This window comes from Dryas octopetala, chromosome 4 (genome assembly GCF_963921425.1).
Source record: "Dryas octopetala chromosome 4, drDryOcto1.1, whole genome shotgun sequence".
NCBI classification, from domain to species: domain Eukaryota; kingdom Viridiplantae; phylum Streptophyta; class Magnoliopsida; order Rosales; family Rosaceae; genus Dryas; species Dryas octopetala.
This window is the reverse complement of record NC_141369.1, coordinates 10,374,416-10,515,407: the sequence shown is the minus strand read 5'-3', so window position 1 is coordinate 10,515,407 and position 140,992 is coordinate 10,374,416. Positions and strand designations below refer to the sequence as shown.

General features: G+C 36.0%; 19 protein-coding genes and 1 pseudogene across 27 annotated transcripts in view; 11 read left to right on the top strand and 9 right to left on the bottom strand.

The window, feature by feature from the left end:
- Nucleotides 1-2,145, bottom strand: part of LOC147286708 (uncharacterized) — a 16,644-nt pseudogene extending 14,499 nt beyond the window's left edge.
- A 3,068-nt stretch (nt 2,146-5,213) lies between these two features.
- On the top strand, nt 5,214-12,542 carry LOC147286707 (protein ACCELERATED CELL DEATH 6-like). Its single transcript, XM_086240824.1, has 3 exons — nt 5,214-6,006; nt 10,583-11,112; nt 11,808-12,542. Exons 1-3 carry the CDS (start codon nt 5,214-5,216, stop codon nt 12,540-12,542), a joined length of 2,058 nt encoding a protein of 685 aa, XP_086096950.1.
- Nucleotides 12,543-19,617: 7,075 nt separating this feature from the next.
- LOC147286706 (thaumatin-like protein 1b) lies at nt 19,618-27,796 on the top strand. Of its 2 annotated transcripts, none has more exons than XM_086239653.1 (3): nt 19,618-19,674; nt 22,403-22,519; nt 27,251-27,796. In XM_086239653.1, exons 1-3 carry the CDS (start codon nt 19,618-19,620, stop codon nt 27,794-27,796), a joined length of 720 nt encoding a protein of 239 aa, XP_086095779.1. The 2 variants fall into 2 exon arrangements, with proteins under 2 accessions (XP_086095779.1, XP_086095778.1); XM_086239652.1 differs by having other exon boundaries at nt 22,391-22,519.
- Nucleotides 27,797-31,933: 4,137 nt separating this feature from the next.
- Nucleotides 31,934-37,097, bottom strand: LOC147286705 (sodium/calcium exchanger NCL1-like). Its single transcript, XM_086241362.1, has 7 exons — nt 36,613-37,097; nt 34,419-34,604; nt 33,976-34,157; nt 33,699-33,844; nt 33,014-33,245; nt 32,640-32,939; nt 31,934-32,260 (listed from the first exon to the last, which is right to left on the bottom strand). The coding sequence occupies exons 1-7, from the start codon at nt 37,010-37,012 to the stop codon at nt 32,012-32,014; spliced, it is 1,695 nt and encodes a 564-aa protein (XP_086097488.1). The 5' UTR covers nt 37,013-37,097; the 3' UTR covers nt 31,934-32,011.
- Nucleotides 37,098-53,276: 16,179 nt separating this feature from the next.
- Nucleotides 53,277-54,283, bottom strand: LOC147286704 (uncharacterized). The gene is made up of 2 exons (XM_086240823.1): nt 53,687-54,283; nt 53,277-53,363 (listed from the first exon to the last, which is right to left on the bottom strand). Exons 1-2 carry the CDS (start codon nt 54,281-54,283, stop codon nt 53,277-53,279), a joined length of 684 nt encoding a protein of 227 aa, XP_086096949.1.
- A 3,235-nt stretch (nt 54,284-57,518) lies between these two features.
- Nucleotides 57,519-59,747, top strand: RPC14 (RNApolymerase 14 kDa subunit). The gene is made up of 4 exons (XM_086239998.1): nt 57,519-57,664; nt 58,105-58,218; nt 58,494-58,570; nt 59,512-59,747. The coding sequence occupies exons 2-4, from the start codon at nt 58,118-58,120 to the stop codon at nt 59,655-59,657; spliced, it is 324 nt and encodes a 107-aa protein (XP_086096124.1). The 5' UTR covers nt 57,519-57,664; nt 58,105-58,117; the 3' UTR covers nt 59,658-59,747.
- Nucleotides 59,748-60,750: 1,003 nt separating this feature from the next.
- On the top strand, nt 60,751-65,845 carry LOC147286702 (uncharacterized). The gene is made up of 2 exons (XM_086239997.1): nt 60,751-63,543; nt 65,506-65,845. The coding sequence occupies exon 1, from the start codon at nt 61,064-61,066 to the stop codon at nt 63,533-63,535; it is 2,472 nt and encodes an 823-aa protein (XP_086096123.1). The 5' UTR covers nt 60,751-61,063; the 3' UTR covers nt 63,536-63,543; nt 65,506-65,845.
- Nucleotides 65,846-68,524: 2,679 nt separating this feature from the next.
- LOC147286701 (basic leucine zipper 34-like) lies at nt 68,525-71,572 on the bottom strand. Its single transcript, XM_086240170.1, has 4 exons — nt 70,719-71,572; nt 70,354-70,444; nt 70,006-70,132; nt 68,525-68,901 (listed from the first exon to the last, which is right to left on the bottom strand). Exons 1-4 carry the CDS (start codon nt 71,294-71,296, stop codon nt 68,720-68,722), a joined length of 978 nt encoding a protein of 325 aa, XP_086096296.1. The 5' UTR covers nt 71,297-71,572; the 3' UTR covers nt 68,525-68,719.
- An 11,162-nt stretch (nt 71,573-82,734) lies between these two features.
- Nucleotides 82,735-85,418, top strand: LOC147286700 (uncharacterized; the record flags this gene model as incomplete). Its single annotated transcript, XM_086239227.1, has 3 exons — nt 82,735-84,116; nt 84,208-84,616; nt 84,702-85,418. Coding segments are annotated over exons 1-3 (2,493 nt in total), but the record flags the coding sequence as incomplete, so codon positions are not given.
- Nucleotides 85,419-85,803: 385 nt separating this feature from the next.
- Nucleotides 85,804-87,493, top strand: LOC147286699 (uncharacterized). The gene is made up of 6 exons (XM_086242439.1): nt 85,804-85,867; nt 85,990-86,225; nt 86,300-86,515; nt 86,620-86,721; nt 86,800-86,880; nt 86,970-87,493. Exons 2-6 carry the CDS (start codon nt 86,160-86,162, stop codon nt 87,405-87,407), a joined length of 903 nt encoding a protein of 300 aa, XP_086098565.1. The 5' UTR covers nt 85,804-85,867; nt 85,990-86,159; the 3' UTR covers nt 87,408-87,493.
- A 4,024-nt stretch (nt 87,494-91,517) lies between these two features.
- LOC147286698 (Cysteine proteinases superfamily protein) lies at nt 91,518-93,349 on the top strand. The gene is made up of 2 exons (XM_086239736.1): nt 91,518-91,956; nt 92,451-93,349. Exons 1-2 carry the CDS (start codon nt 91,518-91,520, stop codon nt 93,038-93,040), a joined length of 1,029 nt encoding a protein of 342 aa, XP_086095862.1. The 3' UTR covers nt 93,041-93,349.
- A 192-nt stretch (nt 93,350-93,541) lies between these two features.
- LOC147286697 (Pentatricopeptide repeat (PPR) superfamily protein) lies at nt 93,542-95,975 on the bottom strand. The gene is made up of 2 exons (XM_086239735.1): nt 95,762-95,975; nt 93,542-94,927 (listed from the first exon to the last, which is right to left on the bottom strand). Exon 2 carries the CDS (start codon nt 94,876-94,878, stop codon nt 93,847-93,849), a length of 1,032 nt encoding a protein of 343 aa, XP_086095861.1. The 5' UTR covers nt 94,879-94,927; nt 95,762-95,975; the 3' UTR covers nt 93,542-93,846.
- Nucleotides 95,976-96,647: 672 nt separating this feature from the next.
- LOC147286696 (heat shock 70 kDa protein, mitochondrial-like) lies at nt 96,648-100,361 on the bottom strand. The gene is made up of 6 exons (XM_086241639.1): nt 100,221-100,361; nt 99,383-99,447; nt 99,209-99,287; nt 98,520-99,086; nt 97,823-98,443; nt 96,648-97,554 (listed from the first exon to the last, which is right to left on the bottom strand). Exons 1-6 carry the CDS (start codon nt 100,293-100,295, stop codon nt 96,931-96,933), a joined length of 2,031 nt encoding a protein of 676 aa, XP_086097765.1. The 5' UTR covers nt 100,296-100,361; the 3' UTR covers nt 96,648-96,930.
- Nucleotides 100,362-102,484: 2,123 nt separating this feature from the next.
- On the top strand, nt 102,485-103,283 carry LOC147286695 (stigma-specific STIG1-like protein 3). Its single transcript, XM_086240418.1, has one exon. The coding sequence runs from the start codon at nt 102,798-102,800 to the stop codon at nt 103,233-103,235; it is 438 nt and encodes a 145-aa protein (XP_086096544.1). The 5' UTR covers nt 102,485-102,797; the 3' UTR covers nt 103,236-103,283.
- On the bottom strand, nt 102,926-106,286 carry LOC147286694 (kinase C substrate, heavy chain-like protein). Of its 6 annotated transcripts, none has more exons than XM_086240417.1 (6): nt 106,131-106,286; nt 105,830-105,943; nt 105,073-105,168; nt 104,312-104,494; nt 104,126-104,231; nt 102,926-103,039 (listed from the first exon to the last, which is right to left on the bottom strand). In XM_086240417.1, the coding sequence occupies exons 1-5, from the start codon at nt 106,237-106,239 to the stop codon at nt 104,128-104,130; spliced, it is 606 nt and encodes a 201-aa protein (XP_086096543.1). In that variant the 5' UTR covers nt 106,240-106,286; the 3' UTR covers nt 102,926-103,039; nt 104,126-104,127. The 6 variants fall into 6 exon arrangements, with proteins under 6 accessions (XP_086096543.1, XP_086096541.1, XP_086096538.1 ...); XM_086240415.1 differs by lacking the exon at nt 102,926-103,039 and adding an exon at nt 103,457-103,965 and having other exon boundaries at nt 104,097-104,231; XM_086240412.1 differs by lacking the exon at nt 102,926-103,039 and adding an exon at nt 103,457-104,031.
- PFI (tubulin folding cofactor E / Pfifferling (PFI)) lies at nt 106,269-109,145 on the top strand. The gene is made up of 3 exons (XM_086240410.1): nt 106,269-106,287; nt 106,469-106,601; nt 107,090-109,145. Exon 3 carries the CDS (start codon nt 107,152-107,154, stop codon nt 108,766-108,768), a length of 1,617 nt encoding a protein of 538 aa, XP_086096536.1. The 5' UTR covers nt 106,269-106,287; nt 106,469-106,601; nt 107,090-107,151; the 3' UTR covers nt 108,769-109,145.
- Nucleotides 109,146-111,922: 2,777 nt separating this feature from the next.
- LBD2 (LOB domain-containing protein 2) lies at nt 111,923-113,639 on the bottom strand. The gene is made up of 2 exons (XM_086242562.1): nt 112,534-113,639; nt 111,923-112,228 (listed from the first exon to the last, which is right to left on the bottom strand). The coding sequence occupies exons 1-2, from the start codon at nt 113,165-113,167 to the stop codon at nt 112,167-112,169; spliced, it is 696 nt and encodes a 231-aa protein (XP_086098688.1). The 5' UTR covers nt 113,168-113,639; the 3' UTR covers nt 111,923-112,166.
- A 331-nt stretch (nt 113,640-113,970) lies between these two features.
- Nucleotides 113,971-119,955, bottom strand: APEM9 (3-phosphoinositide-dependent protein kinase-1). Of its 3 annotated transcripts, none has more exons than XM_086242559.1 (8): nt 119,847-119,955; nt 119,089-119,157; nt 118,879-118,991; nt 118,626-118,793; nt 118,115-118,192; nt 117,149-117,434; nt 115,795-116,147; nt 113,971-114,498 (listed from the first exon to the last, which is right to left on the bottom strand). In XM_086242559.1, the coding sequence occupies exons 2-8, from the start codon at nt 119,137-119,139 to the stop codon at nt 114,369-114,371; spliced, it is 1,179 nt and encodes a 392-aa protein (XP_086098685.1). In that variant the 5' UTR covers nt 119,140-119,157; nt 119,847-119,955; the 3' UTR covers nt 113,971-114,368. The 3 variants fall into 3 exon arrangements, with proteins under 3 accessions (XP_086098685.1, XP_086098687.1, XP_086098686.1); XM_086242561.1 differs by having other exon boundaries at nt 113,972-114,498; nt 118,879-118,982; XM_086242560.1 differs by having other exon boundaries at nt 113,973-114,498; nt 118,879-118,985.
- A 6,235-nt stretch (nt 119,956-126,190) lies between these two features.
- On the top strand, nt 126,191-128,814 carry LOC147286690 (rac-like GTP-binding protein RAC2). Its single transcript, XM_086242010.1, has 7 exons — nt 126,191-126,322; nt 126,452-126,539; nt 126,940-127,049; nt 127,170-127,233; nt 127,331-127,395; nt 127,513-127,578; nt 128,448-128,814. Exons 1-7 carry the CDS (start codon nt 126,224-126,226, stop codon nt 128,544-128,546), a joined length of 591 nt encoding a protein of 196 aa, XP_086098136.1. The 5' UTR covers nt 126,191-126,223; the 3' UTR covers nt 128,547-128,814.
- A 6,199-nt stretch (nt 128,815-135,013) lies between these two features.
- The window catches only part of EMB2785 (elongation factor family protein), a 15,282-nt gene continuing 9,303 nt past the window's right edge, over nt 135,014-140,992 (top strand). The window contains exons 1-7 of the mRNA XM_086239890.1: nt 135,014-135,455; nt 135,738-135,812; nt 135,980-136,130; nt 137,364-137,432; nt 137,554-137,726; nt 138,823-138,960; nt 139,625-139,750. Coding sequence (XP_086096016.1) covers nt 135,117-135,455; nt 135,738-135,812; nt 135,980-136,130; nt 137,364-137,432; nt 137,554-137,726; nt 138,823-138,960; nt 139,625-139,750 — 1,071 coding nt within the window. The 5' untranslated portion in view covers nt 135,014-135,116. The remainder of the gene's footprint in view (nt 135,456-135,737; nt 135,813-135,979; nt 136,131-137,363; nt 137,433-137,553; nt 137,727-138,822; nt 138,961-139,624; nt 139,751-140,992) is intronic.

The window sequence follows — 140,992 nt, the reverse complement described above, 5'->3', positions numbered from 1 at the left end:
GACTCTTGGCCACTTTTCAGACAAAAATGCCCTTTTAGTCGCCACATGGTCGACATATCAACACTTTGTCGACAAAGAAATGTTAATATGATGAACTTGTTGCAGCACCATCTAAAGTGATTGTAGCACCATTTGTTGAACATGTGTCAACTATTTGTCGACCATGTGTTCATCATTTGTCAACCATTTGCATGTCGTTGACAATCAAATTTAATATCTGAAACAACAAACCCATGTTGAAATTTCATATCTGGAATAGCAAACTCAAATCGAAATTTCATATCTAAAACAATAAACCCAAATCGAAAATTCATATCTGGAATAACAAACTCATGTCGGAATTTATAGAACAACAAATCCATATCATAGTTTGTTAAACTCAGATCTAAATATTAAAAAATTGACAGAAAAATCTGAACAAACTCTATGAAAAATCTAAATAAACTCTTGAATATTAGGATCTGGGAAGTTGGATTCCTTTGTTGCTCTGCCTACTTGGACTGTTTACCACCTTATACACCATCATGAAGTTTATTTCTTTGTCGACACCACCTTATCAAGTTTCATGGGTATGTATTAGCTATATACTCATATACTCTTATACACCAGCAAACCCACAAAGAGTTTATTTCTTAATTTGTCGACCATTTGTTCCTTTGTTGCATGATTGGTGTTGGTTGTTAGGTGTCGCACCCAGATCGGCTACTTCCAGACAAACACAGAGACACAGAGAAAGAGAAAGATAGGGTAATTTGGTCTCAAAAGTGGCTAAAGAGTAAAAAAAAGTAAGAGTACGTTAGGTAGGGGTGGGCATTAATATTGGGATACCGAACCCATACCGGTTTCATCTCGTCCCATCTTGGTTATGTACCGTACCGTTTAGGTCCCATAATTTTCGGGAGGATCCCATACCGATCTTGAATACAATGGGATGAGAACAGTACTAATATTTCAATCTCATCTCATCCCGTCCCGTATATAATTAATTTTATTATTTTATACATTTCCCCTTCTTTTCCCCCTAAGACCTGACCTCACTTTCATTTATATTTTTTTCCTCTTTGTTCTGTCTTCTTCTTCCCCCCCAGATTCTCTCAAACTCTTTCTTCTAAACTCTCTTCCCTTCCCCGTGCATTTTCATTTTTTTTTCTTCTTTGTTATGTGTTCCCCCCCTCCCAGATTCTTTCAAATTCTCTCTTTTCTCAACTCTCTTCCCCTCCCAATGCTTCTCCCTCTCTCTTCCTAGGTGTTGCGCAGAACCCAGCCAGGCAGCCACCCACTTGCGTGTGCGTCACCGCCACGGCCAAAACCCAGCTGGTTCCGGCAACCCAGAAGCTCGCCGGCGCAGGACCTCCCCCAACCCCTCACAGTTGCGAGAACAGCTGGGAGAAGCTGTGAGATCCCGTATTTTTCAAAGTTTTATTTTAAATGCCTTAAGAATTTATTTGGAAATTAAAAAGGTATTGGATTTATTTTAAATTTGTTTTAAATTGGGATGGACCCAAAGTTGACTTTTAAAATTAGTAGACTTTTGATTTTGACTTTGGGCCCGTTGGATAGATCTCGAGTCCACGAATTCGTAGACACGAAGCATGCATAAATCAGAGTTACGGTTTGAGAGATACGGGCATTTGAAGGGAGGGGCAATTTTGTAATTTTGCATGAGTGGGTTATAAATACCCAAAATTCCAGAATTTTCGGGGGGGCTCTCTCTCTCCTCTGTCCCCGCGTCTCCCTTCTCTCTCTTCTCTCTCTCTGCCTGTTCTCTCTCCTCGGCAATTTCGCCGTCCGGCCACCCCTGGACCAACGGCGAGCACCGGCGAGTTCCTCTCGCCGTCGCCGACCTCCAGCGGCCGTCCTCTTCGCCGGCCGACCACCGTAGACGGAGAATCGGCGCGAGACAGAAAACGCCCCCGTCGGCGATTTGTGTTTTCCGACGGAGTTGCGGCGCTGGACCACCTGGGTCCTCCTCCTCTCCTCACGGCGAGTCTTCCCGTGCCTTTTCCTCACGCCGGTGATGCTCCACGACGGCGATTCGACGCCACCAAGGTTGCGGCTGCACCACCGCGATTTCACTGTTCCGGCAGAAATTGAATGGCCGGACCTACTGGGCTTTGTTCGCCTCGACATGGTGAGTTTAGCCATGGTCTCTGTTCGTCCATACGAGGCTCCACGACGGAGCAATGAGCTCGAGAAGCCAAGTCAGCCACCGGCTTCCGCTGCTGATTCCGGCGATAATTGGCCATCGATCCAGTTGACAAAATCGATCCTCTAGGTACGGGTAATCTTTCCCCTAAGGTGTCGATGTTCAATTTTGTGATTTTAGAAATTCGATTTTAGGGTTTATGTTATTTTCAAATATCTTGAAATTGGACTCAAATTCGTGTTGTTTTTGTGCAATTAAAGGTTCTATTATATGATTAGGATTGTTTGGAGTTGAATTTGGGCATTTTTAAGTTTGTGCCGCCGCTGCCACCGTCGGCTCCGCCACTTGTGGCGGCGGGTCGAGTGATTTTCCTTGTCAATCAGCCTCCCCAAGACATCTAGAGGCCAATTCTAGGGTTTGTTTGCGTATTGGTGAGTGTTTGTGTGTTGTTAGGGGCTGGGCAGCCACCGTGGGTGGTGGTTACCGCCTATTTCGGCTGTTGAACGGCCAAGTTGTGAACCCTGTATATCTAATTGTTGGTTGTCTGGTCTTAACAGGTATACAGGTTCGGGAAACCTCATTCCCGATGCCGTTATGCTGCCGGATTTGATATCCAAGCAATGGTGCCGTGAAAGAGCATTAGCTATGAATATTCATGTTGAGTTGTTTTCAATTGAGTATAAGTATTATTCATATAAATTGTTAGAGATGCATAACGGATGCATGTTATTAATTTGAGAAATTGATTTCTATATCATTTTGCATATATTAATCTGATAATGAATATGGGCTGCAGACAATTGATTTAAGAGAATTGAATTATATGTCATTATTATTCTTATGGGAGAGTTGAAAGGACAAGTATTTGAATAACTTGGTGTTGAATTGCAATATGTCATTATTATTTGATAATCTAAGCATAATGAATGATACCCTTCTCGTTGAAAGGAAGTTTTGAAAAACATTCTGATAATAATTGTTTTGGAAAGAAGTAATGTACTGATATTTATTTGCACTTGATAAGTGAAATGGAATATTGATGTGGAAGTTTGCAAGAAATGTGTTTATGTTGAAAGTAAATTGGAAGTTGATGGTAAAATAGTAGATTGGTTGCCCAGGTTTGTAAAGTAAGCAAGGACTGTATCTCTCTTGGGTGAAAGACCCTAAATTCAATCAGAATCCGCTAGTGCAGGGTGTACTCGGTTGCCAAAATCCGAGGCGGTTAGTCGTAACCGTCGATGTAAGCTCGTAAATACGACTGGTGTACTCGGTGGCCTTAATCCGAGGCGGTTAGTCGTGACCATCGATGTAAGCTCGTAAATACGACAGGTGTACTCGGTTACCTTAATCCGAGGCGGTTAGTCGTGACCGTCGATGAGAGCTCGTAAACACGACACTGGGCCAAATAACCAGGGCAATAGTAAAAAGAAAAGAAGATGAATCGATAAAAATGGATTAATTTGGTTACATTGTTTGGCATGTGGAAATAAATGGACAAACTTCAGAATTCGTTCTGATAACGTTTTTGAGCCGTTGGTGCACTATGTGGATTACTAAAGATTGCCCATTTGACTGATGACATCTTGATGTTATTAAATTTATAAGGGAACACATATTGATTTGCTGCTGAGTCATTCAATGAAATCATTGTGAACTGCCATGGTTGAATGAGTGATGTTAATGGATTTGCTTGTTGTGGATTAGAGATTGAATACATGGTTAAATGAATTTAATTTAATTTGTATTTGTTTTTAATTTGGCTCATTAAATTGTATTTCTTTAAATATTAGCTTCCGCAAGTAAAATATATTTTCAATAAAGTTTTGGTTTTAAATTTTAATAGGCTTACGTATTTTAGGGAATTTGAGAATACAATGCCGGACAGTCAGGCGTTGTACTCTTGAAATCCTTAAAGTACGTGCCGCACGTGCCCAGGTTCGGGGCGTGACAGAAGCTCCCCCACCACTGGCCTTCCACGGTCCCGAACCCATCCCATACCACATTGTTTGGTTTTGATCGACCGGTACCATGGTCATCCCATCCCGAATACAAATTCCGGCATTGGGAACGGGATGAGGTTAGTCTCGTCCCCCCCGTCCCAAGCCCACCCCTAGAGTTGGGAGAGAAGGGTTAAAAAAGTTGAGAGAAACTTCCCTGTAACAGGAATATTGTTGATTTGGTATCTTAATCCAATAATATGATGACACCTATACTAGCTTTTATACTTCATCACATAACACTTTCTTCAATTTCAAGACATAATCTATATTTTGGGATGCCAAGTCAACTCCTATCCTTGTTATAGGTAAATTTTTCTCAAAAAAATTAGAGTAGTATTAAAATGAGTTATTTAATAAAATTTCCATTAAATTTTCCTACTCCGGCCCACCCATCTACTTTTCAACCACCATTTACATGTATATATCTATTTAATAAAACATAACGGTTTTTGAATCCTAAAATTTATTTCTAGGTCTAAATGGCTGATATCGTTTCGGCTTAAATTCAATGGTCAGTTTTTTATTTCCCAAATTTACATTCCCGTATATGAAAATTGGTTTTCTACCTCTCTATCCTTAATTAATCTCCCCTGAATTTCACATATTCAAATTTTGTTTTTGGGTCTTTCATTTGGGTTGAACAATTAGGTTTGTTTGCATTTGTATTTGTATTTGTATTTGTATTTGTGATTTGAGAATAGAAATAGGAGAAGCCTATCAAATGGATAACGCTTGCCAAAATATCGATATTCGTGTAATAGAAATAGGCGCGTCACACACACTCGTGAGTGTGGAGAGATTAGTATAAGAAAAGTGGAAAAAGACACCATTTGCCTCCGATCCTCTGAAGTCTCCGCTCTAAATTTTATATTATTTTAAGATTTATTTATTTATTCTTTGGTCAATGTTTTCAGATCTATTTTATTATTTATAAAAATAATTACATTATCTTAAGATTTATTTGCATTGGGTATATGTTAACTCAACTCTCCAAGCAACAACTAGGATATAGATCTTTTCACTAGTGGTTGTGCAAAGATCGATATCAAGTATAGTAAGTTTAGGCCATGGACGTGGTGGTGAGCGCCGTGGGTAGTCTAGTGAGAGCCCTGATTGATGTTCTGGCATCGCCGGTCCGTCTGGATCAAGAATATGTACAAACGCGGCTGGTGGATGGGATTGCTAGGGCGCTCGCAGGACTATCATGGACAGAAGCTCATGAACTCCATGACATTGAGCAAATAACTGATACATACCAAAAGTTGTACAAGTGTGCAACTCTGGGCATGAAAGATCGCTTTTTGACAATTGTACAGCTTGAGACAAATAATACTGCAGATGCTCTCATTCAGCTTCTCTCCCATCTAAGCCCCCTGAAGAACACGTTCCTTCACGTAGCTGTGAGCTTAGGCCATCAAAATCTAGCATCTGAGATTGTAAAACTTCACAAGCCCCTTTTGTCAAACCAAAACTTGCAAGGCGACACTGCACTCCATATCGCAGCCAGAGCCGGGAACTACCCTATGGTCGAATGTCTTGTTGATTTAGCGAAAGCTGGGGAAGCAACAGATGTTGAGAATGAGGATAGATGGTTGTTTAGGATAAAAAATGAGGAGCAAAACACTGCCTTGCATGAGGCACTCATTAATGGTCATAAAGCCATGGCACACCTCTTGATCAAGGAAGATCCTTCCGTTTCGTTTTTTGCTAATAAGGAAGACAAATCACCTTTTTATTTGGCCGCTGAAGCAGGGTTTACTTGGCTTGTTCGTGAAATTATAAGCACTGGCGTGTCGCTTAGCAACATAGTGGTGGAAGGCAAGTCCCCATTGCATGCTGCAATTCTGGGCCGGAAGATAGGTACGTACGTATTTCAATTTCTCAATTGCGAACATCTTTTATTAATTTCTAATTCTTCTATGGAGCCAAGAGGCTAGCTGACCAAAACAAAAGACTTTCAAACACAACTGACCAAAAAATTCCAAATTGCTTCGGGTTTCTCTAATTATATTAGGATTTTTGTTCCAAAGTCTGTCATCAAATCATTGCAACTGGTAATGTAAAAATGCAGCACTAGTCATTTGACGGTGGCTCTACAGCTTGCTTCTTTAATACCCATGACAATTCGAGATGAATGGGGCTAGATTCGCATTTGTGGCTTTAGGTTTTGACTGAGGTAGGTCGTAGGTTATTGCAGATTTGTCGGTGCTGCAGAGGTTCAGCTGAGATATGTCTATGGCAGACTTATTTTGACCTTGGGCTGTGGGTCGTGGCCTCGTGGGTTTATTTTAGAGCATGTACAATAGTTTATTTAGCACAATTTTTTAGCTTTAATTATAGTTTTTGTGAGTTTTTTTTACAAAGAAACAAAAGCTATAGCTAAATATTAATATATATATTTATCCTTAAATATATTCATATGTATTCTAATAAATCAAAATTTATAAATTAAATTATTTTAATGGGAGACGAATTTAGTCACTTCCATTTTCTAAAGTTGCACTCATTTTCATTTTTTTAAATGTTTTTTTTTATACATAATTTAATTCATATTTCCAAATATGCCCTTTATTCTTTCGAGTCTATAATTTATAATTTTACTTTCTTTTAACACACTTCTTTATCTTCCATTTTTAACGGATCTGGATTCTCTATAGAACAATCCTTGTATTGAACTTATCACTAAAAGTAGCCATTGATGTTAAATTCTACGTCCTAGATTTTTTTTTTTTTTTTTTTTTTTAACTTTGTTATCAATAAAATGACGTTGTGTCTTTTGATGATAGTTTCACCACTATGATATGCGCGCTCTCTATCTTTGCTCTTTTTTTAATAGTATGTGGTTCTCTTTCTCATTCCTTTTTCATAGAAGAAGTATGTATTTAACTTTATTTGGAATATTAGAGCAATACCTTCCATTAACTTTTGGTTTTCTTTTTTGTTTTCTTCTTTCTTCCATTAGGTTTTCGATCTTAACCTTATTTCTTCCATTTTCTATTCTTTTATATTTTTCTTAATTGATGTCTTGTGACTCTAGTTTTACTTTGTTAAAATTTAGAATCAACTCAATTACTGGGGCCTAGGTGGCCTCTATTCGCTAAAAAAATTTGATAAAGGAATAAAACCAGGGATGCGATGTTCTTGTCGATAAATTGATTTATCTGGATTGCAGATCTAAAAAAATAGAGATGGAGAAAACATAGATTGAAAAATCAAGAGTGATTGAATCTTAATGGAAAATCTAAATGAAGAGAGAGAGAGAGCATGAAGGGTAGATTGGGAAATATAAATAATAAGAATATATAAAAAGAATTAAAAAATGAGGAGTACAAATGGAGAAAATGGGAGTGCGAAAATCACCTCCCATTTTAATATATAATTATGTTATTATAAATATTTTAATGATTTCAATATTGAATATATTTTAATATTTTTTATTTAGATAAAAAATTTCAAAATGCAGCCGATGGTTGGCTGCCACATGTCAATCAATAACAAAAAGCAACACTTGCTGCTCTTTCACGTGGTGCCTACTACATATATTGCACGTGGGCCAATTCTATCTACTAGCAGCCCAATAAAAGTCTTGTCATTTGGATTCCACCAAAACCAATTTTCTCCACTTCATTTTGGCTGGGCCCTCACCTATCTTGGTCCAAACAATTGCTGTGCTAAATTTTGGTGCCAAAATTTAGCATTTGCTAAAATTGCTTTTAGCAACCATCCCCCACTGTAGCCAATTTTCACCAAAAATTGTTATCTTTACAATAACATTTAGCATTTAGCACTACCAATGTGCATGTTCTTACCCATTTAGGTATGGGTGGGCGCAGTGCGGTTCGGCCCGGTTCACCCCTGAAACCGTGCGCTGCGCCGAACATCCCTATATGATCCGGTTCGGTGCTAAAAACTGGAAAGGGAGGAGAAAAATCAAACCAAACCAAATCATTCAAGGTGCGGTTCTCCACTACGGTTCTGGGCCTAATGGGCAGATTGGCACTTTTGGGCTTCAGATTTGTTTTTTTAAGCCTAAGCCTAATTATTTTAATGATGCAAACCCAACCTAATTAACAAATTTTGGCCAAAAAAAAAACAAGTTTACAAGTTGATTCAATGAATTTAACCAAAAATGTTCACACATTAAACTTTGTTTAACCTGCTTAGTGCTTAAAACTTAAAAGTTAAAAACAAATACAATTATACAATCAGTGACTACAACTACAAGTTAAACAAATTACAAGTTAATGAACATAAAAATGTGTATAAAAAATATATAAAAATGGTATAAATATGTATAAAAAGTATATAAAAATGGTATATATATGTATAAAAATGGTATAAAATATAAAAATATATATTTGTTTTATTTATGTGGTGCGATTCGATGCGGTTTAGTTAAATGAAGTGTGGAACTAGAACTAGAAGGAACCGGTGCGGTTCGGTTTTCTTTGCGGTGTTGACTTTTTTTTTTGTCAACACGGTTTTTTGCGGTATTTTATCAATGCGATCCGACAGGTTTTGGCGGTGCACCGTGCACGGTTAAAATGTCCACCCCTACATTTAGGTTTTAAGATATAAGCTAAATCTGAGTCATTGTTTTCATCATGTGGCAGAAATCAATCGTCTTATATTCATCCCGCAATCAGGTTGGATTCAAATTTGAGAACTTAAGGAAAGAGGAAAGAGATATATCACTAAATTAAGTTTGTTATCAACACTAAATAATCGTCTAGTAAATGTAGGGCTGGTATCGGTTTGGTAACCATTTTTAATAATAAGGACCATTTAAACACATAAATGAAGTTTTAGGGAGCAAAGTAGGTAAAAGAAAAATCCATGAACCAAAGTAAGACATAGGCTAAGGTTAAGGGGGCATTGCTAAATACTTTCTCTTTAGTAATGAGTGTTTCTATTTAGACCTCCTTTAATCACTTTCTTGACCCCCTATTCAATTGTTTTCCAAAACTTTCTATCATACCCTTAATGAAAGCAAAAAAAAAAAAAAAAAAAATTATAAAAAAAAAACGCAAAAACTAACCCACCCCACTCCTACCCGACCTAGCTAGCCACCTATACATGCTCACTGCTAGCGGCCCGATGGCTCCCTCCCAACACCGACGATCTCTCTCTTTCTCTCTTATTCTCCCTCCTCTTTCTTTTTCTCTCTTTTTCAACCTCTCCCTCCCTCCCTCTCTTTCTCTCTCTCCCAATTCGTTCTTATTTTATTTTCTCTTTCTTTCTTTTTCTCCTTCGCTCACCATGGATATGTGCCTGATGACCCAATCGAACTCTAGATAGAAGGTCGGCGCCCTGCGATCGATTTGGAGGTCAATTGGGTTGCCAGTCACCCATGGTTGTCTGATATCGATAAGGGTGGAAGGAAGAGAGAAATAAAAAGAAAGAAAAATAAAGGTAGAGAGAGAAAGTAGAGAGAGGAGAGAGATCGCGGGTGATGGGAAGAGCTGTCGGGCCACGGGCGGTGGGCATGGGGTGGGGGTGGGTCAGCTTTTGCTTTTTTCTTTTCTTCAAGTGTTTTATTTTATTCAAGGGTTGTAATTGGAAATTTAAAAAAAGAGGGTCAAGAATGTAAAATAAGGGGTCCAAAAAAATTACTCTTTAGTAATATATAGGCTTTCTATCTATATTGCGCCCCAAAAGTATAACATTTTCGCACTTTTCCCCTTGAAGTTTAAAGGTCTTATTATGCCCATTGAAACTTCATATTGTGTTACACATAACCCGTTTCCCTTGATTTTGTTAAGAATCTATAAAAAAAGCAAACATGGCACTTAAACCCTTTAACTTAGGATAATATGTGATATTATGTTCACAAACAATAATTTTTCTTGACTAAGGTAAATGACATGTTGACGCCATGGACAAAAAACTACTAAAGTATTTTTTTTAACTATAATTTTTATAAATATAACTAAAATTCAATTAAAAAAAATTAACTAAGAAAACAAAGAAAAAAAACCCAAACCCCTTCCCTACTTATTCAAGAGATGTTGTTGCCCACCCAAGAACAGGTAGTCATCGGCGACAATAGGGGCAAAGCTACATGTGGGCCTGAGGTGGCCCTCCGCCCCCCTTCCACCAACCCAAATATAGCCCTATACATATTTTAGATTTTAGAAAAAATTTAAAAGTATTTATAGTGTTTTTGAACATATTGTATAATGGCCCCCTTAGTTAAGATATTTGGATTTTGGCCCCTCCGAAATTTTTTTTGGAGCTCTGCTTCTCTTTTCAAGTTGTTTCTTTTTATTTTTCTTTTGTACTTCCTGGACCCATAGATCTGAGTCATCTGATACGTTCCATAAACCAAAGTGGAAGGTGCTTGCCGGGGAGGAATTTCAACCCAAAGTGTGGAAGTTGCTCCTGTGTACCATATATGAAACTAATCTATGCTGAATTCAATTAGGGATGCTTGGAGAACTAGACAAAATACCAAACACGGCATTTAGCATCAACCTAAAAGATGAGAAAGGGAGGACTCCACTTCATTATGCAGCATCAACAGGTTTTCTCGAAGGGGTTCAACTTTTTTTAAGAAAATGTTCCTCTGATTCTTATGAACCGGATAATAATGGCTCCTTTCCGATCCATTCTGCATCAAGCAAAGATCATGTTGACATTGTTAAAGAGCTGCTTCAACATTGTCCTGCTTCAAAGGAACTGCTGAATTCGCATGACCGAACTATAGTACATGTTGCAGCAAAATATGGCAGGTATAACATCATCAAGTACTTTATCAGAAAAGGTGATGAGTTTCAGATGTTGATAAACCAGAAAGACAAAGAAGGAAATACTCCTTTACATTTGGCAACAATTCACCGACAACCAAGAGTTGTGAAATATTTAACATGGAATAAGCTGACCAACTTAAAGCTTTTAAATAAAGAGGGAATGACAGCTCTTGATGTTGCAGAGAGTACAATGGAAGCTATTTCTTCATTTCATGGGGTAAGTCTACTATATCAATTTTATTAAATTACTGATTTCGGCTATCATATCTTAAGGGAGTACCCCAGTTTTATTTATGTGTCTTGCATGTTGTGAAAACATGTCATTGAGTTTCACATAGTATATATATTGAGTAGATGTGGAATATATAAAGGGCAACGTCATGTTCATTAAATATTTCAGCCAAAAATGTAATATTACATTTTTCATTTATTTAAATTTTGGGTAATTCTTGATCTAATACTGATATACACGTGATTTGGTAAACAAATTTAGAAGAGATGTTTGGTGAACCTATCATTTTTTATTATAGATTTCTTGAAATGTGCTTTCGCACATATCAAGAAGTATTTTCGTTTAAAATTGCAATAATATAAATAAAATTAATTAATTCAATCAAGAAAAAAATAATTGTAATGGAAAAATAAATGGGGAGTGGAAGTTAAGGCACTTCGTGTTGGATTGAACATTTGAACGTGCCTAAACACTCTCTCTCGATCCATGGCCAAAATAAAATAAAAACACTCTCTCTCGGTCTCTTTATTATCCCACACCCCCTCTTTAAACCAAATTTTCTTCCATCCATTATTACTCCAACCATATATTTATAACCACCTAAGTTTCTAAATTCCATGGCTTTGTATTATTAACACTCATTTAACATATTTGTGCCATTTCATTTTCCCACCACACAGAGGCTAACGTGGGTTGCGCTGAAATCTGCCGAAGCAGAGCGAGCTCAGCCTTTGCATGTTCTTCTACGAAAGAATGGGCAAAGTTCTCCAGAAGCTTTTGCAGGAGACCAAGATGGACATGTCACCACAAAAAGTGAAGATGTAGCTGAAATTATTAATGCTTGTAGAGAAGATTGCATGGAGTTAGGGTTACTTAACAAAAAAAGCTACAAGGACAGGGTCAACACTCTATTGGTGGTGACCACGCTTGTTGCTACAGTTACATTTGCAGCTGGTTTCACAATGCCAGGTGGCTACAACAGCTCTGACCCTAATGAGGGAAAAGCAACCTTGCTAACCAAATCAATGTTTCAAGTCTTTGTGATCTGCAACACCCTAGCTATGTATAGCTCCATCTTTGTTGCAACTACTCTCATTTGGGCACAATTGGGAGATATAATTTTGGTGTTCACAGCTCTTCGTTTGGTAATGCCATTGTTGGGAATCGCACTTATCACATTGTCCTTAGCATTCATGGCTGGCGTTTATGTGGCAGTAAGTAATCTTCGTTGGCTTTCTATCTTTGTGTTGGTCATCGGGGGATTATTCCTTTACATTGGCTTCGTAATTTTCGGTCCACTCTTTGATGCAAGTGGAACTAGTTCACCCACTTTCCGTCACGCCACCTATTATCCCTTTTATTTGGTAGCACTACTGGCTTCTACAAGTTACAACAACGAACCAGACGAAGACTAATCTCCTCTGTTGGAGGACTAGGTGCAATAGTTATTGTGTGCCGTCAGAAACTCAAACTTCTCTTTTCTCAAGTGATCAATTTTTTAGTACTCTGTTTCATACAATCTGTATCTCTTGTAGTTAAGAAGTCTCATGAACATTTAGATATTATTTCTCTGGTGTTGTAAGGCTACTTGTTATATCAGTTATTCAAGTTTTGTTGGTAATTGACACATCACTTTTCACATAATGCGGTCCCCTTAGAATTATTGTTTATATAATGGAGTGCAATGCAGAGGGTGCTTGGCAAAAGCACCATAACATACTCTTTAATGGCTCTTTGCAGTAAATAGACCTTATTCTTTGTTTTTGAGACTTTGCAAGATTCAAGAATTATTAAATTTAAAGAACTAGTTCACATGTTTATAGAGGAAATCAAGAAAAGGGCAAGACAGTTGTCAAATAGATGGAAACTGTTATAATTTATATCAATGTAATAGTTTACATTCCGTAATGTAACAGTTGACATCTCATATGTATATTTGTACAGCAATCAAATGTCAATTGGAAATCAAATGCCAATAGGAAATCAAATGTCAGTTCAGATTACTTACCGTGCGGAAGTGTCTTGAATTAGTGTAACCACCTCAATGTTACGGCCTCGATGTGCAGTAATCAACCCAGCTACTGTGGAACGCAAATCACAACTTCTGTGCACGTTCTTGTGTCTCCAAGGTAAGGGAATTGCTATGAAAGTCAGATCCCAAGATTTCCACGATCCCAAAGATCCCAGACTCTTTTGGTGAATTGTCTAAGGTCGAGTTACTGAAGAGTATATGCACAAGTGTTTATATATAAGTCTACCATCAGACTTTCTCTTTTCTTGTGGTTTCCTAGAGAGAGCTATCAGAAGTGTGATGAGATTGGGTCTCTGCTTGAATTCAAATTCAAAGACCACAATCCCCATCTGCCATCCTTATCTCTTAACTGAGATATGAGTTTTATCCAATCAGCTGAGATAAGATAGTATCCACCCCAAGTGGGCGGATAATTATTGAAATTACATGAAGTTAATTTCAGATAATTGTAACATAAACCTTCAATCCCATGTTGTAAGAAAGTTGTTCCTCTATTGTTATTTTTTGTTGTTTCTTCATTTAGCAGCGGGGCTAAAGAACTAGACCGTGGATGAAAATTTACCACATAACAGAACAGCTTCAGCGGGTCTCTGCACTCTGCATAAAATATATCTTTTTATACAAGTATGCAAAGATAATTTACTTGGAGGATACAAGTATGCACAAAATAAGTATTACCTTCAACTTTTCCTGTCAATTAAATAAAGCAGCTTAAAGCTGATGTAGAATGAATCTATGACCACCTTAATACATATTCCAGATTCCAGAATATACACCAACACCAGAGGAAGTGGATAAAGCACTATAGCCAGAAAACACATCCAAAGAGGGGAAGGTTGTCCAGAAACTGAAAATCACACCCAAATTATAATAACCAGCACTTCCGAAGAGAAGCTCCATGTCAATTTCCGAATGTAAACAAGAGCCAAGAACACTGCCGGGGACAGAATGTTAGTCATGGCCACATATCTGCAACATAGATTAGTGAACAACATAATTGACAGTAATCCTATACTGGCACAAAATCTACAAAGAGTTACCGAACCATCATAATTCGCATAATTAGGAGTCTTTGAATGGAAAGGTTTCATTAGGGAATCAAAATCATAAATGTGAGTTTGCTCCTTATAGCAATCAAAGCCATAGAATTAGAGACATTATAATTTGGATTTCGCTTAGGAAACAATTTACTGTGTCAAACAGATGTATTGAACATGGCTAATCATGTTCCATCTAATGCATGTTTTCCAAGTACAACAGAGAATACTGAAAACTTGCAACTCTGGGAAAGAGTATTCAGGAAGGCAACTGTCCATTAAAGATAGACAAAAGAGACAAAGAAAAAACCTCGGGGTATGCCCAAGATGATGTTCTCAGATTATTCCTACTGGAAAAAATTAGAGTGGACACTATCTCACTGGAGCTAGGAAAAGGGAGAATAACAAATGAAACGAAGAATGTAGCTATTGAGAAGCCGTCAACAGCAACAAGGGGATCAGCAAACAGAACAGCAACTATAGTTCCTAGAAGCGACATCAATACTGCTTCGACTTTTTTGACATCCTCCACAACCTCATGAATCTGATCCCCAAACCGGTCTTGTTCTTTCTTCATTTGATGCATATGCATTCATAGATGTCATCATACCAATGCCACAGACTGCAGAAAATTAAAAGAAACAACATACCATTATTGCAGCACGCTTAGCCTTGTTAAGCCATCTTGAGATTCCTTTGAAAAATTCAAATGGAAGTTGCACCAGTACTTGACTTCATAGTACGTCAATTAAAACACCAGAAAGAGTATCAGTACTTTACTCCATAGTATAACAATAAAGTAAATAACAGAGAATCAATTGGACTTTATTCTACAAGAAACACAATTATTTGTATTTAAGCAAAACAAAAAGATAGGGCACTTCCCAGGTGGCATGAAAATTCCATCCTATGATTCATTAGCTTCCTTCCATGTTTTTCATTTCTACATATATTTGAAAACTTGAATATACAGCCAAAGGGTCAGTCCCCAATGAGTAGATGTAGATTTGTGCTGAATTACGTACATAGGAAAAAGATTGCTAATGTACTTGCATCTGTACAACAAAATTGGTGATCCCTTTGATCCATCAACAATTCGTGGCAAGAATTTTGATCCGGGCCAATCACGTACCCCATTTCGTTTTATGCTAATAACTTTTTTTTTTTTATGAGAATGTTGAACCATAAATTTATTTTTTAAAAAAAAAAAGAAGAAGAAGAAGAAGAAGAAGATGATGATGATAGAGATAGGATCCCCACATTGGAATAGTCCAAAAAAAAGAAAGTGTGAAAAGAGTTTGAAAATTGATGGAGACCATGTGCCACATTGAAAAGAAAACAAATTGAAAACAAAAAAAGAGATAATGTGATTTCTTATCAGATGGAGTTTGATTTTAAATAGACAGTTATCTCATCTTCATGTGATCTCATCTCTTAGCTTCACAAAGTCAGATACCGAAAAGAGAACCTCATGGATTCGCTTAGAATTTAAAAAAGTGACCTTATTGACTCGTTTAGACTCCAAAGAGGACCTCATGGATTCATTTAAAACCCAAAAATTCGTTTAGATTCCAAAGAAGAGCCTCTGGATTCGTTTAGAATCTATCTCATAAAAAATGGCGTTTCAGCCTTTGGATTCAATTAGAATCCTTCAAAGCTGGTGTTCCAGTCCTTGAGTTCAATCAGAATCTTAAAGGAAAAAAAAAAAAAAAAAAAAAAAAAAAAGGAGAGGTTGGTAAAAAGTAGTCTACCTCTGAATGACAGAGCAAGCCAAGAAATAGGGACTAAGCATGCAAAGAGTGCTGCGAGAACAGCAAAGGAATAGGGACTTAAGCACCAGACGTGAGTAAAAAAACAGAAGCAATTTCTAGTGACTTGGCTTCCAATCGAACTTTGCCTTGGTGAAATCTGATTCTCATAAGCAAATGTTGCTGATGATCGATGTCCTACATGCAGGATACCATTTAGCAAATAGCTGGTGCAAAATCAAATTTAACGGGATAAAATCCATTTAAATTAAAATTTCCCATTAAAAAATGTTAGGTAACAAATAATTGGTATAAATTGTAATTTTCAGAACAAAAAAAATAATAATAATTGGTATGAATTTTTTAAAAATTACTACTTTAATTTCCTGGTATTTTACTAGCTAGTACTGTTCCATTTTTTGTCCCGATAGTCTTTTCTTTTTTTGCCAATGTTCCCGATAGTCTTGAAATGAAACTTCTTTAGCATCTCCTTCACGGCAGATATGTACAATATATCTAGGCCCGTCTATCACGGTGTACACATGGAAATCAAGAAGTGTGTCCAAGCAATATTGCTTGACAAAATGGTTCCATACTTCATACTATTCAATGTTTTAAGGGCTCCGGTACCATTTTTTTCCAAGTTGCTCTAGTCGGGCTTCATCTAAGGTTTGGCATTTTATGGGGATTCAATACTAGCATATATACCATGCATGGCTGTATTCAGGGGATATTTATGAAAGTATCAGTAATGATTATAGTATTAAATATCAGTAATTTGTTTAATTTTTTTTTTCATTCAAATTTTTAATTAACAAATATGGATATTAGATATATAAATTAATTAGAAATAAACTCAAAAGGTATACATGACTTTGGGTAAAACTCAAAGATTTTTGGCTTTCAATTTAAACTCATTTTGATTGATGCCACGTTGGATTACTTTCCTTCTATAGGTTTTGATGAGTCACCCTATTACTCAACAGCCCCATATTGCCCCTATGTTTTCAAATGGTAACATTCAATGTTGAATTAATGAATACCATATTTTAAGCAATTGCCAATTAACAATTATGATTATGACAATTAAATTTTTTTCATTTTAAGTTGTAATTTTTAATTTTTAATTTTCTTACATAATAGCTGTGTGTCATCATTTTTCAAAGATATATGCATCTGCGTGTTTGTATATTTTTCTTGGAACTTCTAATAACAAGGTAAATAAAACTGTCATCCTTCTTCTTCAATCGTCTTCTTGTTCTTCTTGTTGCATCTTCCATCTTTTTTTTTTTTTTTCTGTCCTGATTTAGAGGTATAATTTTCTCATTCTTTTTGTCTCATTCTTGTTCTTACCTTTTTTAATTTTAACCTGAGCGAAAGGTATATTCTCTTTCTTTCATCTTTTTCTTTACCTGAGCCAAATGTATCTTCGATCTTCTTATTTATTTGATCAGATCTAGAGGCTTCTTATTCTTCTATTCTTTTTTACCTATGTTAAAGGTGAGGATACTTTGTACTTTTGAGTTTATATACCTATTTTGGGTGGGGATACTTTTGGTTTATACATCTTATGAGGAGGTTGAATTTTTAGTGGAGTTGAGTATAGAGTTTAGATGACTATTTAGAGTGTGTTAGGTGATCGATGTTTTTTAGATACTTGATGAAATGTTGTTATGAAATTTATGTCAAGTTGTATACCATATGGGGAGGTTAAAAAAGAACATTAATATATGGTTTAAGGTTGAAGATTGGGTGAGTTTGTATACGGAGACATTACACAAGTAAAGGCTTTGTTACTTATAGATTAGGTAATGAAATTAATATAGTTATGCTTGTTTTCTGGTGTATTGTTGCATTGTCAGATTATGTAAAAAGATTGTGATTATATACCTTAGGAATAGTTTCGTATTTGTGTTGACTTTATTACCTTTTCATTTTCTTAAATTTTGGAGGCTTACTTGTTCATTTTTCTCTATCTAAATATATAATTGGTAAATTATACATATATATTTTATTACAAAAAAAAATTATACGTATATATTTGGTGTTTAACATGCTCATGATAGTTGTGTATTTGGAATTAGATGTAGGTGCGTCATAAAATATTATAGGAATAACAAATTTTAAAATTCAAAATTAAAAGTAATAAATGCCTAAATTTATGGATTCTTAATTGATTTTCATTATTTACCCTAAGGGGTAAAATAGACATACAAAATTAAGAAATGGGCCTAAATCGAAAACAAAAAACCCTTGGGTTAAATCTAATAATCATTCTACTGTTTGAGCTTAAATCTAAAGAGCTCTAGATATATTTTACCCAAATAATTAGGATCTTCTGCTTATGTTTTATGTGATCATAATGTTGTTTTGAGGTTTAGGATTAAACTTTTAAGTAGGGTTTAATATTTAGATATCAAATGATAATTAATGGAAGTTTTAAATAACGTAGTTATAGATTTACGCACAATATCAACAAAAAAAACATGAGTACGTTTAATCTAGACTATTCAGTATACACATATATATATTTGATGATAATTTTGTATTTTCAAACCGTCAATCATTTCAGCGCTCAAAATGATGTAGTCATGGACTTAAGCACAATATCAACATACAAAAAAGGCTTATTATTTGGTTTATCCCCTGAAAGTAATTCGAATTCTCACATTACCCCTTGATGTTTTTTTTGTCTTACTTTACCCCATAAAACTAATTTCCGTGTATCACTTTACCCTCTGTTTATTATTTTTCTATTGTTACAAATTTTGAAAATTAATTAAAAATAGCTCCGAACTCAGAAAAATACATAAAAAATTCATACAGACTCGTCTTGAGTAGTACTAATTTACTATAGGGTCAAATTACAAGTTTTCCCTCCGAGTGTTTCTAGAAAATTTGTGGGGTCAAAGTGTTAAGTCTTAAAATTTTAATATAGTCGGAGGGAAAATTGGTAATTTGACCCCATAATAAATTAGTACTAGTCAAGACGAGTCCGTAAGAATTTTTCGTATATTTTTCTAAGTTCAGAATTATTTTTAATTAATTTTCAAAATTTGTAAAAATAGGGCAGGAGGTAAAGTGATACACGAAAATTAGTTTCAGGGGATAAAGTGAGACGAAAAAAATATCAGAGAATAATGTGAGAATTCAAATTACTTTCAAGGGGTAAACCAAATAATAAGCCAAACTACAAAAAATAATATTAAGTGTATGTTCAAAGTTCAAACTGTCAATGTTTTCGGCAAGATCAATATTTAGTAACATTCCTACCTTGTTATATAATGAACAATTATTCTATTCGTATGAATTATTCGATAAATTTCCCTCGCGATAATTGAATTAATGATTCCTTTAAATTTTTTCAAAATAAACTAATAGAATTTTTGCAGGGCAATATTGATGTTAAATGATGATAGCTAGGTACGTAGACCAGTCCATGGACTTATAACTTATCCACTGATTTGCTAGCTTTGCCCTTAATGTCCATAAGCCAAGTTGAATTGTCACCTTGTTCGAGTGGCAACTTGGACCCGCAAGTAGCCATGAATGCAAGAGAACAAAAAAGTTAGGCCCGCTAGCTCTAAGCCTATATTATAGTTAATACCCCCTTACTTCAATTCCCAAGCTCATCAAATTAATTCGAACCATAGTTTGGCAGCGAAAACATTCAATGATGATGAACACCCTAGCACTCGTCAGCCTCAGCTTGGCCCTCCTCTTTGCAGGTGTACTTAATTAATTTTCTTTTTCTTTTTTTTTGCAGTTGTGGTATATATTCATCATTCGCTTTCAAGTATGAATTGATCATTCCCAAACATGTATATATTGAGAGCACAATATTTCTTACATTTGGATTCTGGGACGTGAAGAATTATGCATGGATAGTATATATCCTAATTCATGTACTATCTCACGATTAAAATTGTCAAAATCTCTAATTTATATATTAAAACAAAACGATTTTTGAATCCTAAATTTTTTCTCCGGGTCTAAATGGCTGAGATCGTTTCGGCTTAAATCCAATGGTCAGTTTTCTATTTTCCAAATCAGTAATGCTACACTTACCACATTTTTATACTATAATTTCATATCATCTTACATGGCATTCATACATTGGACACTAAAAATTAAAAAATAAAACCTAAAAAAGAAAAAGGAAATACATTTCCAGTAAAGTAATGACACATTAGGTGAGATACAAATGTGGAAAAAAAAAAAAAAAAAAAAAAGTGGGACAATTGGCATTATTGATAAACCAAATTTACTTTCTCGCTCATGAGATTTGGTTTGTCGTCTCTCTCTTCTTAATTAATTTTTCCTTAATTATCTCTCCTTAATTAATTTCCCCTTAATTTCACATATTTATTATTATTATTTTTTAGTTGAACAACTAGGTTTATTTGTAATGTAAACTATTCAAAACCCCCTAATTAGAGTTTAGTTATTTCAAAACCTCCACCCTTATTAAAAATAATTCAAAACCCCCTATTAGTCATTTAAACTCTCCCAAAACCCCCTGGTCAACTAACATCCACTTATGTTTGACCCACATTTTTTTAAATATTCCTATTATAACCCTGTTATTCAAATCAGTTTTTTTTTTTTATTTCTCTCATCCTCATCCTCACGCTCTCTCTCTCTCTCTCTCTCTCTCTCTCTCTCTCTCTCTCTCTCTCTCTCTCTCTCTCTCTCATTCCTGCACCTTCTCTGTTCTCTCTCCTCCGCGCGCGGCTGTTGTCGGCGCGTGTGGTGTCGTCCGGCAACGGTTGCCAGCAAGACCACCACCATCAGCTTCGTCTTTCTCTCCTCTTTCTCCCTCTGTCATCACTCGCCCCGAATCAAGCCCAAACAGCCCAGATCGCCGCCACTACGATCGGTGGTGCTCGCCGGCGATCTGCCTTTTTCGACGGAGTTGGAATGCCGGACCACCCAAGTCTTCTTCCTCTCGACGTCCTAAGCACGATGGTATGCTCGGATTCTCCATCCGATCAGCCACGGCTGCAGATCGATGCCACAAAGGCCGCGGCTTCTTCGCCGGCGATTTGGCTTTTCCGGCAGCCATTTCCGTCGAGTCAGGTACTAATATTCTTCTCCTCATTGTACTCTTCAATGCTATGTGTTTGGATTGGACCAATTGCTGATGAATCAAAAAACCCCAAATCGAACCTCATTGTGTGTTGTTGTAACTGTGTATAGGGAACTTTAAGCCTACATTTATTGATTAAACAGTTTCAGTTCGTGAAACAGTTTCAGCTCGTGAAACAGTTTCAGCTCGTGAAACAGTTTCAGCTCATGAAACAGTTTCAGCTCGTGAAACATGAGTTTTAAATGAATTTTGAATGAAATTATGGTTCTGAAATATGATGAATCAAATTTGCAGGTAGAAACAGATCGAGGCAGTGGCGACTGTCGTGTACTCGTCGCGCGTGAGATGATCGGACGACGTTGTATTGTTGGCTACTCCTCTCATCTCAATGCCTTATTGTATTGTTATTTTTTTTTTTTTATAAGGTTGTTGTGTTCTTTTTAGTGAAACGGAATTCAGTAAAGGTGTAACTGTTTTAGTGAAGTGTAATTGTTTTAGTAAATGTGTAATTGTTTTTTAATTAAGGTGTAATTGCATTTTAGTCGAGGTGTAATTGTTTCATCACTTAATTCAGTTTCAGTAAGTGAATTCATAACTGAATTCTTCAATTTAGTGTAACTGAATTTCTGAAATTCAGTTTCAGTGTAATTGAATTCTTGAAATTCAGTTTCAGTGTAACTGAATTTTTGAAATTCAGTTTTAGTGTAATGAAATTCAATTTCAGTGTTTGATTTTAGTTTTAGTGAAATATTGAGTTTTAGCAAAAACTTCAATTCCAAAAAAAAAAAAAAAAAAAAAAAACAGTTTCACCAAAATACAGTTACAGTAATGTCAGCATGTGTCAGCATGCGTCAGCGCGCGTCAGCATGCGTCAGAAGGGTAATTTAGGATTATAAGTTTTAGGGGGTTTTGAAAGAGTTTCTAGATGGGTGGGGGTTTAGACAAATTTTTTTGGTGAGTAGGGTGTTTAAAATTAGGCACTATTATTTGTATTTGTGATTTAAGAATCAAAATAAGAGAAGCCTATTAAACGGATTACGTTTGTCAAAATATCGATATTTGCGCAATAGAAAGAGCCTAGTATGTTATATATTACAAAATTGTTAATTTTAACTATTAAATGTGCGATTCTTATACAAATATAATATTTACATCGAAAGTTTACTAACATATGATGCTAACGTAGAACAAAAGAGCAATATCATTTACAATAAACTAGCACATAATTAATTAATTGTTTATAGAAGAAAAACTACTTAATTAATACAAATTCTTTTTTTCTTTTCATGTATATATAATATGTAGATGTTTGTTGGCATTGTATCAAATTAGATTAATTAGTTTACTTTGGATGCAGGTGCACATGCAGCCACGTACCATTACCTTCACAAACAATTGCCCCTACACCGTATGGCCAGGATCCCTAACCACCGACCAACAACCTCAACTCTCAACCACGGGGTTCGAGCTCGCAACTGGAGCCAATATAGAAAACTATAATAGCAAAGCAGTAAAGGAAGAAGATGATTTAGGAATTATCACTGTTATCATATTCAACAAGGAGACTAACTGGGATACATATAGGAGGCAATACAGCTGCCAACTACCTCCATAAAGTCAATAATGGCTATATAACAAACAGCAAAGCAAGACTGTTGGAATGCTCAAGAATGCGGCATGCAACAGCAGAAGCCTATTAAGGCATTAATACATTAAGGGGACAACATCAATTAATGTGTAATCCAACATTCCCCCTCAAGCTTGGACTAGCAGATTGAGAGATCCAAGCTTGGACAGAAGAGTATGAAACTGAATTGTAGGGATGCCTTTGGTAAGCACATCTGCCAGTTGCTCAGTACTGCGAATAAAGGTAGCTTGAATGAGGTTGGCTTGAACTTTTTCACAAACAAAGTGACAGTCCACTTCAATATGCTTTGTTCTTTCATGAAAGACGGGGTTAAAGGCAATGTGAATGGTTGCTTGATTATCACAAAACAGATTCATAGGGTGTGGCGACCAAACACCAAGATCCTTGAGTAAATACTGCAGCCATATCAATTCACTAGTAAGAGAAGCCATGGCTCTGTATTCTGCTTCAGCGCTTGAACGGGCAACCACATTTTGCTTTTTGCTCTTCCATGTTACCACGTTTCCCCCCACAAAGGCACAATAACCAGTTGTAGATTTCCTGTCAATGGGACTACATGCCAGTTTGCATCACAATAGCCCATAACTTTCGAATGACCATGCTTTTGCATTAAAATTCCTTGGCCAGGGAAACCTTTGAGATACCTTAGGATTCGCATAACTGTAGTCCAATGACTAGAGCGAGGAGCGTGCATAAATTGGCTTACCTGACTAACAGCAAATGTAATGTCTGGACAAGTGATGGTGAGATAAATGAGTCTCCCAACAATTCTTTGGTAATGAGTGATATCAAACAGAAGATCACCTTCGAAACCAAGTTTACCTTTTCTATTTACTAGATTAGACATAGGTTTAGCATCGAGCATGTTGGTTTCTTTGAGCAGATCGAGTACATACTTTCTTTGATTCAGAAAAAGACCTTTGCTGGAGGAAGCTATTTCAATCCCCATGAAGTATTTGAGGGCTCCCAAGTCTTTAATGGAGAACTGCTGAGATAGAAAAGCTTTCAATTTAGCAATGTCATGTTCACTGCTGCCAGTAATAATGAGATCATCAACATAAATGAGAACCACAAGTCTGCTGGTGGAACTTTCCTTAACGAACAAAGATGAATCAGCACTACTGCGTCGAAATCTAGTACTTTCAAGTTCAGAGCTTAGCTTGGCGTACCCATGCGTGAGGAGATTGCTTTAGGCCATATAACGCCTTGCACAACTTGCAGCACATATTAGATCGATGAGCTTGAGGATGACCAGGAGGGAGGCGCATGTAAACTTCCTCTTCTAATTCCCCATGCAAAAAAGCATTCTTCACATCCATTTGATGTAATTAAGAGCCAGTTGTGATTAAGAGCCACGGATAACAACACTCTGACTAAATTCATTTTGGCAACAGGTGCAAAAGTTTCCTTATAGTCGACGCCATAGGTTTGTGGGAAACCCTGAGCCACTAATCTAGCTTTATGTCTTTCGATGGTCCCATCACTAGGAAATTTGGTTTTGTAAACCCAACAACATCCAACTGGTTTCTTCCCTCTTGGGAGAGGACAAATGGTCCATGTCTGATTATCATCAAGAGCTTTAAGTTCTTCCTTCACGGCAGTTCTCCATATGGAATGATTATTTGCTTCAGTAAAACTAGTTGGTTCACTGTGCTATGAGATACAACCAATAAAAGCAAAATGTGAAGTAGACAAGTGCTTATAGGAAATATACTTGTCAATGGGATACCTGGAAGCTTGATAGGTAACAAAATCTTTAAGTTTCACAGATGGTTGTTTTTCTCTTGTGGATCTGCGTGGAGCATTTGTAGTGATGGAAGGTTAACTGGAATCATTGACATTCTAAGGATTCTGTGATGTAGCAATTTCTGATTCATTAAGAATATAGAAAGGAAGGCTCGTAGGTGCTGTTTCTGGTTCATAACCATCAAAAATTGGCAAGGGAACAAGGCTATGCTCCCCCTGAGACAAACCTCCAGAGGGTTGAACAAAAAAACCTTTCGTTTCATCAAAACAAACATCTCGAGACACCAAAATCTTCCTTGTCACTGGATTGTAGCATCGATAACCCTTTTGAGTAGAAGAGTATCCCAAAAACATACACACAGTGGCTCTAGAATCAAGTTTGTCCCTGTGTGGAGCTTGCACATGAACAAAACACTAGCATCCAAACACTCTCAGATGAGTTAAATTGATACTACGTTTCTTAAGTACTTCCAGAGGAGATTTAGAACCAAGAATACAATTGGGCAAACGATTGATAAGATAAGTGGCAGTGAGAATACCATGAGACCATAACCTCTTTGGAACTGAAACATGATAGATCTTGTCTTCTCAAGTAAATCTCGATTTTTTCTTTCAGTAACCCCATTTTGTTGGGGAGTGCCAACACAGCTCGTCTCATGTATGATGCCATGGTTAGCAAGAAATTCAGAGAAACATTTCGACAAAAATTCAGTGCCATTGTCAGATCGAAATGTTTTGATACAAGCATTAAACTGAGTTTCAACCAAATTATAAAAATCTTTAAAGAACGTTATAACTTCATGTTTGGATTTAAGTAAATAAAGCCATGTAACTCGAGAGAAATCATCCACAAAAGTCATAAAATATTTATAACCATCATGAGATTCTATAGGAGCAGGATCCCATATATCTGAGTGGATTAGATCAAAAGAATGAGCAGCTTTAGACAAAGAGGGAACAAAAGGGAGTCTAGTTTGTTTAGACAAATGACAAGTTGAACAACTATTAAAGCTAGCATCAATGGAAGGAAACAACAATTTTAATACACGAGCAGAGAGATGACCCAAACGTTGATGTCACAAAGAAGTATCTTTGAAAGACTAGGCTTGGAAAACTTTAGGCTGGTTCACTAGTTGACTCAGCAAATATAGGCCATTGGAGTAGACACCTTCACCAATCTTCCTCTTGGTGATTCGGTCCTGGAAAATGACAGATTTAGGAGAAAAAATTGCATCACAATTTAGAGTGTTAGTCAATTTTCCTACTGATAATAGTTGGAATGGAAAAGAAGGCACATAAAGGGCTTTAGAAGAAATGTTGGAGTCAAGAGGATTAAAAGTCCCATAGCCATGAATAGGAACTAAGCAACCATTAGCAATAGAGACAGATTGACTTTTTGTAGGGACATGAAGGTTTTGCAAAAGATTCCTGTTATTTGTCATATGATCTGAGGTTCCAGAATCCACAATCCAAAAATCAGAAAAGGCATTATGTGAAAGAGATGAGAGAGCATGGTATATACCTGCTTCAAGAGAAGTTGTGGAGACATTGGAAGGAGAGGCTTCACTTTTACCGAATTGTTGAAGTAGTTGAGTAAGTTGACTAATCAACACAGAGGAATCTGAGCTCTTGGTGGAGCTATTTTCAAATGAAGCTTGGTTTGCACTGAACCCTTGTGAGCCTTTATTGTTGAACCCTTGTGACCCTTTATTGTCCTTTCTAAATTTCGATCTGAGGTGGGGATGCAGATGCCAACATTTCTCTTTTGTATGACGAGCTTGACCACAATAATCACAGACTGCTAGATTTTTCTTGCCTTGAAACCCCTTGCCCTCTGGCCTTCGCTTGTTAGCAACAAATGCTCGTGATTCAAATATCTCAGCAACAATTTTTCCTTGAGGATTCATTGCTTTCTTCCTTACTTCTTCTCGTTGGATTGTAGTGCACACACTAGAAAGAGTTGGTAACTCAGTGCTCATCAAAATATTTCTTTTGAGATCTTCATAGTTAGAATCAAGACTAGCTAACAGTTGAAAAATTTTGTCCTCCTCTATTCTTTTTAATAGAATCATTATATTTGTGGTATGTGTGCGATAAAGAGCAATTTCATTCCACATGCTCTTTAACTTTCCCAAATGTTCTACAAATGGCTTTCCATCTTGAGAAATGTTGGCAATGTCTTTCTTCAACTGGAAGATGCGAGCCGCATTGTTCTGATGGCAGTACATTTCTTTTACTGATTCCCAAAGATGGTAAACAGAGTCAGAGTAGCTGAAAATCTCAGCAATTTGTGATTCCATGGAGTTTAATATCCATGACATGACTAGTTGGTCTTTGCATAGCCAATCTTCAAGAGCTAAAGTAATTGCTCTGGACCAAGGGATGTAGTTGTATCCATTTAGAAGAACTGAACTTAGTCGCATATTTGGATTGGTAAACATTTCTGGAACACCAAATGAAGATTTCTGATTCGTCTTACTTTCTTCTCACATTCAACTTGCTTGAATAAACAATATACACTTAGAACCTTAGGATCTTGAATGCTCTGATACCATATAGAAAACTATAATAACAAAGCAGTAAAGGAAGAAGATGATTTAGGAATTATCACTGTTATCATATTCAACAAGGAGACTAACTGGGATACATATAGGAGGCAATACAGTTGCCAACTACCTCCATAAAGTCAATAATGGCTATATAACAAACATCAAAGCAAGACTGTTGGAATGCCCAAGAATGCGGCATGCAACAGCTGAAGCCTATTAAGGCATTAATACATTAAGGGGACAACATCAATTAATGAGTGATCCAACAGCCAACAACTCTGTGGACACCCCAGTTCCATGGAATGGTCGCTTCTGGAGCCGAACCTTGTGCTCTACCAACTCGTCCGGAAAATTCAGTTACGCCACCGCAGAATGCAGCTCCGGTCAAGTCACGTGCAACGGTAACGGTGCAGTCCCTACAGCAACCCTAGTGGAAATCAACGTCGCGGCAAGCGGCGGTCTAGACTTATATGACATTAGTCTTGTTGACGGCTCTAACCTGCCCATGTCCGTGGCCACGCAAGGTGGCACCGGCGAATGCGCCACCTCTACCTACCCTGCTAACGTGAACGTGGTGTGCCCGGCTGAGCTGCAAGTGAAGGCGGCTAATGGGAGCATGATTGCATGCAAGAGCGCCTGCATGGCGTTAAATGAGCCACAATACTGTTGTACTCCTCCTACTGAGACTTGTCCACCCACAAAATACTCTCAGTTCTTTAAGGACCAGTGCCCTCAGGCTTATAGCAATGCTTATGATGACCAGAGCAGCACATTTACATGCAGTGGTGGACCTAACTACGTTATTACATTTTGCCCATAAGCATATGTAATATGTGTGTCCCTTTCTTTATGTTACAATAATAGGGAAAGAATAAACTTTATGAATTTTGTCACATTGCTGCTGTCAAGAATTTGTAATATTTCAATTAAATATAGAAAAAAATATGTGCCTCTTGTGGCTCATATGGTATGTACAGAGAGTATTTTTACTCACACCTGATGTCAGAGTTCTCAGGCCTTCTTTGTAATCGAAAGAATTATATACTGAAAATTTTATATTTTTCATTAATCAATAGCTTTTTCCGGTGGTAAGAAGAACCAGTTGGTCCAGTGCTACTAGTACTCTTTTCACCTAGCTAGCTGGCAGTTGAAAACTAGCTTTGACAATAATGTGCATTTTCCAAGGCCATGGTAGGTGTCAAAGATAAACTCACATTTTCTTTTCACACTGAATATTGATTGATCGATACTTCGTACTTTTGGAAGGAGCACTCTGTTTCATACATTATGTATCTCTTATAGTTAAGAAGTCTAAGAACAATTAGAATGTCTAGGAGTTGTTCATGTGACCAAAGGGGTTGAATCCATCACTTGCAAGACCTAATTTAACATTTTATGGATCAATTGAAAAATTAGGATATAGTTTGTCTAACTCTTTCCTTGCCAGTGAATCAGCCGGGTGCCTCATGACATCATCATTGACACGTTTTGTAGCATGCCAGCTCATATGCTCAGTTGTGTACCGTGACATAATAATCTTTGTAACCTAGCTAGGTACAAGTGCAAAGTACCGTAAGACCTTCGCAGCAACCTTACTGCCATTAGAACTGCCCTCAGTTGTGTATCGGTCTGCTCCACGTACGTACACTCTTTGCAAAAAAGCTAGCCTCCTCATTCCTCACTATGATCTTTCCAATAGAGCAGGCAATCAAATGGGCATGCACTTATCTTTTCATATGATAGACCAAGATCACTAATGAGCTTCCTTGTGTGATAGAAAGACGTGGGCAGAGTATCACCTTCTGGAAATGATCTCGATGTTCAGCAGAGGCGCGCAGCAGGTCAGATACTAACTTAATTATCAGTCCAACCATGCATGTAAACACTTGATATGGTAGAGTTGAACAATAAATTCTAGCTTCTTATTGCTTTCACAGCCTGGCCACAATGGGGTATCAGCATCCCTAACAAAATTGTAAAACTTTGCAGCTTCAGAGGTGCAGCCCACAGAAGATGAGGGGCTGCTACAGCTACCTTCGTCCGTCTCATTACGGTTATTCCCACACTGATCGTGTACCAAACAATTCATATCGTCTATTTCATGGTTGTTGGTAGTTGGACTATCAGCTCCTTTAGATTCAACATTGGTTGAATCATATATGGTCTCACCATAATTGATCCATGTCAAAACCATGTAAAGGGGATGATCCATACCATCAACGCCCATATGGTCGACAATCTCACTTCGGAATCTCCAAATTAAATCTATTGTAGCACACACGACAAGGACACTTGACTCTATTAATCCCTATAGCAGAGAAACTAAGATCCAAAAACTGACACATGCAGCTGATATGAGTAGTGTATTCATCGCTATTATGATCAATATAGTCGAACGTTAACCCAAGTCTTATCTAGAAAATGTGTCATCCTAAAACCAAACAAGTTAAGAATTAGATTTATCCTCATATGAAACAAGTGAAGAAATACATGTCAGCAAGCAAAACCAATTAGAAAAGCAAATAAGGTTGTCCAAATTTTCAGTTCTGGTACAATACAATCAGCCAATACCTAGCAGAAGTTATCCAATTCCTAGCAGTTAGCACCTAGACTCTTATACTTTGATCTATCATACACTCGATCATAGGTATGCATGTGTACATAGCATGACTTGACTGACTAATTAAGACAATAATTTGATAACTCTTAAAAGCTTCTGAATTTCTTAATACAAAGGAGATTGCTAAAGAATATGTATACTGGAGTTGGGTTGGTGGCTGGACCATCAATATTGCTCTTAACAATAGTTTGGGCCGGGGACTTGTGTAATTGCTAGATGCCAAGACTTTTTAAATAATCCAAGCTCTAAGGTTTCCAATGATTCAGATTCAAAGCCTTGATCTTGGGAAATATATACTACCTACATCATTGACTAGTCAACCTCCGTCACTATCTTTTTCCTCCTTAATTCATATATATATTGGATTTCCTAGCTGTTTATAGACAAATATTAAATTAAATTAAATTAAATTTGTTAGTAGGAAATTTTGTCGTAATATGTCACTTGAATTAAAAAATTAACCAACAACAATCAAAATCTAGAAAGTCCAAGCATGATTTGAGAGGAAATCAAGAAAAGGGCAAGACAGTAGTCACATAAAAGGAAACCTTCAATCCCATGTTGTACGTAAGAAAGATGTTCCTTCATTGTTTTTTTTTTTTTTTGTTGTTTCTTTCATTTTTAACAGAACAATCATTTGGCAGCGGGGTAAGAACTAGACCAGCGATGGAAAATTACCACATAACACAACAGTTTCAGGGTAGCGTCTCTGCACTCTAAAGAAAAAAATTTATTTTTACTTGAATAATTGATACAAAGATAATTTACTTGGAAGATAATTATGCACAAAATAAGTGTTAGCTTCAAATTTTTCTGTCAATTGAATAAAGCAGCTTAAAGCTGATGTCGAATGAATCTATGACCACCTTAATACATATTCCAGAATATACACTAGCACCAGAGAAAGTGTATAAAGCACTACAGCCAGAAAACACATCCAAAGATGGAAGGTTGTCCAGAAACTGGAAATCACACTCATTAGAATGCAGAAACTTAATTATAATAACCAGCACTTCAGAAGAGATGCTCCATGTCAATTTCCGAATAATTAAGAACACTGCCAGAGAAATAATGTTACTCATGGCCATATATCTGCACAAAAAAGAAAAGAACACATAGATTGGAGAACAACATAATTGCCAGTAATCCTATACTGGCATAAAATCTACAAAGAGTTATCGAACCATCATAATTCGCATTAGGAGTCTTGGAACGGAAAGGTTCCATAAGGCAATCAAAATCATAAATATGAGTTTGCTCCTTATAGCAATCAAAGCCATGGAATTAGAGACGTTATAATTTTCGATTTCACTTAGGAAACAATATACTATGCCAAACAGATCGATGTATTGAAGATGGTTAACCATGTTCCATCTAATGCATGTTTTCCAAGTACAACAGAGAATACTTACAACTTGCAACTATAGGAAACAGTATTCAGGAAGGAAAACTTAATGCATGTTTGTCATACATTCAAACTTCTACTTTGTACCTTTGGAAGGAGTACTCTGTAATCCATTCATTCTGTATCTCTTGTAGTTAAAAAGTCTCAAAACATTTAGATATTATTTCTCTGGTGTTATCTGTATAAGAGTAATACTATAGGGACTACATTTTTAGACCAAATTGATGAACTACATCATGTGGCAGGTAAGGTCTACTTGTTACATCAATTATTGTTTTGGTTGATAATTGACACATCACTTTTGACATATTGCAGTTGCCTTAGAATTATTGTTTATTTAATCGAGTGCAATGCAGAGGGTGTTTGGCAAAGGCACCATAATCTGTTCTTTAATGGTTCTTTGCATTCATAAGAGAATAAATATAGACCTTATTCTTTGTTTTTAAGACCTTCTTTGCATCCCCAAAACGCATCGTGATTTTCTTCAACCAGAATCGCATTTCTACTCTTTTTTCTCAACAAGAAAACAAGATTTAAGAATATTAAATTTAAAGACTTAAGTTCACAAGTTTATAGAAAACAAGTAATATTAAATCTTAATAAAATTTGTTAGCAGCAAATTTTGTCATAATATATAACTTGAAATCAAAGAAGTAAAGAGCAATCAAAATCTAGAAAGTCCAAGCATGATTTGAGAGGAAATCAAGAAAATTGCACGACAATTTTCAAATAAAGGAAACCTACAATCCCACATTGGAAGAAAGATGTTCCTGTATTGTTATTTGTTTGTTGTTTCTTTCATTTGTAACAGGACAAGCATTTAGCGGTGGGGGTAAAGAACTCTGAACTCTGCAGAAAATTATATTTTTTCCTTGGATAATTGATGCAAAGATAATTAACTTGGAAAATACAAGTATGCACTAAACATAAGATACAAACAAGTATCAGCTTTAAATGTTGCTGCTAATTGAATTAAACCAAACGCAGCTTAAAACTGATGTAGAATGAATTTAAGACCACCCAAATACATATTCCAGAATATAAACCAGAACCAGAGAAAGAGGATAAAGCACTATAGCAAAAAAACACATCCAAAGAGGGAAGGTGGTCCGGAAACTGGCAATCACACCCATTAGAATGCAGACAATTATAACAACCAACACTTCAGAAGAGAAGCTCCATGTCAAGTTGCGAATGTAAACAAGAGCCAAGAACACAGCCAGGGAAAGAGTGTTACTCATGGTTATTGATCCATATATCTGCACCACAAAGAAAAGAACACAGAGATTAGAGAACATCATAATTGACAATACTTCTAACTGCCACAAAATCGCCAAAGAGTTATCGACTATCATAATTCACATTAGGAGTCTTTAAAAGGTTTTGTATAGCAATCAAAATCATAAATTGAGTTTGCTTCTTATAGCAATCAAAGCCATAGAATTAGAGACATTATAATTTCGAGTTCTATTAGGAAACAATATACTGTGTCAAACAGATGTATTGAACATAACCATGTTCCCTCTAATGCATGTTTTCAGAGTACAACAGAGAACACTGAAAACATGAAACTCCTAGAAAGAGTGTCCAGCAACGCAACTGTGCATAAAACATAGACAAAAGAGATGAAGAACAAACCTCGGAGTATGCCAAAGATGATGTTCTCAGCTTTTTCCTGCTGGAAAAAATTAGAGTGGACACTATCTCACTGGAACTAACAAAAGGTAGAATAACAAACGAGACGAAGAATGAAGGAATGCTAGTAGCTGTTGAGAAGCTGTCAACTGCATCAACAAGGGGATCAGCAATAGCAACAGCAACTATAGTTCCCAGAAGCAACATTGATACTGCTTTGGAGGCATGCCATTTGGCATTTTTGACATCCTCCACAACCTCATCAATCTGATCCTCAAACCGGTCTTGTTCTTTCTTTGTTTTCTGCATATATATGCATTCATGGATGAGATCATACCAATGTCATAAACAGCAGAAAAATAAGAGAAATAACATACATGATCCATTATTGTAGTACGCTTAGCCTTGTTAAGCCATCTTGAGATTCCTTTGAAAAATTCATCCACGTCAATCTTCGAATCATGAGATGTATCAAAGTCTCTCATCACTTGTGAAATGGCATCATCAGTGTTTATATCTACATCATCAAACTGGATTCCTATTACCAGAGATCTTAAGTCAGTGGTATTTAGGTAACCATTCGAATTCTGGTCAAGTGTCTTGAATAACCTGTCATTAGATCAACAGAAACTCTACTTAACATCAAAAATGGTTAACAAAGTAAGATTTAGTTAGGAATTGATGAATGTTTTCTGTACGATATCAAAGGAGCTTCTATTTGTCTATTAATTAACAATGCAGAATATTTGGAAATTAGAGTCTGGTTTTCAAATTAGTCAAAGAAGGAGCTAGGTGACTAAATCTTATAAGTCTGTGTTAGAGTAAGTAACATGACATTTACCTTATCACATCTATGAAAAAAATAAAATAAAATCCATATCTGAGGAATAGCATAAGTACTACCACTCCAATAGTTTGAAGAAGCTTTATTTCATGGCAAAACAAATATTTCATATGATATATGGGATTATTGGTGAATTTGTGAATGCCTAACCTAATGAAGTGATTGAAAATAGATTCAAATGGAACTGACAAACAGTTGAGAGTTTAATGAAGACTAACTTTTCTATAACAACTTTGTTAGCATCGCCATCATCTGTAAGAAGTCTTCCCAGAGTATTTGCTTTCAACTGTTTTAGAATTTCTGACATCACATGCTTATGCTTTGCATATGCAAGTTTCCTCTTCTGAATCCACGGCTGAAAAACCTGCGTCGATATATATTTCAAAGTGTGGTGCAGGAGTTAGTGCAGAATGGAGGGGAACTAAATAATATCCATGCTCATAAAGCTTTCAAACAGAATCACAAGAACTTTTCAGAAACTAAAGTTGTATTCACCTGATAGAGGCAGTAAGCGATCACCAAAGAGACGGATACAATGAGTGAAATCAGAATTGCTAAGCGACTATGAGATGTTGCGTGGAAAACTTCGGGTAGTTGGACAATTACAAAAGGAATAATAGAGAAAACCATGATCTGTGCAGCATAGCTTGTCCAAATATCTGTGCTCACTCCAGACCCTGAAAAGAAACAAAACAACTAAGGAATCTAACAATGTATCAATGTATAATGTTGTTGGACACTTGGACATATACTTTTCACCAACATCTCTTGCTTTAAACATTAAGTTTGCTGCTTCTCACTATCCTAGATTCATAATCCTATGAGCGAAATTATATGTTTGTGAAATTGAGGCTACTGCAAGATTACATTCCAAGTATCAACAGAACCAAATTTTGTGTAGATGCAAAACTACAGAGCAGGAAAGTATAGGGAAGTACCGGTTAAGCTAAATCTCTTTTCATCTTTGTGATCAACTGCAGCTGAATTTTCAAGGTCACACTTGCCAACTATAAGGCAGGAGCCCCATAGAATTGTGAGAAGCATAACATTGGATCCAGCTAGCAACCCCATTCCAACAGAGACCTGACTTTGAGCCGTTTCTGTGTCCCCAGAAATCCCTGATGCTGTTAAAACACCAGAAATAGCACACCAATAAAACAGAGAATTAATTAAAACTTATTCTACAAGAAACACAATTATTTTTCATTAGGTAAAATAAAAAGATAGGGTACTTCCCAGGTGGCATGAACATTTCATCCTATGATTCATAAATGACTTAATTCTTTTTCATTTCTGCATATATTTGAAAATTTGAATTTACAGCCAAAGGGTCACTTCCCAATGAATGAGTAGATTAATTTGTGTTGAGTTACATGGGAAAAAGGATTGGCTAATGTACTTGCATCTGTATGATTCAAGAAATTGACTTTCTCTTCAGTCATAATGTCATTACACTCCCCTAATTTATTGCCCCGTAGCAAACACCATAATGAGATTTTGACAAGACAAACCTATTTAGCTGGTATATTCTGTGAAGAAAATCACCAATTTTCTCATTTCTTAATATGGCCTTGTATGAATCCATAGAATTGTTTTTTTTCCATAAGTTTGTTCGCTTCTAGAAATAAGAGCACTTATTCTTAAGCTTCTAGTTCATAAGATACGTGAGTGCACTCAAACACAACATGGTTAATAATCACCCCTATGTATAACTAATGCTTTTATGAATTTACTTGCATTCTGGACCTGCATGATATGTTTGGGATGGACTGCACCGGAGTTACCGGACTATACTAAGGCCCCGTTTGGGATTGCGGTGAAAGACCTAAAAGCTACTGTGGATGACAATTCTCAATCACCTACAGCAGTTTTGGTGTTTGGTAAAAAAATTAAAAACTACTTTTTCCCACAATTCTCAACTCCCCACAACAAAAATATAAAGCAGGTTTCTAGGTGCTTTTGAAAGCTGCAGTGAATCACAACAACAGTTAATATTTTATTTTACCCATAATATCCTCATTAATTTCTATATTTTTAATTTGTTTATTTTAAATTTAAAAATATGTCCATTGTTAGTTATATTTTATATTGTGATAATTAATTATGATATTTTATTTGCACGATTAAAATTATAATATACCTAAAAAAATAATAGACATACTTTTTTAATAATGTTGTTCTTAGAAAAATTAATGCTAATAAAAATTTGTAGCCAAAAATTTAAAAAACAAGTTAAACACATTTTATTTTTACCAAACAAATAAGTGAAAGACAATTTTAGCATCATGTCTATTTTAGTAATTATATATAATCACAGCACTTTTACATTAACATTTACCAAACACTTTGATATTTTTTTTGCACTCACAACACTTTTGAAAACATACTTACCAAACACTCAGCTGCTTTACTTTACAGCTGACTTTATTTCACAGCTGTTTTACCTCACAGCTGTTTTTTCACACACCAATACCAAACTGGCCCTAAATATTATTATATTGGACTAAAATTATGCTGAACTGAGGAACAAAAATGTAAAATTATTTGTCGTATTAATACTTATAGTCCTTAACCCCAAATCCCAATTTTTCAGAGTTGACGAAGTCATTGATTGACATAAGCTCACACTAACTCCACTATCACATGCACATGTCAAGCACGCAATAAAAAATCATGCCTACTTAAAATAAATAATTTTAAGCACATGAATCTGAATAACAAAAGTCAAGTCATATGTTTGTAACTTTGCTACACTGCTACTGCTAGTTACAAATCAACTAAAAACAAATATAGTACACCTACTCAATATCATGTTAAATTCAAAGCAATAAATAAAGATGTCCATAATATTATATACTGTTACGTAAGGTTTTACATTTCTACTAAACATGGCGTGACTTAGATGACAATCAATGTCAATTTATATATTGTGAGGAATATGCTTCATTGTATCGGTGCTCTATTGAGGAATATGCTTCAAACATACAAAGAATATGTAAATTTCAGATTGATCAAATTGTCAAAGATGCCAAAGATTCAAATTGTCCAAAACATTTTAAAATTCTGCTAAATTGGTATAGCGTACGTGAAAATAAATCAATCAAATTTGCAAGAATTTAGGATTACGCTTACCAAGGATAATGGCAGCATCAGGTAGAGAACTCAAAAGAGGCAGGAAGAGACCACCAATAATACCAGGGCCTAAAATCTGCAGCAGAATCTCACTTCCATCTGACAATAACTTGGCTGAGCGGAACATCAAGTAGCCATAGACAATAATGAGGAAAGTGTTTCCTAGGCCTGTGGTGGTGCATGGTAAGAACCCATATGTCTGGTCACAGCTATCCGATGTGAACAAGTTGTTCTTTAGCCAAATCAAGTTTGGTTTCCAAGCATTTTGGAGGAGTACTCCATCAGAGACGATGTTGAGTGGCAAGTCATTTGTAAGAGATCGACTACTTTGACCGGAGCTGGCTTGTTTGAGTAACAAGATCGCTACGAAAGGGAGGAATATTGCAAGTTTCTTTCCCATGGTTTTTTATGGCTTGGGGCTAAAAGCTTGCACCCTTTTCATTTGGTTGGGTTCATTCACAATATATAGCTTCTAAATGGTTCATGTTTTAGGCGCAAAGCTTGTACATTTGCAATTATTTTATTGGGTTTGAAGATAAAAAATAAAAAATAAAACTATTTATATCATTTAAATTGACCATATTTTGTATCTTCTTTCTAAAAGGTAAAGTCCACCTATGTGGAATTCCACTGTGTGGCCAGTGTGGGTCTATCTCAATTAGAGAGACTACACAAATATGATCAGCATGATATATATGGTCAGAATTCGTTTTGGGAATAATGTTGTTTGTATTATTTTAACTTACTATTTTGGTGAATTATCTCTCTAATAGTGACACACACATAAGTTGTTGAATCTCATATATGTATGTCTCACCTCTATTAAAGATATAGTAAACAAGATGATTATGCTGAAATAGTACTAATAATTGTTTTCATCTTAAGATTTTGAATCTTAACTGTTGTAGCATAGCAGTATAGCTACACAATGGCAATTGGAGGGTGCAGCAGCTAGCCATGTGATGTCAGAATGTTTTCCAACTATTAAATATTGCACGATTTCATGAGGACTCTGACTTCAAATCAGTTGTTTCCTATATGATCGATGCACTACAGTGATGCAAATATTTGCGCCGGCAATTCTGTACTCTTCATGGAAATATATATGGGTCTATTATTAAGGACTAAAATTTCTTTTTGATAACATTGAAAACTAATTAAGATAAGTGTAGCAGTTGGCCAAAAAAAAAAAAAAGATAAGTGCAGCAGGCAGAGGGTCATTATTATAATCTTGGTTTTATCCATTTTTCTATAATATATATATACAAGCTAGCTAGGAAGATTCCAATTACATGTTCAACAAAGAGTTATATAGCTAACCTTCAATTTTAGTTGGTTAAGCAAGGAAGATTCTAAGTATTAAGTATATGTTTCCAAACTTGACTTAACAACCATTATATATAGGATGTATGTGATTCATTGATCATTACAGTCTCATAATTTAGAACTTGTTTGGTTTCTTTGTTCAAAACCAGTTTTTTGTCATTAAAATCATGAAAAGAGAAAACAATGCAAAGACAATATTCAACCGTACAATTACAAGTTTTCTTGTTTCCAAACAATATTCAGAATCTATGTTCAATTAAGAAATTTTAGAATCAATGTAATCAAGAAAAAAAAAATTAGAACTCTTGAAAACAAAGGGTGATTCTAGCTTCCACATCCAGATCATCCACACATGTTTCAAACAAGGTCTATACACGGAAATTATTTATGTCAATTCTATACAAGAAGCTTTTTATATGTAAAGAATTCCCGTATAAGATCCTAGATTCTTGCATATATAAGATTGGCATAAAGAATTGAGTGTTTTAAGTAGAAGCCCAAAATGAGAAAGAAAGATAAGTCCGGCCAAGTCCACCTAGCCCAAAAGTTAATTTGCAGGACAAAAAATCTATCGAGCGCTCGGTAGTTGCAAATACAAACTGCAGATGCGACCTTATTCCTGCAACTGCAACTTAAAACATACATCTACAACCTAAAATATGTCATATACAACATTAAAAACTGCATCTGCAACCTAAAAAGATGCATATGTAACCTAAAATCTGCAGATGTAGATGGAGAATGCATTTGTAGCCACCGAGCTCTCGGCAAGAGTACACATGCCAATAGATGCCGAGCGTTTGGTAGATTGTTTCTGGCTTCTAAGTGCACACATGCCAATAGATTGAGCTTCAGTTTAATTTTTTATTTAAGTTGATTTCCACTTAAAAATCTTTCTAAAACTAGACTTAGGAGTAATTTGTTATAAAGAATTATCGTATAGGATCACGACGTCTAAACTAGGTCTAGATGACCGGGTGTGGATGCGAGAATCTGTGTGAAAACATATACTGATTTGTACTACTTTTTTGAAAATTTATTCAAAAACAGTTTCATAAAACTCAACCAAACTTTCACTGAGGCTTGTATTATTGTGCAGAAGCTGGTTGATGAGTCTTTGACCACACACCTTGACGAGCTAAATACGCTATATGTGCTAGAAAATTGATGCATGTACGTTGTTCCCTTCTTTATATTGTGGATGATCGCTTACTTAATTAGCTAATGTAGGTACATGCAAGGATGGATATACCACCCTTATACCCATAACAAAATTTGTTTTTGCCCCACATACTCACCTAATCCCCAGATTTTTCAATTCCGGGATTCCCCATACCTGTACCCACCTGGAATATATGGGCTCTTCATCCCCATCCCCCATCCCCGAATCTGCCCCATTAGTTAATTTTTTTTTATTTTTTTAACAAATAAGTTTTACTTTAAAGGCACATAATATAGCTAAAAACAAAAAATTCATATTTGACCAAAAAGAAAATATAGTTCGAGACAAGGTACATATGTTATATATTAATAATATAAGAATTTTTAAAAAAGTTATAGGTAATGTAAATATTATAATATATTTTTTTAATTAATAATATTATAAAAATAAAATGAATATATATATTTAATTTGGGGTAGGTTCGGGGATGGGGGTTGCAATATCATCCTCGACCCTTACCTGATTAAGTATTTTCAAAAAATACCCAAATTCATTCATGTACCAAAATTTTCCCTTTATACTCAATCCGTTGCGTCCAGGTAATACCCAAACCCACGTATTTTTTTTCATCCCTAAAAGGGCTCTTACCTTTTCAATTACCAACATGAGATATAACACAACTAAAGCCCAATTGAGGCATAAACAAAGTAAGGTCCAATTCACCCTAGGTAAGACATAGCCCAATTCAGTCTAAGACATGACCCAATATAATCTAAGGCCTAATATAAGCTAAGGCCCAACATGACACAATTCGGATATCAACAAAAATATATTTGAAATGAAGATTTATTGTAAAAGAAAAGTGTTTTGATTTATTTGCCAACTGGTTAGATTTACGCTGGTTGGACAACCAACCATTTGGATTTTTCTTAACATATATGAATAACTCAACATGATGTATCGCATCAAGTTAATTTTATAAAGTTTATAAATTTTGATATGAAAGTATCTCTGGATACGATTATTAATTATATTTTCATAATGTTACTAGAATTCTTGTTATAATTCACTATAAATGAATTGGAATTCTATGTTTGGTCAAGCATCCGAAATCAATCAATCATATTCGGTAGCAATGTGTCCTTCAAAATTGAGAGACTCTGAGGCAACCATTAGATTTAGTTAAGTTGTTGCGAAGTTCTTTAACCCCCATGACATCTTCCCATTGTATGATATATAGATAATTTATCTAAAGTATATATAAATAGCTTTTATTGATCTATTTTCTCTATCTCATACTCAGTTTATAAAGAAATATTTAACTTATGCTCTATATGTAGTCTAATTTTCTCCTGCCTTTACTCAATGCATGAATATAATTGATAATGGATCATGTAGGTGGTTTTATTTGAACTCCTAAATCTGATAGAGCGGCCAGTCCTCCTATCTTCTTCTTCTTTTTTTTTTTTTTTTTTTTTTTTTTTTTTTTTTTTTTGTGTTTGAAATTACTTTATTATCAGTAAATAAATGTTTTATCGTTTGTTTTTTCCAAAATTAAAAAGTTGTTTTATAGTTTGTAGAAATGGTCAATAGCTTCTGAAGTGTTTTCTCTTAAGTTTTTTTTTTTATTGTCAATTGGTAAAATTAGGTAAATGATAAAAATGTATTAACAAATAGGGGATTAACTGAGTAAATTTAGGGGTTCAAATAGAACCACCCTTTGGGAAATTTGGGTTAAAAAAAAAGAACTTATAGTCGTGTGTGCAATTCATTTTATCTAGCTACTTATTTTCTTTTTGCATTTTTTAGTTGGGCTAACATTTCTTTTTATTCCTTTGTTGCAGAAATCTTAGAAGCTAGGGTTTTGGGAAAAGATTATGAGAAAGCTTTATTTCATACAATGAATATACATGAAAAATATGACATTCATCTTTAATCGGATCAATGATTTACCAGATTATGGTATGATTATCACATTTTATTATATTCAAGAAAAAATGTATTCTTAATTTTATGCTTTTGTTGTTTGAAAGATTTTATTTAGAGTGATCTAAGTGAACCGGCCTCTCATTCTGTCAATAATAGAAAGAGAACCTTCCATTAACAATAATGTTAGAGAGATGACATTTTGGATACCACATCTCAAACAAAGGCAAAATTTTACAATGTAAAATACTTGTATAGTTGTATTAGTGGGTCTCACCTCTAAGAAAGTACACATATGGTACTAAAATGTCCTCTCCCTAACATTACTATCCCATTAATGATGAGTTGACTCCCAAATATTTTTATTCCAATAAGTTAACTGCATATAAAATACTGAAAAAAAAAAAAAAAAAAAAAAGCTCTCTCTCTCACTCTCTCTCTCTCTCTCAAAAATAGATAAACTTCCATTTCAATTACAAGTGTATATTGATATATATAACTTGAGTTACATTTAGAAACGAAAAGTGCATAATATATTTTGTCCACATAAATCAACATACGTGTAGCTTTCATTAAGTTATATTCGTTGTTTATTTATTGATTTTGCATAAGTATTTCGCAGTTCTTATTGTATTATAAATATAAAATTCAATATAATTGAAAATTACAAATAATTACATTGTCGTGATTTTACATGTTGCAGGACGGGAGATCTCCCTCGACCCCAATTAGAGGTAGCGGCAGTTTAATTGGGTTGGCCTAATTGTGTTGAACCAGAACAAAACGAGGCTCAATAAGCCTTTGAGGTCACTGCACCAGCAAAACCCCTCATCAAGCAAAGAGTGTTGTGGTGGTGCAAATTAAAGAAGCCAATTGTGGGGAAACAAACATGACATTGCCTATGTTAACCCACAAGGGTGGCTGGGTAGGCCGAAGGCATTATTTCCCATCATCTCCTGCCATATCACTGGGGGTGTTACCAAATGGAGGAGTCATGTCATCCCCACCAAGCCCGGCCCATATGCTAAATAGCAAAGTAGAAGAAATCTCCAGAGTTCAAAGTAAAAGGAATGGCAAAAACATGCATAACCAAATTTTTTCAAGACAACAATAGCATGCAAAAGGAGAAGAAATCTCTAGAGCTTCAGAGCAAAAGGAGAACAAAATTTTTTCAAGACAAAGATGGCCAAAGGAGAAGAAATTTTTACAGCTTCAGGGCAGAGGAAATTGCAAAAGCGGAAAAATAAAAAAAAGTAAAAGATTTTCCGACTTTTCATCCCCCTACATTTTTTATTTGTACTTTTCTATATGTGTATATATTAATATATATTCTTCTAGTTCCATCTTGTAGCCTAATGTCAATATAGTAGTATATATGATTGTAGTACTCAATTGGTATTTTCAAGAGAAAAAATTCAATGTACAAAAATCTAATTTTGCAGTAGACAGAACTCAAATTTCAATTAATTTTTAATTGATCATTTGGTTTTGAATAGCACCCAGTCTCTCCTTTGTAAGAGGAGGTCTTCAGTTTAAATTAAATGGACGAGAGTTGTTAATTGATAAATAACAAAGCTCAATTTATTTGTTTTTCCCACACACAAAATTGCAATTTTCTTCTCAAAACACAACACTTTACTATTGAAAATATTCTTAAAATTTTCCTAGTATTGGCCTTTTCAGCTATATATGGGGAATATATATTGGGCCTATGAAATTGAAATTTCCCTGCCTATTGTCGAAATTGAGATTTCCCTTTTGGCCCTTTTAGCTATGACGGGCTTATGAAATGTCAAAACTAAGCCTCTTGTCTATAATGTGTCTTAAATGATCTAATATTAAGGGATTAATGTCAATTTGGTCTCCAGACTATTATACTTGTATTAGTTTGGTCCCCAGATTTTTAATTTGAAAAATTTAGTCTCCAAACTTTTTCAATTTTGCCAATTAAGATTGTTAAATCAATTTACACACTTTCCGTCCAAAGCTCCGTTTGCATAGAACTATGTGATAATCACGTACCCTCCTTTTTTAGGGCAGAAGGGTCACTCTAAATTATACCATAACTTCAAGCGCGTTTCAGCCCTCATGTTTATTTGATTTCAATCTAAATTGACTGAACAACTTCAATTGACAAAATTGAAAAAGTCTAGGGACTAAATTTAACAAATTAAAATTCTGGGGACTAAATTGATACAAGTATAATAGTTTGGGTGTCAAAACTAATGTTTTGGGGTAATTTCTTGTTATTATTCTTCTCCTCATGAGAGGTTTATATAGGAGAAACTTAAAGCTCTTACACAGAGTCAATTAATCTGTCTTAATTACAAATCTAACTTAATTGCGAATGTATGATTTTAAGCATCCAATTCTGCAGCACATTGGGCAATTAACCTCAATTAATGACAAACGTTGACTCCACGTCATTAATGGCAGACGCTCATTTCAACACTGGAGACGAAATTGACATTAATCCCTAATATTAACTGTGAATAAGTATCCTTAATTTGTTGTAGCAATGTGATCGATAAATGGTTAATAAAATTTTGAAAAATAGTGTATAAATATCCTTCCTAAGATCTGTCCCTGTGACAAAAAATACAAGATAATCATCCACCATTAATATTCCGTATACCATTTCGAGCAATCAAATATTAAAACTTCCTCGAAGCCCGACAATCTAAGAAAGAAAAGAAAATCCTAGAAAACAGAAAAACTAAAAAATAGAATTACATGGGTATGATGGCAAAGAACATATGGTTGGGTTAGTTGATGTCGTTGTTGTCGAAAAGATCCTGGAAGGATTTGAAGAAACTGACGCTAGCGAGCTTATTTTCACTAATGATCCATAGCCATATATTGTCAGTCCCTGCTCATCCATGTCCCTGAAGAAGTCCATCGTCGTTCGTAGCCCGACGAGAAAAAAAAAAAAAAAAAAAGGTTTAAGTGATCGAGAGTTTAAGGGCACAAAACACTAGATTTAAAAGAGTTATCATGAAGATTTTTCTGCTTTTTGGACGGCTCATTGATGGTTCCATTTCTTTGGAGGTGTCTCTTTCAATCGTGTTGCTCACCAAGCAAACGGGGTTGCTCATAGGCTATCTAGATATACTTTGTTGTTGACTGACTCTATACTCTGGCACGGTGATCCTCCTATATTTAGGGGGGTGTCCCCAACTCAGATTTTAAAAGAATTTAATGGATTTTAAAATCCATAGAATTCATCAAAATCCAAAGGAATTTGGTGGAATTCTCATGGAATTTGTTATGTGTAAAAAATGTATTCAAATCCATTAAAATCTATCCAAATCCATCCAAATCCTTCACTTAATGAAATCCATGACTTTTTTAGGACACCTGAATTTCATTGGAATCTATTAAAATCTGAGTTGGGGACACCTAAATTTCATTGGAATCCATTAAAATCTAAGTTGGGGACACCTAGATTTCATTGGACTTTTAAAATCCAATGAAATCTAAGTTGGGGACACCCCCCTTATTCAAGATGCTCTTCTAGAGGATTTTTGTATTGCTTGTTAAGTTAATAGACGCCTATTTCATTAACACACAAAAAATGCCATTTTCATAAATTTTTCGAAAGGAAATAACCCATAACGTTGATTGTCAAAATTTAGGTTTTAAGTAAAATAATTCAGCATTTTTTATTCTTCCCCATAATGAGGTATTTATAATAATACATTCCTAATTCCATACGGAGAAGAAAAGTAATTAAAATAATAAGAAAATTAATAAATTAATTATACTAGGATCCGGCTCCTCTGCTGTTATTAATGGTGTTGTTTGTGCCTTTGGTTAAGTCTGAACCATCCAAACAATCTACGTTAGGTAGTCTCATTTAATGTTTTTCATTCCAAAACTGACCGCGATTTTTTTCCGTTATTCCACTGTTTTTCTTCATGAACTGATCCCTTATTTTTTACCCTCTTCATCTCTCTAAAAGTTCAGAAATATTATTTTATTCTTACTCAATGAGATTAGGATTTAGGACCTTAGGTTTTATGCCTTTTTTAAACACTAATTTAGCGAATACCTTGTTTTCTCTATAAGTCATATTATACATTTTTAACATACACAACTCATAAGCACAAATCAAATATATATATGTATGTGTACTGCATTCTATAAAATAATCATGCTTTCATAACAGGTAATCACACAGTAATACATACCTGATGATGCCATGTCTAATTGCAGGTATTTAAGTAGAAGTCTAGATGCACACCAGTTACCACTACTGCAAAATCCTTCATCAGGCACACCCACCAAACCATGCCAATTAGTCTCAAAGGGCACAGTTTGCAGTGCCTATTGCTGTTCTAAGTCACGGTTTGTGCGATGGTGCGATTGAGAGGGGTACCTTTTGTGACAATGTCACGGTTTACCTAACCGTGAGTCCATTCAGACCGGGTCCCACACCATTCTCATTAGCATACTTCAGCCAAGCTAATATACTTGAACCAAGCTGATATATACAAGTGGCTTAAAGTGGCTTAAAGGAAAGAAGCCGCTGGACGATCAAGAAGCCACTCCTTTTCATGCTCTCATGGTTGTATAACCGTGAAACACTAAATAATATTAAAATATGGCATACTATGACATGAAAAACATATAAATATTATATACAAATTATTCATGTATTTATTTTGTTAAATGACCTTTGCCTTTCACCTTCGGTATCCGTGCCATACTTCCATTAAATATATAAAACTAATATATATACAATTGCTCATAATTGTTTCATATACAATAATATCAAAAAATAACATCCTTGGAATACACACCACAAAAAAGGTATTACTAGCCAAATTAAACTTATATATTAGTAACCAAAATACTATAAATAGGAATACAAAATAATTTCATTACTAAACAATAATATAATTAAAGTAATAAATAAACCAATACTAAAGCCTGGCTAATGGTGAAATTTTAAGATAGAGTAGACGACATCATCTTGTTTAGTGGAGCAGAGACATTAGCCTGCTTGAACATTAGCATGAGAATTGAATTCCTGCCAAAATTAAGAGAGTACTCTTATTATTGGACCTGAAGCTATTATATTATAAATCTTCTCATAAGACTTATAATTAAACAAATAAAATATCAAATGGATTATCAAAGATGTAAGAAAATCAATTGCATGTGTGCCAAAACCATTAAGCAATACATGATGTAGCATATCAGCGAGGGCTAATTAAGTACAACTAATAATTACCAATTAAAAAACTGCATTCTAGTGAAACTACATCAATAAACATACATTTGATCTAGAATATAAAACCCAAATTTTTTTTTCTTTATATAAAAGTAAGGAAACCCAAATCTAATTCATTAGATCGAGCAAAAAAATAGCTCTGCCTTGGCCCTTCTTGACATGTTTCTTTACTTACAAGGGCATATATAATACTTATTCAATGGAAATCAGTAAAACAAACAAAAAAAAGCATGTTACTTTAGGAACAATTACCATGAACAAGTTATATTACTTTTTAAAAATGGACTATTAATAAAGCTCCATCAACCTGCATGTTATGCAATTCTAATGGCCCAAAAAAAAAAAAAAACCATTGATCTTATATATCAGTAGACACAATCTCATGTCCAACTTCCACACTAGTACTCAATTCTTTTTGGCCTATACAAATTGAATTACATATGACCAATTTGTTATTTAAGAATACAAACTTCCAGTTTACCTGAATCTGATGTTTTCACTTTTTCTCAACAGATCTAGTTGCCTTCAGCATTGCTGTTATGACAGCTGCAACTCCATCATCAAGCCATACTCTCACAATCTCAATGCAAGCCTAGTGCACATGGATAGAATATCAGAAGTACAACTTAACATCAACAAACAAGAGTAGGGATGTGTAGACACTACAACTTAGCTGCGAAAAAGCCACTTTCAAATTAAGCAAAGCCCCAATCTTCAAATCAAAATCTTGATATGCTCCAAATCAAGAACTTGAAGCTCAACTATGCAGTCACAAAGTTTAGAAGTTTTCATTGCAAAAATAAAGTGAATTGAAAACAAAACACACCTCAAATTATGCACAATTGAATCTCCAATTATGCAGTAACAAATAGGTACAAATTGATACAAATATAGAGGCATTTGTACTCTTGTATGCCAAAATAGATGCCACAAACTATCATTATAGCATGAAGGAACAAACTTAATTACCTGAGGCTGAATTGCCATATATACTATGTAACAGGATTTTTGAAAGTTTCCATCCAACCTATGCCCTCGATAAGTCTGAATCCTGTAAACCATATGTGAACTTCCTCAAAATAGAAAATTAAATTAAATTAACCAAAACATAAAAAAAAAAAAATCTGAAACCAAATTAATAAAATCCGAGCAGAAAGAGACAGATGTTACCTTGCAAGCAAGTATAAAACTCCAAATTGAAACATACAAATTACCCAAACATTTCACAATAAAACCCACACCAAATCAAACCAATCGAAACCACGACCAAACAGAGTCTTTAAGCCAAATCAAAATTCATCATGAACTATTATGAAAACTCAAATTCACAAACAGAGAGAGAGACATACCAAAAGCATGTGAGAGCTCAGAAAGGGAAAGATAACAGAGAAAGAGAGAGCCGAAACCACCTGCAACCAAAAAATAAATAAAATTTTTCCGAAACCCAAATCAACCCATTAGAAATCACTCGTGCACCCAGAAATTAAACGAAAAACCTAAAAAAATAAACCTATTTCCTTTTTGCGTTTGGCTGTGGGTCGTTGTGGTTTTGGGTATGGGTCTTTGTATTTTCAGGGGGTTCTTAGGGTTTTTATTAGGGGAAGGAGATTAGGAGAGAGGGCTGAGGGAGCTACGGAGACAGTACCGCAGGGGGGAGATCTATTTGAGAATGAGATTTTAGATTTGGGTTTAGAGTTTGGGCTTTTGAGAGGGGCAGAGGATGAAATGGAGTTCAAGAGTAGAGAGATGAGATGGTGAGAGATCGCGACTGGGTACTAGCTGGGTGTTTCTGAAAATGGGAGATCGCGACTTGCGAGTGACTAAGTGAGTGCTGAGAGTGAGAGTCTTCAACTTGACTCATATATGCTGTGATGATGAGAGAGAGGAGGGAGAGAGGAAGCTTTTGGGTCCTGTCGCCATCGACCACCAGACGAGAAAGTTCTCGTCGGAGAAGATGATCGGTGCTGGGAGAAGGAAGAGAAAGATCGCGGACAGAGCTAGATCGAGAAGAGAGAAATGTGAGAGTCAGGAGAGAGAAAAAATTTAAGTAGGCAAAATAAAACATGTCAGGTGTGTTACTGGAGGTCCGGTCCTCAAATGAGAGAACCAGTTCTTAAGCCCATAAATTTCAAAGTGAGTTACTGGAGGACAGGTCCTCGAGAGTGAGAACCGGTCCTCAATCCTAGTTTTCTCAAACACCAATATTTTTGAATTTTTATAAAATGTCCTAGACTCCTAGTCAATCTGTATTATCTATTTGGCGTGGTAAATTGGAGAGGGAAGGAGGAGGGTATTACTTTTGGTCATGGCACAGTATGCAAACAGTGACTGATAGTTAAAATATTACTTTTTGGTCATGGCACAGTATGTAAACCGTGACTAATAGATAAAATATTACTTTTGGAATAGGCACTGCATGAAAACAGTGACTAATAGTTAAAATATACACAACTCATCCAAAACCGTGAGACTTTAGAAAACCACCAAACTTGTGCAAAATCCTAACATTACTAGTACATGTCACGGTTTGGAAATCTGTGAATTACTACATGTCACAGTTTGGTCATCTGTGACTTAGTAAATGGGACAGTTTAGTCATATGTGTACTTATTCATTTCTCAGCTCCGTTGCAGCGGCTCCACGCAGCCGAATCCGCTGAATTTTAATAACCCTCACAGTTACCAGTGCCTATTATTAAATTACTCACCCTTACACTGTGACAACTAATTTTGAGTTACTGATTACTCAAAACCATGTATGAAAATGCTGTAATCTCATCCGCCTCATAACTGTGAGTCATTGTTCGTGCCTACTGTCCATTTTTCCAGTAATGTGCTCGATGAAAAGTCACAATGCACAAGTCTTCCTGCCAACACAATGCTTCAGAACTTCACACGAGATGGGGCAGTGAATGAATAGCTCAAGTTCTTGTGTGGCTGGGGACCTATGCTTTATATAGAGTCTTGAGATTCCGAGTGTCCTCCCACTAAGGTACCTCTCTCTCAATCCTAATTAGACTTTTATACAAAGACTTATTTAGTTATGCTTAGCATACAACACATAGTATTGTTTATCCAAGTAATCCTAGTCCATACTGGTTTAGGATTCCATCCTTATGTGGACTGGTCATGAAGTGGTTTGAGTTAATCTCCTTATTACTTGCAACTTAAGCAAAACACTTAGTTGAAACCTAGTAGAACAAGGCCTAATGTCCACGAGTATCTTACATTCTCCCACTTGGACTGGCATTGTTCATGATCAACCTCTTTACTGATAGTTTCAGCAAGTAACCTGTAGTTGGGCTGGAGATATTAACTAAAACCCAAACTTGGATCAACTTAGTCAAGATATAGTCACAAACATCAGACTATGAGAAGTTCTTAGGCTATTTTGTACCTAAACAACTCATAACCATTGATGCTGTAACTATGTCTCACCTCAGTCAATTTCTAAAACATAAATGCTGAAATTAGTTTTCAGAATCTGTTAACTCAATCACAAAACTAACAATAAAAATTTGGTCCTACTGTAAGAATTGCCATTTTTTATACAATTCCTGTAAGATTATTTGCAAGACAATTATATATATACATGATCAATTATAATATGCATGCTTATATCTGAAATATATGTATATATCTGCACATGTATCACTACTTAAGATTGAACTGAAAATGGATACACTATAGGTGTTTAAATTGAGCCATTAAAAACTGCAATCATGATAAGCATGGCTCAATCTACGACATAACAGAAAATAAGTAATGCAAAATTTAACTGAAAAGCATTAACATATTGAATCTTTAGTTTTGTTTTAAAAAACTGCAACAAAAATTATAATAAAAGATACTTAATAGAATCAGTCAGAGGTGTTTTATCTCCACCTCTCTCAAAACCCTTCAAGGCTCCCACTCAATAGCTGCTGCCATACTTTCAACAACTCCCATGTTTCTCACATGTTGCTTGAAAACTCCCACTGGTAAAGCCTTAGTAAAAGGATCTGCCAATTGATTTTGAGTGCTAATATGCTCGATCTGCAACTCACCTGCCTTAACACTTTCTCTAACCATCAAATATTTGGTTCCAATGTGCTTGGACTTAGATGTTCTTTTGTTGTTCTTAGAGAAACTCACAGCCCCACTATTATCACAATAAATCTTTATAGGACTGGTTATTGACTTAATCATCTTAGTTTCTAGCATAAAGTTTTTCAACCAAATAGCATGTCTAGATGCTTCATACACTGCCACATATTCAGCCTGCATAGTAGAAGTTGCTGTCAACGTCTGCTTGACACTTTTCCATGATATAGCAGCCCCTCCAAACATGAAAACATAACCTGTTGTGGACTTAAGGCTATCCACACACCTTGCGAAGTCAGAATCAGAATAGCCTATTAACTCCAGATCATCCATTCTTCTAAATACTAGCATGTAATCTTTTGTCTTTTGTAGATACCTAAGCACCTTCTTACCAGCAACCCAGTGAGCTTGACCTGGATTGATTTGGTATCTTCCCAACATTCCCACAGCAAAAGCAAGATCAGGTCTAGTACACATCTGAGCATACATCACAGACCCTACTAAAGAAGCATAAGGCTTGTCTTTCATAAATTCTTTTTCTTGCTCAGATGTAGGACATTGTTCTTTACTGAACTTGTCACCTTTTGACATAGGTGAATCTCCAGCCTTGCAATTCAGCATGTCAAAACGTTTTAGAATCCTCAGAATGTAGGCTTGCTGTGACAATCCCAGTAGGAAGTTCTTTCTATCCCTTTTAATTTCAATTCCCAATACATAAGATGCTTCTCCAAGATCTTTCATTTCAAATCTGTCTAAAAGAAAAACCTTAGTCTCAAATAGTAGTTTTTGATTACTACTAGCCAGGAGAATGTCATCAACATAAAGAATTAGAAAAATAAAGTTGCTCCACTGGTTTTTAGATAAATACATTCATCGGATGAATTCTCTATAAAACCATTTGTAGTAATTTCTGAATCAAACTTGACATATCATTGCCTTGAGGCCTGTTTTAGTCCATAAATAGACTTCCTTAACCTGCAAGCTAAATGTTCATCACCTTCCTTTATAAAACCTTCTGGTTGAGCCATGTATATCTCTTCTTCTACTTCCCCATTAAGAAAAGCAGTTTTGACATCCATTTGATGTAATTCCATGTCAAAATGTGCAACAAGAGCCATAATTGTCCTAAAAGCATCTTTACTAGAGACTGGAGAGAATGTCTCATTGTAGTCAATTCCTTCCTTTTGAGTGAAACCCTTTGCAACTAGTCTGGCCTTATATCTCTCTATACTTCCATCTGGATTCTTCTTGGTCTTATAAATCCATTTGCAACCTATCATTTTAAAACCCTGAGGTACTTCAGTGAGTTCCCACACACCATTTGCATACATGGACTCTATCTCTGCATTCATTGCTATCTGCCATTTTTCAGAATTTTTATTGTTCATGGCTTGTGAAAAATTTCTTGGATCGATGTCTTCTCCTATGTCAAACTCAACCTCCTGCAAATAGAGCACATAATCATCACTTGATATTGCTGGTCTTCTTTGTCTTGTGGATTGTCTTCTAGGCACTTCCTCATTTTGTGTCTCAGCTTGATTGTCATTTTGTTGTATGTCAATATGGTTATGAACTTCATTGTGAATTTCCTCAACTATAGGTTCTGCTGGCAAATTGTCATTTATTTGATTTTCTGGTGCTGTAAGCACTTTATCTGAAAATGAATAAATCAAGTCTGCATGATTTTTCTCTAAGTTGCTGTCACCAGAAAATTCATCCATATCAAACTCTTTTATTGCAGCAACATTAGGTGGGGCATTTTCATCTATGAATTTGGCAATGCTAGTTTCAACAATTCTAGTGCTTTTGGATGGACAGTAAAATTTGTAACCCTTTGACTTGTCTGGATAGGCAATGAAGTAGCAGCTTGTGGTTTTGGGGTCCAATTTCTTCTCATTTGGGTTGTATAACTTTGCTTCTGCCTTGCAGCCCCAAACCCGAAGGTGTAGTAGCCCTGATTTTCTCCATGTCCAAAGCTCAAAAGGAGTCTTATCTAACACTTTACTCGGAGCTCTATTAGCTATGTAGTTAGCTGTCTTTAAGGCTTCCCCATATAGAAAACTAGGTAATCCAGTGTTGCACATCATCGACCTAACCATTTCCATAAGGGTTCTATTTTTCCTTTCAGCCACTCCATTTTGCTGTGGGGTTCCTGGTGTAGTGTATTGGGCTTTTATGCCATGTTGCTGCAGGTATAAGGCAAATGGCCCCATGTGTTGTCCAGCCTCAGTGTATTTCCCATAAAACTCTCCTCCCCTGTCAGACCTCACAATCTTTATTTGCTTTCCAAGTTGTTTCTCAGCCTCAGTTCTAAATATTTTAAAAGTTTCAAGTGACTGTGATTTCTCTGAGATGAGATACACACTACAAAACCTGGAAAAATCATCTATAAAGAGGATAAAATAGGAATTCTTGCATATAGTCTGAATCGAACAGGGTCCACAGATATCAGTGTGAACAATTTCTAACAACTCACTGCTCCTGTTTGCTCCTATCCTTCTAGAAATTGTAGTTTTCCCTTTTATGCATTCTATGCATTCTGCAAAATCTGAGAAATCAAGGTTGGGAATGATGTTTTCTTTAATCATAACCTGCATTCTCACTTTAGAAATATGTCCGAGTCTCTTATGCCATAAGACTGAGGAGTTTTCGTCTGTTCTGGACCTCTTATTCATTGTCAATACATTCACTTCATGCATTTCATTGTGTATATTAGTTTCAGAACATACCAATTTCCAGTGATCATTGATAAGAGCAGCATTTCCAACCAAAGAAGAATTTAAAAACAATTGCAAGCCACTTTTATTGATATAAAATCATAGTTCTTCCTAACAAGTTGAACAACTGAAACCAAATTCCTACTTAATGATGGGATTACAAAAATTTCATCTAAAACTAAGACAAAGCTTGTTCCTAAACTAATGCTAACAGCTCATATGGCCTTGACTGCAACTTGCATTCCATTTCCTACTCGAATGTTAACTTCATCCCTCTTTGGTGTCCTTCTTCTTGTGATACCCTGCAAAGAATTTGCAATATGAATGGGTGAGCCTGTATCAATCCACCAAGAATTAAGGGAAGAATCAACTAAGTTAACTTCGAGATAAAAGCAATGGAAATTACCTTTCTTTATCATCCATGCTTTCCACTTCATGCAATCTTTCTTAAAATGGCCAGGTTTGTGGCAATGAAAACACTTGAACTTAGTGGTTTTCACTGCCTTTAGGCTATCTGAATTTGGCTTAGAGCTGCCAGCACCATCATTAGTCCCTTTTGGTTTCGAAAATTGTTTCTTGTTCTTGAAACCCTTCTTGCCATTATATCCTTTCTTACAAAATTTACCTCAGCTGCTGTCTTGCCTTTCTTATACTTTTCCTCTGCTTTGACACACATACCAATCAGCTCATTAAGTGTCCATTTTTCCTGTAGAGCACTGTAGATGTCACTAAGATATTCATATTGTTGTGGCAGTGACATCAAGACTTGATGTACCAGAAACTCATCAGCAATAGGTATTTTCAATGCCTTTAGTTTGGCTGCAATGTCAATCAATGACATTACATATTCTCTCACACTTCCCCTGCCATCAAAAGTCTTATTAGTCAATGCAGCCATAAGGTTACTGGTTTCAGCCTTTTCGGACTCTTTGTATTTCTCACTGATAGACTCAAGATAGGCTTTAGCAGAGTCATTGTCTTCAATTCCTCCCTTTACAATGTCTGCCATGTTTCTCTTCATAATCAGAAGTGCCATTCTGTTGGCCTTTTCCCATTTCTCAACCTTAGCCTTTTCATCCCTAGTACTTGCAGCTGTTATTGCAGTTGGTTTGTCTTCTCTTAATGCCAAATCCAAATCATTCAAGCCTAGCACAATTTCAATGTCTTGCTTCCACTTTTTGAAATTGTGACCATTCAGAGGCTCAATGTTGGTGAAACTCATAGATGCTGACAAGTAAAGTTATCTAGCTTAAATCAAATCAAAAGAATAATAATAATAATACTGAAATTCGATTGTCATAAATATATAAACAATATATATATATTCTTGAGATCTAAACATAGCTTTTTACTTCATGAAACAAATTTGTGCAGTTTCATGTAGTGAAAAACCACAGTATATGCATCATGTTGCTTTTCATTTATAAATTTCTTGTTCTGAAAGTTCCTTCTGCAATATGTTCAGCAGAATTTGCTATTCACAAGAAAAGACTGATGTTATAAATGAACCTGCAACAAAAGGGTGAACTTAATTTGTATCTTAAGTATTTAGTGGGCTTGATCTCTGTAAAGAGAGCCAACAAATATCTAAGATAGCAAATTTCATGGTATCAAATTCTTTTCTGTTTTTGGTTTCAATGATCATTATGCAGAAGAATTTGGTATTTCTGTCACAATGATAATTGCACTTAATACCACAAAAGAAACTGATGAAAATTTTGATCTTAATTCTGCAGCGGATTTAATGTGTACTGAATACATTACTTTAACTTATTCATATAGTAAATTACTGATTGATACATAGATTTATAGATGTACACATGTTAAGCATCAACAGGCAATCAAAATTGGTGCAATATAGTCATGTATCAAAATACTGATGTTTAGTAAAGAATTCATATACAATCGCAGGATCAAATTGTGAACTTCTCATAGCCTGATGATTAAATAATAAGCAGAATACCATAAAAGAATATGACTAGAGTTTTCGGATCTAAAAACAAAATGAAATTTGATTTGTATCTAGTGTATGAATGGCTCTGATACCACATGTAAGTCATATTATACATCTTTAACATACACAACTCATAAACACAAATCAAATATATATATGTATGTGTACTGCATTCTATAAAATAATCATGCTTTCATAACAGGTAATCACACAGTAATACATACCTGATGATGCCATGTCTAATTGCAGGTATTTAAGTAGAAGTCTAGATGCACACCAGTTGCTCGATGAAAAGTCACAATGCACAAGTCTTTCTGCCAACACAATGCTTCAGAACTTCACGCGAGATGGGCCAGTGAATGAATAGCTCAAGTTCTTGTGTGGCTGGGGACCTATGCTTTATATAGAGTCTTGAGATTCCGAGTGTCCTCCCACTAAGGTACCTCTCTCTCAATCCTAATTAGACTTCTATACAAAGACTTATTTAGTTATGCTTAGCATACAACACATAGTATTGTTTATCCAAGTAATCCTAGTCCATACTGGTTTAGGATTCCATCCTTATGTGGACTGGTCATGAAGTGGTTTGAGTTAATCTCCTTATTACTTGCAACTTAAGCAAAACACTTAGTTGAAACCTAGTAGAACAAGGCCTAATGTCCACGAGTATCTTACATTCTCTCCATAAAAAAGCAAGTTATTTTGATTTGAATTAGGGAGAAGAAACAAGCCAGTGGAGATTGTTGGATTTCAATCTTAATTTTTCCCCCTTGTTAGTTTAGGTTTTCTTCTTTTTAAACCAACAACAACCTTAATTAGTTCGTGGCGATTTTTCTTTTAACCTTGAAAACAAGGGGGGGATTAGCAATCCAAAAGATTCTTAGTGGGTCACTACTCACCATTCAATCTATCACCTTCTCTGTGTTTGACCTTAATCTCTTGAAGAAAAAGTTAAACACTACATAAATTACAATTTCCATGGTTCATACTTTCTTGCAAACCCAAGGGTGAACAAGCAAGTCAATAGGAGAAGGAGACGCAAACCAGCCTGAGAAGAAGACGGCAAGTAGAAAACGTGTGGGTTTTGAAAAAATGAGGCTAGCTGAAATTCAAGCCACTTGATTGTTTGGATGGTTCAAACTTAACCAAAGGCACAAAACAGCACCCTCAGTGACAACAGAGGAGCCGGATCCATTAGACTAGGCCTAGAATAACATAGAATAAGGAAATACATACACAATAAAGAAAGTAAACTAGAACTAGGACCCATAATTAAATTAGATTACAACTTATGCCAACACTCCCCCTCAAATTGGTACATTGGCATATCGCATGTCCAACTTGTCAAGTGAGTTGTAGAACACTGTACTTGGAGATTGCCTTGGTAATTATGTAGACCAGCTAATTGGTCTTTAGCATGTTTTCCCCAATAAACATAGGCCACATTATTTTCATTTTTTTAGTTTCCTTCAATATCTCATAAAATCAACAAAATATTCTTTATCGCCTATCTTGTTTCTTATTTGATGTCTCACTACAAAAGATGTGAGCAAAGCTCATCCTCATTGGTTGCGATAAAATGAGTGGCAATTAAGTAATATAGACTAAAGTGTCTCGATTTTAACAAAATTAGGTGGCAATTGGTCAATAAGGACTAAAATTCCCAATTGCCACTCTTTTTATAGCAACCAATCATTGGTGGACTTTGCTCACATTTCTTGTAGTGTCTATTTGACATAATGAAATTTTAATGGAAAATGTTAGAAGGTACAAATATAATATATTGTCTTTTATTAACTATATATAAAATCTAGATTCACACAATATAAATGAATTAAAAAGAATAAAATTTATATGTCAAATTAACACAATTACTAGATGACAAGAAAGATATAATTTTTAGGGAATATATTTTGTGCACACAAGATTTATCTTTAAAAACACAAATGTATCTATAGGTATACTTAATAAAAAAAAGATAATAAATTGAGTTAAATTATTTTTATGCTTAACTACAAAATCTATTTATAACTATAAGGTGTATTTCAAATTGATCATACAAAAAATATTTCAGATTCATATTTTTAACTAATGGAACCCTACAAAATAGCATGTACATCTATTAAAAAAAATGGTTAAATACCATGATAGACAACACTGGCGTGACTTTTTTAATAATCTGGACACAAAATTTACCACTCAATGAGACAAGTGTTACAATTTGAGTGTCATTGTAACCATATATTATTATGTCAACTAGTGCAACCATCACACTATTAAATCAAGGCATGAAAGTCCATTAACACTTCTTTTGTTTTTTGTTTATTTCTTATAAAATTGACACTTTTCTTTTGTTGATTAGTATGTTAAACTCTTTTTTTGAGAGAATAATAAATTCCATACAAACTTGCACACCCAATTAAACCCTATCGATCCCTACTTTGCTAAAAAAAAAAATCTTAACCCTTTCTTAGCAAAAATAGATAAATAATAATAAACCCTATCTCGAGTTCTGTCTCGCTCTTTTCTTCAGCTCCGTCGACAAACAGCATCAGCTACTTCCCATTTTGCCTCCACTCTCCACTCTCTGAAAAACCCTCTCATCATCTCTTCCACACTTTTCACACTCAGCCGCTGCTGCACCTCTCGGTGAGATTCTCTTATCTTCTTTTTTCGTTTGATTTTTGTAATCCTAATTGATTTGGGCATTTTTTTATTTGGGTTTTGCATACAGTGAAAATAAGTTTACAAACAAAATAGTTCTATGCTACAGATTAATTATTTATTATGATTAATAATTTCTGAATTACTTGTTTTACTTTCTATCAATTTGTTCACATTTGATAATTTCTATTTTCCAGACGATGTACAATAAAATTGCTTTAAAAAGAAAAAAAAAAAAAAAAAAAGAAACTTGCATCTACCCCTTGCAGGATTTTGATATTTATTTAGAAGCAAAAATTTAGTAAGAAAACAAGGTTGGGGAGAGTTTAATGCATAAGTAGGATTCACAGTTCTCATTGAGAATTTATTGTTAGATAGTGTAATTCGATTCGATTTCTTTGGTGTTGTTTTTTTTTGGTTGACAGGGTTTGAAAAGAAATGGAACATGGGTCCTTATCTGATCCCACCCAATCCACATTCTCTTTGGTTGATGAGGATCATACATTAGCAAATGCCGTCAGATTCACTTTGAATCAGGAGTAAGCAATTTCTAATTATTTCATAATTTTTTTTCTTTTTATAAATGTATGACTTTGGCTATTTATCAATAATATGTTTCTACTATATGGATAGTGAATCCTTATTGAATTTTCTGTGGTGAAAATGTTACATTTTACTATCTTTGGTATTATAAGATGGGATTTAATTTAAGTGCTTGGAAAATAACACAATATAATAACAAGTAGTAGTAGTGTTCGTAATAATAGTATATGTTTTAATGATATTCTAAACAAGTTGTAATGTTGTGTTGCAGTCCAAGGACGAAATTTTGTGGGTACAGCATTCCTCATCCATCGGATAACCGAGTTAATATTAGAATCCAGACAACAGGTCATATATATGTGCCTTTCCTTGAGCATTATATATGGATTATTATAATGATTTTGCTCTATCAACTATGCTTCTGATAATTACAGCGTTGTGGTTTTTTTATTTTTTTATTTCTAAGGTAGATATCTGATAGCAATGGCTGTATGCAGCTCGTATATGCTTACATTGTCAGTAGTGACAACAATAACAAAATACTCCAGTTGGATGTTTGATACTTTTGCCTAATTGTATGAGTGAATTGGAGTTAAGTTTGAGTCTGAACCAATTAATTGATTGGAGCAACTTTAGATGCCTATAGAAACAGCTGCTGAATCAGTATACTAGAGAGATATGGGCTATTTTCTTCTAATAGAATTTATACTTGGAACATATATATGAAGCAACCTAAGCAATTTCTTCTATTATTATCATCTCATATATAATTGAATGGGGGGATTTGTGGGTCTATTGGTTAAGAGCATTTACCTATACACTCAAGGTCTTGAGTTCGAATCCCTCCGTATATAATTGATTTGGCAGTAGTGCTACATATACCACATTTTTATACCATAATTTCATACCATCTTATGTAGCAACTTACATGGCATTCATACATTGGATACTAAAAAATAAAAATAAAAACCCAAAAAAGAAAAGAAAAACTTTGTCCAATAGAGTAATGACACGTCAGATGGTATAAAAATGTGGTATAAGAATGTGGTAAGTATAGCATTATTCATTGATTTGGACCCATTGAATGTTCTAAATTGTAAGCAATGCATCAAAAGAGTCCTACCACCTAAAGTATGTTTGTGCCATTGTCTCTTGAGGCGAAGTAATGTAATTCAAAATTGCGTCCTCATTGTCCGATGTTCCTTGACATGTTGTGAGGAATTACAGTTCTGAAATCAGTCTTGAAGTTTCTAATGCATCTAACCCTGTTATTTCATGAAATCTTACAGGTGATGCAGCAAAAGATGTATTCACTGATGCATGCCATGATCTCATGGTGGTGGGCCGGCATGTGAGGAACACTTTTGACAAGGCTGTTGTTGATTTTCAAATGAGCAAATCTGTGAATGGCATGGATATTGAATCAAACAGTTAAACTGGTTGTCCCTCTCCCCATGATATGCTAGTTTTGATTATAAATGTAGTTCACAGTGGATGCATATAATGAACTTACAAGTTTGACTTAGTTTGATTGTTGTGGTTATAACAAATTTACTTGGTTGTTTGTTAATTTGTTCTCCCTAAACAAAGATCTTACAAGATCCTTAAGACTTGGATGCAAATACAGTATCTTAGTCCGATGTAAAATATGTTTTGTCATGGGGTTCTGTTTCTCGATTCTGTCGCGAATCCTTATCAGAGGCCCTGCACAAATCCTGTTTTCTCAACTGGTCTAGCCATTTGGCCATACACGTGGCAGTTCAGTATTATGCCACGTGCGCAGGTCTTGTTTCAGGCACACCAATTACTATACCAGTTCATACCCATTGTTCATACCCACTTCATACCTGGACCCATTCATGTGCAAATTGGTCCACTCACATTTTTGTTTCATACCCAAATCCATATAAAAACCAATCACATTTTACACCCTTGAAACTTGTCGTGTTTTAACATGTTTGTGCTGTATTGTATTTGTGTCCTGCAAAAGTATTTAAAACCAAAACCTAACCTGCTAATTTATCTTGTTAACATTTATAAATCCAAACTCATTTTGTACATTTAGCGTGTTGTGTTGTGTTGAAAAGTATTATAAACTCAAACCCAACCAAGTAATTTATCATATCGACATATATATGTTCAAACACATTTGCAAATTTAGTGTGTCGAGTTGTGGTTATCGTTTTTTTTTAACCAATCAAAATAAATATAAAAAGTACATAAAACATTTTTTAGTACCATAAAAATTTAAATCCAACATATGACATAACAAAGGTCCAAAACATATTAAAAAATATATCAAAAATATAAATTGGAGCCTAGAAGAGTTTTTTAAACAAACAATAGGTATTCATAACATGCTACTAATGTGTTAAAACATGTTTTTGCGACTGGTCAATCCAATAATGGTCAATTTGAACACTAAAGTTTTCATGCATATTCGTATCATGTTATCATGTCGTATATGATAGCAGCAAAACCCAGCAGAAGGAGAGAGTGAAGTTCATAAGGTTGCTTTGAATTCTAGGAGCTGTTGGGACCTTGGAACTTTTTCTTGGGTTAGACGAGAGAGAGAATGACATTCGATTGCATTAAGGGTATCATAGTCTTTTCCAGTACAAAATAAGTGACTAATCCGCTGTCGTTTTGAGTTTTTCCGAATCCCCATAGAAGACAGAAGGGCAAAAGGGTCAAACTCGTCTTCCTTCCCTCAAGGGTTCGACCTCTTTTTTCTCGGTAGCATTTCTCTCACTCAGTCTTCTTCCCCTGTCTCTGTGTGTGAGCTTCGGAGGAAAAAAAAAGAAAAAAAAAAAAAAAATTCAAAATCACCAAGAATTCTCCATGACCGGTCCCATTGATCCCGATCCCCATCCCCATCCCCAAGCCCAGGACCAAACCTTTCCCACTGAAAACCCTGACGTGATCATGACTGAAGTTGAAGTTGAAGAAGTGCCGCAGCAAAACCCTAATTTTGAATCCCATTCCCAATCCAAAACCCTAACCCTAGAACCCCCTCAAGACCTAGATATCAAACAAAACCCTCTTCAATTGGAGTCGAACCAGAGCGACCCAGATGCCTTTTCCCTACGCTCTCCTCAGAGCAATACCATCTTAACCTTCTCTCGAAAGAAGCTTCTTGGAAGGCGAAAGAAGCAGGGTCCGAAGGGAAGACCTGGGGCTCGTGGAAGGAAGCAGGCCCAGAAGAAGCTTCAAACTCTCAGAAAAACCCTAAAACCCATTCCCTTCGTACCCGTTAAAAATCTGGACTTAGAGCGCCATGAAAAGCTGTTGAAGTGGCTCAACTTGTGGGACTTCGTTCACATTGAGTTCGATCGGAGTTTTCGGGTCGATCTTCTTGAACAATTGATTGCCAACTACAGCCCCCAAAATCGGTATAGCTGGGTCAATGATGTCCGGGTTATGGTCAACCGGGCCGACTTGGCACGCGCATTGAAGCTTCCGGTTAAGAAGAGTGAATTGCTGGATACCGCTGAGGAGCCTCCAGTGGCGTCCGAGGAATTGATAGCTTTCATTGAGGACTTTTTATCCAATTGGGTGCTTTTGCACGAGGATACGTGGATGATGCCAAGCGAGGTATTGAATTTGACTAAAGCAATCAAAGAGGGGCAATATACGAAGGTGGATTGGGCTGGTTTGATTTGGTTCATGGTAGAGACTGAGTTGTCTCAGGCGCCAACCTTGGGGAATTGTTACTATGCATCACATTTGCAGTATTTGATAAAATCGCAGCGAGAGGAGTTGTTTTTGGTGAAAGAACAAGATTGTAGCGTTCTGGTTGATGTGAAGGACGATGATGAAGAGGAAGAGGAAGAGGATGGCGATGGGGATGTGAAAATGGGTGGGGAGGGTGATTTTCAGGGACGTGCATTGGAGGAGCAGAACATTGAATTGTGTCTTGGGCAAGAAAATGTGGAGAAAGTTGACAATGGTCAAGAAAATGTGGAGAAACTTGATGATGGTCAAGACAATGTGGAGAAACTTGATGATGGCCAAGACAATGTGGAGAAAGTTGATGATGGCCAAGACAGTGTTGAGAAAGTTGATGATGGTCAAGACAATGTTGAGAAAGTTGATGATGGTCAAGACAATGTTGAGAAAGTTGATGATGGTCAAGACAATGTTGAGGAAGTTGGTGTTGTAAAGGAGCAAGTTGGGTTTGCAAATGTAATGGATTCTGAAGAATGCAAGGAGGAGGAGGAGCCTGGCAGATGGCTTTTGGATGGGAAGGACAATGCAAGCGAACCTTGTTTGCGGCGGTGTAATCTTGGTGAAATTAAGGATTTGGTGGGAGAAGGAGGAATGGAAGAAGGGCATGAAGAAGAAGAAGAAGAAGAAGAAGAAGACGAAGAAGAAGAAGAAGAAGAAGAGGAGGAGCAGGAGGAGCAGGAGGGAGGTTTTCACTTTTTGCCTAAGGGTATTCCTTTTGAGGGGTTGTCTTCAGGAAGCCTTATTCAAGATATGGAAGGGGTGCAACTCCCTCAGAGTATGCCACTACGTGATCATTTCTCTGCGGAATTTCATTCAAGGGATGATAGTCGATTGCTTCCTGGAAGTTCCTCTCTTTTTGGAAGTGGTCACAAGAGAGAGATTAGCCATGACAACGATAATTCTCATCATGCTCTGAATGGGAATGGTAATAAGCGGTTGAGGACCGATGACCCTTGGGATAGTAAGTTGCCAGGTGACTTTGAGATGTGTATGGAGCAAATTCAGCATTGGATGGGAAAAGCTAGAATGATGTATGTGACCAAAGAACATGCTTGTGAACAATCTGCAACGAACCAGCAGTTTTTACTGGATGAGTTGCAGCGAAGGGATGCCATGATTGATCACTTGCATAAGGTCAAGACTGATGAGCAGCAGAAGAGACAAATGGAGGTGTATAGGCTTGAGAGTGAGCTTCGTTTAATGGGAAATGTCTTGGATGGCTATAGGAAGGCTTTAAAGGAAACACATAAAGCATTTTCTGAATATAGAGCACAATGTCCACAGGCTGAGGAGCCACTCTACAGAGATGTTCCTGGGTCTGGGGGTCTTGTTTTGAGCACCATGGAACTGGAAAAGCAACGTCTAAAGCAAGAAGAAGAAGAGAGGATGAACCGTTTGGTGATTGAAAAAAAGATTAAGGACTTTGAAGCTGGGTGGATTAGCAAATTTGAAGCATATCCCAAGAGTGTTGAACTATTGAGTAACAGGTTGCTGGATGCCGAGAAGGAAGTGAAACTTTTTAATGAACGGCTTGCAAAACAGACGATTCCAAAAACACCAGAATCTGTTCCAAATGAATTATGAGATGCTTGGTAAGTCATATATTTGTGTTATCATCATTAAAGCAGATGCAACTTCTATTTGTAAGTTAGATGACGCATTTTTGTCCGCATTTTCTGATGCAGTCTCACTCCTTATAATCAGATATATGCGTTGATATCTTAAAGTAAAGCCGAGACCTTTTTTTCTTATTTATTTATAAATATTTCTTGATTATCATGGTGACTGTATTTTGGGAATTAATTTTCATATGATGATAACATTGCTCCTACTTCAACCCATTGCACTGATGCCTTCTCCAAACTACTTGTGTTGGATACAAAAACTGTTTCGAGATCAGATCAATGGGTGAAGATACAGGGGGTGGAGCAAGATGTTGTGGAGTGGCGAGAGAATTTATTTTCATGGAGAGAGATATCGCGTTCCAAAGCTCCTTAATGTAGCCTTCTTTATTTGGACGGTTCTGTTGAGAAATTGTCTCTAAATCACTTGATAACAGAGGGAAGATTTAAGTGAACTTGTGTCTGTAGGTCACTGGATGAGAGAGAGAGAGAGAGAGTTAAGAAGATTCTTTACTGCTTTGGCAGGCATAGACATTCAACAGAAGAGAAAGCTTTAGTTAATATGCATTTTTAGTTCTTGAATCAACCAAGTAGAAATAAAGGCTCAAGTAGTGGTGGTAGCCTTGGCCCTTGACCCATTGATGATTGATTCCCTATTTGGTATTGAACTTTCTTATACGATCATCTCCATCATATTATAACTTTGTTAGGATCTGTAGTGTGGCATCATTGTCATAATGGTTTGTTTATATTGTGTTGCCAATGTTGTTCTCTTAAAATTTACTGGTTTGCCTTGCTATCATGAAAATTTGTATGTGCTTGCACGTGTGTACACTGTACACATGCACTCATTGGCACTGATGCCTGAATCAAAGTTTCCAAGTAATTCTTTTATGGGCGCAAGAGAGAGATCCTGGTTGACGTCAAAGTAAAATCTTTCTTGTATTTGCCTGTTGGAATCAGAGCCGTCCCTGAGCAAGGGCACCAGGGGCGACCGCCCAGGGCCCAATTTCAAGGGGGGCCTAAATTTTTTTTTATTTTATATATATAGTATATATTATAATATTTAAAATAATAAAATATATATATATATATAAAATTACTCCCTGAGTGTGTTGTTATAAAAAAAAAAAACGTTAGTGTGTATATATAATTGCTGGTGGTTAGAAATTATAGTTTTTTTTAAGTGGGGTCTAAAGTTATTGACCCAAAGGTGCATAATCATTTCACATGCCTTGGGAAAAAAAAAAAAAAGAAGTTGAAAGTTGAAATGTTTTTTTTTTTTCTTAAACAAATACCTTACTCTCCCTCTCTCTCTCTCTCTCTCTCTCTCTGGCTTTCAGCTCGCCCAGACTAATCCAGTTTCCAGTCGCTCTCTTCCTCAATCCTCAATTAATTGATTCAATTAAATTGAAGACTTGAAGTTAATCCATTCGATTCTCAAGCCTTTAGCCTTTAGCCTTTAGCTCCCCTCTTCAATCTTCTCTCGAGTCTTAATCTCTTTCTTAGCCCTGTCTTCAGGCATTTTCATTAACTGTTTTGGTCTTTATCTTATTGTAATTGTGTTTTTTAGGTGGTGCATTTGATCACATAGTTGCTCAAAGTTTAATTTCTTTTTGTTCAAAGTTTGTATGTTCAAAGGCCCTATAACTTTAATTATTTCTTGTCCGAAGTTTTTTATTCAAAATTTGTATAAAGTGTGATATCATTTTATTATTTTCTTTTGAATTTTCAAGTAAAAATAAATGAAAAACATGTCTATAGAATTATATATATATATATATATTGTACAAAAGGTCCATTTCAGATTTTCGCCCCGGGCCTCTAAAATGTCAGGAATGGCACTGGTTGGAATTGTAACAAGATTTTGAGGAAACTGTTGATTACTATTTCATTCATGAATCTTTGGTTAATTTTCAATCACTTTTGCAGGTGATTGTTTTTTTGTGCAGGTTAGAGAGCGCTCAATTCTTCTACAAACTTATGCAAACAACGTTTGGTGCATGTTGGGGCTGGATGGGGAGCCAATATGAGGAGGAAAGTTCAATGTTTGAAGTGTTAGTTAGCACTAACCTTTTACCTAACTGGTAGTAGGATTGATATTGAGCTCATACACCTAGCTTGTACTGTGTGCGTAAATATGTTTGGAGCTTTTGCATGTTAGGATATGCTTTAAAGTTATAATGAATGATAAACAAGCTGCTTAACTCACGTATTTGCTTAAGATTAGAAGAAGCAATTATATATGGTAATGAACCAGCAGATATCTGTAGTTTGAGTTGTGCAACCTTGTTCTCTTGCTAAAATATATATTTGAAGCCAATCAGTCATTGGCCATTATATCCATAGAAGGATCCCATTTTGCAGGGCCTGATTTTTAGTAATGGCCTTCAGCCTAAGCATGAAGCCATTGAAGCTGGTCTTTCTCGTCTGCTGGAATGCGTACTATTACTGATCATGTTTTGTGCCTTGTGAGAGTAGGATAATCCTTTTATTCTAGTTATTCCTTGTGTTGTTTTGTATCAGCCTTTAATGGTATCCTGCTGGACAGCCTGTCAAACCGTGTTGGGAAACAAGCTTTTGCACAAGGTTCCCACTATGAAAATGAGCCATTTTGTGTTGTGCAATACTTTTTAGGAACCATTTATTGATGAGAAGGGCTTAAAAGTTTGGGGGTAAAATTGTTTGTTACCATTTCATCTTCTGTTTTTGTTTTATATATTCGTGGGGTAATCCATAAATCCTCTGCAAGTCAGGGTGCTTCCTGATTTGGTGCCATTGCCGATTGATCCGAGGGGCTGTAACCCAGGCTTTCCTCGGACCAATCGATGAGGCAAAAACCGAGCAAGTGTCTATATGAGTATAGGTGAAGTTCTCCTGGTCCAAGTTTATAGACTCTTCTCAGCCCGACTTGGTATGAGACTTGTCCCGGAGCTGACTAAGATGGTAACATGGAGTGAGCGCATAATGCTAAAATCTCATTAGCTATTTGACTGACGAGAAATATTCGTAAACAAAAATGAACATGAGAATGAGATATCTTGTGGATGCGTTAATAGTTGTTAGTACTTAATTTAACCTTCTTCTTTTTTTTAAACCAGTGACTCCCTCCAATTAATGGCAGATCTTATATAAACATTTTATTTCTTTGTTTATGATCTTTTGTTGGATTGATAAGAAAATGGAGTTTTTTTTTTTTTTTTTTTTTTTTTTTGGGTCTGACAGAAAATGAAGGTATTACAACCAAGAAATAATTTTCCAACAAATCTGACATCAAAGTACCAAACAGTAACACCTTCCTGACAACCCTTTGCTTTCGTTCGTCCCAACACAACCCCACAACGCTTTGCCTTCCAACACTAAAGTTGAAGATCCAAAAGAAAAAATAAATAATTGATGGCAATGAGATATTGGAAGAATATCGCACACCCCAAATCAGCTAAAGCGAAGATAATCTTAATTCTTCTTTCCTTTCTATGAAAACCCCACTGATGCACATGTTATTTCCTGCAAACCAATCATTCATTATCTGAGTGGTCCCTTCTTTAAAGGTAAACACATCACGTGACTGCACAGGGTTAGCAGCAGAAGTCACCAAGAATGTGACTTGCTTCTTCCTAGTGACTACTGAGCTCTCCTTGGTCATGTCTTAAACCACTTTACCCAACATAACACACTAACGGGTCAGATTTATTTATTATGAAGTTGAAATATGAGTTATTCAATAACACAAATAAGACGTATAAATAAATCTATAAAAAATTAAAATTAAATATCAAATCTCAATAATTTTTTGGTATAGCATAAAAATCATATAATTTTTAATTGAACTATCAAATTTAAATGTAGTTTTTTATACTAGGTCACAAATATGTTGGCTATTTTAATTTGAGCCTTTTTCATTTGACATTTTTATCCTTTGGCCCACATATGATGAGTGTTAGTTAAAATTTATAAGGTTTGACAAAATTGCCTTTGAAACTTTTATATTATCCTAAAAATTTGCTAATATTGTCTCAACTTCACATTTAGTTGTGACTGTATGACACTCACAACTTCAAATTTAATTATGAGTGAACGACAGTCACATCTAAGTCGTGAGACAGTTACAGTTAAGTTGTGACTTAATTGAATTTTTTTTTAGAGAAATTATACTACAATATAGTATAAATAGAGGTCAAAACAATACTTTTACTCAAAATAATATATAGTATAGTGGTGTGAGTTGTCTCTTTCAATTTACCAAGATAGTCACAGTTAAGTTGTGACTGGATTGATTTTTTTTTTTTAATATAATATAGTATAAATGAATGTAATATTTGTGATGTAATATTATTTTTATTTTTTTTATTGTAGTGCCATGTGATGTAATATATGTAAATTCTAATACCTTTTAATTTATTAATTTGTTTGACTTTTCAATTAATACCTAATCTAAAATGCTATTTAATTTTGATACATAAACTAAAAAGTTATTGAAATTTAGTAGTTAAAATCAATGGACCTATAAATCTAATGGTTTATATATAATATTTCTTTAAGACGGATGCATCTATAATTTTTTTCTTTCGGCCATCATTGAGCGCTCGGCAACTTTTTTTTTATAACAGAGTTGCAACAAGTGTTTGTCGTTGTTTTTACTGTCTCGTTTTTTAGGGTATAGGGTACGAGTTCATTTCATAATCTCCTAAAATGTAGAATGAAATTTATAAAGGCTGCATGTTAGGTTTTAACTCAACACTAAAACCTGACATAAAATCGGCAAATCAATGCTGAATACTCAAGAAAGAAGCAAAAATGTACTACTGAGCGCTCGATGCCAAAAAAAAAAGGACGTCTTGCAAAGAAAATTAATGATATGTTATAAATGTTTGTATAACAAGATTTTCCTTTTCAACCTTAAGAAGTGTTTGATAATATGTTTTCAATTCCCACGAAATATAAGGCAAAATCCCAATCTCCTCAATCAAACATGTTGGTTGCATGCACTTCAATTAATAATTACTGGCTGCAATCATCAAAATGATGATTTAATTGTCAATAGACCCCACAAAAAATGAATATTTCAATTAATTTCTTTGAGAGCCACATGATGAGATTTCATTTAGGCCACTTAAAAACCATACTAGAGGAAACTAATTAAAAATCAGGAGGAAACATTGAGGAGCTGTTGATCTTTTTCATGAGCAGGAGCTGGTATGGTGTCTTGGGGTGCTGCAAGTGATGAGGTTGGTGGTTGTGAAATATTGTTCTCCATCTTCTTGAGGTTTTGTTGGTGATACACTTGCCTTAGTCTCTCTATCTCCCTCTTCAGTGCTTCTTGATGAGCTGCATTGATAATGTTTACAAACCAAAATATAAGGTTAATTAAAAACATTTCATTATACTTGTGATCGACAACCCACATTATTAAAATGTGCACATGGGCACTATACATGTAAACGCATGCCCATATGTAATCAGAGTTAGATTATTTTATCTATAATCACTTCTCTTCCCTCCTAAAGTTTTATATATAAAAAAAAAAAAATCATGCATTATCGCAGAACTCACCTGACATTCTTTAAAAAAATACAAAACTATATTAAAAAAAAAAAAAACTATTTGTACCACTTTTTTAGACCTTAAAAAACAGTAATGCTACACTTATCACATTTTTATACCACAATTTCATACCATCTTACATGGCATTTATACATTGGACACTACAAATTAAAAAATAAAGTCTAAAAAAGAAAAAGGAAATACCTTTTCAGTAAAGTAATGACACATCAGGTGGGATACAAATGTGAGAAAAAAAATGTGGGACAACTAGCATTACCTCTATCCAATATGTGCTCGATAATTATAGCTAGTCTCTCTAGCATTATTCTTATTTTCGTCTTAGACTGTGTTGCTATATATATATATATATATATATATATATATATATATACTGCACCAAGTAGAGTAGAGTAACTGCCACAGGATGCAATATCTTCTCCTTAATTTTCTTCCTACTCCTAGCATGCATGTGAAGGACTTTTCAAGGCTGCTTGTGCTGTGCATTGATTGTTGGTGGATCAAATGGGTCTCTTTATCCACTCTAATTAAAAAGAACAGATCTTTCCTATCTTCATGCTTTTGAGTACCAAATATAACCACCTTTTATGGGTTGCAGCTAGCTCTTAATTTTTCGCTAATATTGGTGAAGCTTCTATTAATTAGATCTTACACCAGTATAAAAAAGTTGGTAGGAGCTGAACTGATTGAAGGGCAATTACGTTCTTCTACCCAAACAAAATCATTGAATTAATTAGAAGCATTAATTTGTTCCATAAAATTTGATTTTTTTGACCCATATATATATGTGATCAAAATTGATCTTACATAACTTTTTGTTGATGATGTGAAGTAAAAAACAATAAAAATAATAAAAGGGAAATTAATTACCATCTTTGAAAATCTTGTCTTGAGCCAATGCTGCAATTCTTTGTTTGAGAGCACTGTTGTCAATATTTAGAAGCAAGCGTTGGTGGTCTAGAAACGCCACCCTCGGTGACAACACTGAAACTTCAGCCTTCAATATTATGCAAACAAAAAAAACAAAGTCAGTGAATTATACAAAAATTCTCTAAACGTTAATTTACACTAACGTCTAAAGTGTTATTTTTTCTTATCCGCACTAGTTAATTATACAATGAGTTTGCTAGCTAATAACTAAATATATTACCACAAATTGAAAAAGAAAAGAAAAAAGTCAACTCAGAATTAGTTTACATAATATTGATAACTACTTACTTGTAGAGAAGTAACACTGCGTTCCAGTTCTGATATGTATTGTAGCTTCCTCACCCGTGATCTTTGTGCAGATTGTCTGTTTGCCAAGATTCTAATATTGCCAAAACACAAACCACATGTAATCAATAATTAATTAACTCAATATATATAATTTCCACAAGAAGTACTGCATTTCTTGTAAGATTAAGATTATAATGGGTCATTCTTAAATTCTTAATTATTATTTGGTCTAGTAAATGATACACAATTTTCTTTTGTGGGAGCAGCTGATGAGTTGAGAGCTAATGGATTGTTGATTAATGAAAAAAAATTAAGAAGCAATTTAATGCATGAATACAAGTGTTAATTTTTGGCTGCATGATTACCTCTTAACCCTTTTAGGGTCAATTTTTCTGGTTGCATTATTATGGTGGGGTGCTGCTTGTGGCTCCAATTTGCAATGGCTTTCCACCTCCTCAGATTCATTCTTTAGCTGCTTCTGTTGATCATGATGAGGCTGTGCTGCTGCTTTCTCATCATCATTAATGCTGTTATGATCCGAAGGCGTTGACGGATTCGACGACGACCCGGTGGGGGCCATGGCGGCGGCGGCGTTGATTTCTTCGGTGGTGAACATGGACATGAATTGTTCATCATCAAACCTATCAAACTCATTGTTGGCCTCCGGCGCAACCGGCGGCGCCGCCGCAGACACCGTGGAGTTCCGGCATTCGTCCTGCATTGGTGACTCGAGGAATGCGATGGAGTCGCTGACGGATCGCCGGTGAGACCCCCGTCTTGCCGACGAGAAGTCGAGGAATTCGTCAACCCAGCAAGGGTTTTGGGAGGTGGTGGTGGCACTGCCATTTGGTGCAAAGCAGCTTCCCATTGAAGGCATCTTTTGGTGAGAAAAGTCAGGCCAATTGGGTGTCATGGTTGGAATTTTTGGAGGTAATTGTGCCATAATGCACAACCAAAAACAATATATGTTCAAGGCAAAGAAATTAAAAACCCAACAAGCAAAGCAATCAACCACACAAATTAAATTATAGCTTACAGCAATGCCTCTTTTCTCTCTACAAGAATCAAACTTGGAATGTGATCATCAAAATGATGAGTGAGAGAGACTTGACAGAAAGAAAGAAAGAAAGAAATCAAATTACAAGCCCCAAACAAAGGGTCTTATATATACATACACACCCAAAAACACCAGGGAATTTTGAAGGTTGGATCATGAATGATATAAGAGGAAATTACAGATTTAGTCCAGTTATTTTATACCTAGTTCAATTTTGGTCCACAATCTTTTTTAAGTTCTGTTTTGGTCCTCTAAATGTTCCACTTGTTCAGTAAAGGTCCATATTTGTTTTCTCAAATTTGGCATGCTTTTTATCCTATCAAATCTCACCCAAATTCAGCGAACATATACTTGTTTTAAAGCTATGTATTTCTTCTTTACAACCATATAAAAATCATTCAAATTGGAATTCTAAAACTCAAGATAATTGACCCCAAAGTAGGGTACCCGAAACTGCCAATTTTTCAAACTTCACCCAATCTCAATTCTTTTAGATTATAATACTCCAAATTTGTTTTTATGACTAAGAAATGATGAAATATAACTTATAGTTCAATTATAATTGAAGAAAACACAACCCAAAGGATTTAAAGTCACAAATCTGGACCTTTACTGAACAAATGAAACAATTAGTGGACCAAAACAGAACTTAAAAAAGATTATGGACCAAAATTGAACTAGGTATAAAATAAGTGGACCAAATCTGTAATTTCCTCATGATATAATGTTGAGGAAAGAAAGCCACAAGACAACATCATCATTATGGCCTTCTTTTTTGGCACTCTAAACAATCCTAATAAATAATTTACCAACAAAAAAAAAATCCCAATAAAATAAATATTTAGCAGTCTCTCTCTATGTTATGTATGTGTTTGTGCAGTGGGGTCACATGGAGAGGATTGGACAGCTGTCTCCAGCTGGGAGGAGGTTGGGACTCAACGGTATTACTGGAAAGTCGCTAGTACTAGTTTAATAAGTAGCGGACTCAGCCCCCACGTGCCCTTGTGACCGTCTCTTTAGTGGGGGAGCTTATAATAATAGTCCCATTATTTTTTGCATCCACCGGAACATTCCCATGTACCACCCCCACTGCATCTCAAACTTGCCACACTCAATCATCACCGTCCGATCAATGTTTTCATCATCCCCATTTTTAGCAAGCTTGTGCTTGGGACAAGAATCAATTCATGGTTAGGAATTTGTCACCAAAGGATTTAGATATAGATGATGAAGAATAATTCATCAAATTAAACTCAATTAGTACCCCTCGTCTATATATTCTATACTATTATTTTATCGGGCCATCTTTCGAGAAGAGTTTTTGTGGATGGTCATGTGAAAAAAGTTACATGACCTACTCACTTTTATTTCACCCACCTACTTTTTGTTTACCCACTTGTTTTTTTTTTTTTTTTTTTTAAATTACTAGAGTGCTACTAACTTATATAAGATTATTTATCTAGCTTTTTTAGTTACATTAAGAGAAAATCAAATGCTACACTTAAACTAATTTTAATTCATTATTTCATCTATCTTCACCACTTAAATTAACCTTAAGGGTAGTTCATCTAATTTTCTATTATCATAAAGATGATGAATAAGAATCTATTCTAGCTAGCAAATGCAGCTAAATTGGAGGATAATTAACTGAAATATCCTACATAGTGAAAATTGAGTTTCTAGTGATATTGGATGTATACCATGTAATTAACTGATCCTATTCCATACTACATCTTTTAGAGATGGAACTTATCTGACATTCACTTACACAGGTAAAGTTTCATCTCTATAAAAGATATGACTATTAGCTGTTGTAGTTGTTTTTTTGTTAAAAGTTTAGTCACTTCTAGACTAAATAATCATTGATGGTTAATATTAAAAATTGAACAAAAATTAAAAAATAAGGAGATTGACGTAGATCCATTAAAATCATATGGGCTGTGAAATCATGCATATTGTACATATATACAAGTTTGTTTTGGTGCAAGTAGTATGCACAGGAGGTGGACTCAGTAGTATATGTATAGTATTAAAAGGTTAAATTAGCAGTTGTATAAGATAATTGTAATATATACATAGTGGGGATCATTTGGGGGATTTGGGGCATGCATGAGAGGCTCGAAAGCAAGTGAGGGGAGACTGTAGAGAATCACGTCATACCCCCATGTGAATGGTTCGGACCCTCTAATCTCTAAGCTTTCTTTGCTTTGTCCCCAAACCATACCCATACCCACATGTAGGGGGTATATGCCCTCTCCCTCTCCTCTCTCCTCTCTAACTGTGTTTCGTGGTACCTTCCACCCACTTCAACTGGAATTTATGTTGTTTTTAATTAATAAAGATAGAAGAGTGTTTGGGAGGCACTAATCATGATTAGAGAGGTGTTTAAAATATAGACTTGCCGCCTTAATTATATATAACATGATATCAAGGAAGGAAGTGTACGTGCCTGCCAATGAAGCATCTTCACGGATGTACGTCATATATATGAGAATTGAATATGGCAGCTGGATGTAGTTCATTTGCTCGATCTCTTTATTTCTCTCTCTCTCTCTAGTCTCTCCCGCACATGCATGTACATGTATATATTATAAATTTTGAATAAAATGTATTATGTAATATGTAACAAAGTTTATTCATTATATATATATATATATATATATATATATATTACTTGAGGGAGCTTGTACTCCGATGATGAGAGTTGTTCTTTAAGTCCACATAGTTCAATGATCAGGGTCATTAATTTTTTGTACTATCCATATAAACATCATCATTGTAAAAATTAAATAGATCAAAGTTAAATGAGAGTAATTTCAATGTTTATTGGAAACATTATGTGTCCCTATTTATTTTGCCACAATTAAATGTCTTATTATTTTTTGATTTATCGAATTTACTCCTGTATTGCCATATAACATCCGGGTTTAGACCAAATCTTGACAACCTGAGTGCTCATGTGAGAATTTGTTTATATATATATATATATATATATACATACATATATAGAGTTTTTATTTAAAGCTAGTGGATATCTGCAACAAATCCGCAAAATGCTAAGCGATCGATAGCCATCACCGAGTGCTTGTCAGTATTCTGTTCTTCCGAACAATGAGCCCTTGGTTTGTGTGTCACACCTCCACAAGTGGTTCTACACTCTATGGAATAAAACCTGAGGAAATCTGATAAAAAGTGTTAAGTGGAAGCAACAACATCGATTGCTACTGAATCGATCACCAGTTTTTAAAAAAGGACGCCAAGGGCTTGTCACATGAAATATGTACAAAATAAATGCGATCATCCTTCTAGAGAATTTTTCTATATATATATTTTCTACTTGATAATTAAGTCATAAACCCAACATACTTATTACATTCTCTTAGATCCCAAAACAACGTTGTTTTAGAAATAAATATAAGATCAACACAAAAAATATATCAGCAATGATCCCTATTTCTTATCATGGAATTGAAACAACTCTACAACAATAATATTAGAGTCATAAAAATATTTCCCAATTGGTCGCCAAAATAATATTGTAACAAATAATATGATACCGTCAATTTGTGACGGTAGGTGTGAAAATAGTCAACGGAAAAAAATAGGAAATTTGGTGAAAATATGTTATGATTTAATAGAAAATGTCATGTAAGCCGGTGCCACATTGCTGTGTAGTGTGGGTGGCAAATTGTAATTTTTTTTTTGTTTAGGTGGTAATTGCACACACCCCTATAGTCTAGATGGTAAATTTGAAATTTTCTCTATAATTTGACGAAATCATCCTTTAATCTAATAGAAAAATTGATGGAATTGACGGTAGTCGTGACATTGCAAAGTTTGTATGACAATTAGTAAAAATTTTTTTTATGGTAAATGCACACAACTTCTATAGTCTGGGTGGTAAATTAATGTGCAAATTTCTCTATTTGATATTTGTTGTCATGTAGTTTTAATGTATTATTCATTGTATAAAATGATGCGGTGTATAGCATTTACTCTTAGGCCTCATTTGATGCATAAAATTGGATTTGATATGATAAGTGGCTAAATTCATGTGTATTCAAAGAAAAACATGGAGTGCATGTATCTTTTAACTTGAAGAAAGATGTATATTATTTACAAGCTTGGGGAAACTTCTTCTCACAATTCCAATCACTTTTGGGGGAATTGGAAGAGATAAGGTTTTCTTTATAATTAGTTTATTTTCTTCTCATCTTTTTACTTTAAGTTAAAAACTGCTTCTTTAAATATACATGAATTTAGTTATTATCTTATTTAATCTAATCCTATATATGTTTGACAAACGGCGTAGATGTATCATGACATGAATGAATGAATGGTGGCCATAACAAATCCATGTTGATCTCTGCGGAGTACGGAGAATATATAGTTCATGACCAGTCGTGCATGGGCGGTGGAACCACGGCATTTGTCTTTGTCATGAGTCATGACAGGATGCATGCCTGTAACCACATTTAGTACGAAAGGTATCTTCACAAAGGCTGATATCAACTAGTTAGATTCAATTTCGTTTTTCTTGTGCATGTACTAGAATTTAATCATTTTTTGCTGCTTCCAATTGAATGTTTGTGAATGTTTTTTCAGTACTAAGTGCTCTCAGATAATTAAAAATGATTATTTCTATAGTAGTTTTATAAAACTGTGCGTTTTTTTAGTTGCGCATGCACATAAATACTTTAAATGCTTGCTAGGTAGCACCTATGTATGTATGCTTCCTTAAAAACACGCTTCTAGATAAATATATAAGAACTTGAGTTTTTAATGAAATTTTTTTTATGCTTCTAACAAGAATATTACAAATAAGTGTTGGAATAATAATCAGAAATATGAATTTGATAACAGAAAATTTTAATAATAAATAATAATAAAATTACAAAGATGTATACAAAAACTTTAAGGAGGACTTAGACTTCGGTACATTTTATGAATCTTTTTTAGACTAAGACCGGAATGATTTATGGTTTTTAATCAAGTTCATTTATTTTTCTTCTCTACCCAAAATCCTGGAATTAAAACCTAACATGCAGTCTTTACAAAACCCGCTTTACACCTTAAGAGAGGAAATACCCTTCAAATCGGAGAAGGACTTTATTATGAATTAAAAAAAATTTCTTAGAAATTTTAAAACACCCTCGGTCTCCATCTAAAAACTATTTTTCTAAAGGATTTAAGCCTAATTATCTGAATCTTAAATTAAGTAGAAAGAAATACAGACACAAAGAAATATTAAGGACAATTTCACCCCTGCCCTTGTGCTTGCAGTTTCTTAGGCGTCCGTCCTTTCAAGATATAACAATCGATAATTCCAAGTTGAAGCACTGCAACTTTGAACTCTGGCGAACCAATTATATATTTGCACTCTCAAATGATAGAAAGAATAATAGAGAAAGGTCGAATCGGGAAAAATTGAATAATCCCAAAAGGAGAAAGATTGAGTTTATATAGAACCTAAAAGATGCTTACTAGTTACTAACAACATGACTATTGAAAATGAAATAGCATGGCGGTTGTTCTATGAAAGTTGTTACTCAAGTATCCAAACTACAGACTTATCAATTAGAAGAGATCGATACAACTAATTACTTCAATATGTGGCACCGCTTAGCAATATGAAAGTGGCTGCACTACTTGAAAAGAGACATCTAATATTGCACAGATGCAACTATATGTTAGTATTTGACCAAACTTGACTTGTTGCAATTCAAACGTAACTGCATCATTTTGATATTTCACTCATGATTTAGCTTGATCGACCCAATCATGATATTGAATGATGAGACCTTTTCTCAAAAAACGAATACGTTGGAATTAGTCGAAGGAATCCAACTAAACTGTCTTATAGGTGAGTTGTTTGACAGACTTTATGTGAGTTATATGTAAAGAATGACATACTACATCAGTATGTCATTTCATTGAGAAATTTTTTAAATAAACTTATTTAAAGATCGTTTTTGCATAAAATTAAGTAAATAAAAAACCATTTGACCATCTATTCATTTGTTCATCTATTTATTTGATATATATCTATTTGATTATCCTCACCTCTTATTTAAACATCCTTTTATATTCTCTAGCTCTAATCTCAATCGTTCTACCATATTAAAGCATGATCTAACGGTTATTCACATTTTAATATATTATTGCCATTTAAGTGGCATTATTTTATAAATAATGAAAGTTCTGCAAAATCTGTTTTCTTTCATTACAAAACCATATTCTTCTTCACTAAAACAAACAAAACAATCGGGAACAACTTGTGGGTCTACTCCAACCACCCCCTGAGAGATCGATGATAGATTATTAGATTCTCAGACAACAATTGATATATCACTACGTACGTTGGATCGAGTTGACAAGAAACATGATAATCCTCTTTTCCCTTGATTGGGATTGTAGCATGCATGATATAGATCAATGGTAGATTATTGGATCAATATATCCAAATTGGTAAACATCGACTAATAAATTAATTTTCAGCAATGATTTCAATATACAGCCCCCCAAGCCCTTACATCTGAACCCTTCTTTTCCCTTGCTCTTTAATCTATTGCTTAATGGGGTTTGTTAATTTTGTGGTGGCTTTTTAGTGAAATATACATCCATCCGATAATCATGGAATTGATCTGAGAATACAAATGGTAAAGAAAGAGATGGATGTTTAATTTCATCCAGCAATATTTTGTGCTTGTTGGTGCTGCACAACTCACTACAAGAAAAACATATTTGGGCGACGAACCTATATTCGTCGCCCAAAGCAATTTAGGGCGACGAACAAGAAAATTTGTCGCTCAATGTCATAAAGTTTTGGGCGACGAACGAGTTCGTCGCCCAAAGGAGGTTTGGGCGACGAATAACATGTTCCTCGCCCAAAGTGACTTTGGGCGACGAACTTATCTCGTCGCCTAAACATACGCAACAAACAATTAATTCAGAAATACATTGGGCGAGGAATATACATGTTCGTCGCCCAAAGACACTGTGTCTTTGGGCGAGGAAAACGTACATTTGTCGCCCAAACTTACTTTGGGTGACAAAATATTTCGTCGCCCAAACTCATTTTGGGCGAGGAATATACATTTCCTCGCCCAAAGGGTCTTTGGGTGACGAAATTATATTCCTCGCCCAAACATAGTTTGGGCGAGGAACTTGTTCGTCGCCCAAAGGGTCATCCTGTTCTGTAATAATGGTTTGGGCGAGGAACCTAACATTTCGTCGCCCAAAAGAGCTTTGGGCGACGAATGGTGAGGTTCCTCGCCCAAGATCACTTTGGGCGACGAAATTTGTAGTTCCTCGCCCAAAGTAAGAATACTTTTTTGTTTACAATTTTATATATGTAATAGCATACGATACGATTGTATTTCCAAAGATCATAACCATTCATTTTTTAATTCCCCACTCAAGGATCATCCATGCAAAAAATTAGCTCAATCGGAGATGTAGAAGTTAGGTAACGGTGGTTGAACTTATGAACGATTGTAAATTTTCTAATACGAATCGAAGTATGAGATGAATTCCGATTTAGCCGATTTTTTGCAGGGATGATCTTCTAGTATAAACGAATAGAATGAACGGTTCCGATCGTTGAAATCACATTGTAGTCTTCACAAATTGTTGAATCGCCAAAATTTCTACCCAAAAGTTAATATAATTATACTCTTCAAGTGTATTTGTATGTAGAAGATCACTTTTGTATTGTGTTTTTAACGATCCGAACCGATCATTCCTTAGTGGCTCACTCAAAGATCATCCATGCAAAAAATTAACTCAATCGGAGATGTAGAAGTTAGGTAACGGTGGTTGAACTTATGAACGATTGTAAATTTTCTAATACGAATCGAAGTATGAGATGAATTCCGATTTAGCCGATTTTTTGCAGGGATGATCTTCTAGTATAAACGAATAGAATGAACGGTTCCGATCGTTGAAATCACATTATAGTCTTCACAAATTGTTGAATCGCCAAAATTTCTACCAAAAAGTTAATATAATTATACTCTTCAAGTGTATTTGTATGTAGAAGATCACTTTTGTATTGTGTTTTTAACGATCTGAACCGATCATTCCTTAGTGGCTCACTCAAAGATCATCCATGCAAAAAATTAACTCAATTGGAGATATAGAAGTTAGGTTTAGCATTTAGGATGTATGAACGATCTTGATTCTTATAATAATAATCGAACGGGTAGATGAACTCCGATTGAGCCGATTTTTTCCAGGGTTGATCTTTGAGTATGAACATATATGAAGAATGGCTCTGATTGTGATAATCACGTTGTGGTCTTCACAATTATTGAAGATACAAGGTTTTAACGAAAGAGTTGATATAATTTTATTCTTCAAATGCAAAAACCACTGATTTATATGTAGAACCTTATATGTCGATTGTGTTTTTAACGATCTGAACCGTTCATTTATTAGTTTGTCACTCAAAGATCATTCCTCTAAAATATTAGGTCAATTGGAGATCTAGAAGTTTGGTATTGGAGCTCGAACGTATGAACGATCATGGTTCATAAAAAAATTCAACTTTGGGCGACGAAATGTAGCTTTAGGCGACGAACAGTGCGTCGCCCAAAGTCTGAAATTATGGCGGGATAAAACGGTGCCCTAAAGTCAACAACTTTGGGCGACGAACATAAATTCGTCGCCCAAAGTGACTTTAGGCGACGAATTAACACGTTCGTCGCCCAAAGTCACTTTGGGCGACGAATTCATGTTCGTCGCTTTAATATACTTGGGGCGACGACCATGAATTCGTCGCCCAAAGTCACTTTGGGCGACGAACGTGTTAATTCGTCGCCTAAAGTCACTTTGGGCGACGAATTTATGTTCGTCGCCCAAAGTCTTTAAATTTATACCCATTTTTGGGTTCATTTCAGTCAGCTCGATCACTCACTCATCCCTCACCCTAGCTCGCAGCGCCGTCCCTCACCCTCGCAGCTCCTTCCCTCAGCTCTCACTCCCTCCTCCTCCTCCTCCTCCTCCCTCCTCCTCCTCCCTCCGCCTCCTCCTCCTCGTCCCTCCTCCCCGAAACCCAAAACCGCCCCCCCCATCGGCATCCCACCCCCCGCGAAAACCCACCCCCCTACCGAAACCCACCCCCCCCATCGGAGACCCACCCGCCCCTCCCCTGAAAATCCACCCACCCCCGAAAATACCCACCCCCATCGGCATCCCACCCCCGAAAATACCCACCCCCATCGGCATCCCACCCCCGCGAATACCCACCCCCGCCGAAACCATCCCCCCCCCAGCCGAAACCACTCACCCAAAACCCCCCCCCCCCTCGAAGCCGAAAGCAGCTCAGCACGTACAGGTATTTGTTTTTTTTTTTTTTTTAATTTATGGTATTTTCTGTTTTTAATGGTATTTTCTGTTTTTTTATTGGTATTTTCTGTTTTTTATGGTATTTTCTGTTTTTTATGTTTTCTAATATTGTGGATTTTGTACTTGTTGTGGATTTTGCATAAATTGATTGTGAAATTTCTGATTTTAGTGGTAATTAGTTAATGTTGTGGGTTTTTTTAATTTAGTGGTTTGATTGTGAAATCTGAATTTAGATTGATGTTGGGCTCATATTTGACAATGATTTATTTTTTTGGTGAAGGAAGGATAGTGTTGCATTTGTTGTGAAGGATAATTGCATTTTTGGTGAGGTATGTGTTTAATCTATCTTTTAGTTAAGTTTTTGTATGATTTAGTATTTAATATTTCATATATAATTGTATTAAATTTTTGAATGAATTAGTTTGTATGTTAAAATTAATTATAAAATTCATTAATTAATTTGTATGTTTTTATATGCTAAAATTTAATAGTTTGTTTGTATGCTTATATGTATATTGTTAGATTAATTATAATTTAGTTTGTATGTTATATTTAGTTTAGTTGTAATTGCAAAATTTCCGATGACGTAGTCCAGCACTCCTCGAGTACTGGGTGAGGTCATGTGGCACGAAGCGCTTGTGCGAAGTTATCAATCGATAACTTTGTACATTTAACTAGTCGTGCGAAGTTATCAGTGGATAACTTTGTACACTAAATTTCAATCGATACCTTAGACCCGTTCGAGAGTCTATTGGAGCGCGCATGGGCGCTTGGCGTGACTGCGCTCCAATATGATTCTTGAATTGTCCAAATTACCCATGGACAGTTTGGGAGTGCACAATTATGTGTTGTGGTTAGCGGTTCATGTGATGTGGTTTTGATCTGAGAAAATTTCGGCAACATCTCTTTATGTGTTCTTCGAGTGCATACTAGATATTTGTTTTAAATATCTACGTCGTGCACTTGGAGAACCATAGGGAGATGCTGCCGAAATTTTCCCAGATCGAAACTACGTCGTGTGAGCCAACAACCACGACACATATGTGCATTCTCGAATGGGATAGGGCCCTTACCGGAGGCATAAGGAGACGAAGAATGGTGACGCATCGTTTTCTAATTGTCGTGTAATATGGAAACAGGCATCATGGACCGACAGTGGATACGTAATACGAATCGTGTTAGTGATGAATATTTGTATGGGATCGAGTCATTTATCCAAGTTGCACAGGAACATGTCAATGCTCAGAATAATATAAGGTGTCCGTGCCGGAATTGTAACAACTCTTTATGGAAGACAGTGCGTGAAGTCAGAATTCATTTGGTGAGATTTGGGATGTCACACAACTATACGACATGATATTATCATGGTGAACCGAGAGTTTATGCTTCGACGTCCTCGGAGACCTGAACAATTCTGCAGCCTACTGAATCACGAAGTCAGTCAGCATGATACAGAGAGCGATAATATGGATCAAGATGATGGGTTGCCCGAAGTCCAAAGAGAAGAGTTTGATAAGTACGAGAGATTGTTGAAACAAGCTCAGCGGGAATTGTACTCTGGTTGTGAAGAGTTCTCAGTGCTAACTGCTGTTGTGGAGTTAATGCATTGGAAAGTACTTAATCAACATTCGAATCGAAGTTATGATCAGTTGATGGGGATTTTGAAACGAATGCTTCCAAAGAACAATCATATACCTGAAACCCATTATCTTGCGAATAAGGTGTTGAAAGATCTCGGTTTGGGATATGAAAAGATTCATGCATGCAAGAATGATTGTGTACTGTTTTACAAAGAACACCAAGGGAAGGATAAATGCCCTGTGTGCAATGAACCGAGATATAAGAACAAGTCTGTAGAGAGAAAGAAACAGATTCCGCAAAAGGTGTTGCGTTATTTCCCACTTAAGCCAAGGTTGCAACGATTGTACATGTCGACACATACTACAAGTGACATGATGTGGCACAAAGATAAGCGGGTTGAGGATGATGTGATGAGACATCCTGCAGACGGAAGCGCATGGAAAGAATTTGACAAGATATATCCGGATTTTGCAGCAGATGCACGAAATGTCAGATTAGGACTTGCTACTGATGGATTTAATCCATTCGGAAATATGAGCACATCTCACAGCACTTGGCCAGTGGTCGTGGTTCCTTATAATTTGCCTCCCTGGAAATGCATGAAAAAAAAATTCACAATTATGACGCTATTAATTCCAGGACCGCAATCCCCTGGCAAGGAGATCGATGTATATTTGCGGCCGTTGATTGATGAGCTGAAAGAATTGTGGCAAAATGGTGTGCCGACATATGATAAGTCCACCGAAACAATGTTTTCTTTGCGTGCGGCAGTCATGTGGACAATAAATGATTTCCCAGCTTATGGGAATTTATCAGGCTGGAGCACCAAGGGTTATATGGCATGTCCTACTTGTAATAAAGATATAACTTCCGCTTGGCACGGTGGTAAAGTATGTTATATGGGCCACCGAAGATGGTTGTCGGGGGATCATAAATGGCGTCACAGTAAGGAGGCCTTTGACGGAAAAAAGGAGATGGGCGTGAAACCTAAAGAATTATCTGGTGATGACATCTTGAGGCAGTTGAATAACTTAGAATTTGGCCGGATTGGTAAACATCCCTCTAACAAAGAACGAAATATGCCAAGGTCACCTGCACATCTAAATTGGACAAACAAGTCGATATTCTTCGAGTTTGAGTATTGGTCCAAGTTGAAAATCAGGCACAATCTCGATGTAATGCATATTGAGAAGAACGTGTGCGAAAGTTTGGTGGGGACAATCTTGGGCATTGAGGGAAAATCAAAGGACACAATTAAGGCTCGACAAGATTTGCAAGAAATGGGCATCAGGAAACATTTGTGGTTAACGAAGAAGGGTGATAAAATGATAAAGAAACATCCATTTTATACCATGAAGCCTGTGGACAAGAAAGAATTCTTAAAGTTTCTTGCATCGGTCAAATTTCCAGATGGATACGCGGCCAATATCTCTCGAAATGTGAAAATCGACTCTGGAAAAATTTTGGGCTTGAAAAGTCATGATTGTCATGTTTTATTGCAACGTCTGCTTCCGGTGGGTATTCGAAAGTTTTTGCCCGAAGATGTGGTTGAACCGATTGTTGGGTTGTCGAGGTTCTTTCAGCATATCTGCGCTAAGACGTTGCGCGTGTCGGACATGTCAAAATTGAAAGATGAGATTGTGTACATCTTATGCAAATTTGAACAAATATTTCCACCGGCCTTTTTTGATATAATGATTCATTTAATGATACATTTACCGCAAGAGGCAATTCTTGCTGGGCCGGTCAGTTATCGGTGGATGTACCCAATAGAAAGGTAACAATTTCTAAACTATTTGATTACTATTCTTCAAGTTCAGCTCTATGTTATTCATAAAAGTTTTCTCACTATGTAATTACATTTGCAGAATGTTGGGTAATTACAAAAGGTACGTCCGAAACGGGGCACGCCCCGAAGGCTCCATAGCAGAGGCATACATTGCAAATGAATCCATCACGTACTGTGCAATGTACCTCAGCAGTGTTGAGACGTCATTCAATCGCCCCCAACGCAACGATGACGGCGGTGAAAAAAATGAGACACTTTCTGTCTTTTCTCAAATTACACGACCATTTGGCGAAACCCCTAAATCAGCTGTTGAATTCTCGAAACACGATATGGAGGTGGCTCATTGGTTCATACTCAACAATTGCGAAGAAGTTGACTCTTTACGCATTGAGCATGAGGAACTAATGAAGCGCGACTATCCAAGATGGGACATGGAACGTGTACAGAAAAAGCATCGGGAATTGTTTCCTAAATGGTTTAAGGAACATGTAAGTGATTACTGACAATAATGATCAGTTCGTTCATGTGTTTGTAAATTTTTTGTAATATATTAATTCCATTGTCTTTTAACAGATGGAAAAGCTGACTGATGATAATTCGCCGTTATACAAGGAGTTAATGAGTTTGGCGAGTGGTATTCAATGGGTTGAAACGTTTTCCGGATGTAATGTGAATGGAGTCAAGTTTTTAACTGTAGAACGAGATGCCATCTTGAGCACTCAAAATAGCGGGGTTTGTGTAGAGAACTTGGACACTGGCACGGTTGATTTCTACGGCAAGCTGACGAGTGTACATCAAGTCTTGTACTCGCATCGCTTTCAAGTTGTGTTATTTAAGTGTGATTGGTTTAATACAGACCCGAATAGGAACAACAGTATTAAACTCGATTACGACTTAATATCTGTGAATACAAACACTCGATGGTATGAGAATGATCCATTTATTCTTGCCACAATGGCAAAACCAGTATGTTATCTGGATGACCCTAAGGCGGGTGTGGGTTGGAAAGTAGCTCAGATGATTCAGAATCAAAATATATGGGATATTCCAGAAAAAGAAAATCAGGATGACGTGGCCTATCAAGAGGATTCATCTTCGACCATACCTAATCCATACAACAATGATGTTATCATACAACAAGTCGAGATACATGACGTTCCTCCAATTGAGATCGATGCCTTATCAATTGATCTTGGGTCACTTCCCCGAATTGATGTTAATGATTTCATCGATGATGATGATGATGATGATGATGATGAAGATGATGAAGATGAAGATGAAGATGAAGATGAAGATGAATATGAAGATGATGATGTTGATGGTATCGATGATGATGATGATGATGAAATGAGTATTTCTAGTGGTGATTCAGATTAGTAATTGATAATGGTGATTCATATTAGTAAGTGATAATGATGATTCAGATTAGTAAGTTATTACTTTAGTTTTCTTTTTTACTAACATAAATATTTATTGAATTGTGCAGATGAGTTTGATCTCGAACAGGGGTGGATCTCGGAGGTCCACTTTAGCATCTATGTCCGCCCCTGCAGCCCAGCCCGCCCCTGCAGCCCAGCCCGACCTCATAGCCCAGGGCGACTCGACCCCGGCGATATCCCCAGATCTCTCATCTAGTACTGGGTCTGGGATTCAGTCGGCACGGAGGGCTCGACGGGGTCACCGTTATGGTGCATATGATAATGTTGCATCATCCACTCGTACTGCCTCATCATCAGAGAGTAAGAAAAATGTTTTCACATCACTTGTGTTAAATGTTTTCACATCACTTGTATTTATGTTTAATTTTATTTAGATATTATAAGATTACTGTGAAATTAATATGTTATATTTGCTTTTCTAGGTACCAAAACCACGAGGGGGATAAGTAGAGGGTTGAAGGCGTCGCGAATCACTCGCACGACGAACGAGAGGATTCGAATCGTTATTGAGCAAGGTCACCTACGACCGAGCAAGGAGGTCCATAGTACATTCGCTTCCTTTGTCGGATCGATTATCCGTGGTGAATGCCCCATGCTTTTCCCCAGTTGGGAAAAGGTTGATGACGCCATCAAGAGGAGCATTATGGGCTCCATTTCTGTGAGTATATTTCGATTAATATAAAATAATTAATTTGATCATTCCTAACAATTTGATAATTGCATTTTTTTCAGGTAAACTATGACATTCGGATGGAGGATCCGGATGTAGCTAGGTATATGGAGAAGTTATTGAGAAAAGTGTACGCACAATGGAAGCACGAGCTGCACAAAGAATATAACATGTTTGGATCGGCAGATGAGGCATTGGTCAGCCCTCCTCCGGAGATGGCAGCTCGGCTTGATCAGTGGCAGTGGTTGTGCACTCATTTTCAGAGTCCGGAATTTTTGGTATGTTATATCATTTTAGGACTTCAAAATTATTTTTTCTTATGTTATTCCTTTATTGTGTATACACTAATATGTGCATTTCCAATTTGCTTCATATTTAACAGAGGAAGTCGAATGCCAATCTTCAGAACCGGAAAGCGCCCGCAAGGATTGATCATCATGGTGGTTTCATGCCCTTCTCATACCGGGTGGAGTCATATCGTCAGGTGCGCTATTATTTAATTTAATATATATATATTCCTTAGTATTGTTTGAGTTTTTGTCAACATTACATTCTTTTTCAGGCTGGTTCGCAATTTCCGGAGGTCGACAACTACGGAGATGTTTATGCCCGACCCGGCAACGACAAGGGCAAGGCGAAGCACGTTAGTTTTTTATATTTTAGTTTTATTTCACAAATTTAAATTTTTGTATTTGATTTCTTAATTCCTAACTTGTGTATAATATTTTGAAGGCTGAGATGCTCGCCAAGAAGGCGAGTTATTTAGAGGAGGTGGCCAGCCAGTACCCTCCGGACACTCCGTTGGAGACGATCTCAGTCCCCGATCCCGATGCCGGTCTTCGTATTATGACGGAGACACTGGGTGTTAGGCGTGGTAGGGAGATACGCGGAATGGGAGCGGGTCGGGTTCGTGATCTCAGCGCCGGGTCTTCATCTCAGCCATCTGCAGATATAGTCAACCTGACCACTGAAGTGCAGTTGTTGAAGGGTCAGCTAGAAGAATCGAGAGCGGCATATGCGGAGCAGACGAGTAAGGTGCAGCAGATGCAGCAGATGTTTGGCCAGTTGGCCAGGATTGTACCTGGGTTTGTGCTGCCGCCCAACATTGACCAGTGCATGCCAGACTCCTCCACCGGTGTCGATGATGCTACTGACCTAGGGGGCCATTAGTTATTTGTATGTATGTATTAATTAAATTGTTTCTACTTTGTATGGATATTTTGGATATATAAATTTATTAATTTTGTTTTATATAATTTTTGGATAAAGAATTTTTTTTTAATATTAAATTCATATATATAATTTAAATAAAAAAATTTTTTAAAAATAAAATACGTTTGGGCGACGGACAAATTTCGTCGCCCAAAGCATGTTTGGGCGACGAATAAGGGTGTTCGTCGCCCAAAAAGTGTTTAAGCGACGAACAAATTTCGTCGCCCAAAACATCTTTGGGCGACGAACACCATTATTCGTCGCCCAAAGATGGTTTGGGTGACGACATTTGTTCGTCGCCTAAACACTTTTTGGGCGACGAACACCCTTATTCGTCGCCCAAACATTCTTTGGGCGACGAAATCTGTCCGTCGCCCAAAGCACGTTCCAGCGAGGAAATTAACTATTCCTCTCCCAAATCTTGTTTAGGCGACGGATAATTTCGTCGCCCAAAGAGGGTTTGGGCGACGAATATGTGTGTTCGTCGCCCAAAGATGGTTTGGGCGACGAAATTTTTCCGTCGCCTAAACATTCTTTGGGCGACGAATTTTATGTTTTGGGAGACAAAAAAAATTCGTCGCCCCAGGTGTCTTTGGGCGACGAAATTTATGGGTTCGTCGCCCAAACTCTTGGGCGACACATTTTGGGCGAATAATTGCTCGACAAACCAATTTCGTCGCCCAAAAGTTTGGGCGACGAAACTCTACTTTGGGCGACGAATTCCGTTCCTCTCCCAAACCCTTTTTTCTTGTAGTGACTTATGTATTGAAGGAGTTACGTTTTTAGTGAAGAAGGATAAGGTTTAGTTGGATGTTTTCATCTAGTAATATACACCCATTGTCTGTTTTAATTCAATTTAGTATATGCAACATACCTTAGCCCAATTGATATGAGCTAAGACATGGCTAGAATGGGACATACCCGATTCAAGATACACAATTTAGTATGTTTGTGCAGTCTCAACAACCAAATTGAGGCGAGCATGATTGGAATAGTGCCTAATTCTTGTTCTTATTTAATTTCCTTTTAATTTATTTATTTCATGTACTGATGTACCATATGGGCATATGGTAGGGTTTACGGTCGAATTATGTTTGTTGTACTTATTTAATTTTTTTAAATTTCTATATTTCATGTACCATGAGATTGAGTTTCTTGTGCTTATTTAATTTCTTCTTCCAACATGAAGGGTTTTTGTTAATTGTTTTTTTTGGTGTGTGTTTGATTTTATTTTTTTTTTGTGGTTGGTTTTTTTTTTTTTTTTCTTATTTTCGTATACCAAGTTTTGGGGTTCTTGGTAATTCTTAGTGGGTGGGAAGCATTTGTGTTGTATCAATTGATTTTTTTTTTTTTTTTCTGTGTTGTACCTATTGCACAATCACCAGTTGATTAGTTTTTTAGAATTACCATTTGTGTTCAAAGTGTGATTTTATTGTTTTTCTTTGTAGTTTATGTGTTTCCAAAATCAATTAAGGTGTCAAAATGTGCCATGGATGATTCTGTGTTGTACTAATGAAGCTCGTAATGCTAATTTTCTGCAAAAGATCCTAAGGTCAAGGGGGTTTTTGTTTTTTATTTCAATGGGTTTTTGCAATGGTTTGGTTCGTACCTGGTCAACCAAAATGGAAGAGATAATCTTTGAAGTCATCATGGTACTCTTCTGGTCATGCATCATTCTAAAGTCTTCTTATTGCATTCTGCAATAACCTTTTCGCGGTCATTTTTAATGTATTTGAATACAAACCATTTTTCGATGGCATACTTCACCAATTTTTGTTTGAATTCTACGACCCCACCCTCGAATTTCTGGTTACCATGTTGTATGTAGTTTTTCCAAAGGTTTGATAGGTACATTTTTGTGGAAGGAATTGCATGCTTACCCAAAAAATCATCCCCATCAGTGCGCACTTAGCCTTCAGCTGGTGCAAACTCGGTGACAATGTTGCTGAATTATTTGTTTATCAACAAAGTGTTTACTTTCGCTCAAAACATGCATGTGTAGCATCTTCAAATCCATGTCTGTCTGTAACATACATGCTGGTTGGTTATTAATAGAATATTGGAGATGATACCATCCAATCACTAGCTCATCAAATCGAGAGACGACTGCTGAACATAGTTCCATAAAGGTTGTATGGGCAGTTATAGGGTATAACAATGATTTGCCATTAATTATATGCGAATTTCCCAATTACAACAACATCCATATTTATCTGTAAAAAATAATATAAACACAAAAAACGGTTCATGGTGAGAGAAACGAAAAAGAGAAACTTCTTATATGTGAACAAGAACATAAACACTGTCCATATATAGTTATATGTAAATTATACTATGTACCAGAGTTGTACCAAACAAGCATTATATGGTGAGAGAAACGAAAAAGAGAAACTACTTCTAAATACTTAAAAGTACATAGTCAAACCAATTTTGATGTCTTGAAATTGTCATAAACTAGTATATATTCATTTTCACATAAATTCCATCCCTAAAACATAATTGGTATAACAATAAATGCAGGAGATAATTGAACAAAAATAGAAAAAGGAGAAGAACAATCAATTTGGATTAAAGAATAACAAAGAAGAATATGCAATTCAAACTGTGTGTAACCGTGGAATTGAATTGCAAAAGGAAAACAGAAAAACTGGAAGTCTGGAAGTGTCGAATGAACATACCATTAGAAAAGACGCCAAACATGCAATGCTTGAAACATGAAATCAATGGGCTTGAGAAAACACGTGGGCTGAACTCCTACAGTTATTTGGTTTGTAAATTCAAACTCCAAAAGATATTTGGTTTCTTAATTCAAAACTAAGTAAAGATAACAATCAAATATATGTTTGGTTTCTAAAAAATATCATTTAAATTAAAAATGCTGACATGTATATCATTTAAATCACAAATCCCAACATGTATTAGATTTTCTAATGTGGTAATCAGAAAAATGACCTTAATCTATATGAAAAGAATTTTCTTATGAATTTTAAAACACCACACCCTCTGCGTAAAAATTGTTGTCTAAAAAGGGGCTACGCCTAATTTTTTGTTATTTAAATCCCATGTTCTAACTCCATTCATTACGTGTTGGGGTATTTTGCATTATGGCAAGTTTTGCATGAACGTTGGCTTAGTGAGATGTATAGATAACATCTTATTAAGGCTGTTAACCCAACTCAATCATCAATCTCCGGTTTTATTGGGAGCACTTTTTTGTTTGGCCAACTCCTTAATAAGTTGAGCAATATCCCTAGGTCAGCATATTGAACAGCACACCTTCCCCTTATTATTATTATTTTTTAACATAAATAAAAACGATAAGATTTGAATTTATGACCTCCTAAACACCTACCACTTTCCCAACTGAACCCAATTTCACTTAAGTTAGAACTTACGGCTTCCACGGTCAGAGCTACCATAGCATTGTCTGTGACGGATCCACTTACAAACCAGGGGTTCAATTGATCCCATTAACATATTTTTCTCTTATTGAATTTAAATGATTTTCCTTATTTGTTTTCTTTAAAAAAAAATGGAGGCAAAATTATTTGGTAAAATGTACGAAAGATGTAGATTTTAAGCTTATATCATTCAACCAATCACTTTAATGCTCTTACAAGCCTATGTTATAAAGCTTGGCAAAAGGCAGATAGTTTTTAATCTAAGAGCAAGAACTGCACCTCCACCAAGAAATTAGTTAATCGCACTCACAAAGATTAATTTTTGGACCACCAATAAGCTTTATAATGCAAATCCTGCCACTCTTTGTAGTGGTTGGTTTCATGCATTGGTTATCCTATTGGAAACTTAACGTCCAAACCTTTGATTCATCACTAAAAACACAACACAAAAACCTTTGCCCAAACGAAATTCACAAGCACCAAACACATGAACAAAAAAATACTACTTGCTGCTAAAATACCTTGAATAGTAGTAGTATAAAGAAGAATGGAACTACAATACCTACAAAATGCAAACTTGAAATATGTATTACACTTAGAGAGACTATCTACAAGAAAACATCCTAGGCATTAGATCCCATTCTTCACCTTCATTCCAAAGGGAGCAATGGAGACATCTATCATGTTAAAGCGTGCTAGCTTAAGGTTTTTTATGGTTTGGGTTTTATGTATATCATCTATAGCATGTTCTGCAGAGTACAAGCCTCCAGTGTACGACCCAAAATCCATGAAGGAGAGGTATGATAAGTGGTTGGAACAACATGGCCGAAGATACAAAAGTAGAGACGAATGGGAATTCCGTTTTGGGATTTACCAATACAACGTTGAGCTTGTTGATTTCATAAACTCTCAAAACCTGTCATACAAACTCACTGACAACAAATTTGCAGATATGACAAACTTAGAGTTTGCAGCTACCCACTTGGGTTTCCAAGCTACAACACAACCAAAGACAAGCTTCAGTTATAAGGATGTGGATTTGCCGACTACAGTGGATTGGAGAAAGAATGGCTCGGTAACTCCAGTCAAGGATCAAGGCCAATGCGGTACAAATTTGAGTTTCCCCTATTATTAATCTGAATTAGGCGTTCAGAAGAATGGCTGCTTACTATTTTTCCCTCTCATTTTTTTTTATCTGGCTCCTGAACTAGATGTTTGCTATGGTTTCTGATTCAGATTCACTAAAATAATTTTCTTCTAGAAAATGGACTAGTCATATGCTACATAGGGAAGAATTGTTTCTTGAATTTAGAAAACATGCCTGAGCTTTTCTCACCTGAAAAGAAAAAAGATATAAATATCCTCTGCTAGCTTAAATTTCACAGTTATCTGAAATTATTCTTCTGTGAAGTGTATGTTTCCACTACATAACTCCAACTGAACACCATGATGCCAAAGCCTTAAATTCAATTATAGCTTTATGATAATGATATATACACAATCACTCAAAGTTGGGTTTGTGGATAATACTTGCATCTTGTTCAGCCGAGAATGGCAAGAATTGCATATTAGCAACATCTGATAGTATTACACCATACAGGAAGTTGTTGGGCATTCTCTGCAGTAGCAGCTGTTGAAGGCATTAACAAAATCAAAACTGGAAAATTGGTGTCACTATCAGAACAAGAGCTTGTGGACTGCGATGTCAATTCCGGGAATCAAGGCTGCAACGGTGGATACATGGAAAAAGCATTTAGTTTCATAAAAGATCATGGACTCACCAGCGAAAAAAATTATCCCTACAAAGGATCAGATGGCACCTGTGATAAAGCCAAAGAGAAAAACCAAGCTGTGAAAATAAGCAGCTATAAAACAGTACCTGCCAATAATGAGAAAAGCCTAAAAGCTGCAGTTGCTAACCAACCTGTCTCTGTTGCAATCGATGCTGGTGGTTTTGCTTTCCAACTCTATTCTGGAGGTATCTTCACTGGCCAGTGTGGAAAGAGTCTCAACCATGGAGTCACAGCAGTCGGCTATGGGGAAGAGAGTAGTAAAAAATACTGGATTGTGAAGAATTCTTGGGGTCCTGACTGGGGTGAATCTGGTTATATAAGAATAAAACGTGATTCATCTGATAAGGAAGGTACTTGCGGCATTGCTATGCAGGCTAGCTACCCAGTCAAGGCTTAAGCAGTGTTGATGGTAAATTAACCTTTTCTGGTTGTACCATGATAAAGGTTATGCAAAGAAGTTCCTTCTATGTAGCAATTCTAAAAATCAAAGTAAAATATGCAATTGTCCAATTGCAACTAGTAACATGTATGATTTATACAAAGCAAACAAGGGAATCACAATATTTAAACGAAATAATGAGTATTAACTTGGAATATGCAGCTTATCAAATAACAAGGGCTTATCTTAATGCACATTACATGATCGATTCATGATATAATCAACTCTTTGATAAATGCTGACTTTCTATATAGGCGGGCAAAGAACTGTTTAGTTGAGTTCATAATGGTTTAGAGTTTGAACCAAGAGATTAGTCCAAAACAAAGGAAAACCAAACTAAAGTCATTAATCAATCAAATGCTAAAAAGAGAAGAGGACCACTTTTGGAAATATTAACAAAGGCCTTGCATTAGAAACTTCGTATTCACTGGCTAAAAAAAAAAACAGAATTTATCATAAAATTGGTGACATGTATAGTGCCAATTCGAAATTTTGTTACATATGGTATTGAATAAGTTTAAACACAAACTTGTATAGTTCTAAGACAAGTGATGTTTCAGATCAAATACTATTTGGCCCTTGCATGAAGAATTAAGCACCATGAATTTACCATCAAATGACAACAGACTTTTAAGAAGCTGGGTAGCAGAATAAAGGAATATTGACCCCATACTTCAGGTGCAACATAGCAAATGCACCGAGCACCAGCTCCCTTCTGTACAAAGAACTGGAATCTATCTGACTCAAAGAAGAAGTTCAAGGAGCTAAGAACTCAATTCTCCAAGTCTTTGCCTCACAGCACAAGCCAGCTTCCATTCACCAGCACCAGCCAACCTCTCAACAACCTTCTGCCTGGTCCTGATATATGGTATAAAACCTCTCTCTGTCATCCCCATCACCACCTTCCCGGCCAAAATATACTCGCCACAATCCAAGCACCCCTTAACCACCAAGTCATAGCTCTCAAACCCAATAGGGTAATTCTTTGTCCCTAAGAAATCAATCATCTCAACTGCTCTCCATATCTCTCTGTTAGCTCGCAAGGCTGCTGCCACTTTCACAACAGTCCCCTGCCTTGGTGTCAACCCAACTTTCTCCACCATTTGCTTAACCATATCTACAGCCTCAGCTGTTCTTCTGACTGTGCACATCGCACCAATTACCGTGTCAAAACTCTCCAAATCAGGAACACATCCTGCCCCACTCATTCCTTTCAAGACTTTAATTGCCTCATTCAATTCATCAACAGCACACAAAGATGATATGAGGTAGTTGCATGTACCGCAGTCAGGATAATAGCCAATTGACTGCATCTCAAATAAGATCTTAGAGACAGATTGCGAGTCGTTCCGGTAGTTCAGCCAAGCAGAAGAGAGGAGAAGATGGGTTTGGGGGACAGGGACACAGCCAGAGCGAAGAGTTCGTTGGAGAATGGCAAGGGCAAGAGGAAGAGGATTGGAGCTTTGTAGAGTAAATGACAGGAGGCAGGAATAGGCAATCTGGGCCCGAGAGCGTGGTCTTAGAGGGATAAAAGACTGCAAAATTTCATCAACTACTTGTGTCCTAAGGTTGTGGGGAAAGGATGAAAGGAATGAGAAAGGATTTGGGTTTTGGCAAGCTTGTTCGGAGGATATGAGAAGATCAGCAATTTTCTGGTAGGCTTTGGCTTCAACTGCATTCTTTATAGTTTCTTGGAGCATTTGTGATGGAGGGATTGAGTAAATGGAACGATATTGGAGGAGACAACGGTGTATAGGAAGAAGAGATCTGCAAAGCTTTGCTGCTCCAATAGCCATGTTTTACATCTAGATTGTAAGAGGCAACATCTGAATTACAAAATGAAACCTGAAGAATTTGATCATTGCAAATCAGGTAGCTGGAAACTAATAAACATGGTTAACTTTTCACATATTGGAGATAAAGAAATATATAGGGGTTAGTGACAAAAACGTGAAGAATTTGACCATTGCAGTAATGTTAACATAAGGTGGCTGGAAAATAAATGGCATGGATAACTTTTCACATATTAGGAGATGACCAAACAACATTCAGATTACAAAATGAAACCCGAAGAATTTAATCATTGCAACATGTTAACATAAGGTAGCAGGAAAATAAATGAAATGGATAACTTGACATACTTGAAGATGACAATATATAGAAGAGAGAGAAACATTATACTTGACATGTTACTTGCTGACAAAATTTGAAGATTTTGGTTCCAAGTACAATAAATATGAGACAAAAATTACTGATATTGGTGAAATTTGTAAATCTTACTCTGTTAAGAGTTCATGATTCTTCAGAAAACTTTGCTCACTGGTAATCAAAACATTGGCACTGGCAATTCCCGTAATCTACAACCATGTTTGTTATGACTTTAACTAAATTATAAGTTAAAATCACCGTAAATGCCATTGCCAATTTCCAAATAAGCTACATGCTCATATTAAGCTGCTGCTCATATTAAAACAATCAATTTGAACATAAGCTATAAGGGTTTAGTTGCTATAAGGGATCATGAATTTAATAGAAAAAGAATAACAATCAAAATAAAAGAAACAAAGAAAACCCATTTCTCTCATAGTAATTTTGTCAAACAGGAGATATGCCCATCCCATGACAACAAGAAAACTATAAAATTTGACAAAACCACAACATGAGCATGGCAGAGCATACCCGCATAACCAAGCCAAGAAATGGATTTGTGGGTAAACAACTTGCTGGTCTTCTCCCTTAATGCTTTCTGATGCTGCTACTAAAATCTTCAAACTTTAGTAGTCATGGGCCTCATGGTAGAGGATCCAGGTCCCTCTCGCAATCCACCACTTTTGGAAGAGCTAATGTGGTTGTGGCTGTGCTCAAAAAAATTTGAGAGGTTTTTTTTTTTCCCTCAAAGAAGAGACTTCTTTTCCCATAAGACATAACTCATAACTTTGTATGTACTTTAACCAAAATTTCACTTTCATCCCATTCTTTCAAAAATTTTAATCATGTATTTTCATTATATTTATAATTGGGTTCAATTTGTTAATTGGGTTTTAAATATTAACAAAAATAGATGTAGCAAAAATATTTTAAACATTTTAAATAATTTATGTATGAAACTCATTTAATCGGTCTTTGTTCTTTCTTAATTATTTAAGTTAAATCTTTCTTAACGAGGTACAGTTAAAGTACTAAATTGAAAATTATTAATATTTCCGTTTAAAAAATAAACAAAGTTAACAATTTAGATCTAATTACGTAATAAAAGTTCGGGACTGAAACTAACAAGAATGAAAAAACGAAGACTAAAATAAAAATTTCATTAAAGTATAAAGACAAAAAATGTACTTTGACTTAAGTCATATACTCATAGGAAGACGGTAGGGTCTCTTTTTTTGAAATAATTGAGATTTAAAGCTTGGTATGGACTGGTTGAGAAAAATCTGGAAGAGGGATCCAGGTCCGACACCAATATAACCTGAGAACACTTCCCGATCCCATAACAGAGTATGTATTACACCATTTATAACATATGCTTTAAGCACACTACTCCAAATAAACATGTCAAGAATTTTGAACCTATTTCTTTATTCAAAATTTGAGTATCTTATAACAATTCGCCCTGCCTCAACAAAATCAGGCAAATCCTCTCATGAATAACTTCCCAGATGAGAAGTCAGTGACAAATCACTACCAAACAATTTCAATTAATAATGTATTGAAAGAGGCACAGGAGTGTGGATGATGGCCTCCCTAACACATTTAAACTCCCAACACAGATACAAAAACCCAAAGAGGTGAGGTTGTACAAGAATATAAAAATGTAGAAGTTCACTTTAACGTGATAACTGCTTCAGCACTCACTTCCTCACTTCTTGGTAATCTGCCTCAGGAGCTTCATCGCCACCCTGTGAACCTCCAGATGAAGAGTCACCACCAGAACCGCGAGACATGTGCTCCCCAATCTTTGAGACAGCTTTGTTTGCAGCATCAAGCTTCGACTTAATCTCATCAACATTATCCCCTGTGGTTGCCTTTCTCAAATCTGCGACTGCATCTTCAATTTCTTTAGCAACTTCACTTGGAATCTTGTCCCGATACTCATTTAAGCTCTTCTCAACACTGTAGCTGGTGGTGTCTGCACTGTTTTTTATATCAACGAGAGCTTTCCTTTCCTGATCCTTTTGAGCATGCAGCTCTGCTTCCCTGACCATCCTCTCAATTTCGTCTTGTGTAAGACCACCAGATGAGGTGATGGTAACCTGTTGTTCTTTACCAGTGGCTTTGTCCTTCGCAGAAACAGTAACTATACCGTTGGCATCAATATCAAATGTGACTTCAATCTGAGGCATGCCTCTTGGTGCTGGAGGAATGCCTAAAAGCTCAAACTCTCCCAGGACCTTGTTGTCAGAAGCCATTTCACGCTCGCCTTGTAGTACCTTGATGCCAACCTGGGTTTGGTTGTCAGCTGCTGTGGAGAAGACCTGCAATGGTACAAAAACATATCAGGAAAACAAAATCCACGGCAAAATGTAAGACCCAAACACGTCAGCAACATGTGCAGTTAGATTAAAATGTAAGGCTAAATAGAGACTGCAATGCAAAAAAGCCAACTACACCCTCTCATCAAATATTGTGAGAACAAATGTGAAATAAATAAACGCATCCTAAAATCTGTCTTTCCATTACAACACCTTCTCATCAAGCAATCAATGAAATCTTCTTAGAAAAAATTTGGCTTTCAGGACTGACCTGACTCTTCTTTGTTGGAATTGTTGTGTTCTTGGAAATCAGCTTGGTAAAGATGCCACCCAATGTCTCAAGACCCAGTGATAGAGGAGTAACATCCAAAAGAAGCAAATCCTTAACATCACCGCGGAGGATACCTCCTTGGATAGCAGCTCCCAAAGCAACTGCCTCATCAGGATTCACTCCCTTGCTTGGGCTCTTTCCAAATAAGTCTGCAACCACCTGTTGAACCTTGGGAACACGAGTCATCCCTCCAACGAGAAGGACCTCATCCACATCCTTAATAGATATGTTGGCATCCTTTACACAATTCTTACATGGGGCCTTTGTCTTCTCAATCAAGTGATTTACCAGACTTTCGAATTTTGATCTTGTCAGTGTGATGTTGAGATGTTTAGCGCCTGAAGCATCAGCTGTGATGAAGGGCAGGTTTACCTCAGTTTGAGATGTAGATGAAAGTTCAATCTTAGACTTCTCAGCTGCCTCCCGAAGCCTCTGCAAAGCAAGCTTATCCTTTGTAAGATCAATCCCCTCAGTCCTCTTGAATTCGCTTACCAAGAAGTCCAGCAAAGCATTGTCAAAATCCTCTCCTCCCAAGAATGTGTCACCATTTGTTGCTTTCACCTAAAAAAGAGAGAGTTGTTACTGAAATTTTCCAAAATAAGTAAGAAGACTTGACTGAATGGCAAACTAGGCATACCTCAAAAACGCCATTGGATATCTCCAAAATGGATACATCAAATGTTCCACCACCAAGATCAAATACTGCTATTATGCCTTCCTTGTTGCTCATTCCATAGGAAAGTGCAGCAGCAGTTGGCTCATTTATGATTCTCTGTACATCTAGGCCTGCAATTCTGCCAGCATCCTTTGTTGCCTGTCTCTGGGCATCATTGAAATAAGCTGGAACAGTAACCACAGCTTTTGAGACACTCTTTCCAAGGTAAGCCTCTGCAGTTTCTTTCATCTTTGTCAAAACGAAGGCTCCAACTTGGCTTGGGGAATACTGTTGTCCATTGATTTCAACCCATGCATCTCCGTTTGGAGCTTTGACTATCTTGTATGGAACCATCTTCATTTCTTTTTGTGTTAGAGGATCATCAAAGCGTCTACCAATCTGACGCTTGGTTGCAAAAACTGTATTTGTTGGATTGGTCACAGCTTGACGTTTTGCTGGAGTACCAACAAGTAGCTCTCCTTTCTGGTTTACGGCAACTATTGATGGTGTGGTCCTAGCTCCTTCAGAATTCTCAATAACTTTGGCATTCTATAATAATTTCACAATTCATTAGACATAAACCACATGCAAAAAAAAAAAAAATTAATTAATTAATTAAATTAAAAAAAAAAAGCTTAAATAATGAATCTAGTCACATCAATGGCATCTACCTTTCCCTCCATCACAGCAACACACGAGTTGGTTGTACCCAAATCAATCCCTATAATATCACTCCCAGCAGGTTTGGAACTGTTTGGAGCACAAGCTAGTGTTAAACAAGCCAAAGAGACAAAAATGAAAAAAATAGTTATAGTTACCACATGGACTATGCAAGTCCGAAGTACCTGAAAGGTCTTGTCAAGCTTGCCCATTTTTGAACCAGATGCGGTGACTTGGGAGTGCAATATAACTGCAAAAACATAAGAAAAATATATTAACTAAGCTTCATAATACAACTGTGAAATTCATAGAATTATATTGAACTATCATATGGAGCTCCAAACCAATGGGGGTAACGATTTCAGAAAAAGGGAAAATATTAGATTCCACAATGAGAAAAACAGGAACAGTAGCTTCAAACCAATTAATTACCATCCCATGTCTTTTTCATGACTAGAAGCGCATCATACCCTTTCTCTAGAATTTAACATTGACAGTTAGCCCATATTTGCCAACATAAAAGACCAACCGCCATAGGAAATTGCTACAATTATTATAGTCAAGAACATATATCCCACCAACTCATTTTACTAATTGAAAAGCTTCAGCCTTGTAATTTATGGAACAAAAAAAAAATACTCTATCAAATGTTTGTAATAAGAACGCCTCAAACTAACAACAATCAAAGTTAAGAGCTCATAGATATCAACAACCCAATCGAAGCGAAAAAAAAAAAAAATTATACATCAGGACAGACAATCGCGTAATAGATAAAAGTACACATATTCAAAAACCCAAAAAAATTCAAATGGGAAAAGGAGTTATTTGCTTATCCATTTCTATTATCTCTGATCACAATAAACATAGTCTCCATAAAATCAAAGTTTCTGTAACAAAAAAAAAAAACCAACTAAATTTATTCACCCGCAAGTCAGATCAAAGAGAGAACTGATCGAGGTCGAGCGTATAAAGAAGAATCGGTTGCGAACTTAAAGAGAATCTGAGAGAAGTGAAGAGACGTACGGATCGGTAGGCAGAGAGGGAGGCCGAAGCGACGTCGCGACGTCGTAGGGAACGGAGCAACGCAGCGGTGGCCATGGCTGCTTAGAGAGCAAGCAAAGAGACGAACGAGTAACGCGAAAGACGACGAGAGAGAGAGAGGGTTTTGACTTTTGAGAGTTAGGGTTTAAGGACTTTGTAAAGAGAGGGGCTTTTGCGGAAAGTTCACTCACAGAGTCGCAGGGCTTGATGGGCTTTAGCCCAGCCCAAAAAATAAGGTTTCTTACGCACGTGTTCTAACTGGGAAATTCTAGAAAGACCACATCGTTTCCATTATAAACCTCACAAATTTTTTTTCCTAGATATGCCCAAATTTACCCACTGGGAAAAGAGAAATAAATGGAATGAATGAGATGGGAGGGAGGGGGGAGGTGACACCGGTCAATGGTATGACCGGCAACGCAAGCCGGGTGGATGGGTGGGTGGGGGCGGAAGGTGGTGTCGAGTGGTGCTGTGAGGCTCTTTGGGTTTTGTTTTGTTTTTGTTTTTTTAATATAATAATCAGTACTTAGGACAAATTTGAATACCACTAAGCACTTATTGCACTCAACTGTGAATTTAAGTCAAATGAGCTATAGATTTTTAGCAATTACAAGTTCAATCCAAGAAAAACTATACATCTATTGAGGTGTACAATAGTCCGGCTTAACCCGTTTAAAATGTCATTCATGCTTCGTATTGTGCTTGAATAAACCTATTTAATAATCAAGTCGAAGTAAGTTGACTCAATTAACTTAAACCTTTAGTCCAGCCCGTGACAATGCCTATAACAGATCATGCCAGGCTCGTGCGGGGCCGAGCTAGCCTAAATATATATTTTAAAAATTTTAAGTTTTAATAATTATTTTAAAAAAATTATTAATTATTTTTTTTTTTAGTTGTTCAACATTGTCTCAATCATATTAGAGAGAAATTAAAATTTTGCGTATAAGAATTAATTGTACAATTGGAATATTTTCACATAAAGAAAAGCCAAATGTCATTGATCATGCTAAATTGTCAATTAAGTAGTTAGTAGCTAACATTAATGATAAAATATATTTTTTTAACAAAATAGCAATTAATATATATAATGTTGTATTTAGCTTTTGAGAAGTCCTTGAATTTAAATAAATATTTTTATTTATAAAGACAAAAATTAATTTTGAAATTTTGAAATTTTGAAAAAACAAATGGCAGGGAATAATTAATGTAAACAGACCGGCCCGAGACGGGTTCATGCTAAACTGGCCCAACATGATAGAAAACATTGGTCTAGTCTGGCCCATTTAATGACGAGACAGGTCAAGCTTTACCCGTTCCGAGTCCGGACCGAGCCCACCCATTGTACACCTCTATTTGATATACTAATATAGGCTTGATGACATATACTACCCCTAAACTAGGTCATGTATGACAATTTGCCGCCAAACTATTATTTGACACTTGACCCTCAACACTCAATTCCCGTGTATACCCTAAAATCATTAAAAAATCAATTTCTCCATCAATTTTGTCATTTTTGAACAATGTGGCCTTCTTCCTAAAAGGTATTATGATGATTAACACAAAAAATGCCCTCATGTAGAAGGTCATGTGGCACCATGTGCGCCATTTGTGCAAAATTGACATAGTACTTAACTTTTTAACAGTTTTGGGATAAAGTGTGTAACGAGATTGAGTTTTGTGAGATAAAGTATCAAAACTTTTAGTCTGAAGGATAAAGTGTCAAACATACCATAGTTTGGGGTGGTATTTGTTATTAAACCACGAATATACAAATGAGCTGGATGACAAGTCAGGAGACAAGCCCCATTAAGCTCGGATTTGGGCTGGTTCAAGCATGAATTGTGACTTGTGAGACTATTCCAATCACCAAATCGAGTCTTTTTTTGAGCCACACGGTTCTTTTGCGACCCTTATAATCAACTACAAAGAGTTTGACTTGTGATAACAATAATAAATAAATAAACTACAAAGTGATTGACTTGTATGGTGGTTAATGTAAATATTAATTATCCCAAGAATATGGTGTGTTCTGTTTGTGTTGCTTGAAAGAATTCACAAGCAACATACCAATGTTGTGCCTTCGATGTATCATTAGTGTTTGATACAGATTATTGTGGAGCTGCAATTTTTTATGGCCTTCTACTCAAATTCCAATAGGAAGTTTTACGTTTCATCCTGGGGATAAAATATTACATAAATTCATCTGATGTGAAAGTGAAGAAAAGGGTAAGTTTGTATTTTTTGATATACATTTTCTGAAGACTTTATGATGGGGATACAAAATCACTCGGAGGTTAACTTATTTTTGTGTCCAATCAAATGATTTCTACACACAAGACATTCAGTAATTTGTAAGTAGTCAAATGAATTTAGACCACCACACAAATAAAGCAAGACTTGTAAATTATTCAATTTCCAATTGTCAACTCCCCCCCCAGACCCCAGTGTTTCTATTTCTATAAAACCCATGTCCCATTGCTTTCTGGTAAGTAATCTAATTAAGCTCCTCTCCACTAAAACATATCGTCATTAATTTCTAATCTAATTACAGCTATGAAGTTCCTCATCATCTTCTTCTTCACACTCTTAGCAACAATGGTCAATATTGTTGCAGCAGCTGATCATGAATATTCAGACGATTACAAACAAGAATTGGAAATGCAGAGCGAACCAACTTCTTTAAGAGGAGTACTGAGTCGCCACCTTGTTGCGCAGCAGAACCTCTTGGCCAATGTGACTTGTGACAAGTTTCCCCGGGTTTGTCGTATGAAGAAGGGCCTGGCGGGGCTAGACTGCTGCAAGAAGAAGTGTGTTGATGTGAAGACCGATGGAGCAAACTGTGGGAAGTGCGGGAACAAATGCAAGTACACAGAGATATGTTGCAGGGGGCAATGCGTAAATGCATCGTTTGACAAAAGGCATTGTGGTGGGTGCAATAACAAGTGCAAGAAGGGAGAGTTCTGTGTCTACGGGATGTGCAACTATGCATGATTCATTTGATTCTTAATTGAAGTTAGTACAATAAGTAACTATGCATGATTTCATTTGAGTTCTGTGCCTACGGGATGGTTGTCTATGTCACATTATGAAAGCATATGTAACTATGATCTTATATACCCAACAAAGAGAAAGAAAAATTATACTTAAAATGAATTAAAATATACATAGTTCTTGTGAAATCACTAGAAACAAATGGTTCCAAGCACCACATATAAACTTTATTCCTGTCTAATGCCTCATATAAACATGTTTTTCTTGCCTCAGTACTGTTCTGATGTCAAACAAATGCTACATTTTTCAACAGTAATAAATGATAGACCTGCTCAACAATCTAGCTAGTGATTGAAAAGTGCACTCCCTTTACAAATTGCTATGCCAATATGCCATATATTTGCTGCAAATCATCACTCCAGCTGTGAGGAACATTTTCATGCGCTTAGGGAAGGTTATGATTTTTTTTTTTCTACAATTATAAGGAAACGTGTATCCACTGACCCCCAATGTAGACGTGAGAAAAAGAGTACTTGCATTACCATCCTATTTTACTCATTCACCTTCCTTTCAATTAAAGGGTAATTTTATCTACACCCAACTAAAATAGTTGCATACTCTTGCTATAGAACTTTTGGACGAGTGTCGATCTTCCCAAACTCTGTAAATCTGAGGCTCTTATAAGGAAAGATAAACCCTCCCAGGCAAGCCCAGTTGATGCATTGAAGTCCTTAAACATATTTGGAGGAACACATGATAAATCAGCCAACATATTAGTATAGGACCTGAAAAAATACGACACAATCCCATTTTGTTAGGTACTGACAAAACAGTAGCAGGGTAAGTCTTTGGTCATATTACCAAAAGCAGAATATTAAATATGGGATTACTTTCAATGATAGCGTCTTCTTTTAGACTTGGCACGGCGATGGAACATCCAGAAAACCACGACAATACAAATGATAACTAACTGTAGGATTGTTACTATCTTCAAACCTGCAGGAAACACCAGAGCCCCAACTGATTTTCATATACAATTTGCAACTACACCAAAACAGTCAGAAACAAGTGAATACCTTCAAGCTTCTGAATCAAGTCATCCAAATTAACTCCACTTTTGGTTTGTTTTGTGCCAATATGCCCTAGATCCCTAACTCTTGCAAAGCGACGGTCAGTTTTGTACTCAACATTCCCGCCCATGATGCATGTGTTTGGACAATTGACACTACCATCATACTCATCACTTCCATCGCAACAATCTACAAAGATAGCAAATAGAAACAGACATTGGAATTGGAGGACACAAGAAAACATTGAAGCGTCATCGATCAAAATTCATAATGGGACTATATAGTGAAAAAAAAAACTATATAATGAGACTAGAACTTAAAGATATATTGGATTAGCGCCATGGATTTTCTGGTAGAATTAATGCAAATATGTCTGCTGGGGAAGGAAGACAACTCGTATGGATCAAGCACCCGACTTTACAATGAGGGCAGGCCATAACAAGGAGTCATTTCATAAGCAATTCCATTATCCAGTTCTGAATTGATCCTCAATTGAACTGGGAAGCATGATGGATGTTATCCAAGTTAGCATGTCATCTTAGTCGTTCAAACTAGTTCAGCAGTCTCATGATACCATTAACAGATCCATCAAGCAAGACATCAACTCAAAGTCTCAATCACATTTCAGGGAACATTCCCATTGCAAATTAAACTGCTAACTCCATGAGCCTTGCATCTATTTATAGCAAAGAATTATTTAAAAAGGCCTTAACTAGTTATGTGGATGAACATCGAAGGAAAGAAGTTATTGTATAAATGATACTCACCACAAAAATGATCATTAACTCGAGAAGAAAATATGAACCGTGGTATACTTCCTATGTTCCTACAATAAAATTTTCCTGCAGGACAAGCTGAAGTCCCTGAAAATACAAAGGAGGCCAAATGACTCATCAAGACACAAACAGTGGGGTTTTGCATAACTAAACAAAATCCAACCCAAGCAAGACCTCAGCGAGTGCAAGCACAAAATGTATGAAAAAACAAGAAAAGTACAAATTTATTGTATAATTATACTCTAAGCATGAAGATCTAATGAAGCCAACTTCATATTTCAAATCAATATCAAGATTTTTTTAGTTCTCTTCAAAACAAAAATCAGATAGTCAACTCATATCCAATTTATCATAGGGAAAGGTCATTAGGTCCTTAGTATTAAGTATAAACCTGCCATATCAGCTTTAAGTGATTGGAATCACCAGAGCTATTGGCCCCTATTATTCTTCACAATTTCTTAAAAAGGAAAAAAAAAAAGGAGTTCAGAAACTTATATGCATATGCTTCCAACTTCCAAGGAAAAAAAATTCAAATTCAATGGTCAAAAACTAATCAAATTGACTTTAGCTCAGGACACTTATAAGTAATAATCCAATAAGCGGTAAGGAACGTGACATTCAGAACCTAAATATAATTGAAACCTATGCAAAATATCATGAAAAAAACAAAATCAAAGTACAAAACAAAAGGTTATACATTAGGACCAAAACTAATCTATTGCAAAATTTAATACAGGAGTGACCATACCAGGCTCGTCGGTTCCATCAACACAGTCACAGAAATCATCATTGAGACGGTCTCTGGTGAACGACTTGGACTCGTCTTTGCACTTGATCACCTCTGAAGCAAAGTACTTTTCATCTGCATCCAGAGAAATTACTTCAATTCAATCATTTAACGAAACCATGTATGAGAAAATGCCAAACGAGCATCTGGGTATGCCTCAAATAACTCTGAAGACCCGATTTCCATTGAGATAAAGAGACCCATATCAAAATTTGTATTTGTTGATGAGCCCAGAGCCAGAGAGAGAGAGAGAGAAAGGTACCGAGTGGGTGAACTCCGAGAAGGTGTGGCTCAGAGAGTGAGTGAACAGAGGTGAAGGACGAGGCCAGAAGAAAACAGGCGGAGACTAGAGGTATGAAACTCGTCTCCATGTCTGTGTTGTTGGGGTAGCGACTGACTTCCAGTCTTCCACTGTGACTGTGAGTTATGGCTTCTGTTTCTCTAAAGTCAAGGTCAATGAAATATGGGCTTCCACATTTTTATTCTATAGGCTCAAAAGCCCAACCTTCAGCCCACCCAAACCACCAACACCTGAACGTGTAATCCCCTCTCTCTCACTCTTCACTTCTACTTCTCAGTTTTCAGTCTTCACTCTTGTAGGTTTCTCTAGATCTCTTCAATTCTTCCTTCCAGTTTCAAGCTTCATCTCCATTTCTGAGCTTCTTGTGGCTGTTCTTGGGATCATCTTCTTCTTCTAAGCCTCACAGCCTCAGTGCCTCACTCACTGACCCAGGTATTTCTCTTCTCTTCTTTTGGTTTTTGATTTTTTCTAATCTAAGATTCAAGAACGGTTCAATTACGATTTTAATTTCAGGTTTAATTTATGTTTGAATTTGAATTTGAGGTTCTCCTCCATTTGATATATTTCATTACTAATTTTTAATTTGCTATATTATGAGCATAGACACATTTTCCATTACCTGTAATACAGTAATGAAACTAATAGACTAGTAATAATTCATTATAGTTTCCATTCTTTTAGAACCAAAAACAAGTATTAATGGCGAGATCAAACATTTAAACCACAACATTGCATACAGAAAACTCTGAGTGGTAGCTGTAGGACTGAAATCTTATTATTATGCTGATACCGAAAACAAAAATTTGTGAACTCCTGAATGGCAAGCTTGCAACTTTGGTGAGATGTTCTAGTGTTTAATATTGATACAGTAGTTAGACCTTGAAATGGATCATATTGGTCTTTCTCTGCCTTGTATGCAGATTATCAAATTAAGATAATACTTTCTCCATTAGTACCTTGGACATATATCCTTAAGAAGAAAATGCAAGACTCGTCTGAGTCAAAGACCGACTTCAGACTTGGGCAACGAGTCCACTCAGTGGGTGATCCCTGTCGAATCGGGACGGTGAGGTACGTGGGACCCATCCAAGGCTATTCAGGAACATGGGTTGGAGTCGATTGGGACAACCAAGAGGGCAAGCACGATGGGTCCATCAACGGGGTTCGATACTTCCAGGCAATGTCCGAACGATCCGGGTCTTTTGTTAGGCCCCAGAATCTCAGCTCTGGCATCTCGCTGCTGCAAGCTCTGCAGCTCAGATACCGAGGTGACACCACTAAAGAAGAAGAAGATGAAATGTATGTACTTTCAGCGAGCAACAGACGTGTGAACATTCAACTTGTTGGTAAAGACAAAATTCAAGACAAGCTAAGTCGATTCGAGGAGTTGAAGAGTGCATCGGTATCTTTTTTGGGTGTTAGCTCTCCTGGATGTGATATTGGTACTGTTGTGCCGAATTTAAAGGAGCTGGACTTGACTGGAAATCTAATTTCAGAATGGAAGGATATTGGCACCATCTGTGAACAGTTGCCAGACCTTGTTGCTCTAAATTTATCTTACAATTTAATGTCACAGGGTATTGTTGGGTTGCCATATTTAAAAAGCATATCTGTTTTAGTATTAAACAATACTGGCATTAGTTGGACACAGGTTGAAATACTCAAACAGTCATTGCCAGCAATTGAAGAACTACATCTTATGGGGAATAAAATAAGTACCATAAATCCTGCATCGTCTTTTGCAGTTCAGGGATTTGATTATCTGCGGGTTCTGAATTTGGAAGACAATTGTATAGCGGATTGGAATGAAATCTTGAAACTTTCACAGCTAAGAAGCTTGGAGCAGCTTCATCTGAGCAATAACAATTTGAGCCAAGTCTTTTATCCTGATGATGGCATGATGCATGAACTGCTCAATGGTTATGACTCGCAAGAGAAAAGCTATAAGCCATTTCAAAATTTGCGTTGCCTTCTTCTTGGAGGCAACAACATCGAGGATCTGGCCTCTGTTGACTCTCTAAACTCATTCCCACAATTGGTGGATATAAGGCTTTCTGAGAATCCAGTGGCCGATCCTGGAGAGGGTGGTGTCCCAAGATTTGTTTTGGTTGCCTGTTTAGCAAAAGTTAAAATGTTGAATGGGAGTGAGGTTAGTTCTCGTGAAAGAAAAGAGTCTGAGATTCGGTATGTCCGGTTAGTTATGTCAAAACTGCAAGGCAATACTGAAGAAATCCAGCGTCTTCATCCCAGGTTTGCTGAGCTTAAGGTTTTTCATGGAATTGAGGATGAAAAGCCATCATCAATTGGAGCAGCAGGCCCTCAGAAAATGGCTTCAGGACTTCTGTCTGTTACTCTGAAATGTGTTGGAGCATCTATTGGTGAGAAGCCCTCGTTGACGAAGAAACTCCCAGCCACTACAACAGTTGGTAAGCTAAAAATTCTTTGTGAAAGCTTTTTCAAGCTCAAATCTATGAAGCTGAGATTGTTTCTTCAAGAAGAGGGTTCTCCTTTGCCAATGTTGCTTGATGATGAAATGGAAACTTTAATGGACGTTGGGATTGGCAATGAATCAACTATTCTTGTAGATGAAGAGAGTTAAGAGAAGTATATGCAGAGAAGTCCCCTGTGCTTTTGTGGTCTGTAAATCCAAAAAGACTTGGGATATATAAGACTGTTGTTGCAAGTTTAAGATTTTCTGGTGGCATCTGCTAAACCAAGTACCTTGGCCAGATGCATATTATCTCATTGGAAATTTCAAGCTGTCCCTGGCTCCCATGAAGCCAAATGTTTGCCATTGATAATCATTTTGGTGCTTTTTTTCTTTTACTTTATTGTAATTTTCCCTCAAAATGCTTTATGAAGAGCACATTCCTGGACAGATAAAGACAACTTCTTCCTGCCTTTTTTTTTTTTCCTCTACTCATTCGCAGAATCAATGAAGTTTCTCCAAATGTACATGTTTCATCGAAACAGTGCCTACTGCTTCGAATAAAAGAAGAACAATACTTGGGTCACCTCTCCAAATTATGATTTCGGCAATGTCGGCGCATAATTGGAACCGTTCAATTTTTAGATAATATATTAAAGATCATCTCTGCAAAAAAATCAAATCAATCAAAAATCGTTTGGTTATATAATTGTTGTCAATTAAATAGAAAAAATCAACGGTCTGATAAAAAAATCACTCTTTAATTGAAAACCGTTGATTTTTTCTATTTAATTGACAACAGTTATATAATCAAATGATTTACGATTGATTTGATTTTTTACAGAGATGATCTTTAATATGTTATCTAAAAAGTGAACGGTTCCGATTATACGCCGACATTGCCGAAATCATGATTTGAGGGGGTGGGGTGACCTTGAGGTACCCCAAGGGTGACCCAAATATTATTCATAAAAGAAAGGGGTTGCTTTTGGCAGTGAATTGTACAACGGTAACCAAAACATGGTTTCCTTAAGTGTTATTCTAAACTAAGGGAGGGGGGATTCGAACTAAACTAACAACTAGTTGGTGAGAGAATGACGTATCGAACTAGATTATTAGAATGACATATCAGATTATGTTTTTCCTCAAGCAATCAAAATCGATTAAGAGGAAAGCGTTATTAAATAGCCTTCCCATATTGCGCTTTCTATTGTCCTGTTAATGATTTGATTAAGTTGATCTATAATGAAACAAAAACAAAAGAAATTTCATTTGGTCACCAAATCAATTAGAACATCATAAGTAATAAATACAAAAATGAAGAGCATTAATTCTAGTTGTCAAATGGGATAAAACTAGGCTACCAAATACTTATGCAGAATTACTTTATGCAGAATTGGGCATAATTATCAGAACATTAAAATTTGACATGCACTCTTTACATATTGGCATATTATATGGTGCAAGACAACATAGAAGAAATAAATTTGATCTACTCAAATACTATGCAACTAATGGGTTTAGTATTAGTTCAACAAATGGTGCATGATAGTTCAAAAAATTTCAACCAACCAAATGGGTCGGGCTCGACCTACCTTTCGCACATATGGGTAGGGCTTGGCCTACCAAATGGGTACTGACATGGGCTTTAGTATTAGTCACTAAAGCTCATGCCCTACCTTTCGCACATATAGGTCCGGCTTGCCCCGCCATACCATTCGGTTGGGACGGACCATAGGCTCTAAAAATATAGTCAAATTAGGGCCAGCCCATCACCCTAAACATAGAACCGGGTTGGGGCTGGTCAATTGGACCTGGGCCATTTTTACAAGCCTAGAGTAGAGGGGTGAGGCAATTGATTGATTTTTTTCTTTCAAGCCAAATGTTTGTCATTCAATGTTTATTGGATTAAATTTTTTACAAAACCCCTTAAAAAATCATACATATATTATAATTTAAGTAGATTGATAACTTCACATTAGTGTACCACATAATGTTACGGTTACATATAATATTTTTTCCATTCAATGTATACATAATTACATATGACATCAAAAGAGAGAGGGACAAAGAGAGTACCTATGTATTAGGGGACAGCATATTTCCTCTCTAATATTATAGACATTTTAAAGTTTATAACAACGGCTTCAAATCCATATAAAAATTGTTTATAACCATAAACTAAGATGGAAGATATAAATTGTCAAACACTATTCTTTTGTCTTTTGCTAAATAGTTTTTCATATTATTTTTATTGTTAGTTTGAGTCATTAGTAAGGGGCCATTTATTGGGGTAAAACATAACACAAATTTGTTTCCTAAAAAAAAAAAAAACTAGAAAAAAAAAAAGTTACAAAAAATTTCTTTATCCAAGAGGGGACATGGCCCCCGATAAGCATTAGTTTCTGCCCGAAGGTGACCCTAGGGCTAGTCAAACTATTAAGGGCCATGTAACGTAAAATTTGAGATTATTTGAAATTTTGGGGAAAATTTTATTTTGTCTGTGTTTGTGCTACAAGCAGGGATACTTTTAATTTTTCATTTACAATTATTAGGTTTTATAATTACAATATAGGATTATTTGGTTGAGAAAAGGTAGTATATATCCCTTATTTCTTTTAAGAATTGCATACCTTATTATAGGGCATTCAATTTGGCGACGTGAAATTTAATGTGCAAACTAATTTTCTACCCCTCATTATTTACTCGTTGCACATGACTAAAAAAAAAACCCCTATAATTCTCCTTTTATCCTAACACTAAAAATAAAAAGGATCATATTCATGAGCCACACCATTTTATATACCATTTTTACACCCTTTTGGTAGGGCGACAACACAGTGTCGACACGATGTTGCAGTCGACACGGTGCTGGCACGATGATTGGAAATCGACGTTTGCTCGAATTGTGTGCCAACATTGTGCTGGCACCGTGTCATTGTCCTGCCGAAAAGTGTAAAAATAATATGTAAAATGGTGTGGCTCGTAAAACTGACCCAAATAAAAAATCTAAGAAACATTATCTTCAAGCACCACCGCCTACATCCTTAACTTTCTACTCCTCCATGCTCCGTACTGTCAGTGCAATAGGTCTCGTTTACCATCACAAGCATGGTCACTACAATTTATAAAATTCATGGTCATCACAGCCATGCAAATCCACTAAATGATATTTGGGAAGTGCTTGGAGTGATAAGTCTACTTCTACTCAAGTTGTCATGATCTTTAGTAAGACATATAACAAAAGGTACATTACAAAATTTGATGTGGCAATTTAATAGGTTTAATGTAGTATATTGTATATATAGAGTATTTTGGACTGAATTATATATATATATATAGTATGTAATAACTTAATTGTAAAAAGAAGAGTATACATGTGATGATATATAGCTAACAACCTTTAAACTACTTAAAAAAGAAAACAGCCTGTAAATTCTAGGAAGCAATAGTTAGCAATGCATTTTCTGATACAAATGACTGAAGTTTTTTTTATAAGAGGAGAAGAGAGTGACATATTAGATTATGTTTTCTCCTCAAAGCATGCAGTCAAACTCAAGAGGCAAGTGTTATGACCCGCCTTCCCACATTGTGCTTTCTATTGTCTTGCCAATGATTTGATTAAGTTGACCTACAATAATTAGTAGAAATTAATCAGAACATCATAAACAATAAAACAATAAAGAACAGCATTAATTCTAGTTGTCCGAGTGGCTAATTAAAACTATGCTAGCTAGACAGTAGTATATATAGCAGAGCCTGAGACATTTAGCTAAATTATGAAGTAATTACCTTATACATAAATACATAATGGTGCATGGAAACATATATAGAAGAAATAAATTTTTGACCAACTCAAAGACTGTGTATGCAACTTAAATCGTCAAAGCTAGGCCTAAACACATTATAAAGCTTACAAACAAGATTGAAAATTACCTGAAAGATAATATTGTTGATGCATATTGTTGATTGAATGTTGCTGGTGGTGTAGTGGAACCACTACAGATTCAACCATTTTCACTTCCTTCATCTTTTCTGGACTTTGTTGGTCACAATTTAAAGTATAACCATATGGAGCTGAATCCATTATAACATTTTCGTTATGATGAGCATAACCCAAATTGTTAATATTAGTGATTCCTCCACCAATTCCATTATTAGTCAATCCATTAGTTCCATTGTTCCAACCAACCAAACCCGATTTATAACACATACCCTTTTGCACTGGCAACGGAAGCATTTGGTTTTCATGACTTCTGTACTTCTTAAGCTCATCAAAAACCATTCTATACTCTCCATAGGGACCGAGTACTGGATCTTTTTGCCTACAAAGAGCTTCCCATACCAACGAATCCACCACTTTTCTCCGATTAGCTTCACTGACATTCTTCACCATCTTTGTCACATTGCTAACCCCAAAAACTTTGTGCACGGCTTGGAATTCCCGGCTTCTATCAGCAGGAAAGTAAGGTGCCAATACGCAACCATCTTGGCACTTTTTCCTTTGATGCTTGCATGCTGCACATGCTGGTTGTGTTCCTGCAGGTGTGCCATTGCTCTTCCTCTGCATCCTACATATATCATCAACTTCTATACATCAATTAAAACAAATATATATAATACCTGCAATAATAATTTGTTTATATCATTGTGAAGGAAAAAACTAATCAACAACAAGGCACTGAAGCAACATAAACAAAGATTTGGAACAAGAAGCTTACAAACCTTGTGCTCTATATATGTATGGAATTGCTTTTTTTGATGCTAATGAAAAGACAATGTTGGTATAAATAATAAGAAATGTAAGTGGTAGAATAGAAGAAAGTTTAATTCTGTGTCTAGGAAAAGGCATGTAAAGATAGCACGCCTATGGTATAAAAGAATGAGATTTGTGTAGGGTTGAATAGAGTTTAGGTAGTTCATGGGAAGAAAAAGAGTTCTATCAAAAGAATAAAATAATTGGAGATCAAACAGTCTCCCATGGATGGTAGACGTGTAAGGCTTCAGGAAATAATATAGAAAAGAATTTGGTGATAGAAAAACATTATTTTAGTTGTAATAGCAACTGACAGATTTTAATTATATTATAATATTGTTTTAATTATATTTTGTTAAAAGAACTATTTTAATTGTAATAGAACACTGCTTTAATTATATTTTGCATTTCCATGTAGAAATTGTTGTTTGATACACGCCCACCATATCAATCACAAACACACAAGTTGTTCATTTTAGTCATAAACACACAAACATAGTAAAATTGCACCACCATTCAACTGAATTAGATTTGCTTTCAGAGTTGTCTTTTGGTCATATGCAATACCTAATTATCACAACAAATGTCATAGATTTTCTCTTTCTTTTGCTGGCCTTTGTATAATAAGTTGTTAATTCAAAATTGCAATCATCTTTGAAATGTATTAACAAGAGATCACTTATTAGTCACGTGCATTGCCTTGGATCATATGATGATTCCATTTCATCTGCCCTATATAAAATAAAAAATAAAAAAAGCATGAACCCATACAAGTAATGCTGAAACTACAAGTCTAAGATAAAGTAAGAGCACAATCAGTGGGCATTTGGGGAACACTAATAGCACTTGTAGCAGGATTTGTATCATTGCTTTTGCAATTACTTGCCATACTCTATTTATTGCACTTGAACAGAATATAACAATCTGCTGTTGGTAGTTGGTGTACCGATAGCAGGATATCTCCGAGCGCATCCTATTAGAATCCATAAGGGAGTATGTATTCTACAAAACTTGATCACTGGCCTCCCCTTGTTCCAGCCGTGAGAGGTTGAACAGCAGCTAAAGGGTTCACCTGGTATGAAAAGGCAAGCTGCCACAAGTCTACTAGAGCGTTCTTCATCGACAAAGCTTGTCTCTGAACAATCCTGCAACAAGGAAAGATAATTTTGTGAATTGTAACGTTCCCATTGTGAAAATGAAACGTAACTCACACAACAAAACTGTACAGTATCACTGCATTCTCCATTTGGGAAAACTGAAAGAAAAGAGGAAGAAGAAACAAATATTCAGTAAACAAGTGATGTTTCAGTCATTAATGTCATGTCATTATGTCACACCAAAACACCCTTCCAATTTTACATGGTGGAGTAATAATATCACCCCAAGAGTTTTAGAAAATAAGAATTCATTCATATGAAGAATGTTCTCCATCTTGTAGATGCTACACATCAAGAACATTCATTTCACCTCTTTTTCCAAGTCAGAAACATTTATCAGACCATGTGTCAGCATGAACACCAATAAATTGTGCGCTATTTGTGTGCAACAGAAACCTTACACATCTAGACATGAGAACAAGCAGATACTAATGTGTACTTTAGAATTATACCATTTAACATACATATAAATATCTATGTTTGAGCATACCTTTTCGTTGAAAAAAATTTTATGTATCAAAATTATTATGAAATATTAACCATGTATAAATTTCTTTGAAAATAATAATAATAATAACATTTCAGTAACTCTGCACTCTTTTTAACATAAATGGCGGTGAAATTCTTTTCAAGCTTCCATATGAGTATTAAACATGGGCGGACACCAGCAGTGTCCTGAAGAGAAAGAAAATTCCAAAAGAAGGTCCTCAAATTAGATGTCAACACCTTTTTGGTATTATCCTATCGAATTCAATTCTATAGATTATGTCATGTGAAACATCTTGTATCTACATCAGACGCTGACACAAAAGGTGTTGTTTGTCCAACTTATCCAGCATAATTAACAATTTTTTACAGCTAATCAGGTCTAACCCAATTCACTAGTCAATTTTTGCACAAGTGAAAGAGGAGAAGCCAATTGAGTGCAGATAGTCCACATTCTTAACTAAACAAAATATAAAATTAACAACTTAAAAGTGACCATGGCATTCTAATTGGTAATTCAGAGCAGCAACAAACAAACATGCTGATGATATGAAGATGATGAATTATGTTTATCTCTCCAATTCAGTAACTTGCAGTAATATTAATTCACACTTAGAACAGATCCATTTTACCAAAATAAAGAAGATTATTGATTAATTTGATGCAAATGAGTGCTCCATATAAAAAGCTAATAAGCTCTAGGTGACAACTATTTTAGATGATGAATCTGAGGGAATGAAATTGATATTATGACCATTGACATTGAATGCATACATGTATGAAGAGAGAATATCTTACCTCTTCAAGGTAGCTTTTTTTCTCTGCAAGACATAAAATATGAGCAAAATCAAGCAGCTCAGCATAATCCTTTTATTAGATACTACCACCCGAGCATTTCCGAACTTAAAAGTGATGGTACGGAACCACCAGACACATGGCTCCAATCTTTTAGACAAATTTAAAACTGGTTGCTTCTTAGCAGTGTCTCCATTTGGAGGGTATTTGGCTTTTGGATATCCATCAGGCACATTTATCTGCTTCAAACAAGGTGAATGAGCTTCATAGTTGTCCCCCAGTAAAGATGAGAAGGATCCTTGTGATGAGTTGGTGGCTTTAACAGAATGCAGTGAGTGTAATCTTCTCAAAAGTGCCTACAAAAAGACATGGAAGGATCTAAAATGGTATCAATTTTTTTAACCTATCGATTTGATTAACTTAACATACTATTCTAATTAAGTTAAATTCACTCAAACCAGCACTATGCCAACAATGCCAGAAAATGAATAAGTTAAAAGGATAGTGTCGTCTCACATAGGAATAAAACTTCTTGAGTGAGTAAGCCATACTTCTACACATTAAGGGGTGCAACTCACCATGCCAGAGAAGAAACACAGGATTTATTTGGAGGGTTTCCAGTTCTCAATAAAATTTACAACTATATGCTCGTTTGCATTGTCAAGAAATTGCAAAAGAAAAAAAAAGATACTTGAATTTCCAATATGTTACTCTATTACAGTATTACCACAAATGGTTACCAGGAAGATATGTGTAAAAGTATATAAATTAAAATTGATGACAGATTGGGGTTGGACCATTGGAGTGTCGCAAAATTTCAGTGGCATACCTACTCAACAATTGAACAAGTAGGGCATGTAGCATGATTTTGAATTGTTATCAAAGACCATGTTCAGTTTTCAAACGTTAAAAGAGATTAAGCTTATAGTCAACTCTATGTTACCTAAACAAGTAGTTCACTATATCTAGGCAGCAAAACCAACTCAACCTGGTCAGCAAATCACAGCTTGCAGCTCAATCAGAAAACATTTCATTTATTTTTATCTAAAACTCTTGCAGCAGGCAGAAATGAAGGGGTTGCCCTTCTAACATTGTAGACATAGTGTTTTCTGAAACTCAGTTCTCTAGCATGAGATTGCTATTTTCAGTACCATACCATATAGGAAGCTTTACTTAGAGAATCAAAAAGATAATCTAAACCACAGTGTGAAACTTTTTTCCATCCAATTTCACAAAGAAAGCTGAAATTTGTTTACATGTAACTAGAAATAGAGCATAACCAATATGACCACCTCAATCAATTCTCATGCTTATGACTCCAACATAACTACATAAGATGCATATAGATGTATTTTACCTGTCTTCTGTCCTCAGGTAATTTAGCGTTCTCGACCCAAGAGGTTGCAAGGTCAACATCATTCAAAATGCTTCCCAAAAGCTTAAAAACATATACCTCAACAACTTCTAGATACTTATCAACTCCCAAAACAAAACGGCCATCACGTCTTTTTGTATAATCTGCATTTTCTTCTGTAGCACCAAGAACATAGTATTGTTCATCCAAAAAACTCCACCTGCTAAGGAACTCTTCCAGAAATTCTTGAAGACCAAGAGAATGACCTTCTGATATATAAAAACATATCCTGAAAAACAAAATAAACATAAAATTGAAAACCACACTTCCAGTTATGCTTTTAGCATATTCTTTTATGTGTGAAGGCAATACAAAAAATCAAGTGAGGAAGGGATTTTTTGGCTCAAACTTAAAGCCGCTTTTAGCAGATATCTATAAATTTGGTGCTCTTTTAGGTTAGATGAAAAAAAAGAGGATTATTTTTTAACCTTTTAACCTTTGCACCTTCATGTTCTTGTATAGATTGAGCGTATAAGCCATTGGAACCCCTCGAATCTACTAGATTGTTTTCCTTAGATATTCAAAAACAAAAGGAAGGGGGGAGAAGGATTTAAGCCTATGAAGAAGGGAAATAGTGGAAACCAAGAAGAAGAAGAAGAAGAAGAAGATTTCCTAAGAGCTCCCTTGGCCTCCTTTTCAAATAAAAAAAATGGCATGCAAAGACTTTAAGAACCAATAAACACTTTTGGATAGATTATAAGAGCTACAATAAGCACTACCCTAAATATGGGTATCCTAAGTCCATCAATCGTTATTTTAACTCAGTGAACATTTGACAATTGATATGGATTGTTGAACGTTTAAAATCAAACAAAATGAAATGACAAGCCTTTTATACGCATATTAAATACTTATCAAACAAAGAATCTGAATCACAAAGAGAGTAACTTGAGCAAGAGATAAGAGTACCCAGTGAGAAGAACTTGAACAGGGATAGCAGGAACAGAGGCAAATGATAGTTTAAGCTTGTCCAGAATTTCTGATGTCCTGCATAAACCCAAATTAAGTTGCATCCATGATTTAAAAAAAAAAAAAAAAAAGGATTACCAGGAGAAGTTGAAAACTAAAAACAATGAATGAATTTTATAATAAATTAAAAACTAAAAAAAAAAAATCTACATACAACTGGATGAATGCATTCCAAAGAACACATTACTTTTGAACTGCATACAAATCCCAATATATCATTAACTCTCATGGCTTTTCAAAAGCGTTTCAAGCACAGTAAGTCACATCAGTAATGATTTGATTTTGAGATCATTGCATATACATATGATTTACATAAAGGAAAAGACTGAAAAAGGATTTAGCATATACAATGAGAAGAATAATGAAGTAAAATCTGATTTTAGATCATTTCAGTGGTGCAAGGAATCTCAAAAGAATTGAAGTTAGATTTTTACGGAATATATGAAGATACCTTCCAAGTTCTTTTAAAGACTGCACAAACACCATACCAGCCGATTCCAACATGTCATACAGTTCAAAATGGTCTCTGGCTTCAAGGCCTTTACTAAGTTCAGAAAGGCGCTTCAAAATAGAGGAAGCTAATGATGCAGCCTCCTCATACATGGAGCAAACAAGGAAGCTGAAAATAATCACAACAAACAATTGGAGACAGAATAGTAGAAAAGTAGTGTATGAAATGGGTAATGAAATTAAGCACAACTGACCTCTCAGAATGCTCAATTTCTTCCCAGATTGCAGGGTCAGAGCCTCTGGAACCCATCTCCATTTTACGCTCTCCTTCTAACTTGACTTGTGAACCAGATTCAACCTGCTGAAACTGAATCAATTGGACCTTTGAGTATACAGAACAGAATTTGAATAACCATTGATAAATGTCTACCTCGGATGAGGACTACTCATTGCTCAATGCCTACCTCGGTTGAAGACAAGCTATTGCTTTGACTCTCTCCTTCCTTAGTCTTCATTCTTCAATTGCACAAAACCTGATCCAAGGAGAGAGATGGAAAATCAGAGATTGCTAAGGACAATTTTGGAAGATAATAAAATGGGTATACTTTTCTTCTTGAAGAAAAAAATAATTACCCAGAAAAGCTTCTATAGCACGAGCTTTTTGTAGAAATAGTTCAAATTAGTAATACTTGACAAAAACAACAATTTTTAAAAAACTTTAACATCTTTAGTACATTAAGCTAAAGCCCTTAAAACCTCCTCTAACCCTCCCAATGTTCAACACTCAGTAGGGGTGTTCATTGGTCCGAAACGGACATATTTAGCTTAATCCACATCAAAATCCAATCCAGTCTATAATTGGATTCAAAAGTTTTTATAATCTTGTTCTTTTTTCTTTTTTTTTTGGTTTTGAGCTTATTTCTGGACAGATTTTTTTTTCTCTTACTATTGGCCTTTTTACTATACATATATATATATATATATATATGTATATATATAAGCCATACTTCCGAAAAAAGAATGCCTCTTCCTTCAATCAGATTCTGAAACCTAAAACCCGAAAATAGGAAGTGCTTACAATAAATTACACTTCAAAAGAAATCCAAACAAGTGAAACCCCTAATGCACATAAATTAATCGAAACCCTTAAAAGATGAAGAAAATAAAAATATATATATGAGAAAGAAAATAAAAAACAGAAATAATGAATTTCTACACATACCAGAGGTGAAGCTGGGCAGCTGGAGCCTTGGGTGAGAGCTTAGAAGAGGAGATGAAATGAAGTTCCTTGCTATGAGAAATTGGGATGAGTCCAGCTTATTCGTCTCTTGGCCCATTATTTAATTTATTTGAGTTTGATCCATTCAGCTTATATACGCACCCTTTGCTCCCTAATGTTAAGGATGGGCCGGGTAAACGGGGTTTTTGTCGGGCACGTGGGGCTCCGGTAATTTTATAAATATATTTTTTAAAAAAATATTAAATCGACATAAATACATAAATACATAAAGCGTTAGGATTATGGGACAAATAAGTTTAGGAAGATATATCATCGTCAATCCATATACAAAAAATTATTGCCAAAATTTCAATGCTTGGTATACAATTACCCAAAAAATTCAATTGTTTGTTGCGAGTTCATTATCGATTCAAAGTCATTGTAATGAATTCAAGACCAACCTATAATTAAGAGGTAGAGATAGGAAGGTGAATTCATATTGGGAGCATCACTTAACTTTAGATGAACTGAAACAAATCCATGGCTATTATGTAATTACAACATCAAACAAAGATGGAGGCCCCTGCTTTTGCCTTTGCTTGATTTTTCTTTCTATGAAATTTTGAGTGGTTGTGTCTTCACCGAGTGTTATATTCCTAACTAGTGTACACACCTTGTTCATCTTAACTGAGGTGAACAAGAGGGACTAAATCTTCCATGGGGCATCTCTTACATGAGATGGATCCCACACCACGTGGATCTCATCTCATGTGAGAGATGCCCCATTGGGCATGTCCCATGGAAGAGTCTCTCGAACAAGAGGTGCTTGATGCTTTCCTTTGCTAGATAAAAGAGGTGCTTAACTGCTTTGCCTCTCGTTTGAGGTCGTCGTCAATGATGTCGATCCAATGGCCTTGGTGTCTTTGAAATCTTTTCAAGTGGGATGACTTCTCACTACCAAGCCATTCAATAATTGAGTGTTTATTAGTTTGATGAAGCGATTGTAGAGCCCTAAGGCTACGGTTCAGATTCAGGCAGTAAAGGACGATTGTATTTTCTTTGTTTTCAATTTGGATGAGGAGCATCATCGTGTATTGTTGGGTGCACCTTAGTCGTTCGATAAGGCCCTTCTTCGATCTTTTTCTCAAGTGCACGGATGATCTTCTTGATCCCTCTTGTATTCCTATTAATTCTCAAGATATTTTTCTCCAGTTGCATGGCCTCTCTTCGACTCTGATGACTACGAAAATGGGCGAGAGGTTGGGTTACGGTTTGGGGAGACTGGTTCAAGATATATAAACCTTATAAATATGGGTTCTTGTAGCATTTTGTTATTAGTTGATTATTGATTTATAAATTGAATGTTTTCTCTATATCTTTTGTGTTCCCTTATTATTTGGTGGAATAAATAAGACAATAGAAGCATTTTTTATGTCTATTATTGTTTTAGAGAATCAACAAACCTAAGGAATTTGTGTTCTGAAGAACCGTATGTTTCACCCACCATGCACTGAATCAATTTTATGGGTTCTCCTCTATTGGAAATATGCCCTAAAACTAATGGTAATTGGTTAACCAAGGGTGTTTGGTTGAAGTGACTCGAGAGATATTTCATTTAATGTGAATTGCACATTAATATGACATAAGCATTATTCACTACACTAGAACTCTAGGATCGTCGTGTAAGTGAATGAATGCATCTATGGAAATCTAAGGGAAGAAACACGATGAGCTTGGAGGCCATTGAGACTCATGTTAGCAGATAGATTTCTAAACGTTATTAGTCGATGAAGAGAATATTAACTGGACATTAACATTCTAATAAATACTAGCACATACGTTTGATTATTTTGGGTTGACAAGTCTCATGCCATAGTGTAGAGACACTGGAGCGAGGATGCGAGTGCGTGCTTGGAGACACATCCACTAAACTGATCGAACAGACTATCCTACATAGAGCTTTACGGCATGTCAAGTAGGAATTCTGAGATTATGATAAATACTAAGTAGTGCTCAGACCTGACACCACTGATGTTTTGTGTATGTGTTCAATGTACTTTGACTGCGCAAAATGGACAAACGCAATTGAACATGTGTTACATGTGTATGTTGGATGCATTGAAGCAGATATAGAGGCATGTAACTGTATGACATGAAATCTCTCGCCTTCTGTAAAGAAGGAGATGTCCCTCCAAAGGAAGACTCACAAAGTCTCTGGCAAAATCATTAGAGTCACACATATTATTATATTCTGTAATGGGGTTTCACACGAGTTTCATACCTCATAATGTAATCGAGACATAGATGAGAAAATGACCGTATTGTATTGTAATCATAATGAATAGGTTCTGAGATTAATTCTATTTGGTTTGGGGGCCATGAACCGTGGCTAGATGTCAACATGGCTATATATGGAGTCCAAAGAAAAATTAATTAGAAAGAGTTCTAGATTAATTGTACTGCCAAATCGAAGTAGAACTTAAAGGGTCACGCACAAACAAATTCTTGGGAGACCAAAGGAAATAATGATACCGGAGATCAATATGTTTGATTATTGATCAAAACTATCGTGATAGTTGTTTTTATCTAAGACTAGTATTGCTCTAGTGTTAGCTCAGTTAACTGTGAAATATTAATATGGACCGTTAAGCTCTAATGACTTGGTTGCTAATTGATGAGGACAATTAGTAAACGCATAAGTCAAATAATTAACTTGGGGTGGTCACTTGACGTAATTTTTTCTTAAGTATGATTAATTAACTAATTAATCTACTTAGAGAGTAAGATTGGAAAGTCAAAACTTGAGCTTGTTGATCAAAGGCTAAATCATTAATTATTATGAGAATAATTAACATTATCTTATTAATTAAGATAAATAATTATTTAGATTATCATTAGTCATAACCCAAATACTATGTTTTTTTATCAAAACATTAATCTCATGATTAAGTGTTGAGATGACATCTTGGTCAAAAGACATTTGACTTCCATATAACACTCCAGAAATCTACCATTCATATTTTTTTTCTTCTTTTACCAATACTTACTATATCATTGATCATATTGGGTTAGTGGTTTACCAGAAGCTTGATTAAGTTGGTACACACATTGGTGGTCAAATTGCCTAAATCCCTAAATCTCTAAGATTATAGATGACCCAAGAGAGGAGAAAACCTAATTTAGAAAGACTATTTCTCTTTCTTAAGGGAAAAGCACCAGAATGATTATGCATGGCAACCATTTAAATTTCTCAGTTATGGGTATCAATATTACCAAGATTGCAAGCTTGACCTTAGAAGTTTGTGAATTACTGTTTTCTGTATCAGAGATTATAATAAGATTTCAGTGCAGCACATATCACCCAATGAGTTTTCTGTATGTAATATTGAGGTTTAAAAATTTAAGGTCTAGCTGTCATTAATATTTGTTTTTGGTTCTAAAAGTATGAAAACTACACTAATAAATCACCAAGCCCAAAACAGTAAATGATCAGTTTCACTACTGTATTACAGGTTATGGAAAATGTGTCTAAAATTTACAGAGAACATGAAAGAGTGAAATTTGAAGCCCAGAAGAGAAGAAGAGGAGTAGAGAAGCCCGGAAGAGTGAAGACTTACAGTGGGAAGTGAGCACTGACAAAGAATCCAGGTGCACAAAGAGAGTTACACTGAAGTTCAGCTGTTAGTGGGCCAGTAGGTGAGGTGGGCTGAAGGTTGGGCTGAGCTGGGTTGGGCTGAAAATTACTTTGACAGAACGCTACTGCAGGCTTTGAAAATCGGAACTGACGTAAATATGGGTAATTCCAAAAGGACCCCATTTTTTTTTTTTTTTTCAAAATCTCACATAAATTTTTTCTCCTCCCACTTTCCCTCCTCCAGTCTTCCCCTTCTCTTTCTCTGTCTTCACTATACATTCGGCCCAGAGCTGTGGGGTGGGGGTGGATGCTGAATTTTTCGTTTTTTTTCTATAATTTGATTTAGGGGTAAATTAGTAAATATGAAGGTTTGTGGGAAAAAATTGATGTGTGGGGTTTATAAATAAAAAAGTGAGGATTTTTTTTAAAAGGAAAAATTACAGTTTAGTCCTTCTAATATTTCTTATTTGACAAAAAAACTTTATGACTTTTTTTTTTCTCAAATAAAGCCCTTATTTTTTCTAAATAAAGTCATTTGACCATTGTCTTATCAAATAAATATGTCATTATTTTTTTATTTTTTTAAGATATAGAGTACGGGTTAACCTCATATCTTCCTAGGGTATAGAATGAGGTTTGTGGATGCTGCATATTAAGTTTTAATTATGATTTCAGAGTTAAAATCTAATATAAAGTCGATAAACCAGAGCTTGACGAAGAAGTAAAAATGTACTGTCAAATACTCGAGAATGGTTGCCGACCGCTCGGCGCTTGATATGTGTAAAAAAAATATATAAAATAATAGACAAATATTATGTAGCATGAAATGGTTACAATATTATTGGAGTTTAGTTAAAATTTTAAAAATCATAAGACTTTATTTAGTAAATTACAAAATTAAAAAACATAAATGAAAGTCTCCCTTAAAAAAATCCCTGTAATTATATTTATAACTATATTTATAACTGAGACCAGCGTACCCACTCAAATACAAATGTCCTCCTAAATGTGGTGACACCCACATAAGGTTGATTTAGGTTCGAGTCATGATCAATTGTCTCCAAGATATATTGCATGCCTTTTTTCATGAATTCAGACTTACATATATTGTTTTTTTTTTTCTTTTCAAGAAATTACATCATAGTGCAATGCGGGTATAAGTGAACTAGGACCATCCTCTAATCACACAACATGATGAACACATCTAAGCCATGCCGCAGTAACATCAAGTTTGTCTGGCGTAATTAAACATATGGGAAAAAAAATGTTGTATTTTGTGTAATACTATTATGTTTTATATTTTTTATTAAGACAATCTCATTTTAAAGGTTTGTGTCTCGTTTGTTTCACACAAATAGGGCTGTAAATAGTGTATAAGATACCATTTTCATGTCTAATACGCCTTTTTTTTTTTTTTTAAAGAGTTAATTAGAGTATTAGTCTTTCAATTTTTCTTCGATTTTCACTTTAGTCTTTTAACTCATTTTTTAAACATAAGGGTCCTTAAACTTTTCAATTTTTTCCACTTTAATCCATTCCATCTATTATGTTAAAATTGGTCACATGTCTCTCACATAACCACTTTTTTGAAAAACATATCCATCCACATTAAAATATTAATTTAAACTATATTAATGTTTCCATTTTTTTAGTGGACGGACGTTTTTGTCATTGAATAAGTAGTCATGTAAGAGGCACACGACCAATTTTAACAAAAATCTTAGATGAAATGGACTAAATTTTAACCAATTCTAACAAAAAGGTTAGAGACTCCTCAATTTAAAAAACGAGTAGAAGAACTAACGTGAGAATCAAAAAAAAGTTGAAGAACTATTGCTCTAAAGCCTCTAATTAACCTTTTTTAAAATGCAATACTTTTTACGTAAAGATAATATGCACATATCACGGATATGTAAAACCCATGAGCCCTTAGGTTTGCACTTTTGCTTCATTCACTCATTGAGAATGCATTTATTATCCTTTTTTTTTTTTTGAGGAAAATTTATTATCCTTATTATATATTGAACAAATATTATTTATGTCACACAAGCTAGTGTATATAACTTAGGCATTAGAATGATATTCTCAAGTACTTTTCACATGAGTACAAAACTATCACAGAATCTGAACAAAAACATAAGACCTAGATTGCATAGAGTTTCCATGCAATAATTGCTCCAGTAATTTCCTTTATCTTTTAGAATTACAACTCACAACCCTTTCTTCCTTACGCATCGATCAATGATCATAATACTTGGTTAATTAAGCAATGTTTTTTTTTTTTTTTTCTCAATACTCATGATTAAATCTCTCCCTTTTCTCACACTTAACCAACTAACACTAGCACCAAACACCTCCTTTGTTGGTCTTTAGGCTCAAAAGTCAGGAAGAGGCCTTCCCCTTAAAGAAACAGAAAAGCCATGGGTGGGGAGCAATCATGGTAAAGAATAAAGAGCCAAAGCTAAAGTGACCAAGTGGGTGTTGCTGTGGCCCTCACCTTATTAAATGCCACCTTGCCCTCCATTTCTATTCAAAATTCAAACCCACTCCCACTTCCAGATCCCTACCCCTCTTCCCAGTTCTCTCTATCTTTCTTGCTCTAACTTTTGAAATACAACAGAAATTAAGGAAGAGACATGGAGAGGCTTGTCACTTGTGTTTGTCAATGGAAGTAGAAAGTAAAGAGAGGAAGCTTTGGTGATTAAGAGGGTGAAGCAAACAAGTTAAAGCAGAGTTGCAGATAAAAATGAGCACAGCTAGATTCATCAAGTGTGTCACTGTTGGGGATGGAGCTGTGGGAAAGACTTGCATGCTAATCTCCTATACTAGCAACACCTTCCCCACTGTAAGAAGCATGATGATCTTTGATGGTGATTTTATTAAGCTTTCTGTATATGCAAGCAGCAAAAGTTTGTGTGATTCATAACAATTTTTTTTTTTTCCAATTTTTTTATTTTTAATTTTCTTTATGTAGGATTATGTGCCTACAGTGTTTGACAACTTTAGTGCTAATGTGGTGGTGGATGGCAGCACTGTTAACCTTGGACTATGGGACACTGCAGGTAAGTAATTGCTCTCGGTGGGTGCTTTTGGTTTGTTGCTAATTTGCTATTACTAGGGTGAAGAGTTTGTCAAGGTCGCATGTACTTGTTGAAGTAACTGTACTACAAAGCAAAAAATGGCTAAAAACTAAGCCTCAATAACTTCAAATTGAGTGGTTGACTGGTTGCAATAAAGCATGCTATATACTAGTTTTTCTGATTTTATATATGCAAGGAAAATGTTGTTTTATTACACACTCTAGCATCTTAAGTTACCACTGTCAATTTGGAATATTGATCATATGATTTTTTGGATAAATCAGTGCTTTACATTGATAATCTGAGAACATAACATCTTAGACTATCTAATAAAAGAACATTACCCATAAATGCTTATTGTAGTCTCGTAAATTCAATTCAGGACAGGAAGATTACAACAGGCTGAGGCCTCTGAGCTATAGAGGTGCAGATGTGTTCTTGTTGGCCTTCTCTCTCATCAGTAAAGCCAGCTACGAAAACATTGCCAAGAAGGTTAATTCAAACACTTGCACTGGTCAATCTCTAATTGTATTGTTCTTTGCTTGTATTTTGTACTCTCATCTGTCAGATTCTAATATATATGCATCAACTTCTTTTTTTTTTGGCACCCAGTGGATACCTGAGTTGAGGCATTATGCCCCAACAGTCCCGATTGTGCTCGTGGGAACCAAACTCGGTATGTTTTATTTATACCAGAGGAACAAATTGTGGAAACCAGCAAGTGTATGTGTGTTTCGGTATGTTAATGTAATTCTCTTAGTAATTGACTGCAGATTTGCGAGAGGACAAACAGTATTTGATTGATCATCCTGGTGCTATATCAATAACAACTGCACAGGCAAGTCACTTACAAAAAAGTGCATTGAAGTTGAATTACTATCATCTTTCTCTTGCTTTCTAGCAGAGTTGTTGTTGTCAGTTCATATACATGACGAGAATAATCAATCTTGAGCAGGGTGAAGAGCTGAAGAAGGCAATTGGTGCTGCTGTTTATATAGAGTGCAGCTCCAAGACTCAGCAGGTTTGGTTAATTTTCTAGTGCTTATAATTAAAAGTAAAACTATAACTATAGCCAAATCATATGAATTGGGTCTGGTTTCCATTAGGAAGAAAGGAGGGTTATGATTTCACCTCTTTAGGAATTTGGGTGCACTTTGGTCCATGGGATAGACTTTATCACTAATTTACTACCAATGTGGCTTTGATATCCACAGCAACTATCTGCTCGAAAATCTTTGGTTATATAGGTCCAAGGAATCAAATCATCAATTGTTGGCTAGGTTTTCCGAGTGAGGACTAGATCGAGGTATTATTGTGGCACTAAAAGTAACCGTCTATTGGCATAACCTTGATGTTATGTACTTAAAAGATGCTGCTAATGCTGCAAAATTCTCCCAGTTCTTTTGAAAACTTCTTTTCCCAAGAGCTTTTCTTTTTTCAAGGAATCATTTTGAGAACAATTGTCCAGAGTCATGGAAACAGATTGTTTTTTCTTTTGGTAGCAAAGATCATGGAAAAGGCCAAATGGGGCCTATCTCCCCACAAGTTTAATTATGATTCAAAACATTGCTTCCCTTTACTCAGTTTTAGCAATGGGCAACCAGGCTTTATAAATAGTTGACAGTCCTTTTTCTGGTAGTTACTCCATTATCTGTACAGCAAGTAATGATTTATAGTCATTGGAATTCACTGAATTTATGAACTCTGTGATATCTTTTGAGCCACAAAATGGATGATCCACTTGGTCTAGTAAACTTTTAATATATCCCAATGTTGCCAAATTGAATGTGTGTAACCAGCATGTAATTCTTATATATACTTGACAACATCAAGAAAGTTTACATCCATTATTGCTCAATCTAATTTACTGTTCTCTGGTTTGAATTTTAGAATGTGAAGGCTGTGTTTGATGCTGCCATCAAGGTTGTTCTGCAGCCCCCTAAACTAAAGAAAAGGCGACGGAAGGCTAGGTCATGTGTGTTTCTCTAAATTTTCATGCTACTTTTCTCTCTTGTAATAGCCACAATTCCTTTTTCCAAGTCCATTTTCCATTGATGCCAGTGCTTCTGGCATTTATTGTTTTTAATTTTCTGCTTATATTTTCCCTATGTAATGTTATTGTGTTCCATACTTCTTATGGACTATAAAGAAAATATGTTAAATTCCTACAATTGTAATCTTGGTGGTCAAAGAAAGCCAGATAGCGCTGCTGTTAGGTCTTATTCCATGTTAGTTTTCTCTAGGCTGTTAGACCTCACATGGATGTAGTGAGATCACGATCAGAATCATCAGCTGGTGGAATAAAAGATATATTTCTTATACTCATAATACTCTTGCTCACAAATGGGGTGACAGCTGATAAAATAAATCTTTGTCCAAAAAATAAAAATAGCTGAGGGTTTAAAGGATTTACAGCAAGTCATCAAACTAATAAACAGACAATTATGTGCAAGACATTATTATTAGGGGTGGGCAGAAAATGGAACAAATATTGAAAACCGACCAATTCACACTGATTGGTTTAGTTTGGGTTGAATTTTTTTTCATACAAAAAGTGCAATAGGAAAAAAAAAAAAAAAAAACACCCGAACCAAACCAAACCGCCTTTTACTGTTTAGAGCAAAGTTGGTTTTGTCTCTTGGAAAACTTCGGTTAACCAAAACAAATTGCACACATTTATTTTATAAATTTACATGTGGCATGCTCTAACATTCTTATATAGGATGGCAAACTTGTGTAAAAAAATTACGGTCCATAATTTTAAATTTTCTAATCACCTAAAAAATTTGCCTAAACCCTTACCAATTTATAAACTCTTTCAAAATCTCTTATAACTTATATCCTAAAATACCCCTTCTGACGTCACTGTAACTGATTTTTTTTTTGGTACAATACTGTAACTGAATTTTTAGTTGAAATTTATATTTCGTTAAAACTAAAATAAAAAACTGAAACTGAAAATTGAATATTTACTAAATTAAAAAATAGAATATTCCCTAAAAAATTACTTTCGCTAACACGCAGATCAGTGAAACTGAATTTCAGAAATTCAGTTACACTAACAAAATTTACATTACTATTAACTAGAATAAAAAAATAACTACACCATTATTTTTCAACGAAAAAAAAAAATAATTACACCTTCATTGACAAAACAAAAACAATTACATCAATTCAGTTTCACTAAAAACTAAATTCAATTCCACTAAAAACTAAATCACTGATACTTAATTCCAAAATCTGAAGTCAGTAACCTAAAATCATAAAACTGAATTTAGTTTTAGTGAATTTATTGAAATTAAATTCAAATTCAGTTTCACTGCATACACTGAAACTGAATTCAGTGAAACTCAAAACCTAGGCTAACACTGAAACTGAAACTGAATTCGGTGAAACTCAAAACCTAGGCTATGAAAGTGTCCTCAGTCTCTCCACTGCAGTCAAGACAATTGAATGCTAATTGATGTCACTGCAATTCAAATTTCAACTTCTATACCTGCGGTGGCTGGCCATTACACCCCATCCAGCTTTCTAGCTTGGACATTCTTACAGCCTCAATGCTCTCAGTTACATATCCAATTTGAATGCTATACATATTGAGAGAAGTATCACTAATTCAACCACCTCTTAAATAGTATAAAACAACTCTATGCATTTCAATTAGACATATATGAATATATGCTCAGCCATCACTACATTGATTTATGTATTACTTGCTGCCCTTCCAATAAAACCAAAGCTCAATCCAACAATGCAAGTAAGTTCAACACTTCCACAACCAGACCCAAAAGAACAATAACATGTTGTCGCCTTGCCATGCATGAGTTGTGCTTGTTAGGCGATTAGCAAGTGTTTGTGTGTTTAGGAAGTTACTCCATCTTTATAATGTTTTAGGCCAAACCAATCAAACCGTCCAACCAAATCGATTTCTAAAGGGATTGGGTTGGTTCAGCTAGTCTAATAGTTTGAGACCAAAATTGATCCAATCTGATCAGTTCCGGTTAATAGGTTTGGTGTGCGGTTTGAGGTCAAAACCGTTCGAATTTGTATTGTGCTCACTTCTAATACAAGAGATGGCCAATTTAGAATTTAGAGAGATTTGAGTCTATTCCAATCAAATTCCACAATTTTTATTTATTCCAATAAAAACACCTATTTTAGGGCCAGTTTGGTATTGCTGTGAGAAAAAACAGCTGTGAAGTAAAATAGCTGTGAAGTAAAGTCAGCTGTAAAGTAAAGCAGTTGAGTGTTTGGTAAACTATGTTTTCAAAAGTGTTGTGAGTGCAAAAAACAGTATCAAAGTGTTTGGTAAATGTTAATATAAAAAGAGGGCTGCTATTTGCACACCCTTTTTTTTCTTTTTGCACACCCTTTTTCCCTTTTTTTCTCCTACACACCCCACACACTTACCTCAAATTCAAAACCTCTCAACACACACCCAACCCATTACCAAAATACCCTCATTTCATTACACACCCTCCCCTCTTTCCCTCTCTTTTTTCTCACGTTCACACCCCCCTCCCCCTGTTTTTTTTTTTTTTTTTCTTCTTCTTCTTCTCCAGCCAGCCAGCCAGCCTCTCCACCCAACCCACCAAGCCCCTCAACCCCCTCACCCGACCCACCCCTCCCTCCCTCCCCCTCCGGCCTCCCCCCTCCACCCAACCCACCTAGCCCCTCAGCCCAGCACCGACCCCCCCCCGCAGCACCACCTCCTCTCTCTCTTCCCCAGCCCACCCCAACCCAGCTTCGACCACCCCTCACAGCCCACCCCAGCCCCGACCCACCCACTCAGCCCCTCACCGGACCACCTCATTCCCTCCCGCACCCCAGCCCTGTAGCAGCAGCACCTCCTCTCTCTCTCTCCTCCCGCGCGCGCCGAACGATGTGAGTGTTGTTCGGTAGGTACCCACCGAACATCAAGGACCCGTTCGGCAAGTGCCCGCCGAACCAGCTACTCGAGAGAGAGAGAGAGAGAGAGAGAGAGAGAGAGAGAGAGAGAAGGGCACGCCGGTGGTTGGAAGCCGCTGGGGTGGTCGGGGCTGGGTTGGGGTGAGAAGGGGCGGGGCTGGGGTGGTCGGGCCTGGGTTGGGGTGGGCTGGGGCAGGGCTGGGGTGGTCGGCAGAGATGGTAGAGAGAGGGAGAATGGTGGTGGGCGTGGCTGTGCAAGCTTGAGAAAGATGGAGGGGCTGGCTGGCTGGCTGGAGAAGAAGAAGAAAAAAAAAAAAAAACAGGGGGAGGGGGGTGTGAACGTGAGAAAAAATAGAGGGGGGGGATGGGAATGGGGTGTGTGGGTGAGGGGAGGGTTAAAGTGGTATTTTTCTTGAGGCTTTTTTTTTTTTTTTCAAAAGGGGTGTGCAAAAAGAAAAAAGAGGGTGTGCAAATAGCAGCCCTCTATAAAAATGATGTGATTGTGTATAATTACTAAAATGGACATGATGCTGAAAGTGCATTTCACTTATTTGTTTGGTAAAAATAATATGTTTTTTACTTGTTTTTGAAATTTTTGACTACAAATTTTATTAGCATTAATTTTTCTAAGAACAACATTATTAAATAAGTATGTCTATCATTTTTTTAGGTATATTATAATTTTAATCCTATAAATAAAATATCATAATTAATTATTACAATATAAAATATAACTAATAATTGACATATTTTTTAATTTAAAATAAACAATAAAATATCATAGAAATCAATGAGGGTATTATGGGTAAAATAAAATATTTATTATTGCTGTGAGTCACTGCAGCTTTCAAAAGCACCTAGAAACCTACTTTCTGTTTTTGTTGTGAGGAGTTGAGAATTGTGGGGAAAATCAGTTTTTAATTTTTTTACCAAACACCAAAACTGCTGTAGGTGATTGAGAATTGTCATCCACAACAGCTTTTGGGTCCTCCACCGCAATCCCAAATGGGGCCTTAATATATGTAAATTTTAATTAACCATCGATCAAATATTAAGATGATTATTTTAGAGAGGCGATTTTCACACTCCACTTTTCTCCACTCACACTCTTTTTTTAAATTTAATATTTTTTTATTTTTTTATTGATTAAATTTTCAAACCTACCCTTCACCGTGACCCATAAAGCAAAAGCCACGAACCAGCTAATGTTCTAAAAGATATTCAATTTTAAAGGTTACGATGAACCTCACTCTTGGCACCACTGAATCCTCATGACTGCTGGTGCCCATTGGCTACAAGGGTCACAACTTCCACTATAGACTTTTCCCTCTTAAGACTAATTTTGGGCCTTGAGATTAAAGATTTTTGCCTCTTAATTAAATAGCCATTGTGAGTAGAATTCCATCACCTAGTTCTTATTACTTTGTTTTTTTCCTTTCTTAAAACCACAAAGAATCCACCACTATTATTAGCATTTGATAGGTGAATATTTTGGCAAAACATGTTGATCGATTTTCAAAATTTTGGAGAGCCATAAGCCTCCAAAGACCCTTTCCTTTACGGCATAAAAGTGGTTGTTTTTCAAGGTTCTATTACACTATTTGACCTGACAAGATCACTCTACTACACTTCTCCATGAATTCTACAAAGAGGAGATTGATTGGTTTTGCGGTGAGCATCAAAATATGGGTTATGTATTATACAATTGAGAAAGATGAAAGTTAAAAAGCTTGTAGAACATAATAAGGGTAAAGTTGGGAATTCAAGTAATTAAAAGATATAAAAATAATAAAAATTAGAAAATGAGTGCAAGTGGAAAAAAAATAGTGTAAATATGGTCTCCCTTATTTTAACATGAGAAATGTTAGAAACAGCTCACTCAAAAAAATCAACTGTCTATGCGGCAACATTGATGAGCTTCAATCTATAGATCTTTTTTGGAAATATGATTGTTGTTTGTATATAAATCCACATGGATTTAACAGCCAATCATAGATCGACACGTGGCAAATCAGATCCGACCTCATGCTTTGACTTTTCAACGGTCAGACTTGGACCTCCACGTCATCATGCCAGCTCGGTACAATTCGTTGCTAGTTCGGATCGGCTCACCTCGGCGGATCTCCATATTCGATCCGAACCGATTTGAGGATCCCTTAAGAATTGAGTGTTCATCTTTTCTTATTTATCCCGGTTCGGTTCGGCTCGGCCTTTGGTGATCATCTTCTCAGACAAACGGATTATCATCGAATGGTGACTGCCATGTCGTAGATCGAGCCAGTCTAAACTAGTCCATCCCTGCCCGATCCGAACGTAGATATATTTTATACCCGCGTATATGATATCTATGATCGGTTCGGCTCGGATCCCACCGCCATTCTAGAAGATTGGAGTTAGGACGAACTGCCTCACTCGAATATCTCTGACATGGCTCTCTGACAGATGAGACTTTCCAGCTCACAGTTATGATTATTAGGGCATTCCACTTGATCTTTCATCCTTGCATTGAATGTAAAGGAGGTGGGTAGCTGTGCATGCTACTATTCATGGCCGAACACGTGGCCTCCTTTCAACCATTCACCCTGATGCAGGTAACTTACCCTTCATCATTTCTTTTGCCTACATAAGCTAACTTATGTGCACAAAAAGGGGGATCATCTAATACACAACTTCACTCACAAAAAACCTATCAGAATACATCCCACTTGTTGAGAATAAACCCAGAAGATTTTACCTTGTTCTTCCTCATTCTCCCAAGTTCATCACCTGTTCTTCCTTGTTCTTACACCAACACCTCCGAATACATATTATTGACTTCATCGTCGGAGCGTATTTGGCTGGTACCACACCGGTCCATCTCCTTTGATTTTGTGTTCGTGCAGGAAGATCTCGATTCAACATCCACTTCATCATCCATCAGGGCTCCTGATCAGCCAGATCATCATCTTTAAGTTGTTGCATTTCTCTTACGAAAATTTGCATAAACAATTGTGTAGGGCGTGCTACTACACAAACTCAAGAAAGGGTTGCGTAGAATGATGAAATATAGTGCATGATGTGTTCGAAATCTATCTTTGGTCCGAGGATTGCTATGGCCAAGGAAGGAACAAGTCAATTTCTTGGCCTAGGGTTCTTCTTTTGCCGTTAAGAACAAAAGACTTTTTGTTAATTGAGATACAATGATGGAGGTGGTCTTCATATTAGTGATTGTGACTATTGTGCTCATAAATGAGTAGTGTTAGAAATTTTAAATTTGTGTACTAAATGATTATTATATATTAACATCATTTATTTGAATTTATTAATTTACACTGTGTGCTATATGATATTGTCATTTGAAATTTAAATTCGATATATATCGGCTTGTAGCTCTAATGAATAAGACCGACAACATTTATCGGCCGGAGTTCGAATTCCCTCCCCTTTTAAGTTTTAGCCTCCATGGCTCCATGTAGCTAAAAAAATCGGTACACCAATTTGGGACTCTTATCAATATTGTTACCCAAATTTTTTTGACACAAAAATTTTCATTTAATATTTATTTATTTTTTCCTAAGAACAAAAATGTCTTAAACCCTATCGATCAGAAACAACTTTGTTAAACCCCACCAAAATTGTACAGAACTCAAACCAGTTCCCTCAGCCCCAGAAATGGCGGGGCCGTTGCTTCGCTCTCTCTGGTCTTCCACGCGCAACTCTCTCTCTTCCTCCTCTCCACCCCCCACTCTCAAAACCTACCTACTTCCCCCACGCGCCTCCGCACTCGCACGCGCCTTCTCGGCAGCCACCGCGACCTCCGATGCATCTTCCGTGAACAGCTCGCTGGACCCGACCCGGCTCCGCAACGTGGCGGTGATAGCCCACGTGGACCACGGCAAGACCACGCTCATGGACCGCCTGCTACGCCAGTGCGGCGCCGACATCCCCCACGAACGCGCCATGGACTCCAACAGCCTCGAGCGCGAGCGCGGCATCACCATTGCCTCCAAGGTCGGTGTCCTTCTATAGAAGTGTAAATTGGAATCTTAGGAAATGTTTGGTTGGTTGTTGAGAAAATGGAAATGAGGAAGGAAAGTTGGGATTTTGTATAGTATGTTGTGTAAAATTATTGAACATTTATCGAAGTGGGAATGCAACTATTGACTAAAAGTCGGGGAACTTTTTTATTTTTTTATTTAGATGTTGTTCCAAGTTCTTTATTTTTGTTTGACATGGTTGATTTTAGTGGTGGTTACATCAATTTTCATTTTAATTACCTGTAATTATTTCCAGGTTACATCAATTCAATGGAAGGAGAACGAGCTGAACATGGTTGATACGCCTGGACATGCAGATTTTGGTGGTGAAGTATGTCGCTGCAGATTCGTAAACTTTAGGACTTTTGAATGACTTATAGTTGAAAGTGCAAGTTGGAAACCCACTTTGTTTTCCTTTCTTTACTTTTTAAATTTTTTTGAAATAGATGCAAATTGTTCAAGTTTATGCATATTGAATGATCATTTCATTGGTGTTAGGTTGAGCGGGTTGTTGGTATGGTTGAGGGGGCAGTTTTAGTTGTTGATGCTGGGGAAGGTCCACTTGCACAGACGAAGTTTGTACTTGCCAAAGCCTTAAAATATGGGCTGCGCCCTATTCTTCTTCTAAACAAAGTAGACCGGCCCTCAGGTACTTATTTGCACTCATGCATCTTTAATTACCAACCATCAAAGTTATACTATTGTATGAATAGTACTAGAGTGCTGGCACTGATTAAGGGTGGACATGAGTGAGTTGGATGGGTTAGGAGGTCTGCTTTCCCAAGTTACAGTGACAGCTCGAGAAACATGTAGAGTTCTGTCTCTGTTTATTTGTCAGGTTCTTCGGGTATATGGATGCCCAAACCATTGTATTTTGAGTGGGTTGGGTGATGAGTTGAACAAAAAATTAGCAAAAAAATTCTCAATAACCTAGGGCTCCTTTGGTAATGTTTATGTTTTTAGTTAAAGGTAGAAAAAGAAAAAAGAGAGAAAAATGGGAAGGTGAGAAGAGAGATGATATATATGATGACTTTTTTTTGATGATTTTGAAGAGAGAAAAAATAATTTAAGTGGTTATTTGTAATTGAGCAATGAATTTGAAAACATTTTGATTATAGTGGATCTTTTTAACATAACCAAATGATTTATTTAAGAAACAACATACATCATAAAATTTGTTCTCAAATATGCCTAAATGGTTCATCCAGAAATGGAAATGATCAGTGAATTATTTCATTATATCTTTACAAATTTGGTCTTCCACAAATCTGTTTCTGGAACTCATCTATGAATGAAAATGATTATATATTTGTAATATATATTATATAATATATTTAAAATAAATACATATTATAGAAGTTCTTTGGATTCCTTAGGCTTTGTTGCATAGACACAGCATTGGTGTGGAATTCGGGTTAAGAAATTATGTCTGTGTTTTTTCTACTTAGTAACTATCTTTATCCCAGTTATTCAAAGTTTGATTTGGGTTTGGGTTGGTCTGGTTCCTCCAACCAAAGTCTCTCCCCTAGCACTGATACTCTAAACAGACACATGTTAACAGTATAAGAAAAATAAAGTTGTGTCAAGATGTTTTTTGGTTGTTTCCTTGAAGAAAATCTGTTTGTGTATAATATTTTGCTCTCTCTGGGGTGTGTGTGTGTGTGTGTGTGTGGCTCTCTTAATTTATTGTTTCTCATGTTTTATGTGTCATCTTGTTTAATTATGATTGTTCCTCCTTTACCATTTGACTTTCCTTGTCAAGCCTTGTTAAAACCCACTTCATTTTCAAAAAATAAAAAATCATCTCTCAGATAATAATTGTTGTGCTGTATTTTCAGTTCATTTAGATTATTGCTTATGTTCTTGGTTATTGTTTATGCAGTTTCTGAGGAGATGTGTAATGAAGTTGAGAGTCTGGTATTTGATCTATTTGCGAATCTTGGTGCTTCAGGTGTGGGAATATAAGAAATATAAATGGTTTCACCCACTTGTGCTGTTAACTTTCCTCTATCCTAACTTCTTATAAGTTGGATAAAAATCTAAATCAATATATTTCTTCTATTTTGAAATAGAGGAGCAGCTAGATTTTCCTGTGTTATATGCTTCTGCAAAAGAAGGATGGGCTTCCACCACTTTCACCAAAGATCCTCCTGCTGATACAAGAAATATGTCACAGCTGCTTGATGCCATCATAAGACATGTTCCCCCACCAACAGCAAATCTTGATGCACCTTTCCAGATGCTGGTTGGTATTCGACTGTTAATGGGTCTGTTAAAGAGTGTGCATTTTCTTATATCTTTCCAGAGTCCATATCTCTGTGCATATTTGCTTGCTTTTTGCTGGCAGGTTCATCTCCTTGATTTATGAAGTGCATTCTTTTGATAATTCCGCTTATACATTTCAAACTACATAGGAAGTTTGTTCATCTTTTAAAGAATGATTAATCTGCCTCCAGATGTTTAATTCTGATTGATTGTTGAGGTCTTGGGCCGTATAACCAAGATCATTTAAACTAACTATTAGTGCATTGCAGATAGTTAATTTATTTTTGATTGTCACTGCAACTCACCTTTGCAACCATGATATGTTGCAACATGAATGTGTCAAACAGGGTAAATTATACTGTGAGGAACTTTGTGATACAGTACACATAGCTAGTGCCTCCATGGATGTGTTTGAATCTCAAAAAGTAAAAATGAGTAAAAATGCACTAGTAAATTCTATAAAAGCTTGTTTTAATATTAACTTTTAGCATGAAATTGGGATTTCAATTTCGGTAACTGTAAAAATCTTTCCATTTTTGATAAATTCTAATTTTTACGATTTTTCTTTTTATTGAGGATTCCTATTGCTTTAGGATAGCTATTCAAATAAGAGTCTTGTAGCCAGTTGACAGTGGACTTTAATACTATTGAATATTGAATGAAACAGAATTTTTCTTTATTTTCATGATATATATTTTTGAATCAACAAGGTAATAGGCATTCTTTTTGGAGAATCAACAAGTCCTAAAGGAAGGCTATTTTTCCTATATTTTTGTTCACTACGTGCTGTATCCCTTTGTCTCTTTTGTTTCATAGGTGATTAATTTTATGCACTGTTTGGGCATTACTTTCATTTGTGTGTTTCTAAGATTCCGTGGCTTTATATAGCCTGCTTCCTGCTTGACTGACTCATTAACTTGTATAAGTGAGCCAAAATTTGATATTTCATTAGCCAAGCCAAAAACTTGTTTTACAACTGAATGGTTAAGTGACTTATTTGACTTATTTTCTGCTCATTCTTTCTTATGCTCATAATTTTGGGAAAATTAAAATAGCATTATTGACGTTGCCTTAAGGTTTCCATGATGGAACGGGACTTCTACCTTGGGAGAATATTGACTGGACGGGTTTCTTCTGGCAGCATTCGCATTGGTGATAGAGTTCATGGGCTTCGTAACAATGATTCGGGAGTTGAGAAAATTGAAGAAGGGAAGGTTTGTGGTTCTATATTTGCCTCAATGTAGTTGAAAGTAAAGAATTTTTTTTCGGCATTCATAGTGTGTAGTGTGTTAAAAACAAGTTTAATTCTTTATCACAGTGACATTTTACCCATATTGAGATAAAGATCCTGTAAGGTTCACCATACAATGTCCTGGTTTCCACCTGTATATTATTTGTACCGTCGATGTGATGGCCCAGTTAATTTGACTTGTCTGACATGACAGACTTAATTGCATTCAGAATGTCTCCTTTAAGTTCTAGTGCCCTCTGAAGCCATCTTTATTAAATTTCTTAATTAGGTAATTGTGAGGCTTATAGCTTTATATTTCTTGGACTAAGATGACAACTATACAAATGATAGAAGGTTGGCTTATAACTCTATTATAAGAAAATAGAAAGTACCGCATAGTGGATAAGATATCCACTTTAACATAAAGATAATTAGCAACACTTACAAATGAATAAGACCGATAGCAGAAAAAACCAATAACAACTACAACACTACAGCCTTCCAATCCATCTTTTACATTATTAAAAGGCACAAATTCAGGTTGAAATATTGAACATTTTAAATTTTCCTTTAAATCAAATTTTATTCTATCTTCATTTTCCACTAGCAGTCCTACAATTTTATGGGATAACATGTTATTCTTGTAGATTACGAAACTGATGAAAAAGAAGGGAACAAGTATGGTTCTAATTGATTGTGCTGGAGCTGGTGACATAATATCAATGGCTGGGTTGGCAAGTCCATCTATTGGCCATACAATCGCAACTGTTGAGGTATTTTAGTGCAATTTTTGTAATTTTCTTGGAATTAGTTATGGCCTTAACAAATCTTTTCCATTTTCTTTTCTTTGGTCTCACTCAAGCAACTGGTCTTACCCTGTTTCTCTTCTCCTTTTTTTTGTTTTTGTTTTTTAAATCTGACTTTATAAAAGAGAGATAACTTCATTGCGTATTATCTTGTATCCATTATGCTTCTGTTCCTACTTTGAGAAGTTTTGATATTGGGGCTTTTACTAAGGTTTTGCAGCCCCCTTCCCTTGCAAGTGTCTTTCAGATCTAGGAGTCATTGCATTCACGTTGATTTTATTTTGATAAAATTATTTAGATATGCTCCTAGCTTGTTTTAGCTGATAGAACCTATGGCTGGAACTTGCTCTTACAAAACCGGATTGCAAGGGAAGGGTGCCCAAGAACTCATATACTAGCCCAATGTTGTATTTTTTTAATGCGGGATATTGAGATTGTAACATTCCATCACGCTAAGGCCGACATCCTTGTTTGCCCACTCTGTCGACACTTTTGAGTGGTAGCTCCCTCCTCTTAAGGTAGCTTCACTCATCAATGGTAGCCCACTATTTTTTTAGGTAGCTTCACTCACCATTGTTAGTCCTCTCCTCTCCTAAGGTACTTTCACTTATGAATTGTATCCCTCTCCTCTCTTAGGTATATTCACTCATTTACGGTAGCCATCTCCTCCGATAGCTCCACCCATAATGGTAGCCCTCTTCTCAAGTAGCTCCACTCATAAATAGTTGCCCTCTCCTTACGTAGCTTCACTCACTGATGGTAGCCATCTTTTCTCGAATAGCTTGGTTCACTAGTCCAACCTATAGGTCACCCCTTTCGTGGACTTTACCCAATCCCTTAGTGAAACCTGCTTTGTTACCAATTGATAGAAGCAATGGGTATTAGTTTCTCTTGCAAAACTGGATTGCAAGGGTTGGGTTCCCAAGAGCTCATATCCTAGCCCAGATGCTCTATTTTTTCAATGTAGAAAGCAGTGTCACTCTTGGCATTGCAAATGCGGCCCTGCATATGTGGTCATCTTGGTCCCATTTAGCATGTTCATGCCACTGTCTCTTCACCATTTCTCAAGCCTTCTAGTTGTTAGCATGTATGCCACCTTGAGACCAGATAGGAGGACATGCATCTTCTTTTTCCATCTCTTGACATCGCCTCCATTGAAGTGCACCAATTCCACAAACTCCGCAGTGAGTTCCCTCAACGAAATCAAAA

Bases quoted from the DNA above. Each gene is read 5' to 3' on its own strand.
- LOC147286705 (XM_086241362.1), bottom strand. From the start codon at position 37,012: ATGGGAAAGAAACTTGCAATATTCCTCCCTTTCGTAGCGATCTTGTTA. The intron at 34,158-34,418 runs GTACTTCCCTAT...GTTTCTTTTCAG, and splicing joins AAAGAGATTTAGCTTAACCG to GGTCTGGAGTGAGCACAGAT. The intron at 32,261-32,639 runs GTTTGTTCTTCA...TTTGTGGTGCAG, and splicing joins CATCTTTGGCATACTCCGAG to ATATATGGATCAATAACCAT.
- LOC147286696 (XM_086241639.1), bottom strand. From the start codon at position 100,295: ATGGCCACCGCTGCGTTGCTCCGTTCCCTACGACGTCGCGACGTCGCT. The intron at 99,448-100,220 runs GTACGTCTCTTC...ATGTTTTTGCAG, and splicing joins CCCTCTCTGCCTACCGATCC to TTATATTGCACTCCCAAGTC. The intron at 99,288-99,382 runs GTACTTCGGACT...TGCTCCAAACAG, and splicing joins AGCTTGACAAGACCTTTCAG to TTCCAAACCTGCTGGGAGTG.
- LOC147286701 (XM_086240170.1), bottom strand. From the start codon at position 71,296: ATGGCACAATTACCTCCAAAAATTCCAACCATGACACCCAATTGGCCT. The intron at 70,445-70,718 runs GTAATCATGCAG...TGGCAATATTAG, and splicing joins GACCCTAAAAGGGTTAAGAG to AATCTTGGCAAACAGACAAT. The intron at 68,902-70,005 runs GTAATTAATTTC...TTATCAATGCAG, and splicing joins AGACAAGATTTTCAAAGATG to CTCATCAAGAAGCACTGAAG.
- LOC147286694 (XM_086240417.1), bottom strand. From the start codon at position 106,239: ATGGAGACGAGTTTCATACCTCTAGTCTCCGCCTGTTTTCTTCTGGCC. The intron at 105,169-105,829 runs GTATGGTCACTC...TTGTATTTTCAG, and splicing joins TGATGGAACCGACGAGCCTG to GGACTTCAGCTTGTCCTGCA. The intron at 104,232-104,311 runs GTATTCACTTGT...TGTTTCCTGCAG, and splicing joins CTTGATTCAGAAGCTTGAAG to GTTTGAAGATAGTAACAATC.
- PFI (XM_086240410.1), top strand. From the start codon at position 107,152: ATGCAAGACTCGTCTGAGTCAAAGACCGACTTCAGACTTGGGCAACGA.
- LOC147286690 (XM_086242010.1), top strand. From the start codon at position 126,224: ATGAGCACAGCTAGATTCATCAAGTGTGTCACTGTTGGGGATGGAGCT. The intron at 127,050-127,169 runs GTTAATTCAAAC...TTTGGCACCCAG, and splicing joins ACGAAAACATTGCCAAGAAG to TGGATACCTGAGTTGAGGCA. The intron at 127,579-128,447 runs GTTTGGTTAATT...TTTGAATTTTAG, and splicing joins GCAGCTCCAAGACTCAGCAG to AATGTGAAGGCTGTGTTTGA.
- RPC14 (XM_086239998.1), top strand. From the start codon at position 58,118: ATGGAACATGGGTCCTTATCTGATCCCACCCAATCCACATTCTCTTTG. The intron at 58,219-58,493 runs GTAAGCAATTTC...GTTGTGTTGCAG, and splicing joins AGATTCACTTTGAATCAGGA to TCCAAGGACGAAATTTTGTG. The intron at 58,571-59,511 runs GTCATATATATG...GAAATCTTACAG, and splicing joins TATTAGAATCCAGACAACAG to GTGATGCAGCAAAAGATGTA.
- LOC147286698 (XM_086239736.1), top strand. From the start codon at position 91,518: ATGGAGACATCTATCATGTTAAAGCGTGCTAGCTTAAGGTTTTTTATG. The intron at 91,957-92,450 runs GTACAAATTTGA...TACACCATACAG, and splicing joins CAAGGATCAAGGCCAATGCG to GAAGTTGTTGGGCATTCTCT.
- LOC147286706 (XM_086239652.1), top strand. From the start codon at position 19,618: ATGATGATGAACACCCTAGCACTCGTCAGCCTCAGCTTGGCCCTCCTC. The intron at 19,675-22,390 runs GTACTTAATTAA...CTTTGGATGCAG, and splicing joins TGGCCCTCCTCTTTGCAGGT to GTGCACATGCAGCCACGTAC. The intron at 22,520-27,250 runs ATAGAAAACTAT...CCAACAGCCAAC, and splicing joins AGCTCGCAACTGGAGCCAAT to AACTCTGTGGACACCCCAGT.
- LOC147286699 (XM_086242439.1), top strand. From the start codon at position 86,160: ATGCTTTTCCCCAGTTGGGAAAAGGTTGATGACGCCATCAAGAGGAGC. The intron at 86,722-86,799 runs GTGCGCTATTAT...ATTCTTTTTCAG, and splicing joins GGGTGGAGTCATATCGTCAG to GCTGGTTCGCAATTTCCGGA. The intron at 86,881-86,969 runs GTTAGTTTTTTA...AATATTTTGAAG, and splicing joins ACAAGGGCAAGGCGAAGCAC to GCTGAGATGCTCGCCAAGAA.
- LOC147286702 (XM_086239997.1), top strand. From the start codon at position 61,064: ATGACCGGTCCCATTGATCCCGATCCCCATCCCCATCCCCAAGCCCAG.
- LOC147286695 (XM_086240418.1), top strand. From the start codon at position 102,798: ATGAAGTTCCTCATCATCTTCTTCTTCACACTCTTAGCAACAATGGTC.
- LBD2 (XM_086242562.1), bottom strand. From the start codon at position 113,167: ATGCAGAGGAAGAGCAATGGCACACCTGCAGGAACACAACCAGCATGT. The intron at 112,229-112,533 runs GTAATTTTCAAT...TAATTATTGTAG, and splicing joins TCAACAATATTATCTTTCAG to GTCAACTTAATCAAATCATT.
- LOC147286707 (XM_086240824.1), top strand. From the start codon at position 5,214: ATGGACGTGGTGGTGAGCGCCGTGGGTAGTCTAGTGAGAGCCCTGATT. The intron at 6,007-10,582 runs GTACGTACGTAT...GGATGCTTGGAG, and splicing joins AATTCTGGGCCGGAAGATAG to AACTAGACAAAATACCAAAC. The intron at 11,113-11,807 runs GTAAGTCTACTA...CCCACCACACAG, and splicing joins CTATTTCTTCATTTCATGGG to AGGCTAACGTGGGTTGCGCT.
- APEM9 (XM_086242559.1), bottom strand. From the start codon at position 119,139: ATGAAGACTAAGGAAGGAGAGAGTCAAAGCAATAGCTTGTCTTCAACC. The intron at 116,148-117,148 runs GTAAAATACATC...GTCTTTTTGTAG, and splicing joins TACCTGAGGACAGAAGACAG to GCACTTTTGAGAAGATTACA. The intron at 114,499-115,794 runs GTAAGATATTCT...TCCTTGTTGCAG, and splicing joins AAAAAAGCTACCTTGAAGAG to GATTGTTCAGAGACAAGCTT.
- LOC147286704 (XM_086240823.1), bottom strand. From the start codon at position 54,283: ATGAGTTTCACCAACATTGAGCCTCTGAATGGTCACAATTTCAAAAAG. The intron at 53,364-53,686 runs GTAAATTTTGTA...AATTCTTTGCAG, and splicing joins AAGGCAAGACAGCAGCTGAG to GGTATCACAAGAAGAAGGAC.
- LOC147286697 (XM_086239735.1), bottom strand. From the start codon at position 94,878: ATGGCTATTGGAGCAGCAAAGCTTTGCAGATCTCTTCTTCCTATACAC.